We start from the raw sequence: 144,179 nt of genomic DNA on the forward strand, positions 1-144,179 counted from the left end.
CCCATCAAAGCGCAGGACCTGTTTCTTCCTAAATTGTGTTCTGTGGATCTAGAACCCCAGAATTCTGTGTTACAGTAGTTTCAAATTACTTTTCAGCCTGTACAGGACACATCCCCAGGCATATCTGCCACTGGCTGGACAAAAAACTCTGCTATAACTCTTATCGCACTCCCAGGCTTGAAGACTAACCAAAAGATGGCTCTTTGAAGAGACAGGCTAGGTTTTGAACAGTCATGCGAACAAGGTGTCTACACTCAGGTGCTCAGGAGCCCAGGAGGTCAGAAATGAAGGAGGGAGGGGAAGGACTAGGAGTCTCCAAGTGTAATCCTGCACTGGGCTCTAAAAATATTGAGGGCGGGTATGTATAAAGAGGTTTTCAAGAGAGTTCCTTAACAGTGGAATTTTGTTACAGAATTGTTAAGGCAATGTTTCACTCAAAAGGAAAAATGAAAGAGGAGTTATAAAATCTTCAAATATTCAAAAGAAAAGAAGGATAGAAAAATAAAAATTAAGTGAGACCAATGGAAAAAATAAAACAGGACTAAATAAAAAATAAAATTATTAGTAGTCAGCTTAAATCTAAATGGTGTAAATATGCCAGCAAAAGATAAAGAGTATCAGACTGGATTAAAACCTATACTCAACCTTTATACTGTTTAAAAGAAGCACATGTAAAATATAAAGAATGAAAAAGGTCAAAATCCAAGAACACACACACACACATACAACACACACCCATAGATGTGTGCATAAATTTATATTTATACATAAACTCTGCACAAAAGCAGTTGTAGCCATATTGACATCAGACAAAAGAAACTTTAAGGAAACAGGGAATACTGGCTATCTATATGAAAACTGCATGGTGAGTAAAGCTTCAACTTAGCAGGAAGATTAAAAAATGTGAAGTTAGCATGCATCTATGAACATAGCTCTACAAAGTGTCTTTGAGTCAGGGTTCTCTAATAGAAAGAATAACAGTAAGAATAACTAGCTTAGGTGGGGGAAAAAAAAACTTTTGATGCAAAATGAAGTGATTAGCTCATGATGTCTGGAGGGCAGAAAGACAGTGAGGAAATGGCTAAGGATTCTAGGCTTTAACACCTGCACTCAAGGACATGGTGCAAAGGGGAGTCAGGGTGTTGAGTCACCGTGGGCAGCTGGCACTGCATGGGACTGTCACTGCTGCCACCACCAGGTGCCAGCAGCGCTTCCACTGGGATGTCTTGGTGAGTCCATTGCATACTCCCTGTTTCATCTTTGAGTGACTTGTTAAAGGTCAGAGGTCCAGAGGAGAAGTGACCCTGTGTGTCTCAGCTTTTAGAAATTAGGGAAGAAGTCTATCCCTTTGGGCTCCCATGTTGGGAATAATGCAATATTGTATCCTCCTTTTTTAAATATATTTTGTTTGGATTAGGGGTGAGGTAAAGAGCTTCAACATTTAGGCAATTGCCTCCGTTTTCCGCAATACTAATTACCATATAATTTCCTGAGAATTACACGACCACTTAGAATGAGGTAGGTGTGTTTGTGTTTAAGAATGTAAAACATCCAACTTGGGGAACCTGGGTGGATCAGTCTTTTGAGTGTCTGACTTCAGCTCAGGTCATGATCTCTCAGTTCTTGGGTTCAAGCTCCACATGGGCTCTGTGCTGACAGCACGGAGCCTGCTTCAGATTCTCTGTCTCCTTCTCTCTCTGCCCCTTCCCAGAAGAATGCTCTCTTTATCTCTCTCAAAAATAAATAAGCATTAAAAAAGTTTTTAAAGAAGTTGAAACATCCTGACTACCAATTCTGTCTTGTGTTCTGCCCCCCCCCCGCCACACACACACCCACAACCACATCTACACCATAGATACTCACATTTATCTAGCAGTGGCATTTAGTAAAAAATGAAATGAACTGAAAGACTAAGAAATACTAAGATAGACTATTGCTGTAACAAATAACAGAATAAAAACTTCCCTTAAAACTATAGCCTAAGGTTCAAAGAATCAATTTTTCATGGAAATTACTACGGAGAAGGAATTCAACTTGCCTTTTCATGCCTAGCTCTGAATGGTATTTCTGAATTATTGATTCACCTGTAAGAAATGTTCCTAAAATAACCTTAATAATTAAGGGAATGAAATTCAATTTCCAGATAATAAATAGCTTGTCTCACACCACTCTGACCACACGCACACACACACACACCCACACACGCACACACGCACACCATACAGAATTGAGACCTTTATATATGGAGCCCTGCTTGCCACAATCACTTACTAAACAGTCTTGAGGATGTGGCTGGCAATTTGACAGGGAGAGGCAAGTTGACAGCTTCTCATCAAATATCAAGCACTCCTGTGTTTCCTATGTCAATCTGGATTTGACATTTAATTTAAAAAGTATCTTAACATAGGTTTATATACAATAAAACAGATGGCAGCTACAAAACAATTTTGTCTTATTTAATGCTGAAAAATGCCTGTTGCCCAGAAGGCAGAATTATTTTAAGAGAAGCATCGCTGCTTTAATTCTGGGAATATTGGCAGTACTAAGAAAAAAGCATTTTCAGTAGTTCAAGATATTGCATTTGGCTCAGAAACAGAAAGTAATGGTGTCTAATAAGAAAATAGTGTTACTGTGAATATAGAATTTTTATTGATATGTTTAGTAACCAACTTGAATAAAAGTATACTGTATGTGTGTGTGTGTGTGTGTGTGTGTGTGTGTGTGTGTGTGAGAGAGAGAGAGAGAGAGAGAGAGAGATGTACATAAACCATAAGTATATAAGAATTGGCACATTGTGTTTCATAGATTATTTCTTTCTTTTTATTTGAAAAATAAACACTTTATTTGCTCATGAAAAATAGAGAATAGAAATGGCAATATTCTGGTTTTACAGAAAAACAAGTACATTCCTAGTATAAAATAATTAGTGATAGAATCAATGTTTTTCATCATATCATCAACCTGATAATAATTGTTTTGAAATTATCTAAATGTGACAAGCTAAGGAAAAATAACATTTTGTAGATAATGATTTCAGTGTATTACTTTCAGTGTATTAGATTGTATTAGGAAATGAAAGCTTAATATTCATCATTATCTCTTAAATTTCAAAATTACATTATAAAACTATGCTAAATTTAGCATAATCAAAATCATAATCAAATTAATTAATACCATAAAAATACTGGGTAGCAATGTATTAGGATAGCAAAAAAAGTCATGTTTAAAATACTGGGTCTTTGTAAACTTCGTAAACTTTGCATTACTACCATTTCAGGCACTACTTTCTTAGTACTTTCTTCCCTCAATGGTTTCATATTAGTACTGGCCGGTGAATGGCTCCATCTTTGATATGAAAAACAGAAGTAGGGAGAAGTCATTATATTCTCATGAGATAACTCATCGCAATATGGCTGCTAGTTAGATTTCATAGCAATTTCCAGCTTTCTTGTTGCAAGTTGATACAGTTTGTAGTATACTATTCAAATGATTCCCAATTGTGGTGTTTTCCCTGCAAAATTTCAAAAACCATTTCCTTTGGTTATGCAGGCTGATGTCTTCTGTGACGGTTTCCATGACTTTCCAGTAGCAACCCCATGATCTGTCTGTGCAGCCTCTGATCTTTCTACATTTGTGAAATCCCTAAGTCCTTTATTAATCCCTTTTGTCTCATAATGCTTAATGTGGCTCTGTTTAATTGAAAAAATACAGAATGTTGACCTTAACCAAAAGATGTATGGCTTACACATTAATGACCTACACTGAAGACCTATAACTATACTGGCTATAAAGTAGTTTTACAGCTTCTGGGTATTTGCTACCTCTATGTGCCATCTGATGACAGGGCTGGCCCATTATCCAAATAAACAACAATCAAAAAAAAGCAACAACAAAAAAGCAAAAAGCTGTCCTTCCACATGGAAGTTAATAATCTAAATTTTAGGGGTCCCTAGGTGGCGCAGTACATTGAGTGTCTGACTCTTGATTTCAGCTCATGTCATGATCCTAGGGTCTTGGGATGAAGCCCGACATTGGGCTGTGCCGAGCATGGAACCTGCTTAAGATTCTCCTCGCCCTGCTCTCAAATAAAATTTCAAAAAAAAAAATTAAAGTAACTTAAATTTTATTCCTTAATAGCAGTTCTTGGCAAGGTTTTGTTTCCTCTTACATAGGAATGCTTGAAGTGGTATTGCCCTAAACAGAATCATTCATATATATCTTATTGTGAATAAAAAATCTAGGGCTGTATTCTCTACCCAACCATGCTGTTCCAATGTTCTTTATTAATTTCACTTCTATCTGGTTTTAACTTCTCTCTTCAAGCAGAGAATGATTATCATATTTTGCCTGAGACAATACTGGTCTTTAAAACAAATTATCAGTGTTGTCGTTTTGGGAAAAATAAATGAAGAGGTCTATCTCACTCAGATAATATTTTGTCCTTTTCTTTCTAGTGTAAACTGATTGCAGGTAAAAAACAAACCTTGTTTATCAATACACGCACCTGTTGCTTTCTCAACCACAGCTTACAGCACAGTGTCTAGCACATAAGTAGGTACTCTCTGAATGTCTGTAATTAAATAATATAGTTTCAGTTCAAGTGAGGTGAGAGACAGGGATGTCACAGAGTCCCTCACTGGACAGAGAGTCATACTGGGTAAAATAAAAAAAAAAAAAACAGAAACAAACAAACAAGAAAGAAAACACAAAACAAGAAAACACAAAATGGTCAGATTATACTTATTGCATAAATGCGGTAGGACCAGTCCATGGTATTGTAAGAATAATAACAGAATGACAAAGATAGACCATCTTTCATAAGAGGCTGTTAACTTTCTTCTGCAATTATATATGTACACATCTATATAGAAGAAAAGAGGCCATTGTGTTTTACTTTTTGAACTTGTCAAAATTATTCTGTATGTTTCATAAACTTTGACACTTGTAATAATCTTATGTAGGAGATATAGCCACTACTTACATAATCAAATGCAAATTTCTCATATATCAGTTCCTCTAAGAAGAGTTTGTTTTCCATCTCAAATCAAATTATTCACTCCCCTCTTTGTGATTCCATTTTATATCACACCAGATTTTACCATAACGATTTTAACATTTTATTGTACTTGTCTCTCTACAAAATTGCCTACCCTGGAGAAAGTAAGCATTAAAACTACATACTTCTAGAAGTGCTTGGCTGGCTCAGTCAGTTTAGCAACTCACTGGTTTCCACTCAGGTCATGATGTTACAGACATGAGATTGAGCCCCTTTGCAACAAGACCCTGTGTAGAGCCCTGTGCTGAGCATGGAGCCTGCTTGGGATTCTCTCTCTCTCGCTCTCTCTGCCCATGCCCACTCTCTCTCTCTTACTCTCAAAATGAATAAATAAATATTACAAAAAAATACACACTTCCAGAGGTGCCTGGATGGCTCATTTGATAGAGCATCTGACTCTTGAGCCCAGAGTCATGAGTCCCAAGTTGGGCGTGGAGCCTCCTTAAAAAAATATATCCTCATCAGCTAGTATAGTTCCAAGAACACTGTTTGTTGAATGAATAAATGAATGAATGAATGTTTCTTCAATGAATGTATAGAGAAACTGTTTTTTTCCATATAGGCTTATTCTTATTTGAAGGCTTGGATATGATGTTCTTCATTCCTAAATCAGCCAAGAAGAATGTAAAAAGAGAGGGCACGGAGAAAGGTAAGAGAATATTTGGCTCATTACTCACAAAGTAGATTACACAACATTAATCTACCCCTGCACACTTGATATAGTGAAGCTTGGAATTATAGTTTGTGTGCACAGAAAGAAGAGGAGAAATATAAACATTGGTAAGCACCAGCATTCCATGCCACAGCAGGCGATGGCTGTGTAGTATGATTTTACAACGTCTGTTTTGTAGAGAAGATTTTTTCGTGGGAGAAAAACCTCATGGGGAATAGAGAGAATAGAGGGTAGATGATGACATGCCTATTTCCTTTGTGGCACCAGGAAAGAAACGTGAGCCACTGCAATCAAGGGGTGAAGGCCATAGGTTCTCAGGATTGCAGAGGAAAACTGTGCAAGTCTCTGGTCAGAAGCCCATCCAGGTTGATGTCCAGGTGACCACACAGGATTATATATTGAGAGGAAACCCTTTTTGTCTACCACAGGGGAAACTGTGTACCATTCTGACTCTTTAAGGAGGAGAAATACTCAGAGCATTGGGTGTTAGCATCTCTGGTAACGATGCGGGCATTTCAGTGTGGTGACTGGCAGTGGTGAAGCTTCCACAAGCAAGTGTGTGTGGAGCAGGTTTGGACAAGTGGCAGATGAGATCGTGGTGGGAGAGCAAGGCAGCACAGTACAGGACTGCAGTTCAAATCCACAGACAGGTGTGTGTGTGTGAGTCTTCCCTGAGAGCCCAGAAACCAGCACAACACACTGCGGAAGGAAGAGCTGTGCTCACACCATTGCATAGGTCAGGGCTATCAGACACAGAGTCATTTGAGTACAAAGGATTTGAGTAAAAGGTTCCAAGGGCCCAACTGAAATTGGAAACTATAAATCTGCCCCACCTGGCAAAGCTATGTGATTTTCTCTAGGAAAACACCGCAGCTCAGAAGATGGAAAATGTGATTAGAGAGATCCAGGTTGAGAGTGTGTTCAGATGGAAGTGGAAGAAAGGCAGGATCACAGGGAGATTGAAGACAAGAATGATAGGAGGTTACTCAACATGATGATGAACCTCATTAGGAATATAAACCCAAGAAGCGTAATATGAAAGAGAGAGAGGAGAGAGAGAGAGAGAGAGAGAGAGAGAGAGAGAGAGAGAGATTTAAGGCCTAAGTGAATGAATGGTTATATTTATTGAGGAGAAACATTTGTTATTAGAGAGAGAGATTTAGGATGCAGTTCAGTTTATAGGATTATAAATCTTGTCTTTGGACTCAGGAAGAGTTTACCAAAGAAAAACGATGTGCTATCATTGTCGTAAAAAATATTTAAAAATTTGGAATGCAATAAAGTTACTCAGCCTAATGAAAACTGTGGAAATGGGGAGAAACAAAATGAATGGCCCATCACATTTTTCTTGGAATGAAAAGCTACAGCCTGGCATTTAGAAGATGTATTAATTAAGAAAAGTATAATAGCTCTTCTTAATATTCTCAAATTTTGTTCCTTGAAACCAGAAAGCTCTATTTTTCATACATGGCATAGTACAAATGACTATGTGGCAGGGTGATACGGGGACCCAGGATCCTTTCAGGTGCTAGGGCCCTTGGCAGGATTTGCTTCATGTGGTTGGAAACAAGAGATGGGATAGTGAGGAGGTAGGAGTGAGGTGTTTTAGGGACTAGCCCTGGAAATGATACACTCCAAAGAAGTGGTACATTCTTTTCCATTGGCTGCAACTCAGATGGCACCACATAACTGCAAGAGAGCTGGGAATTATAGTTTGTGTGCACAGAAAGAAGATGAGAAATATAAACATTGGTAAACACCAGCATTCTCTGCCACAGCAGGTGATGGCTGTGTAGTATGATTTACGATGAAGGATGACAACAACAACAAAAAAGGTTGTAGTCTGGAAGGCTGATGTAGATCTAGAAAAACTCTTAGCTTGTCCCCAGACAAGACTTTTGTGAGAAAACAAATAACTTTCTGAGAATCTTGTCAGGAGAAAATATTATTCAACTTGTGGGCCCTAAATATAATCTGCAACAACAATGGGAGCAGATTAACATTTTTGGGGTCATTGTATCAAAGTGAGGATTAGTGTCAAGTGTTTGAGGAGAAGAGGGATGACTGGGTGAAGAACTGAGTTCCGATGGATGAAGAAAGGATTCTCCACATTGGTATCACAGGATGGCATGGAAAGGAGAAAGAACCATCTGACAGGGAGAGAATAGGGAGGCCATATATGCCAAGGATTTCAAGTATAAATTCATAGAAATAAATTATTTAATTATCTATAAATATTACTGTCAACAGTAATATTATGGCACAGAAAGGTTATGAAGGCACAGAAATAAATAACTTGTAACAGTTATCAGCAACATTTCTGGTGGTATATTTCTGTGACAGGAGAAAAAAAACAATATCTTATTTATTTATATTCAGGAAATATTTATCTATGATGTATCATACATATTAAGTTATTAATATTTTTATTCTCTACAGTTTTACTCATTTTTTTCAAATAATACATGTTTAGGGTCACTTTTAATGTACTTTGTTAGACACTGATAGAGGAAAAAAATGGGACAGTCTGCCCTCAGACTACTTAAAATATAGTAGAAATAATTTTGGATATACAGGTGAGTGCCACAAATGAAAAAGGTATACACAAAGAGTTTATGTACATAAATATGACCGGAATAAGAGAAATATGACTGAAGTGGATAACACTTACACAATCATGTAGACCTCACACACACATTAGAGAGCTTGCTTGACTATCCAAGAAATGTGTGTGGTGTGTGGTGTGTGTGTGTGTGTGTGTGTGTGTGTGTGTGTGTGATGGGATAGTAGATAAAGAGAGGAAAGAACAGTGCAGAATGGCATGCTTCCCCAGTAGTAGTCACTTTCAGGGAAATATAGTGAGACTTCTGTAGATGAGGAAGAGGGAACACCTGAAGCATTGGAAGGAGACAAAACTGTAGAAACTGGTACCTACCAGAACATGAAACCACTTTGGCTCAACGTTAAGGCATTTGAGCCCCTAAGAATCCACTGAAGAACTGTAAATGGAGAAATGGCTTCACCAATGAATGTTATAGGAAGGTCACCCTGGTTGTTGGGTAGAAAAAAACATGAGAATAGGTATGCAATTTATTAGGAAGTTAATTCAGTTGTTCAAGTAAAACTAGTAAATCCTAAATGAGGTAACTACTGGTAAAATTGAGAGAAGAGAATGCATATAAATGATACTAAGAATATAGACTCTAACTCTATGGGTTATTGCAAATATAGGAAAGTGAGATCAGAAAGCCTGGAAGTGATCTTGGCTGAGTGATTTCATTCACTGAGACAAGGAGAACAGGATAAGAACATATCATAAATATCTTGTATTGAGATGCCTATGTGGAGATGCTTTGTATGTGACTTGGACCTTTGGTATGGCGCTCAACAGAGATGGCTTGGTTGGAGAACTTACTCTCAGATTTGTTAGCATTTACATGGTACATAAAGCCATATTGTATATGAGGTCACCTGGGAAGATACAGTTAATAAGAATAAATGCCCAGGGCAAAGACTTAGGAATATAAAATGTAAGAGATGATTGGAGGAAGAAAGTAATGAGAAGGAATGAAATAAATAAATTTAAGAAGGAAAATCAGACATTATAAACTTAGAGAAATAAGGAGAAAAGAGCTTCAAAAGGGAGAGAATGGTCAACAGTTGCAAATAATGTAGAAAGCTCCAGGAGGCAGGAATGTATTGATTCAACTTTATGAGCAGGAGGACAAAACCATTATCTTAATTATACAAATTGTAGAGACATTACAGACATCAGGGTGATGAATTTTTCTAAAAAGAATGCTTCTCTTGGCAATACTTTTCCAAGTATTTCCAGAAGTCTTCTAGGGTCATATTTCTATTGTAAAAGTAATTTGAACATGCGGCCATGTATGCATATTTAATACATAAAGATACTGCTCAAGATCTTTGTTTAAAAACACAAAAACAAAAACAAAAAAAGAAACAGCAATAAAATAGATACAAAAGAAACCGTGATTGGAGCAGCAGAATGTTGTCAAGGAGAGACTCAGTTAAAATTATATCTTGACCCCAAGATTAAAATATGGTACAGAATATGGAAGTTCCATATTTCCCGTAGTTGATTTAATGTTTAGAGAGGATTCAGCAAAGAGATGAAAGTAAGTGATTTTCTTGTGCATGTGGACTTTAAACACCTGAGCCTTAAAGAAGATATGACTAATACTTTCATAAAATAGATTACGAGACTGATTCCAAGGCAAGCCACCCTCATTATAATGAAACTCTACCCATCCATAAATTGTTTGACAGGTCTTACTTTACTAAAATTAAATAATCAAGCTCATTTCTTATATAGCTAACGGCTTTATTTTTCTGAGCAAGGAAAATATGACTAAAATAGTGTTCTAAATAGTGAATATTAATACAAAGGTCTTCCAAGTGGTTATGGAGGTCATTGATTTGTTTTAAATTTTAGCTTTCTTTTTTTTTAAATATTTCTAATGTTTATTTATTTTTGAGAGACAGAGAGTAGGCATGAGCAGAGAAGGGGCAGAGAGAGAAGGAGACACAGAATCTGAAGAAGCTTCCAGACTCTGAGCTGTCACCACACAGCCTGATGCAGGGCTGAAACCCACGAACCACAAGATCATAACCTGAGCCGAAGTCAGAGGCTTAACCAACTGAGCCACCCAGGTACCCTTAAATTTTAACTTTCTTATTTGCAATTATACATTTTCTGAGGATTAGGATAAAGTCATTATTATTACTTTACTTTGTAAAATAAAATATTGAAAAAATTAAAATGGGGAAACTAGAATGTGTCTTCTTGTGAAAAGGTTTCTCAGGCGATCTCAAGGACTAACCAAGAAGGAAGTCATTGGTAAAGAGGGTATGACAGCCACTTGGGAGAGAGTAATCATAATCAGGCCATCTTCACATTTATGATAGCCATGCAAATGAAGGTGTATCATAATTACCCATGGACCCTATAGTTTAGGAAAACGGGCTCTTAAAACTTCAGATGCAAGTTATTTATGCCATACCTCTAAAATGGACAATATCTCAGGCAGTATGGAAAGCACAAAAAGGTACATCTCTCTGTGCAATTATATATAATAGTGTAGAAAAAGAAATGGAGGTGTATTTTAAAAGTTAGTACAGCTGCACTTGAGTTACAAGAAAATTAAAGGATGAGAGAGTATTTACCTAAGATGGAAATAAGGAACATAAAACATATGAAGAATTTACCACAGAATTTTAAGAATAATATCGGTGGGTCCTAAGCTTTAGTAGAGCTGATTTGATTACATGAGCATTAACAATTGCTAATAATTTCAAATATTGCTTTATTAAATGTATTTAGAATTAAATGATGTGAGAATACTTGGATCACTGCTTGAAGCTAATGGCTTAGTGTTTATGGATAATATCGCAGTTGCAGAATCCAACAATCCTATTCACTTCAGTTTTCTCTAGACCAGATTTCTTGAATTGAAAAAGATCTAGGAATCTTTTCCACAAATAAATTGACATCTAAGATGAAATAGTGATTATGTGATCACCCTAGCTTCTCTCTGTAAATTCAAGTTTCATCATTAAGAATAATTGCATCCATTATACTGAAAGTAGCTGCAAATTAATTGTTTGACCAGGGCAAATAATGACTGAGTAATGATGAAAACAGTAGAAAATTACCAGACCACTGAGAGCAGTCAAGTGTGATTATTTTAATCTACTCATTTTTATGTTGGTTTAGAAGTAGATAATTAATCAATATTTTAATAAAAGGTGATGTAACCACCATCAGTATAGATACATTCATGTTTATAAACTATCCTATGCTTTATTCTCAATCTTGCTCTGTTAAACAGTGGCAGTGATACGATCAGAGAAATGGAAAGCAAGACTAACATTTAGCTGAGGTGAAGAATATCTCTACATAAAGGAAAAAATGAGAAGGTAATTTAAATATCAAGCTTTCATTGTGTTGGACTTAATATATTCATTCATCCAACCCTCAAATCAACCTTATAAGTTAGATATTATTGTATATATCGTGATTGTTAGTTATCTGTCAACTTGATTAATTCAGAGTGCCCAATATCCAGTCAGACATTATTCTGAGTGTGTCTATTAGGGTATTTTTGGAATATTTTTAACATTTTTTAAAAATTTTTTTGTTCTTTATTTTTGAGAGAGAGAGACAGAGTGCGAATGGGGGAGGGGCAGAGAAAGAAGGAGACACAGAATCCAAAGCAGGATCCAGTCTCTGAGCTGTCAGCACAGACCCTGATGTGGGGTTTGAACTCACTAACCATAAGATCATGACCTGAAGTCAGATGCTTAACTGACTGAGCCACCCAGTCACCCCTGGGATATTTTTAACATTTAAATGGATAGATTAAGTAAAAGAGATTGCTTTTCCTAATGTGGGTGGGTGTCATCCAATCATTTGAAGGCCTGAATAGAACCACAGGCTGAGCCTCTCCTAGTAAGAGAATTCCTCTTGCCCGACTGCCTTCAAGCTGAGACATTGTTTTTGTTTTTGTTTTTCCTGCCTTCAGACTCAGCTGAAACATTGGCTCCTTCTGGGTCTCCAGCCTGCCAGCTTTCAGACTGGGTATACACCATGAGCTCTCCTATGTCTATCTCTAGCTTGCTGACTATAGACCTTGGGATTTTGAGACAATTCTTTGTAATCTCTCTTTCACTGTCTCTTTGTCTCTTTCTGAGCCTCTGTGTATGTATATGTATATGTTTTGTTTCCCTGAAGTCAATTCATGTATATGTATATATATATATGTATACACATATATAGATATATGTATATACATACACATACACATACACATATATAGAATATATATATTCTATATATATATTTGGAGATCTATTGGTTTATTCTTGGGAGAACTCTGACTAATACACATATTTATGGTTGAGGTAACAAAACCCTAGAGGACATCACTAAATAATTGCAACTCACACAGCTGTATGTGTGAACTGAGATACAAATCTATACCTTATTGATTCTAAAACCTCAGCTCACTTGACTACCTCACCTTGACTCCAGCACAGAATGGAAGGTGAGCTTAAACTCTCAGAAGATATAGTTGAATGGTTTAAATAAAAATGATGTGCTCTAGGACACGTATTGAAATGATCCAACTGAATAAAGAGAGACTATAGCAACACACATGAAAATGACATATGAGGGTTCATTCATTTCCTTAGTATCTATTAAGCATTTCTGTGCCAGGCACTTTTTTAAGAATTGGGGTTACAAAAGTTAAAAAATCTCTCATCTCCTATAGTATACTTTCTAGTAGATGAAGATTGTCAATTAACAATACAATTAAGGGAAAACAGTACATTAGATAAGGATAAGTGCTAAGGAGAAAAATAGAACAGGGAAGGAGGATAAACACTATTAATAGGAAGGTTGCAATTTCTGATAGATTAATTAGGAAAACCTTCACTTGAATAATGAAAGAGGTAAAGAAAGTAGCAACGTAAATATCTGATGGAAGAGAATTTAACAAGCCATCATTTTTTTCTTTCTAGTATCTCTTATTGAGATAAAAGTCAACATAAAGTGAACCATTTTATGGTGTGCAATTCAGTTGCATTTAATATATTCAGTCTATCCAGTTCCAAAACATTTTTATCATGCCAGAAGGAAACTCTGTACCCACTGCCATTCCCCCAGCCTCTGACAACCACTGACCTGCTTTCTGTCTCTGTGGGTTGACCTATTCTTGATCCTTCATATAAATGGAATCATACAAAATGTGACCATTTGTGTCTGACTTCTTTCAGTTTGTTTAATGTTTTCAAGGTTCATCCATGTTGTTAGTGAGAACAGCCAGTGCAAATGTCTATAGCAAAAGGATTCATTGGATGTTGGAGAAATTAATGGAAGATGAGTTCTAACACGTAAAAGGGCTGATTATGCAGGAGATTAGCTATTATGTGTGCACAGTTTGCAGGGTAATTTAATACCAGCAATAGCATTATGGGAGGGAGGGTTGAGAGATGAGAAAGGGCCTCCTTGCAATATGAGGAAGCAGAGGTCTCTCACGTCATTGAAAATTAAAAAGTCAAGCAAAAAAGTGTGGAACACTGTCGTCTGAAAAACTAGGAAAGGCTAATTCAGGTTTCACAGCATGACAAAGCCCAGAGTGATGTTTTGAGGCTCCAGTATAAAGCCCATAGTACAGAAGCAGAGTCAGAAAAACATGCAAATGGAATACCAAGAATAATTGTAACAGGCTAAAGGAGGAATTTCAAATATAATTACCAGGAAAGCTCAGTTACTTCCATGGTTTGCTTTTTATGAGCCAATGTATTGTTTAGGGCAAGTAAAGACTGAGAGACAATTTATAATATCCCCTTTCCGTAACATCTCTCCTCTTGTGGTGTATGTTGGAGTGGCGGTTCAGACTTTACCATGGTGGAAAATCCTGAGAAGTTCTAGGCTGTTTTTGATATTTATTGAAGATGGCTTCCATGTCACTTTCCACTAGGGGAGCTTCTCTGACCTTGGATAGCCCCAAAGGGATTTTCTCTGTTTTGTGGCATTGTCGGAAGAACTGTATGCTTATGAGAGGAGGGATGTCAAATAGCATCCCACAGACCATCTGACACAGTGCCCAGAAATGCCTGCCATAGGCTCCAAATCCTATGTCCTATTTCAGAGAGTAGCATAAATTACCTATAGCTTCACTGAGTGAGATACAGAACATAATCTGTATACATGGAATTGGAGGATAGTGTGTACTATGAGTTCAGAATCTGGTGTCATCGTTTCACTTCAACCTAACTATTCAGCCATTTTTCAGCTTGACCTTGGAACACCACCCAAGAAGTGAAGGATAACTTTATTTATTCATTTTTTTTTTGAGAGAGAGATAGAGCAGAGAGAGGCTGAGAGAGAGGAAGATACAGAATCTGAAGCAGGCTCCAGACTCTAAGATGTCAGCACAGAGCCCAACTTGGGGCTTGAACTCTCGAACCGTGAGATCATGACCTGGGCTGAAGTCGCCGCTTAACCGACTAAGTTACCCAGGTGCCCCAAATAATTTCTATTATTAAACAAGTGAAGAGTTGACCTGGAAAAGGAAAAGATTTTAGAAAATCTTTCTGTGAACATATTTGAAGTAACAATTTTTTTCTTTCATAATTAGGGCTTGATTAAGTGTATACCTTAGAGGAATTAAGGATTCTTCTGGTTAGAAATCCTTTGGTAGAGAAGATTATATATATATATATATATATATATATATATATATATATATAATATTATATATAATGGTATAACTTTGGTTAACCTCATTTCTATTACAACAGCCCCGAATTGAATGACTCAAGTTCCGGCCATACCCATGAGCCAGCATAAGCGCATGTGATCACACACTGATTATCTCTCCCTCTCTAAAAGCAAATGTTTCCAACTGGCAGATTATTGTCCTCAGTGTGGTGATTCAGGCACAGGGTGTAACCGTGAAGTTGGTCTGCAATTCCCAGAGCCATACTAATCATCATGTTCCCCCAGAATTGGAGGAGTAAAGGGGACATATTCTCTTCTTAAAAGATTTGGCTCCCACACAGCAGACATCACGTCTGCTCACATTTCACAGTTAGAACCCAGTTATATGGCAATGTGTAACTGCAAGGGAGCTTGTAAAATAAGGTTAGTTATAGCTAAGAAAAAGGGGAAACATTTTTTCGTAAATAGCAGCATTTGCCACACCAGCTATTGGTTGTTCATTTCCCGAGTTACCTTAGAGATTCCCTTATATGAGTCTGTGTGTCATATTTAACCCAATGATCATGAACCCACTGGCAATATTTTCGTTATTAATAAGTTATAATTATAGATTTGCTATGAATAAAAATTTTCCCATGAAGTTAATCTAGTTATTGTTACAATAGGATTTTTTATTAGAATTTGGGTAGCGTAATGTATATATCTTATGTGTATTTTGTCAGATATTTGACAAAGTTTCTTTACTAATTATTTTGTCTAGGGAGTAGAAATATGAAGTGGATTTTGGCTGAGTTACATAAATTAACACCTGTAATAATAATTATATTCAAATGGCATCAATAAATATATTCAATGTTTGTCTCTTGAAGTGTCTTCAGTGATGTGGCTCACGGCTCAGAATTGACCCTTTAGTCATTAAATGTTTTCATTACCAAAATGTTTTTTTTTATCATTCTTTGCCACAAAGTAAAAAAGTATGCTTTTAGAAGCATAATTTTTGAAAGATCTGTTCAGTCTGTCATGTGGTCCATAATAAAATAATGGGACTGTGTATGGACAATGAGAAACTGTTATTTTAGTCTATTTCCAGAGCAACTGTAGTAACCATCAGTGAGGAAACTGGTCTAATTATAGATCATGTGAAAAAACAAAAACAAAAACCTCCAATGGGCTATCAGTATTCCATAACTGCAAAAAGGAAGGAAATAGTTCTCTCTAGATTCTGTACTCTCCTCAGGACATATCTGGAATTACTTTTTGTTCTGGGTATCACATTGTAAGAAACAGTGAATGATATGTTCCAAAGATAAGCACCTAGAAAACAATTCTTATAAAGAATAATTGAATAAAGAAACATTTTATTGCTTAGAAAAATAAAAGCCAGTGAAGTAAATATCAAAAAAACTTTTCCAGTGACAGAAGAATTGGGTTTAGGATATCTAACTAGGAACTAGTGAGCAAATTATTTTGGAATAACTATATGACAAAGAATAATCGCGCATAATGGACTACTCTGACACTGGGTCTTAGAATTTAGGTGACGTGCCAAATTTGAAAAGGGATGAATACAAGTCCTCAGCAGTCACTGGTTCCTCACAGTTCTGAAGTCTCACTGGGTAAATGTTGCCAGATCCCCCGGCTGCAGGTCCTATGTATTCCTTCATCAGGTCAGGTCTGCTCTCTGAAAGAGTTCTCCAAGGCGGTTTGTTCCTCAGTTCTGCTAATCTTTGTCAGATTCTGCTAGTCTCAGTTCAGCTTCCTCCTTCTAATGGGTTTGGATGGTTTATGATGGCCTGGTTAGAATGGCAGGGCTTAGCTTCCAATCAACTCCCATCCTCTCTGTCAGGCTTGTTTACACGGCAATGGCCATGCCTTCTGAGGCCTGGATTACACATTAAGGTACTGTCACTTCCACTGCTCTCTGTGGGCTAAAGCCAGTGACAAGGTCAGCCCAGATTCAGACAAAGTGACACTGTAAACCACATAATAACAGGGCCGAGTGGAGAATTGGTGTAATTTGTATAATCTATATGCAACAAGAAGTATAATAAAAGTATTATAACTAAGAGAAACATACTTTGTTTACCATAAATATAAACAATTATTCTGGGCTCTAATGTTCAAATGTTAGCTTCAGTATTTTTTATTAACTTAGATACAAGTAAGTTAAAAAAAAAAAACATCTTAATCTCTAATATTGGCATTTCTTATGTGAAGCTTTTTTTTCCAGAAATTTGTGGTTTCCAGGGACATAAACTTTAATAAAAGGGAAAAAAGATTTTAGAGATATGTAATAAAGGGGACTGAAAGAAGATTTTCATGGAAAAATATATTACTGGTAATGATTTGGACAAAATCTATGATATATTTAATGTGGGTAAAACTTATAAGACTTTCCTTCTTTGATCCATTTAAAATCCAATTTAAAGATAAATCTTAAATACTTAAAAGGAAAATCAGTTGTACCAGGCAGTAAATTGTAAATGTCAAATTAGTTGTACATAACATGAATTCTGTAAAAATTCAAAGGAGAGTGATTTAACTAGTCTGTCTGAGTGATCAAGAGACTTCTCTTGTCTGATGAACAGCATAAGCTAAGTCTCAGAGAATAATGCACACGTCATGGTTAGAAGCCTCTGAGAAATGTATTGCAATGTGGGGAAACTACAGAGAAGCCATGAAGATTAACTGAAATTGAGATTAATCACAATTGAGAGACTTAAATAAAAGTTAGAACTGTTAGGCATTTAAATTATTAAACCGTGAAACACTAAAAAAAAATATACAGGGTACTTAAGTAATTTTAAAACAGTTATATTTTAAGAACACAAGGTGAGGCTAATTTTGTATTTATTTAAAAAAATTTTTTAATGTTTATTTATTTTTGACGGAGAGAGAGACAGAGCATTAGCAAGGGAGGGGCAGAAAGAGAGGGAGACACAGAATCCAAAGCAGGCTCCAGGCTCTGAACTGTCAGCACAGAGCCCGATGCAGGGCTTGAACTCACAGACCGTGAGATCATGACCTGAGCTGAAGTCTGATGCTCAAGGGACTGAACTATCCAGGTGCCCCGACTAATTTTGTATTTAAATTAGAAACTGATGAGACTGAGAGATCCACTGGAAACTGTTGCCATAAATTTTATAGACATTGGTGTTGAATGTTGGGATTACAGTTTTGATGATGAAATAGAGGAATTTATAATGGGACTTTCATTAAAAGGGAAGCAAAAGGTAAATACCAGTAAGTGCTCTATCATCAGTGCAGTTGCATCTGTTTCTCTAAGTTGTCTGATGGGAATATACCTGCTGAGAATGCAGGACAAGGGAGGTGCAGGCCTGACCTAACGAAGTTGGAGAAACAAAGAGGAAGGCTCTAGCCTAGTTGCCCTCACAGAGAGCTGGAAACTGCCATTTTTTTTTTTTTCCAATTTGAAACCATACATTATCTTAGGAAAACCACAAATAATTAGAGCCACTTTCCCTGATACATCTGTTGGTCAGCTGAAGAGCAAATTGCTTCTCTTGACACCTTCCTGCCAAAAGTTCACCCAGACTCCCTTTTCCACAGACTCAATTTTGCCTTTATAAATGTTACACTTGCCTGTGTTTACAAACTATGTGATTGATGTCTTCAGTATGTGAGAATGTTCAGCTGTGTTCTAACATCTCTGAGTTACTCTTTGACACTGCTGACAAAAATATGGCCAATGATGGCTTCCACAAGCGATACTACCCAGTATTGCTATGATTTCCAAATCCCAGTGAATTTTTTTATACCAGTGTAATTCACAGTTTCATATAGAAATCAAGATTCTGAGTAGCCGGGTCATGGAAAAAGTTTTTCAAAACAAATTTCACCACATAAGGACAAGTACCAATCATAATCAAAGTATTGTTAAAATTTATCCCCAGTAATAAATATCCCAGGATAGCAAAATATTTACCTATCAATAATATTTTTCTCACATTATTGTTACTCAAGCTATATATAACAACATATTAAACTGTTATAGCAACTGCTTTTTCTTCTTGTTTGTTGTAACTAGAACAATAAAATACTGATTTTGAGGATGTTTATTTAAATGCTTAATAATTTCATAACATATTTATTTGGTCATAATTTTATTAAGGATTTAGAGAAAGTAAGGGAATATTCTAGTGCTGTGGACACAGAGATGACAAAGCTCCCGCTGTCAGTTTCCCACATTCCTGGTGGTAAAGCCTGTACCAGAAGGCTGCTGGGACTTACCAGAGTGGAAATTAGGAGGGGGGCACTGACTGTGCATAGAGAAGTGAAGTTTCCCAGGAAAGGTGACTTTTGAGGTGAGTATTAAAGAATAAGTAACTTCTGGAGGCACATGGGTGGCTCTGTCAGTTAAGTGTGGGATTCTTTTTTATTTTTTAAATGTTTATTTTTGAGAGAGAGAGAGAGAGAAAGAGAGAGAGTGCCAGTGTGTGGGGGGGGGGGGGCAGAGAGAGAGAGAAGGAAACACAGAATCCGAAGCAGGCTCCAGCCTCTGAGCTGTCAGCACAGACCCGGAGGGCTCTAACGCATGAACCAAATAGTGAGATCATGACCTAAGCTGAAGTTGGACGCTTAACCGACTGAGCCACCCAGGTGCTTCTAAGTGTGGGACTCTTGATTTTGGCACAGGTTGTGATCTCACAGTTCGTAGGATCAAGCCCTGTGTCAGACTCTTAGCTGACAGCATGGAGCCTGCTTGGGATTCTCTCTCTCTCTCCCTCTTTTTCTCTCCTCTCCTCATGCAAGTGATCGCACATCCGTGCCTCTCTTTTGTGCTCTTTCTCTCTCCTACTCTCTCTCAAAATAAGTAAATCAACATTAAAAAAGAAAGAATAAGTAATTTCTCTACACAACAATAGGGAAATAATTCTTGATGGAGGGGCTATTGTACTAAACATTCTTTACATCAACATTTTTCTTAGGGATAACAAATGTGTGAACTCTATATAAGCAATACGAATGGACCTGGTTTCCATTATTATAGATATTCTGTATTATCTAAAATATTTAGCCAAATCTGGCATTTGGAAGTTACTGAGTGGACTGGTAGGAGACTATGTGCTTTGGGAGAGGGAACATAGGTCTTAGGTACATGTAAGGAGAAAAAGGAAGCAACAGATCACTATGCTAAGATTATAGAAACAAATAGGATGCAAATGTTTTCCAGAGTAAGCCCTGAGAACATACTCTCTTAATGGCCTATAAGAGAACATAGAAAACTTCTTGTATGACTTAATGTATATTTTTTTGGCTTAAAATAAATACATATAAATTGAGTTTAAATGAATTGATTGGTCAATTGCACAATATTCATTTATAATTATATCTCTTTTTATTTTGACTCTTCTAATATAAAATGCCATGCATTTGAAAGCTTCTATGGAATTCCTTTTTTTCTTTTTGGAAATTTAGAAAATGTACAAAAGAGTCTAAGGGCACATGTTAAACCCCCACACCACTCTCTATTCTTAGTTTTAAATGTAGGAATTCCTGACTCAACAAATGGCAGCTATGAGGAACATCTACTATGAACCTAAAAGTAATTGGAAATAAGAAATTTAAAAGTTTAAATTTATTTTTTAGAAAATTTATAAAATTGCTTTACTTTATAAAATTAAGCCATGGACTTTATTATTTGATTTTTCTGTGTGATTTAAAAAATAAATTTGACTGAATGATTCCTGACTAAACAAATTTATTTGACAAAATGTTCTATATTGCTGTCAGATTTTAGGAAGAATACATATTTAATTGGTGGAGTTTTCTAGATTAAAATATATCCAATCTCTAAATACTAAGAGATCTGCTAAGTGCTACAAACATAATATGCTACCTCTAACTTTCTGATATTTAAGAAGAAAATTAAACACAAAAAGTTAAGTAGTATTTTACTCTTTTATAAAATTTACGAAGATTTCCCTATTTCCTTTACCTATTTTATTTTTCTTCCCCTATTGTTTTTGTATAATAATACCATATTAAGGTCATTGTGTTTACTTTACAACTAAGATAAATTAAAATCAGCTTAGAAAGCTCCATAGCAAATTTTTATTTTATAGAAAACTCTTTATTTCCCAATTTTATTATTCTCAATTTAACAACAAAATTCCAGTTCTTATTTTGTAAATCTGCACTGATAATTATAAACACCTCAACTGTCCAATGTAATACATGCCAAAGTAATAGGCATAATCAAATTGTGTCACATAAATAAAATGTATTTTGTATATCATTGCCCTACTAGTAATATTCCTTTTTATTTTTAGTGGTCCTTCTAAGATGAAAATGTTGCCTAATTATACCCTAATGTTTCTTCACCTTAATATTTCCATTTTATTAAAGCATGGCTAAAATGACAGGGGAGTCATTGTAGATGTCATTAGTTTTTATATCACTAAAATTCAATTCATAAGAGAACACCTGTGTTTTAGGATGCATCCTTAATTTTATTTCCTTAGCTTATTTTAAATATATAATCACTTATTTGGGGAAAATAAATGTTTACAGTTTGAATCTAGCATTTCTTTCCCTTTTGATATATTTTCTTAATTTTCAGAGATTAGAGTGGGGTGATGGTCATGTGGAGTTTTTAGATTAATTGGAATAGTTAATTAAAAAAACAATTTTACTTCAGAGCATCTGGGTGACTCAGTTGGTTGAGTATCCAACTTCAACTCAAGTCATGATTTCCCGGTTCCTGAGTTCAAGCCCCACGTCAGGCTCTGTACTGACAGCTCAGAGACTGGAGCCGGCTTCTGATTCTGTGTCTCCCTCTTTCTCTGCCCCTCTCCTACTCGTACACACTTTCTGTCTCTCTCTCTCTCTCTCTCAAAAATAAACATTAAAAAATTAAAAAAAACACAATTTACTTCAACATCAAAACAAAGATTGTGAAATCATATAGTTACATGAATTTTAAGATTTGTTTTCATTGGTGAATTATTTGGTGCCTGTTACATGCCAGGAACTATTGTTTGAATGTAGTAAAAAAAAAAAATTAATCATATTACCCAATTGCTAATTTTACTTTTGTAGTCACAATTATGGGAAGGGGAAGCATATTTTGTAAAATATAGCTCTCATAAATTTGGAAACATTTGTGGGTTGTCTATTATGGGCCAGGCAATGTAAAAGTGCTGGGGTGTCCTAAAAGATGAATTCACCAGAGTTTATTAACTCTGAGAAACTTACTGAATTATAAAATCTTGATGATTTTTTTCCCGTGGGCATTTTTCTATACAGTGAAAGTTTCTGGTTCATTTTTTTTACAACAGATTTGTTATCACTTTTGGAGTAAGTTTGGAGAATTTGTGTATGTGTCCATTCTTTAAAATAATGGCATGTTAAATTTATGAAAACTCATGAACTGTAGAATAAAACACTGTACTCACTAGAATATAAATCTATAATTAGCTACAAGGTAAGCAAAGAGTAAAGATATACTACTTTTGTGGCTCTGGAAAAAATTCCTTCCTTAAAGCTAAAACAAAAATACATTCAAATACAAAAGGCCAGGTTCATGAAATGCCTCAGGTCAAATACAAAGGTATTCCACTGAAGATCCATACATAGGAAAGACAGTGATCAAAACAGAACAGTGAAAATCATGAAGCTTGGTGTACTGAGACAAGTTTAAATCCTTACCTTTTATTTTTCACTTATTTGTTTTGATGCCAGTAAGATATTATATGGCAATATTTTGTCGAGGAGAACTCTAATCTTGAAACATTTTATTTTTAAGGGAATAAAAGGAACAAAACAAGCTATCAAAATCATGTATTGTTCTTTCAGAGAAAATATCCAGTAAGGCATTAATAACACAGTCCTAATCTTTAAAACCAAATTTTAATGTCTATTTATTTTTTGAAGGAGAAAGGGAGCACAGTGCATGCCAGCAGGGGAGGGGCAGAGAGAGACAGGGAGACCCAGAATCCCAAGCAGGCTCCAGGCACTGAGCTGTCAGCACAGAACCTGATGCAGGGCTTGAACTCCCAAGCTGTGAGAGCATGACCTGAGCTGAAATCAGATGCTTAACCAAGTGAGCCCCCTAGGTGTCCCCCTTGGTTACTCTTTATCCACCCACACCCCTGTCAGTCTGCTGTCACTCTGTAGCTTCACAATGATGATACTTAGTAATTATCTAATTTTGTCTGGTCATTAAAACTGGTCTCCAAGGCCCATCTATATTTGGTTTTTAGATTCATAATGTTTTTTCTATTTCAGCTCCCATTGACAACTTTGTCTTTTTGACTTTCTATTTTGTTTTTGGAAATTGTAAATTTCCTTATCTTATTTTAAAGCTGAAGCCACACACACACACACAGATAGATATAGATATAGATATAAATACAAATATAGATATATATATACAGAGATACAAAGTCAGACAAGAAGAGACAGAGATATAAACAGAGAGGTGTGCACGTGTGTGTGTGTGTGTGTGGGTGTGTGTACGCACACGCGCAGGGATCTTTTCATACTGATTTTATTTATCATGGAGAAAAGCCTTTTAAAACTGAAATTGGATAAAAATGAACTCATATTTTATAGAGGAACTGGACTGATTTCTAAAGATTCCTTTACTTAGCCAAATATAATTTTGGTTCTATGTAAGCATTAAAAATTATGTAAAATTAGAGAATAGTCTAGGAATATTTGAAGAGTCCTTTTTGTAACCCAATTTGCAGTAGTTGCAGAAGATGTTAAGAATTGTGGATATGTTGGCTATCTTCATGGATTGAAAAAAAAATATTGTTTAAATGCTCATACTACCCAAAGAAATTTACAGATTCAATACATCCCCATCAAAATCCTAATGGCATTTTTTTCATAAATAGGAAAAAAAATGTCCTAATAACAATAGGAATGGGAATAATAATAATAGGAAAAAATCCATATAGAATTTCAAGGGACTGCAAATAGCCAAAAGAATCTTGAAACAGAAGAATAAATTTGGAGGCTTCACACTTCCTGATTCCCATACATATTACAAAAAATTATAATGCATACATATAGTACTAGAATAAAGACAGACACATAAACCAGTGGAACAGAATAGAGAACCTAGAAATAAATTCTTGCATATACAGTCAAGTGGTCTTTGACAAAGATGCCAAGACAAAACAAAGGGGAAGGGACAGTCTCCTCAACAAATGGTGCTGGCATAGCCATGACAAATTATGCAATTGGATACTTACATTATACCACGCACAAAAATTAACTTAAAATAGATTATAAAACTAAACATAAGATCTAAAGCTATAATAATCCTAGAAGAAAACATACGGCGGAGGCTTCATGACTTTGGATTGGGCAATGATTTCTTGTATATATCAAAACATAGGCAGGAAAAGCAAAAAGAGACAAATCAGCCAGGAAACTCAAAATCCTCTGTGCATAAAAACAAACAGGCAATCAAGCGAAAAGTCACCTTATAGAATGGGAGAAAATATTTGCAAACCATGTTCTGGTTAGGAATTAATACCTGGAATATATAAATAACTCCTACAACTAAACAACAAGAAAAAGTTATCCAATTAAAAAATAGGCAAGACTTGAATATATTTCTCCAAAGCAGACATACAAATGGCCAACAAGCATATGTAAAGATGTTCAATAGCAGTAATCTTTAGAGGAGTACAAATAAAAACCACAATGTGTTATCATCTCACAACCATTATGAAGCCACCATGAAAACAAAACAAAACAAAACAAAAAAAAAAAGAAAACAGCCAACCAACCAAATAAAAAAACAAACAAAACCCCAGAAAATAGCAGGTATTGGTGAGGATGTGGAGAAATTGGAACACTTGTGTACTTCAGGTGGGAATATAACATGGTACATCTGCCAAGGAAAATAATAATATGGAGGTTCCTCAAAAATTAAAAATAGAATTACTCTATGATCTATCAATCCTACTGCTGTGTGTATATCAGAAGTAATTGAAAACAGTACCTTGAACAGATATTTTCACATTCATGCTCATTGCGACTTTACTCACAATAGCCAAAAGGTAGAAGTAACCCGATGGTCCGTGGAAGAATGAATAAAGAAAATGTTTTATGTACATACAATGGAACATGACACATCCTTATGAAAAAGGAAAGCCTGTCACATGTTACAATATGGATGAAACTTAAGAACGTCTCATTAAATGAAATAAGCCAGTATTAAAAAGAAAGATATCGTAGGGTTCCAGTATATCAATGAAACTCATAGAAGTAGAGAGTCGAATCGTGGCTGCCAGAGCTGAGCTGGGGGGAGGAGGAGAAATGAGGAATTGTTCAATAGATATTGAGTTTCAGTTTTGCAAGATGAAAATTTCTAGAGACCTGTTGCATAACAATATGAATAGAGTTAGCACTAACTACTAAATTGTACATTTAAAAATAGTTAAGAAGCAATTTTTTTAAATTAAAAAATTAAAAATAAATTGGTACATAACTCTAGGGCTTTATCAGCCCTCTAATACAAACAAAGTGAAGAAGAAGAAGAAGAAGAAGAAGAAGAAGAAGAAGAAGAAGAAAAATAATTCTGGATACGTAGACAATACATAAATTATGTAATTCAAACTAAATTATTTGTAATGTTCTAAAGAAAGCAGATAAGAGCACACATTGAAACAATGGGAACAGGTTCATCTGAAAATCTTACGTTTCTTGTATCAGTACCTGATACCTCACTAGTAGAAGCAGAAACCACTTACTCAACAGCCAGCCCATGAACTCAGCGTCTGATGGAATGTTTTATATTAAACACGGCTATCCACTGCTGCATCCAGCCTTCCTCCCGCAATGTGTGTCAACATCACTACCCCAAGCCAGCTCTTTGGAGCTGTGCTCATCTGACATGTCTCTAAGTCATAGCACTTTGCTGCACAACTAAACTTATCATTTATGCACAGTGAAGAATGTACCGGGCAGCCTGCCTAACATATGCCACGTTATTGCCTTTTTAAAAAACATGTAACACAGAAACATCGCACATCCTTTTCTTTATAAATATCACTCATAACATTTTATTTATCTCTTCTCTCCCAACATTGTAATACTTACCTGCTGTGATAACAGGAGCCTCTGATTATGATTATGATTATGATTGATTATGATTATGGCAACCTATGATAACAGGCTGTGGGAGCACTAACATACTGGTTAGAATTTGAATCCTTTAAAAATTTGGAACAGAATGGGCTCAAGAAGGCATTTCACCTGTCAGAATCTTCAGGCTCAGAGTCTGAACCTACGAACAGGACTGCTGTCACCCTCAGAATGAACAGACATCTGGAATGTACATTTCTTATATTTTGATGAGAATATTCTTATATTCTAGTAGCAAACTGTCCTGCTAATAAGCGATGCACACCATTTATGTGAGAAACTGCTTCTTAAGTTTCTCTAATTGCTAGTGCTTAGGCACTTTTTAAGGATTTTTATATTGGACGTATTTATTTCAGAAACATTTTAAAAGTGGAAGACTTTATTATTAACTACACATAAAAGGTAATCCCGTAGAATATCATTTAGGATATCTCAAATATCATTTTGATAAGCAGTATAAATAGCAACATTGTCTCTATCAAAGATGTCTAATTTGGGCATATATTTATGTTGCTACTGAGAATTATAAAGGCCAGATTTCCATAATTTTATTGTCACTGAGAAATTATTTTATATTTGCTTGGGTTCCTTTCATATCCCAGAACACAGAACACTTTTTCCCCATAACTCTCTATATTGCCTGCTTCAAGCTAGATTGAACATTCCAGAATGTATGAATCCTGGGAATAAGGACAACGGACATCACACTCTTAAATAAGTCTCAAGGGAGATATTATAAACAATGTTGGTTTCCAAAGTTAAGGGCATGTTTAATTATTAAACAATAGCTTTTGAGAATGGGTTCTACTTTCTGGTGGTGTCACCATTGGCTTTGTCTGAATCCTAACGTCGATGGCAAAATGTGTATCAGTGGGAGTAAACATTCCAGGAACCAAGAGATTTTCAACAAAGAGTACTGTCAGCAGCACCTACCTAATTTGTGGGGCTCTGTGAGAAATCAAAACATGGGGCCACTTGTCCAAAATGCAGGGGAAAAAAAGCCATTAAAGGTACTAACACAAAGAGGCTTTTCCATATTTTCAGCACTTTCTGACTTCTTATGGTATTTTTATTTGCTATTTAATGTCAATCTGAGTAAAAAAAATATACTTTAGCTTTCTCTTTAACATAGGGGTAAGCAACAGAGGAGGCAGCTTTGTGTCTGCTCTGACAGTGACCCCCCCTTTTTTCCCAGGATTCTCTTTACCAACAGAGAGGAGAAAGGAGAGAAGATGGCAGCGTAGGAGTACGCTGGGCTCACCGCGTCCTGCTGATCACTTAGATTCCGCCTACATCTGCCTAAATAACCCGGAAAACCGCCAGAAGACTAGCAGAACGCAGTCTCTGGAGCCAAGGGCAGACGAGAGGCCCACGGAAGAGGGTAGGAAGGGCAGAGAAGCAGTGTGCGCTCCACGGACTGGCGGGAGGGAGCCAAGCAGAGACCCCAAGTTTGGCTGGCAAAAGCGGAGGGACCAGACGGAGTGTGTTCTGAAAGCAAGCGGGACTTAACATCCGGAAGGTTATAAGTTAACAGCTCCTCTCAGAGAAAGGGAGGGCTGGAGGACAACAGGAGGGAGAGTTGTTGAGCCCCGGACGACAGAGCTCAGATTGGTGGGGAACAAAGACGCTCGCTGGCACCATCTCCCTCACCCATCCCCCAGCCAAAATCCCAAAGGGAACCAGTTCCTGCCAGGGAACTTGCTTGCACGCACAAACACCCAACGCTGTGCTTCTGTGGATCCATCCCTGCAGCGGGTCTGACTCCCTCCTGGTGCCGCAGGGCCCCTCCCAAAGTGGATCTCCAAGGAAAAGCGAGCTGAGCCTGCCCCTCCCGCCCCTGTGCACCTTGCCGATCCACCCCAATTAATACGCCAGATCCCCAGCACCACAAGCTGGCAGTGTGCAACTAGCCCAGATGGGCCATGCCACCCCACAGTGAATCCTGCCCCTAGGAGAGGGGAAGAGAAGGCACACACCAGTCTGACCGTGGCCCCAGCGGTGGGCTGGGGGCAGACATCAGGTCTAACTGAGGCCCCACCCACTGATGCGAGTTATTCAAGACAGCACAGGGGAAGTGCCCTGCAGTTCTGCACCACTCCAGAGACTATCCAAAATGATGAAACGGAAGAATTCCCCTCAAAAGAATCTCCAGGAAATAACAACAGTTAACAAACTGATCAAAAAGGATTTAAACAATATAACAGAAAGTGAATTTAGAATAATAGTCATAAAATTAATCGCTGGGCTTGAAAGCAGTATAGAGGACAGCAGAGAACCTCTTGCTACAGAGATCAACGGACTAAGGAACAGTCAGGAGGAGCTAAAAAATGCTATAACCGAGATGCAAAATAAAATGAAAACGACCACGGCTCAGATTGAAGAGGCAGAGGAAAGAATAGGTGAATTAGAAGATAAAATTATGGAAAAAGAGGAAGCTGAGAAAAAGAGAGATAAAAAAATTCAGGAGTATGAGGGGAAAATTAGAGAACTAAGTGACGCACTAAAGAGAAATAATCTATGCATAATTGGTATTCCAGAGGAGGAAGAGAGAGGAAAAGGTACTGAAGGTGTACTTGAAGAAATCATAGCCGAGAACTTCCCTGATTTGGGGAAGGAAAAAGGTATTGAAATCCAAGAGGCACAGAGAACTCCCTTCCATCTTCTGTACGACATATCATAGTGAAACTGGCAAAATACAAGGATAAAGAGAAAATTCTGAAAGCAGCAAGGGATAAATGTGCCCTAACATATAAAGGGAGACCTATAAGACTCGTGACCGATCTCTCTACTGAAACTTGGCAGGCCAGAAAGGAATGGCAGGAAATCTTCAATGTGATGAACAGAAAAAATATGCAGCCGGGAAGCCTTTATCCAGCAAGTCTGTCATTCAGAATAGAAGGAGAGATAAAGGCCTTCCCACACAAACAAAAACTGAAGGAATTCGTCACCACTAAAGCATCCCTACAAGAGATCCTAAGGGGGATCCTATGAGACAAAGTACCAGAGACATCGCTACAAGCATGAAACCTACAGACATCACAATGACTCTAAACCCATATCTTTCTATAATAACACTGAATGTAAACGGACTAAATGTGCCAACCAAACGACATAGGGTATCAGAATGGAAAAAAAACAAAACCCATCTATTTTCTATCTACAAGAGACTCATTTTAGACTTGAGGACACCTTCAGATTGAAAGTGAGGGGATGGAGAACTATTTATCATGCTACTGGATGTCAAAAGGAAGCTGGAGTAGCCATACTTATATCAGACAAACTAGACTTTAAATTAAAGGCTGTAACAAGAAATGAAGAAGGGCATTATATAATCATTACAGGGTCTATCCATCAAGAAGAGCTAACAGTTATAAATGTCTATGCACCGAATACGGAAGCCCCCAGATATATAAAACAATTACTCACAAACATAAGCAACCTTATTGATAAGAATGTGGTAATTGCAGGGGACTTTAACACACCACTTACAGAAATGGATGGATCATCTAGACACACGATCAATAAAGAAACAAGGGCCCTGAATGATACATTGGATCAGATGGACTTGACAGATATATTTAGAACTCTGCATCCCAAAGCAACAGAATATACTTTCTTCTTGAGTGCACATGGAACATTCTCCCAGATAGATCACATACTGGGTCACAAAACAGCCCTTCATAAGTATACAAGAATTGACATCATACCATGCACACTTTCAGACCACAATGCTATGAAGCTTGAAATCAACCACAGGAAAAAGTGGAAAACCTCCAAAGCATGGAGGTTAAAGAACACCCTACTAAAGAATGACTGGGTCAACCAGGCAATTAGAGAAGAAATTAAAAAAATATATGGAAACAAACGAAAATGAAAATACAACAATCCAAACGCTTTGGGATGCAGCGAAGGCAGTCCTGAGTGGAAAATACATTGCAATCCAAGCCTATGTCAAGAAACAAGAAAAAACCCAAATACAAAATCTAACAGCACACTTAAAGGAAATAGAAGCACAACAGCAAAGACAGCCTAAACCCAACAGAAGAAGAGAAATAATAAAGATCAGAGCAGAAATAAACAATATACAATCTAAAAAAAACTGGGTCAATGAAACCAAGAGTTGGTTTTTTGAAAAAATAAACAAAATTGATAAACCTCTAGCCAGGCTTCTCAAAAAGAAAAGGGAGATGACCCAAATACATAAAATCATGAATGAAAATGGAATTATTACAACCAATCCCTCAGAGATACAAGCAATTATCAGGGAATACTATGAAAAATTATATGCCAACAAACTGGACAACCTGGAAGAAATGGACAAATTCCTAAACACCCACACACTTCCAAAACTCAATCAGGAGGAAATAGAAAGCTTGAACAGACCCATAACCAGCGAAGAAATTGAATCAGTTATCAAAAATCTCCCAACAAATAAAAGCCCAGGACCAGATGGCTTCCCAGGGGAGTTCTACCAGATGTTTAAAGCAGAGATAATACCTATCCTTCTCAAGCTATTCCAAGAAATAGAAAGGGAAGGAAAACTTCCAGGCTCATTCTATGAAGCCAGTATTACTTTGATTCCCAAATTAGACAGAGACTCAGTAAAAAAAGAGAACTACAGGCCAATATCCCTGATGAATATGGATGCAAAAATTCTCAATAAGATACTAGCAAATCGAATTCAACAGCATATAAAAAGAATTATTCACCATGATCAAGTGGGATTCATTCCTGGGATGCAGGGCTGGTTTAACATTCACAAATCAATCAACGTGATACATCACATTAATAAAAGAAAAGATAACCATATGATCCTGTCAATCGATGCAGAAAAGGCATTTGACAAAATTCAGCAATGTTTCTGAATACAAACCCTCGAGAAAGTCGGGATAGAAGGAACATACTGAAACATCATAAAAGCCATTTATGAAAAGCCCACAACTAACATTATCCTCAATGGGGAAAAACAGAGCTTTCTCCCTGAGATCAGGAACACGACAGGGATGTCCACTCTCACCGCTGTTGTTTAACATAGTGTTGGAAGTTCTAGCATCAGCAACCAGACAACAAAAGGAAATCAAAAGCATCAAAATTGGCAAAGATGAAGTTAAGCTTTCACTTTTTGCAGATGACATGATACTATACATGGAAAATCCGATAGACTCCACCAAAAGTCTGCTAGAACTGATACATGAATTCAGCAAAGTTGCAGGATACACAATCAATATACAGAAATCAGTTGCATTCTTATACACTAATAATGAAGCAACAGAAAGACAAATAAAGAAACTGATCCCATTCACGATTGCACCAAGAAGCATAAAATACCTAGGGATAAATCTAACCAAAGATGTAAAAGATCTGTATGCTGAAAACTATAGAAAGCTTATGAAGGAAATTGAAGAAGATATAAAGAAATGGAAAAACATTCCGTGCTCATGGATTGGAAGAACAAATATTGTCAAAATGTCAATACTACCCAGAGCTATCTACACATTCAATGCAATCCCAATCAAAATTGCACCAGCATTCTTCTCGAAACTAGAATAAGCAATCCTAAAATTCATATGGAACCACAAAAGGCCCCGAATAGCCAAAGTAATTTTGAAGATGAAGACCAAAGCAGGAGGCATCACCATCCCAGACTTTAGCCTCTACTACAAAGCTGTCATCATCAAGACAACATGGTATTGGCACAAAAACAGACACATAGACCAATGGAATAGAATAGAAACCTCAGAACTAGACCCACAAAGGTATGGCCAACTAATCTTTGACAAAGCAGGAAAGAACATCGAATGGAAAAAAGACAGTCTCTTTAACAAATGGTGCTGGGAGAACTGGACAGCAACATGCAGAAGGCTGAAACTAGACCACTTTCTCACACCATTCACAAAAATAAACTCAAAATGGATAAAGGACCTGAATGTGAGACAGGAAACCATCCAAACCCTAGAGGAGAAAGCAGGAAAAGACCTCTCTGACCTCAGTCGTAGCAATTTCTTACTTGACACATCCCCAAAGGCAAGGGAATTAAAAGCAAAATGAACTATTGGGACATCAACAAGATAAAAAGCTTCTGCACAGCAAAGGAAGAAATCAACAAAACTAAAAGGCAACCAATGGATGGGAAAAGATATTTGCAAATGACATATCGGACAAAGGGCTAGTATCCAACATCTATAAAGAGCTCACCAAACTCCACACCCGAAAAACAAATAACCCAGTGAAGAAATGGGCAGAAAACATGCATAGACACTTCTCTAAGGAAGACATCCAGATGGCCAACAGGCACATGAAAAGATGCTCAATGTCGCTCCTCATCAGGGAAATACAACTCAAAACCACATTCAGATATCACCTCACGCCAGTCAGAGTGGCCAAAATGAACAAATCAGGAGACTATAGATGCTGGAGAGGATGTGGAGAAACGGGAACCCTCTTGCACTGTTGGTTGGAATGCAAATTGGTGCAGCCACTCTGGAAAACAGTGTGGAGGTTCCTCAGAAAATTAAAAATAGGTCTACTCTATGACCCAGCAATAGCACTGCTAGGAATTTACCCAAGGGATACAGGAGTACTGATGCATAGGGGGACTTGTACCCCAATGTTTATAGCAGCACTCTCAACAATAGCCAAATTATGGAAAGAGCCTAAATGTCCATCAACTGATGAATGGATAAAGAAATTGTGATTTATATACACAATGGAGTACTACGTGGCAATAAGAAAGAATGAAATATGGCCCTTTGTAGCAACATGGATGGAACTGGAGAGTGTGATGCTAAGTGAAATAAGCCATACAGAGAAAGACAGATACCATATGGTTTCACTCTTATGTGGATCCTGAGAAACTTAACAGAAACCCATGGGGGAGGGTACGAAAAAAAGAAAGAGGTTAGAGTGGAAGAGAACCAAAGCATTAAGAGACTCTTGAAAACTGAGAACAAACTGAGGGTTGATGGGGGGTGGAAGGGAGGGGTGATGGGTATTGAGGAAAGCACCTTTTGGGATGAGCACTGGGTGTTGTATGGAAACCAATTTGACAATAAATTACATATATTGAAAAAAAAGAAGGTATACTTTAAGTTATTAACATGAACTTTGCCATTAATTATCATCTTGCACACTGACAGTTCTAAATGCAATACAACAGCTTTTACTCATATACAGAATCACCAAGATCACACAATCTGTATTCCATAGCTTGTGTATGCATATGTATTCCATTCTTACCAGAACAGGGAAACAATACACAAACCAACTGAAATGTTTTCGTTTTAGTTCTTTATACACACACAGTCAACCAACACCTTCTCCTTTTGCCTTACACTGTATAAGAACTGAAAGGAGTTAAGGATTTCACTCCACTTCCCTTTCCTTCTGTGTCATCATTTAAGTGGTTGATTCGAACAGCCAAGTGTTGTTCCTTAGTTGCCACAGCGTTCCTTAGTTGTCCGTCTTTATTAGAACACCATTGCCTTCTTTATGCATTCAAAGCAAAACCTGTTTCAGGTGAAAAGCTTGGCCTCCCAGTGTTGCTGGTGCCCACACTTAATCACAGACCTCATGTGCTTACCCTGTATTTGAACTGAGTCTTGCTGGACTCCTTTCCTATGGATTACCGGCTCACCAAATCCTATGCTCATGTGGTCTCCTGAGCACATACACAAATGAACGTATCTCCTGTACTCACATATCTGTTCTACTCTCTTAATAAGTTTATAAAACATAAATTCTGAGATAAAAGGTTTAATAATTTTAAGAGAGTGACAGCAGAGCTTTAAACGAGGCCTGGGACCCTCCTCAGTGCAGGACCCTCCACACTTGCGTGTCTACTGGTCACCTGCCAGTGAATTCAACTCAGAATGTTCTAGTCATCCAAAAGGATTCAGGAGTAATTTTATTTTGAAATTGCTGCAGCCTATAATTTTGACAATAAAAATTATTGGGAATCATTGTTAACAGCTCATTGTTATATAAATCAGGGAAACCTGAGCAGAAAACTAACAAGTAGTTATGAAATAGTGTGAGTTCTGGCCCTGGCCCTGAGCCTGGTAAGCAGTAGGCTCTCATAAAGATGTATTTTAGAATTGTATTATTTAATTGAATCAAGTATCTTATCATGGCTCATTTTCATTCCTTACTATTTTTAAATTGTTGCATGTTTAAAAAATAACTCCTGCAGCCCTGTATCCCAGGTACAAATCTCACTTTGTTTGGTGAATAATTTTTTTAATCTATTGTTGGAGCAGTTGGCTAATATTAGTTGATATTGATATTAGTTGGCTAATACCTTGTTGAGGATTTTTGCATCCATGTTCATCAGGGAAATTGGTCTATAGTTCTCCTTTTTAGTGGGGTCTCTGTCTGGTTTTGCAATCATGGTAATGCTGGCTTTATAGAAAGAGTTTGGAAGTTTCATTCCATTTCCATTTTTTGGAACAGATTCAAGAGAATAAGTGTTAACTCTTCCTTAAATGTTTGGTAGAATTCCCCTGGAAACCTATCTGGCCCTGGACTCCTGTTTTTTAGCAGATTTTTGATTACTAATTTGATTTCCTTACTTGTTATGGGTCTATTCAAAATTTCTATTTCTTCCTGTTTCAGTTTCGGTAGTCTACATGTTTCTAGGAATTTGTCCATTTCTCCAGATTGCCCATTTTATTGGCATATAATTGCTCATAATATTCTCTTATTATTGTTTTTATTTCTGCTGTGTTGGTTGTGACCTCTCCTCCTTCATTCTTGATTTTATTTATTTGGGCCCTTTCCTTTTTCTTTTTGATCAAACTGGCTAGTGGTTTATCACCTTTGTTAATTCTTTCAAAGAACCAGCTTCTGGTTTCACTGATCTGTTCTACTGTTTTTTGTTTTTGTTTTTGGTTTTTTTGGTTTAAATACCATTAATTTCTTCTCTCATCTTTATTATTTCCTGTCTTATGTTGGTTTTGGGCTTTATTTGCTGTTCTTTTTCCAGCTCCTTAAGGTGTAAGGTTAGGCTGTGTATCTGAGATCTTTGTTCCTTCTTTAGGAAAGCCTGGTTTGCTATACTTTCCTTTTATGACTGCCTTTGCTGCGTCCCAGAGGTTTTGGGTTGTGGTGTTATCATTTTTATTGACCTTCATATACTTTTTAATTTCCTCTTTACCTGCTTGGTTAGTCCATTCATTCTTTAGTAGGATGTTCTTCAGTCTCCAGGTATTTGTTACCTTTCCAATTTTTTTCTGGTGGCTGATTTCGACGTTCATAACATTGTGGTCTGAAAATATGCATGGTATGATCTCGATCTTTTTGTACTTACTTAGGGCTGATTTGTGCCCCAGTATATTGTCTATTCTGGAGAACATTCCATGTTCAGTGGAGAAGAATGTCTATTCTGCTGCTTTAGGATGAAATATTCTGAATATATCTGTTAAGTCCATCTGGCCCAATGTGTCATTCAAAGCAATTGTTTCCTTGTTGATTTTTTGATTAGATGATCTGTCCATTGTTGTGAGTGGGCTGTTGAAGTCTCCTACTATTATGGTATTACTATCGATTAGTTTCTTTATGTTTGTGATTAACTGATTTGTATATTAGGGTGTTCCCACATCTGGCGCATAAATGTTTACAATTGTTAGGTCTTGTTGGTATATAGACCCTTGATTATGATATAATGCCCTTCTGCATCTCTTGATACAGTCTTTATTTTAAAGTCTAGATTGTCTGATATAATTATGGCTACTCTGGCTTTCTTTTGTTGACCATTATCATGATAGATGGTTCTCCATCCCCTTATTTTCAATTTGAAGGTGTCTTTAGGTCTAAAGTGGGTCTCTTGTAAACAGCATATAGATGGATCTTGTTTTCTTATCCATTCTGTTACCCTATGTCTTTTGATAGAAGCATTGAGTCCATTGACCTTTAGACTGAATACTGAAAGATATGACTTTATTGCCATTATGATGCTTGTAGAGTTGGAGTTTCTGGTGGTGTTCTCTGGTCCTTTCTAATCTTTGTTGCTTTTGGTATGTGTATATATATATATATATATTTTTTTTTTCATCTTTTCTCCCCTCAGAGAGTCCCCCTTGAAATTTCTTGCAGGGCTGGTTTAGTGGTCACAAACTCCTTTAATTATTGTTTGTCTGGGAAACTTTTTATCTCTCCTTCTATTTTGAAGACAGCCTTGCTGGATAAAGAATTCTTGGCTGCATATTTTTCTCTTTCAGTACATTGGATATATCCCACCACTCCTTTCTGGCCTGCCAAGTTTCTGTGGATAGGTCTGCTGCAAACCTGATCTGTCTTCCATTGTAGGTTAGGGATTTTTTTCCCCTTGCTACTTTCATGATTCTCTCCTTGCCTGAGTATTTTGTGAATTTGACTATAGTATGCCTTGTTGATGGTCGGTTTTTGTTGAATCTAATGGGGGTCCTCTGTGCTTCCTGGATTTTGATGTCTGTGCCTTTCCCCAGGTTAAGAAAGTTTTTCACTATGGTTTGCTCACATAACCCTTCTATCCCTATTTCTCTCTCTTCCTCTTCTGGGACCCCTATGATTCTGATGTTGTTCCTTTTTAATTAGTCACTGATGTCTCTAATTCTTTAATCCTGCTCTTTGGCCTTCATGTCCGTCTTTTTTTCTGCTTCATTATTCTCTGTAAGTTTGTCTTCTGTATTGCTGATTCTCTGTTCTGCCTCATCCATCCTTGCTGCCGCTGCATCCATCTGTGATTGCAGCTCAGTTATAGCATTTTTAATTTCATTCTGGCTATTTTTTCTTCTTTTATCTCTGCAGAAAAGAATTCTAATCTATTTTCGACTCCAGCTAGTATTCTTATGATCATGATTCTAAATTCTGGTTCAGACATCTTGCTTTTATCTGTGTTGGTTAAATCCCTGGCTCTCATTTCTTCGTGCTCTTTCTTTTGGGGTGAATTCATTCATTTTGTCATTTTGAAGGGAGAAAAGGAATTAATGAGGTAGAAAAATTGAAATTAAAAAGAATTAATATAAAAATATTAAAATTAAAAATTAACAACATGCCCACACAAAAAAATTGAATACATTATGCTAGATCCTACGTGTGTTTTGGTCCGAGTGTTGAAACTGGTTTGAAAAATTAGAGAGAAAAAGGGGGGGGGGGAGTAAAAGAAGGAAATTGTTTGAGTCTGAAAAAATGAATACACTGAAGTAGACTAAAATGAGATGATGGGGGTAAAATAGAATTTGAAAAAATATACACAAAAGTAAAGAATATAGTATAAAAATTAAAGAAAAATATTTTTAATAAAAATTAAAAATAAATATGATTTTTTTCTTTTTCTGTATTTAAGAAAAAAGAAAAGAAAAAAGATTAAAAAAAGGAAATCTTTTGAAAATCTGAAAAAGTGAATACACTGTAGTAGACTAAAATAAAATGATGGAAGTAAAATAGAATTTGAAAAAAATTTACACAAAAGTAAAAAATATAGGAATAAAAATTTAAAAATTATTTTTAATAAAAACTGAAAATAAAAACGAATTTTTTCTCTTTCTGTATTCAAGAAAAAGAAAAGAATTCTAAGAGAAAAAGAGAAAAAAAAAGAAATTGAAGAGATGGACCTGCTAACAGATTGAAGTAGGACTGAAATTGCTTCATTTTCCCCTAGAAGTCAGTCTACGTAGCTCTTTATAGTCCATAAACTAAGCCAGCGGTGAGACTTGTATTCTTGAAGAGGTAAGTTGGCTCAGTTGGGCGGGGCTCAGTGTAACAGCTCCGCTCTCCACTAGATGGTGCTGCTAGCCTACTGTTGTGGATTGTTGGCCTGCTCCTAGGTGCACATGCGCATGTGCAGGAGCACTGAAAATGGCGCCACCCAGATACCCAGTCTGTTCTCCTGGATCAGCAGTCGCGCACTGGTCCTCTGTCTTCAGCTCTTGTCCACTCCTTGCTTTTTCACACTCCATGACCAGGCTCCAGGCAGTACCTCTCTCCCAAGTTTTGTCTCAGATGTGGCTGTTTTCCCCAGCCCCTTACTTCTGAAGGACTGTGGCTTTGACCCGTTCTGCCCCTCTGTGGGAGGGTCTTACCAAGCAATGGCCAAATGAGCAATGGCCGAATGTGGGCTGCAGCCAGGAACGCCTGCTGGACCCTGTTGCTGCTGGTGCCCCAAGATTGCAGCCAGGTGCCAGCCCACCCCAGAAAAAGTTCGTGAGACAGTGTAGCAGCAGCATTTCAAGGATTATGGAAAATCACAACACACATCTGGTACCAGGCTTCACCCTTAATGACCTTGCCCCACAACCAGGGAATGTGGCCGCCTTCTGCGGTCCGCTGGGACGAGGTGGCTTCAACAGTCTCTATCAAATGTCCTCCCAGCAGTGGAACTGCTTTTCCCTGTGTGGCCCGAGAACCTCTCAGACCCCACTCTGTTCCTGGGGATTCGCCTTTCCCACCAGAGCACCATCAGGTATCAAGCTACGGAATTGCAGACTCTGCACTCCCCTTATTTACAGTGTTAATGGAATTTAAACCCTCTCCTTTCTCCTTTCTCCCTTTTTAGTTTAGTTCCTGTGGCTGTTTCAAATTTTCCACTTTCTCTCCAGCTGCTTTTAGGGAGGGGTGCTTTTCCTGTATTCTTTCCCCCTCCCTAGTCTGTGTCCTCTCTTCATCCCCAATAGGGGTTCCCTACCTTTTATGGCTTCTCGCTCCCCAAATTCACCTCTGAGCGCCATGTACCTGCTGAATCTGTGGTGCAGGTTGTGCAGATTATTGTATTAATCCTCCAATCAGTTTTCTAGGTGTGTAGGATGGTTTAGTGTTGGTCTGGCTGTATTTCATGGATGTGAGACACACAGAAAACTTCCATGCTGTTCTGCCATCTTGGGTCTTCCTTCCTGAGGTAATTATTTTTGATGCTGTTATGTCACTACACTTATTTATTTCTTTTTCTCAATCTTGGGGAATTACATTTTGCTTTTTATTTTATTTTTGTGCATTTAAATCATTCATAAATTTTCAATCCAAACCTTTAAGATATATTTAAATGTCAATGTATGTGTAGAGAGAAATTTTCATTCCTTTTCCTAGCTGAAAAGTATGTTAAGTGGTTATAACATAGCTTCTACAAAAAGTCCTCCCTTTTCATTTTCCTGAAAGATAAAGCACTATCTACAATAATGCTCTCTATCCTATAACATTTGAGGAAGGACTCAGTGGGGAAAACTTACACAGCTCATATAAAGCAAGTCTAATTTTGTTGTTAGTGCTAGTGACCATATTGCTGTATGAATTGTCAACTAAATATTTATAACAGAGTTATGAAAATGTATTCTCAATTTGAAAAAAGATATCACTTTATCATTTTGCCGTTATTCTTTCTGTTGCTTAAGCCCCATTATTACATTTAAAGTATTATCTGTAATTATTAGCTATTGTTAACATGATGGGTTTCATTCTGGATAGCACTCTTGTTGTTTTCTTTAGGAAGGGTAAAAGTGTAGAGCATGTTACCCCAAAAGATGCCACTTTTATATATTGAATATTTTGAATTAAAGGCACTTGAGAAACAACAGATGAAAGAGCGATATTCTGACCTTTTTTTTTCTTCTCTTTATAATTCCTGAAAACAGGAAATAAAATTCCCACATGAAAGTTACCCTCCTATACCAGAAGAAAGGAAGGGAGACACATTTTTTTCTTTTTAATCTTTACTCATTTTTCAGACAGAGACAGAGACAGAAAGAGAGAGACAGAGTGTGAGCAGGTGAGGGGCAGAGAGGGAGAGAGAGAGACAGAGAATCTGAAGCAGGTCCAGGCTCCAGGCTCTGAGTTAGCACAGAGCCCGATGCAGCACTCAAACCCAGGAACCATCAGATCATAACCTGAGTCAAAGTTGATGCTTAACTGAGCCACCCAGGCACCCAGAAGGGAGACATTCTACCTGGAGATGGAGAGTCAAGGCTGAGAGGAACCCAAGGAACATGTCAAACTAATCATTATCTTCTTAATTACTTATCTTCCATTAACTTCCCTAATCCAAATACCTTTGCTGTCATTCTTTCACAATTACTACTATTTGTCCAACTTAGTATGTAAGTGATCACCTCTAACTGCTTCTTTGGGGGTCTTCATTTTTCTTGTGAGTGCTCTCACCTATTATGAAAAATTTACTAAAAGTTGTATGCTTTTCTTCTATTGAACTGTTTTATATCAGTCCCTGCAGAAGAAACTGAGATGGTAGAGGAGAAATTATACCTTGTCTATGAAAGTAGTTATTAAATCAACTTTACTCTTTTTCCACACCGAAGTTTCTGTACTATCAGCTTTTTCCATTTTTTTTTTGCTTGATTCACCTTGATGGACCTCCAATTTGTGGCTATTAGAATATTTAGACCCGTTTTAAACAGGAAAGCCCGTATATCCATCTGTTGTCATTATTTCACAGGATTTTTTTTCTATGTTGACTAAACCATTACTCTCATTGTTCAACAGAATAACCAAACGTATTTCAAAGCCTACACGTAGAGACACCTGGGTGGTTCACTAGGTTATATGTCTGTGTCTTGATTTTGGCCCAGGTTGTGATCTCACATGAGTTTGAGCCCCATATTGGGCATTGCACTGACAGTGTGGAGCCTGCTTGGGATTCTCTCTCTCCCTGTCTTTCTGCCCCTCCCCTACTCACTCTCTCCCTGTCTCTCTCAAAAAATAAATAAATAAACAAACAAAACCTACACATATGTTTCAAAATGCAAATATGGAAATGGGCTATGGGTGCTAGCTTATATTGAATGAAAGTATTCTATTCAGTCTAATCATTTTCTGATAATATTGAGATAAATAAATTTGTAGCACAGATAAAGCTAAGGATCTATCACAGATTTCATGCACTTGGAAACAAAGAATATAGTATTATACATACAGTGTATCCAGCTTTTCACAGTTCATAGCATCCTAATAAAAAGACATTCCCTCTCAATTTATTTTGTAAAAGATTTCTACCTTCCTTTTGCTCTATCGCCTGTAGGAAAAGTGTTCACATCACCTTGTTTTAAAGTATACAAATTCAAATACATAAATTTGGTTATTTAGCTGAGAATTTCAGTCCTGTGAACAATAAACTGAGCATGAGTATTTCATTTTCATTATGTTGGTAGACCGCAAGTCTGGAAATGATATTAAAAATAAAACTTCTTTCCATAAGCACACATTATGCAGATAATTACTTAATAAGATTTTTAAGTGTCCTTCTCTACTAAGGCCTGTGCTAGCATTCCAAATCATACATACCAGCTCCCCTCACAACTTTCCCTCTCCTGCAATTTCTTCCACCTCAGACCTATCTTAGAAATCTTTGGGATTGAGTTGCATGGAAAAGGAAAAAATCAAGGGTACCTGTAGTTTGAGGGATGACTTTTATCTGACACCTACAGTACAATAATGTGCACAGCAGAATATCACAGTGAAAGGGAACATCAAGTGCTCACTATTTTCAAATTTACTTCCCTCTCTCTAAATTCCTGTATTTCTAGAATTCCTACTACAGTGTGTAAATTTGTCTTCCAAAGTAACATTTTGGATGCTATATAAGGAAACTGACAAATATCCAGTACCTTCCATCACACAAGATCATAATGATTATTTTAACTAATACAGAATTCTTATACATTGCTAAGCAATTTCCATACCTTAACTTGCCTAATTTTCACAACCAATCTTTTAAGGCATGCAAATTTATTAACATCATTTTACAAATAGGAACAATGCCAGTAATTGGTAGAGCTGAAATTTACACTGATACCATCAAGCTCCAGATTCTGTGTTCTCATTCAGTCCACTCTATTGCCTCTTGGGTTCAGTTATTGACTCTTACTAAATTATGCAATATTGCATGAGCCATGATACCCACTAAAGATCACTGTGTTATAGAGAATAGAAAACATGGATTAGAAGAATAAAATCAGTATTTGAGATTTGAGCCTGGAATGACTGTTCATTTGAATTGTTCATTTTTGAATGCTATCTTTAAGAGACTCAAATTGATGTACAATGTACATAAAGAAAAGTTCACAATGAAAAGTATACATCTCAATGCATGTTCAAAAAAGGAACACATTTGTTTAAGCAACACCCAGATCAAGAAACAGAACATTATTAGCATGCCCAAAGCCGGCCTTGTGCTCCTTTCCAGTCACTAATCGCCTTTATTTTCTGATGCCCAGTAGCACAAACTATTTTTTCCTGTTTTTGTTTATATAAAAAGAATCCTACAGTGTGTATTCTTATGTGTTATATCTTCTTTTGTTTAATTTATTTTTTCCCCTCCCCTCTGGCAACTCCCAGTTTCTCCTCTGCATTAATGAATCTGTTTCTGTTTTGTTTGTTCATTTGTTTTGTTTTCAAAATTCCACATTTAAGTAAAATCATATGTATTTGTCTGTCTGACTTATTTTATTTAGAGTGATATCTTTTATATCCACCCAGTTTGTCAAAAATGGCAAGAGTTTAGTCTTTTCTATGACCAAGTACTATTGCATTATGTATACATACCACACCTTTATCCATTCATCTAATGATGTACACTTATGTTGCTTTCATATCTTGGCTATTATAACAACGCTGCCATGAACATGAGTGCATAACTCTTTTGGAACAATGTTTTCATGTTCTTTGAATAAATACCAACACCTGGAATTGCTGGATCAGATGGTATTTCTATTTTCAGTTTTTTGAGGAAACCCCATCCTGTTTTCCATAGTGGTTGCACCGATTTACATTCTTACCAAAGGTGCACATTTCTCCACATCATCACCAACACTTGTTATTTCTTGTTCTTTGGTAATAGCCATTCTAACAGATGTGAGGTGATATCTCATTGTAGTTTTGATTTGCATTTTTTTAAATAATTATTGACATTGAGCATCTTTTCATGTGTTTGTTGGCCAACTGTGTATCTTCCTTAAAGAGATGTCTAGTCAGGTCCTCTGCCCATTTTTAAGTAGATTGCTGGTTTGATATTGAGTTGGTATGAGTTCTTTATATATTTTAGATATTAGTCCTTCAGCAAATATACCATTTGCAAGTCTGCAATGGCTTCTGTGAACTTTCTTGTCCCCAGTTTTCTCATCTGTGAAATAGAAAAAAAAATGCTCCAATAAAGTTTTAAGAGTACAATGAAATGGTTAATGTGAAAAGACACTGAAACTGTAAAGCATTACTATGTAAGGCACATTTTTTTCCTACAATATAGCTCATTTAAATATTAGAGTATTTAATTATTAGAGTATTCTTCTGAATACTGACATCTACCCACCTAATATGTGCCCACTAAAGTTTTTCCTTTTTGGTCTTTTTTTTTTATTTTTTTTAACGTTTATTTATTTTTGAGACAGAGAGAGACAGAGCATGAACGGGGGAGGGTCAGAGAGAGGGAGACACAGAATCTGAAACAGGCTCCAGGCTCTGAGCTGTCAGCACAGAGCCTGACACGGGGCTCAAACTCACGAACCGCGAGATCATGACCTGAGCCGAAGTCAGCCGCTTAACCGACTGAGCCACCCAGGCGCCCCTCCTTTTTGGTCTTAAGGGTTCAGGTTTTTCAGTACACTTTCTAAATCTTTCGTCTTCCTCTTGATAAATTCAGATTTGAATACTGCTCCAGATTAGTCAACATTGTTTTCAAATTTTACATAATCCTCTGGATAACTCCAGTTTGAAAGCAGTGCTATGTTAAAAATATACCAAGAAAAAACCTGGTGTAACCAGTGCATATATATTACTAGGTTTTCTGAAGACCTGTTTTCTCAGTTATTCTAGGTATGTACATATGTCTACTACTAAAGACTTTTTTTTTCTTTCATTTTTTTTCTTTTTACTTTTTTATTGGCCTCCACACATCATTAATGCTAAATTTGAATGTATTCAAAGATCTTTATATCTTTGCTGTAAATCTAGAAAAGTGTTTGACCACACATATAGGCAGATTTAAAAAGAAGTCTCACACCAGTCAAATGATTAAACTGTGGATTTGGAAACAAAAACAAAGAGAAAGTCAGTGTGTGTGTGTGTGTGTGTGTGTGTGTGTGTGTGTGCCTATATTATAATCTTAAATTTGTACTCACTAATATAACTTGTAGAAATATGAATAGCTGAAATGTTCTTTGCATCAACCACTGAGATCATTGCTTCTAATCCAGCCCCTTCCATATACTTATAAAAGTAATAATGTTTAAGAGTTTTCTACTGCCTTACAGACCATTTTTAAGAACATGGACAGTAGTAAAATCTCAGAAATGGTCATTTGAAAATATGGGCAGCAGTGAATGAATTAAGAAGAGAATGCAAAGAAAAAAATTATCCTATGAAAACTAACTCTATATGTATTTATTGTAAGCTAATTGGAAGATGCCACTTTAGTTGATATTAAAAGTTCAAGCTAATCTAATTAGGTACTTCTACAAATATACATGTTTCTTCTCAAAATAAACAGTTGAGGGGAGGATCTTTATGACCATTGGAATAAACAAAGCTCACCCTGGGTACCTGATTGTAGATTGCCCTAAATTACAAAATGACAAAATCCTAATAGAAATTCTCTTTAAAGACATAGTTATAAAGCAAGTTTAAAGAACCTAGATGTATTTAATCTATTTTTTTTTCTTTTGGACAGAGTTTCCGGAGTCTGAGACTTGGTCACTTATAGTATCTCCTTCAGTAATACCAGCCTGACATATTCAGAAACCTGTTAAATTTTATCTCTTATAATATGAATTATGCTCTTTTTAAATTGAAGTATAGTTACCACACCATGTTACATTACTTTCAAGTGTACAGTATCCATTATAAGATGAAGTAATTGCACTCTTTAAGGAGTAACTGTGTGCGTGTGTACGTGTGTGTGTGTGTGTTTGTACACAAAATTGTGGTAAATTATCTCTTTGACTCAAGGTGAGACTTGGCTTTCTGACTAAGAAAAACTTCTTAATGCTAACATGGTATAATTTTATTTTATCTTTTTTAGTACTGTCCATCAAACATAATCCTTGGAGGCAATCTTAGATCCTACAGAATTATTTTATTTCTTTCTTCTTTCTATTTTCTTTCTTATGCAGGAAAATGGCACAACTTTCTTCCCATCCCCTGTGTCATAGCAGTATCATTGGCAGCTGCTTAGTCATTTAGTTAATGGAGCAGAAAGATGGTACAACAAGCCTGTAGTGTGGTAAGACCAGGAATATGATGACAGTACCTTAGAAAACACACTTATTTTAAGTCAAGATTCTAGACTGAAGTTCAACAATTTCAGACACTTTTGACAATCAAAGAGAATCTTGATGTTTTCTTCTTGGACATATAAGTGCTCTCTGTCATCACAGAAAGCAGCTTTTGCAAAGCAGATCTGTCTGTGGAAAACATCTCAGTGAGAAAAGTAAAGATCAAGTAGGTTCAATTTAAAATGATATTCACATAAAATATTTAAAAAGATGAATGGATATACATTAAATAGAAGTATTATATGAATATGAACCTAACAGAAATAAAAAAAATTAAAAGGTAAAGCAATTATTGAGGGCATTCCAACATCTGAGGAGAGTAAAGTATATGCTTTATAAAATCTTTTTCGGTCTCAGATATTAATGATTTGATTCATTAATTCACATTAATATGAATATTTTTGAGATGGGATTTTTAATCCCAGGGGATGTTTTTCATGAGTATTTAACTCACTTTTCAGATTGGATTTCAATTCCACAATTTATTGGTTATGTGGATGTGGACTTAGGCAGATTATAAAACCCTAGTACTTCCATTTCATTCTATGTAAATTGAGAATAAGGGTACTATCCTCAAATTGTTTGATATCATTTTTTTATTTTAAGTTTATTTATTTTTTTTCAACGTTTATTTATTTTTGGGACAGAGAGAGACAGAGCATGAACGGGGGAGGGGCAGAGAGAGAGGGAGACACAGAATCGGAAACAGGCTCCAGGCTCTGAGCCATCAGCCCAGAGCCTGACGCGGGGCTCGAACTCACAGACCGCGAGATTGTGACCTGGCTGAAGTCGGACGCTTAACCGACTGCGCCACCCAGGCGCCCCAAGTTTATTTATTTTTGACAGAGACAGAGTGCGAGCATGAGCTGGGGAGGTGCAGAGAGAGAGAGAGGGAGACACAGAATCCGAAGTAGGCTCCAGGCTCCAAGCTGTCAGCACAGAGCCTGAGGTGAGGCTCGAACTCACGAACTGTGAGATCATGACCTGGGCTGAAGTCAGATGCTTAATTGACTGAGCCACCCAGGCACCCCAATTGTTTTGATATTAATAAAGAGTTAATCCATATAAGGAGTTCAGAAAATACTTTCCTCATGAGTGTTCAATAAGTAAGTTATTATTAAGGTAAATGTATTATCCATATTTATGACCATAAATATGGTGGCAACAGTTTGTATAAATTTATGATGTGCAATTTGTGATTTTCAGAAGCCCAAATGGTGTGACTCTTGGCGTTGTTTTTGAGCAGCGTTTGTGGTATGAGACTTTTGGGTTTAAGCTTCTAAATTATACAAGCTTTAGATGATCGTTTACATGAGGTTAAGTGTAAGTGGGTTAAAAATCATGTGAGATATATATCATGGCTTTGGGAAGTAGAAAAAGGAAACAAAGTTTCCCAGTGCTATCAATTCCCACCCTTGCAATAATCCAGTTAGGTGGTAAAGAGAGAGGAAGAGAAAGGCAACAGGAGCTCTCTATTATCAACTTCATCGTATCAAAACAAGCAAGCACAACACGAAATGAAAGTGCTTTCTTAGAGCAAACATTTTCCCCTGTGTGTTTACTATAAAGAAATATTATCACCCAATAAATAATAAAAACTAAAACTTAACAAATGGATGAGGTTATAGGCTAAAATACCATTAATAGAATGTCTCTGTTGAAAGGAAGAAAAAGTAACTTCATGCCAACAGATAGTGATCTGAATAAAAAATTCACTGAAGCAGAGATAGGGCAAGAGATAGAGAGTTTGCAGATCCTGTTGGGCGTCACTCGAGGGAACATTTGGGCTATATGCCAGTTCTCTTTGAAGATTTCCTTTCAGGCAAGTACCAGATGGATTGTGTATTAGAAAAGATTTTGTCTGGAGCATTTCCAGATGTCATTATACAGATACTGTCTTGTGAGTCTTTACTGCAGCAATCTAGGTTGACTCCTTTATGAAACCTAAGCAAGAATGTATTATTTCTTAGTGAAATAGAATATAATGTGAATATATTGTTGCTGGCAGGCCAGGAGGTTTTGTTGGTGGTGGTGGTGGTGACATTTGTTTGTTTGTTTGTTTTGGTTCTTTCAAACAGATATTTTGTAAGTTGTAAATAAGTATTTAATAGTTCAGTATCCACTTCTAACTGAAAGAATAAATATCCTTGATAAAACATCACTTGCAATAGAAATCTATATTTATTGCCTGGAAAGTGACAGAGCCAAATGGCATTGATTCTGGCATAATGTATGATAGCCCTCATCCATCTGTTAGAGACTTGATGCAGCGTTCAATTTGTTCTTTGCCTGGAGTAGTACAAGGCATTCCCTCATTTTAGACATAGAGTCTTTATATTGTTGATGTGATTAAACAACAATCAAGGTCTATTTTAGAAGCTTTATTTCCAACATAGTATACAAAGAAAGCTTTTACCTCAATTTTTTTTTCTGATCAAAATTTTGTCTTCATATTTTTTTGTTTCAGTTCTTGCAAATCTATCACAAGACAGTTTTATAAATTATATCTTTTGAGACTCCTAACTGAGTTTAAGTAAAGGACATATGTATAACAATCTAAAACCTAGCACTAAGTGCAATGTAACTCTTTTTTTTTAATTACCAATAAATATTTATGATAGAATATTACAATGCAGCTTGAACACTGTTTTAAGATCTCTGCCTTGCAAACCAGGCAGTATTATATGCTTTATATAATTGACACAATTTTGTAGGTTTGAGGATTGTTTCAAATGCGTCTAAATTTGTTGGTAGAGTTTTTTCAAGACTAAAAATAAAAACTATTAAACCTGTAGTGTAATGCCAGGACAATGTTAAACAATTAAAATTTTTATACTGCTTTAGGGGCACCTGGGTAGCTCAGTCAGTTATGTGTGCGACTTTGGCTCAAGTCATGATCTCACAGTTATCTCACAGTTCATGGTTTGAGCCCCGCATCAGGCTCTGTGCTGAAAGCTCAGAGCCTGGACCCTGCTTCAGCTTCTGTGTCTTCCTCACTCTCTGCCCCTCCCCTACTCATGCTCTGTCTCTTTCTGTCTCTCAAGCATAATAAATAAACTTTAGAAAATTTAAATTTATACTGCTTTAATAATTTTATGGCCATTAGTATAATACACTAGACATCTGAAGTGTAGATTGTTCTTCAGTTTAAATAGATTCACATAAAGCAGAAAGAATTTTGTTCTTCTGAATCAAAAAAAATTAAGAGCTTTCCATTAAAAGGATTATAATATAAAAATGCCTGCGATGTATGCTTTACTTCTGGATGAGGGGAAGGGTCTTTGAGATAAATAAGTGATTGAATACATTCTTATAGGTCCCTCTTTCTTTCCATACAATGTTAGGTCTTACCTAAAGGACATTTAAAAAATACATTTGTACCTAAAAAAGTAATTTGGCATAAAAATAAAAAGCAAAGATAAACATTCTCACACTATGTTGAATACTCAATGATTCCAACTGATTATATCTGAGGCAAACCAACTGTGAAGCAGTGACTTTTACTTAACAGATATCTATACAAGTATGTCACAGTTTTAGAAAATGTGGCAGAGGTTTTAATTTTGTATTAGTGGGTAGCCTATTGACATCAATAACATGCTTTGCAGAAAACGAAAACAGAACCATGGTTACCATCAAGGACAAATAATGGAATATAACTATTGTTTCCCAGGTACCACACTATCAATATCTGCAAGCTTGATAGTGACTAGCTCGTGCTATCCTTTGAAGCATTATTTAATAACTGATCAGAAATCTTTGGTATCAGTTGTGTTCCTGGTGATATGTGGTGTAAGGGGTTAAAGGACAGTTTGTGGAAAACACCTGAAGGAATTTTAAGACAGAAGATAAAGACAATTGACCTACTAAGCCTTAAATTGAATGGAAACAGAAGCCGTGTTCATAATTATCAAGAAATTATAAACCCACTTACGGATGGGAATTTGAATTATTTCATATTTTGTTACATATGGAGAGAACTTTAACCAAAATAGTTGATTATTCACTGGACTCTAATATTTTCTATATGGCATAATGATAGAAAATACTATCTTCTGGATTAAGGATTGGGTTTATGACATTGATAACACTGATTGCCAAAAAGCCCAAGATTATTGATAGAGCAGTTATCAACTTGTGATATGGTTAGAAAAGTAGAATTATATGTTTAACTAAAATAAAGACAATAAATTAGCCTCCAGACCTTACATGGATGACTTCATTTCAAAAATTTGAACACTAGGGCACCTGGGTGGCTCCATCAGACAAACATCCAACTCTTGATTTCTGATCAGGTCATGATCTTGAGGTTCATGAGTTTGAGTCCTACATTAGGCTCTGTGCTGACAGTGCAGATCCTGCTTGAGATTCCCTTTCTCTCTCTCTCTCTTTCTCTCTCTCTGCCCCACCCCCAATCTTACTTTCTCAAAATAAATAAACTTTAAACAATTTTGAACACCATAAATTATGTAATAAATTTGTAATGCATAAGTTAATGAAAACATAGGACAAAATATATCCAGAAATTACTTTGGGCCTTTATCTTTATGACCTTTCAAGTTGCAAAAAAAAAAAAAAAAAATACGAGATTATCATGGGTATATGTCAGTATTTTTAAGTAGTTTCTGATGTTCAGAAATTCATAGGAATTTGAACTTTCCAGAGAAAGTCAGTCTTTAAATGTAATTTGGATTTGAAACATATATAGTGCATATGAAGAAAATAACATTTTTAAACTGGATGAATTCATACGTTTAGATTAATATTGAGAAAAGATACTCCAATTTTTAAGTGCTTGGAAATAAAACTAAAGCAGAATACCATGTTTTATATAACAACAGACTATACAATCTTGGACACAAACTTTCGTGAGGAAAAAGGGGTGATTAGTAAAGACAATTTGGGGGACCCTGGGGGGCTCAGTCGGTTAAGCTTCTGACTTCCGCTCAGGTCATCTCAAGTCATGACCTTAGGGCTCTTAAGATCGAGCCCCATATCAGGCTCTATGCCAACAGCTCAGTGCCTGGAGCCTGCTTCAGATTCTGCATCTCCCTCTCTCTCTGCCCTTCCCCTGCTCATGCTCTGTCTGTCTCTCTCAAAAATAAACATTAAAAAAATTTTTTTAAAGACTTATTTTTTTTTCTTTTTGGAAGAGATGGGTTTGGCAACAATGACTACTGCTGCTGAGCTTTAACTTCACTCATCTGAGTGATTTAGTTCGAGAAGTATTTGTCTTAGGCTCTTCTCTGTCACCTGGAATCAGAGAAACTGTACTGTTTGGGGAAATGCAACCTAAAAACACAATAGTTATTTTGAAACCTCTCAGGATGCTGGGAGCATGGATAACACAAGCATCACTTGTTCAAATTTATGATGATCTCACTAAGATCTTGTACTTTGCAAAACCAAACATGAATAGGATTAGTACCCTTATAAGAGAGATCCCAGTTAGCTCCCCCAACTGCAGTCAAGTGAGGACAGCCAAAACAGAGCCATCTATGAACTAGGAAGTGAGTCCTCACCAGACACCGAGTCTGTTGGTTCCTTGATCTGGACTTCTAGCCCCCAGAACTACGAGAAATCAATTTCTGTTGTTTGTAAGACACCCAGGGTATAGTATTCTGTCAAGCAACCCAAAAGGACTGACATATTATTTATGTTAATCATAACCTACATGAAATATTAAGTTTTGGGTTTTTTTGTTGTTGTTGTTGTTATGTAGTTTCATGTGAAAAAAAAAAAAACAACAAGCTCCTTTATCTTCAAGAGTCCATATTTGAATTCTTTCACTTAAAGGCAATTCTTTATAAATGAAAAAAAAATTGACCTTCAGAATTGAGCATATATTCTCAAGAAGGCATATACATATTAAATGATAATTTTGTGTCCATTATTCCTAAATATATTTTGTACATCAGCTTTTTTGAGTAATTATCTAGGTTATTTTTCCAAATAAGTGGTGACTACTTAGTAGGTTTTATATTTTCTTCAACATGCCTTCATTGCTTGAATTTTTTTTTTTTTTTTTTTGCAATTCCACTCATAATCTATCTACAACCCATTCTCCGAATATCTTCATTGGTGCCCACAATTCTCTGGTGCTATATTTAAGTGGTGTGTGTGTGTGTGTGTATTTAATAGCCAAAATCATTTGGAAATCATGCTAGAGGATTAGGCAGTTGATCATGACTAACCACCATGACTAACAAAGGCATAATTTAATAAGATTGTTTGTCTTGGTATAGAAACTATTTTTCACAGTCTAAAAGTATCACAATTACATACCCATTGGATAAAGTGTGCAGGCCTGAAATTTGACTACCAGAAACTGTATAATAAGTAGTAGCTGTGTAACTTCAGATACATCTGTCTAATTGCCATTCTTATTATTGACTACCCTTCACATGCAATTGTGTTTCCAGTGATTTATATGATTAGTTTTAAGGGAAATAAATAATGTAACCTTATTTGTATATATAAAATTTATATATTCTTGTTTTGATTTTACTTTTATTATACTGTTTTGAAAGTTTACGACAAGATAAAGAGCCCATTTCTAGACCGGGATTCCCATGAGTAAAGGAAATAGAATGTAGAATGGACTAGTTTTTAGTTCCAAAAGTGGAATTAACATTTTCTCTCACCATTTAACCCACACCTAGCTCAAGCCCTCTTGTTTCTATGAAGTCAGAAAAAATGTAGTTGTAAGCTGAATGTTCACTTAGTTCAAAATTTTCCCAATTTTCAGGTGATTTGTGAAAAAAAAACCCTCATAATTACTTTGAACATAATTGCATCTGTATTTAAAAAAAAAAAAAAAAAACAACGCACTTTTGAACATTTTTTCCAGGCTTTGTCTCTAGTTTGTTAACTACATTTGTTAAGTTGCTGAAAAGTTTTATATCTCTTACATACACACCCCTCCCTAAAAGAAATATTCTCTTTTAGTGGTATTTGCTTAGTTGTCTATAAAGTCACCAAGTTTCAGAGGTCAGAGAAACTATAGGGATGATTTCATCCAACCTTTCACTACATCATTTCATGATGAGTAAATGGAAACCCAGAACCAAGAGGTGACTTATATGTATCCAAAATTCTTAGCCTACCAGTAGGCTAAGTTATGATATATGATAAGTTATAATATGTAATATATAATTAATATATAATTATCGTAATTGAATATGTCAAACTAAGTTTTAGAGTGTGAATTCTATGTATGGAATATATATATATATATATATATATATATATATATATATATATATATAGGCACAAAATACAGGACTTCTTGTTATCTCCTCACTGACTCCTCTCAACACCGATAAAGAAAAAAAAATTGTTCTGGCACTTGTTAAAGACACAAAGAAGGCTTTACTTAAGACAATTATAGTCAAGGTCATAACTATTGCAATGGGGGAAAGAGATTGTGTTCAACTCTAAATACAGCACAGATAGCTGGAGATTTCTATTTAATAAACAGAGTATAGTAGTCAGTGGATAGAAAATTAGTAAGGGGAAAAATTGAGGGTAGGTAATTCTTGCTAAATTGGTCTGACAGGATTCTTGGTAAAGGCAGACCAAGGATTTATCATTAAAGGTGGGAGATGAGAAACTTGTTGAGTTATCACAGGTGATCAGATATCAAGGGTGGGGATGACCCACTAAGATTCTTTTCTAAGCTGGGGATGCACAGCCCAAAGACAGGACAGGAAGCCAAAGTCGAAGCCTAGTCAGAAAGATTGTTCCAAGGGTGTGTGGGTGGCCCAGTCAGTTAAGCATCTGACTCTTGGATTTTGGATCAGGTCATGATCTCACTGTTCTTGGTTGGGATGGAGCCCCGTTTCTGGCTCTCCACTGTCAAGGCTTGGGATTCTCTCTCTTCCACTCTCTCTCTTTCTCTCAAAATAAATAAATAATCATTAAAAAAATAGTGTTCTGAGGAACATCATTAAAATTTAATAACAGAGTCTGTCACCACTCCATGACCTATGTTTAAGAGCTAGTATACTTTTCATTATATTTAGGTAATATCAGAAAAATGCAACCATATACCTGTGGGAAATCTCACATATATTCTTTTATTCAATGTCTTTATTTTATAGACTTACATATGCTGATAACCAAATGAACAACTTACAAATTGAATCCAGGGTAGAATCAAGTTCCTCTGACACTAAACTCACATTTTAGTTTGCTTTATTTCTTTCTCCTCACATAGATATTATCTTTTTTTTTTCAAATACGATAATTTTTCCTTTCTAAACAGAGAGTAAACCTTAATAGGGTTTATTCTACCAGGCAAAAATGAAACAACATCTTCTTTAACTTCAAAATGATATTAAGAAACTGTTAACTCACTGTGAAGTCTTTCTGAAGTTCATATTAAATGATTCCTTGGGAACTCTTAGAAATTATGATCCAAATCTTATAAATAAAGTTTTATTTTTGGCTATGTAGATAGGCTTTAGGACACATTGTGTATTTAAATGCAAGTTCAAAAATAAAAGAAAGATGAAGAAGAAAGAGAAGGAAAAGTAGGAGGAAAAAGAGAAAGGAAAATAAAGAGAATATGCAATAGAGGGGAAACTTTGATTTAGCTGGATTATCTAGGTGCCAAGCTTCATTAACTTTAAACTCTTCATGTCAAAGTAATATGTTAGCAAGAAAATTAAATAAAATATTATTTTGGAATCTGTCCATTTTAGTTTACTATCCAATATAACACTTTAAAAGTGTCACAATATATTATGCTTTACATGATGTAATATACAGATAATTACCAGCAAGTTCATACATATCTTTTGGGATTGACTAAACAATTCAATATTAAAGATCAAAGGAGAAAATGTTTTTAAATAAGAGAATATTTCAGTAAATGTTTGTTGAATTATTCCCCTTACTGGTACAGGGGACTGAACACTTGGGTCTTTCTATTTTCTTCAACCCAAAGAAAATTAAACTTTTGTTCATGATAAAATGTGTATTTAAAACATTTATTAAATACACTATATTCATGTAAAACGTTCCTTCCAACATTCTTTTTTGTAGATTTACCCTGTTGAATTATTTTTACTCACTTATTAAAACCACAAAGGATCGTTTGCAGAAGTAATACATTGCTGTTGTTACTATTGTTGGCAATGGGAATGAAAATTACAGGGTTAAATTTCATTAATTAGCAATAATTATTTATTTCAAAATTGTTACAGCTGAAGCAAGGATCTCCAGTTCTTTATTATTTAGAAGATACCTCCCCAATGCTGTTATTCACCATTTGGGAAAGATATATATAAAGATACATATATATATATATATATAGAGAGAGAGAGAGGTATAATAATATTTAATGGAGATTATATATTTACGTGTGTGTATATATACATATATATATAATTTTGATAATCTTTATAACAGTCACAAAACGTTTATCTCTAATTACAAAGATAATCCAATTACCAGCATGCTATTGAAAAAAATAGCCTTGTAGTTTCTTAAACTCTAGTAAAATCTTTGATACTAAAGGTAACATAAGTCCTTTATCTGAAATAACATTGAACTCAAAAGGAACCACTTGTATGGACAGAATCTATCGTGTATTTAATCTAAAATGCTTTCTGGCTGGGGCACCTAGGTGGCTCAGTCAGTTAAGCCTCAGACTTCAGCTCGGGTCCTAATCTTGCAAATTAAGAATTCAAGCTCCACGTCAGTCTCTGTGCTGACAGCTCAGAGCCTGGAGCCTGCTTCAGATTCTCTGTCTCCCTCTCTCCCTGGCCCTCCCCTGCTCATGCTCCGTCTCTGTCTCAAAAATAAATAAAAACATTTACAATAATAATTAAGAAAATTAAAAAAAAGTTAAAATGCTTTCCGACTAGAAAGAAAGAACCAATAACAAAACTTAAACTTAATATAGAAATAACACAAAATCTAGCAGTACTGTGATATTAAAATTTGGTTGGGTTTTTTTTGTTGTTGTTGTTGTTTATTTGTTTTGGTTGTTTTTTGTTCTGTTTTTTTTTTTTTTTTTTTTCTCATTGGGCCTCTCACTGGGCCAACTAAGGCTTTGTGCCTATTTTATTTCTAAGGGAAAAATTACTGCAATTACAGTAGCTTAAATACCTTAATTAAAATATTTTAATTCTGGGGCCCCTGGGTGGCTCAGTCGGGTAGGCTGCTGACTATTGATTTTGGCTCAGGTAGTGAGATCCAGTCCCATGTTGAGCTGAGTGTGGAGCCTTCTGAAGGTTGTGTTGAGTGAGTCCACACGACTACTCTCAGGTTTGATCATTCAGTAAAGGGATTCATAGAACTCAGAAGCTATCGTAATACAGAAGTAATGCAACGTATTGCAGTTAAAGGATACAAATTCAAAATCAGCAAAGAGAAAGGGTTCAGGGAGGCACAGTCCAGGAAAAGCAGTCTCAAGCTTCCAGCTATCCCTTCCCATTGGAATCCTTTGAGGATGCACTTAATTCTCCCAGCAACACTGTGTAAGAACACATGCAAAGTGTTGCCAACCTGGGAGGGTACTGAGGTGGGTCAGTTGGTTGAGTGCCTTAAGCTCAGGTCATGATCTCACAGATGATGAGTTCAAGCCCCACATTGGGCTCTGCACTGACAGTGCAGCTTCAGACACTCTGTCCCCCTCTCTCTCTGCCCTCCTCTGCTTATGCATGTGCTCTCTCTCTCTCTCTCTCTCTCAAAAATAAATAAACATTAAAAAACAATGTTGCCAACCTGGGGAGCTCACCCAAGCTTTGGTGTCACAGGAGCAGTGGGTGCCCAGGTGACTGACCTCAGCTACTCAGAATGTATCCTCCAATCTCCATGACAGGCAATCATGATCTATCACATTGTAGGGTATACTTATATCTTCATACAGCATGGCTACTTATCAGGCAGAGTATTCCAAGGCCTCAGAAGTTATTTCCTAGGAACTGACTGAAGGCCCTTCTTTGAAATATGAAGGGTATAAGCAACCAGTCCTGCTGAATTAACACTTTTCTGACCAGTGAGCCAAACACTGACAAGGGAGATGGTTGTCATAGCTAGGCTAAACTAATCAGGGCCCGCTCCTGGACTTGAGGTATTTTCTTAAAATTGTATTTGTTTAACCAAGGGCAGAAGGATGGAATGGGTATTAGGTCCCAGTTACGACAGGGAAATTTCCCCACTTGTTGGCACTGTATAGCCAAACATAAAAGTGAAAGGAGTAAAGAAACTGATTAGGAAAAAAAAATGTCAGTGAATAAATATGCCAATGAATGGAAATAATATTTTCTTTTTTTGTTTAATTTTTTTTAACGTTTATTTATTTTTGAGACAGAGAGAGACAGAGCATGAACAGGGGAGGGGCAGAGAGAGAGGGAGACACAGAATCTGAAGCAGGCTCCAGGCTCTGAGCAGTCAGCACAGAGCCTGACGCGGGGCTTGAACTCATGGACCGTGAGATCATGACCTGAGTCGAAGTCGGCCACTTAACCGACTGAGACACCCAGGCGCCCCTGGAAATAATATTTTCAAGTGTCTTAAATACAAATTAGCTACCTCCCTATTTGGAGAAGCTAAATGACTATTCATTAGAATATTATTTGCTCTTTTTCAAGATCGTGAAAATAGTAAATACATTATATGTAATTTTTAAAATTTAGAATTACAGTATCAAAGCAAATCTAACTTTGAGTATATCAATAAATCATTAACTTACAATGTAGTCAATTAATGACTTTTTATGAATTACAAATGTTATACTAGCTGCTTTAAGAGCAAAGTTTATATAAGCATGCCTTGGAGATACTGTGGATGTGGCTCCAGGTAACCTCAATTAAGTAAATATCACAATATAAACATTAGGTTTACACTATACTGTACAAAAGTGTGTAATACCATTATGTCTAAAAAACAATGTACATACCTCAATTAAAACAAATTTAATGCTGGGGCACCTGGATAGCACAGTCAGTTATGCTTCTGACTCATGATTTTGGCTCAGGTAGTGAGATCTAACCAGCTTAAGACCATCTCTCTCCATCTCCTTTTGCCCCTCTCTCGCGTGTGCACTCTCTTTTTTCTCTCTCTCAAAAAAACAAAAACAAAAACAAAACAAAAGACACCTTTAATGTTAAAAAATGCTAAACCTCATCTGAGCTTTTAGTGAGTTCCAATCTTTTTGCTGACAGAGGATCTTGCCTGCATGTTGATGGTTTCTGACTAATCAGAGTGGTGGTTGCTTAAGGTTGAAATGACTGTGGCAATTTCTTATAAGATAGCAATGACCAATTGACTTTTCCTTTCATGAATGATTTCTCTGTAGCATGTGATGCTGTTTAAACAGCATTTTGCCTATAGTCAAACTTCTTTCAAAATCGGTTAGTCTTAAATCTTGTCACTGCTCTATCAACTGAATTTATGTAATGGTCCAAATTCTTTGCCATTTCGACAGTCCTCACAGCATCTTCACCAGGATGCTCAAGAATCCACTTTTTTTTTTTTTTTTTGCTCATCCATAAGAAGCAACTCCTTATTCGTTAATATTTTATCAGAGATTGCTACAACTCAGTCACAGCCTCAGGCTCTAATTCTGATTCTCTTGCCATTTCCACCACATCTGCAGTGACCTCCCCACTGCAGTCAAACTTTAAACTGTAAAAAAACCCCAGTATCTACAAAGTGCAATAAACAAAGTGAAATACAATTTAACACAAGGTATGCCTGTATCCCAAAGCACCCTGGGGTTTAGGAAAATCACAGTTATTGAATCTCTTTTCCATTAAATAATAGATGCAGGAACTTGGGTAGCTTACTTAATCTCTCCAGTTCTCAAATTTATCATCTCTAAAATGAGATGATGAATCATGCCCCTCCCCTGCTCATGTTCTGTCTCTCTCTGTCTCTCAAAAATGCATAAACATTAAAACATTTTAAAATCAGATGACGTTTCATACACTGCCAAATTTGTATAAGCAATAAACAAAGAAATAAATAAATAGGGATTTGCCAAATAAGTAGTACTTTTTCAAAATTGTGTTTAGAATGACTGCAATCGGTCTTAAGACATAACTATTACAGACCAAATGCTTAATGTCAAGTGTAGGTAAGGCTCAGAGGCCTCAGCCATTAAACTTTTAGGGGCTGCTATCGACCTACTTTTGTTTTCTTGGGGAAATATATATTTCTTTCTTTATTTGATTATACGAAATGTATGAATTATTTATTATGGCACAAGAAAGCCTTAGATTTGAGCTAAAATCCAAAATATCAAATCATTTTTATTTTTTAAAAGTTTTTTAATGTTTATTTATTTTTGAGAGAGAGAGAGAGAGAGAGAGAGAGAGAGAGAGAGAACAAGCAGGGCAGGGACAGAGAAAGAGAGGGACAAATTCCAAAGCAGGCTCCATGTGCTGAGAGCAGAGACCCTGATGCGGGGCTCAAACTCACTAACGGCAATATCATGACTTGCGCTGAAGTCAGGTGCTTAACCTACTGAGCCACCCAGGCGCCCCTCAGATCATTTTTAATATTGTCTCTAGGTGTTTTCTAACTGTAAGTCAGGCACATAAATGCCCAGCATGCTACTTAATAGCATTTAGATGTATTTCCTCCCTCAGGTTAGAGAAAGATTGTGGGCATTTTCTCCTCCAGACCTTTCCTCTTACCTGGGATTTGAGACCCATATGCTTCCATCTCTTCCTTAATAATGTTTTTTTTTTTCCTTCCAATTTTGCCCCTTCTTACATGATTCTTCAATTATTTGCACACTACTACCTGCCTTCTTAAGCAAGCAAACATTCTTAAGACTCTATGTTAAAAAATCAGATGCCCTTCTCCAAGCTTTATCCTTGTCTAACAATACTAAACATCTATACTTCTCAATTCATAGAGACCTCAGGAAAAATATCCTGAAAGGATCAATCAGAAATAGAAAAACTTAAAAAGTAACAGAGAAAATAAAGGAGAGAGAGAGAGAGAGAGAGAGAGAGAGAGAGATAAAGGGAGAGAGAGAGAAACCAAGAAAAAAACTCAACTCTAGAGAACAAACTGGTGGTTATAAGAGCGGAGGTGGGGGGGGGATGGGTGAAATAGGTGATGGGGATTTAGGAGGGCACTTGTCCTGATGAGCACCAGGTGAAGTGTGGAATTGATGAATCACTATATTGTACACTTGAAATTAATAGAATACCATAGATTACTATATTATAATTAAAATAATATTAGAGAAGTAACAGAGAAAGAATAACATGAGGAATCTCTCCCTCCCCCACCTCCTGCAAAACACACAAAGAATGCACAGAATGGTCAGCAATATTAAAGACCAAAGAAGGAACAAAACTACAAAAATGTCCAATAAATTTGACGAAGGAGGTTTTCTCTGATTTTAAATCATTTTTCAAATTTCACTGAAAAGCCAATTTTTCTTTTCATTCAATATATAATATTTAGCTTTCTTTGTTGTTACATATTTCTCATTTTAAAGTGATGGCAAGGGGCCCCTGGGTGGCTCAGTGAGTTGAGCATCAGACTCTTGATTTCGGCTCAGCTCATGATCTCACAGCTTGTGGGTTTGAGCCCTGCGTTAGGTTCCATGCTGACAGTGTGGATCCTGCTTGGGAGTCTCACTCTCTCCATCCTTTCCCTGTCCCTTCCCTTCTCACACTCACTCTCTACCTCTGAATAAATAAATAAATAAAACTTATAAAACGAATGTCAAAGTAATGGCAAAATATAACATACTATTCATATCAAAACATAGAAAATGGCAATTGAGTATTTTATGTAGTTAAGTTTTAGGTGTTTAGTAAGATTAGAACTAAATAATCATTTATTGGACATATATAGAGGTCTTTATATCTCTCTGATGCCTAACAGCTTTTGTTCACATTTTCTTTTTTTTTTTAAACGTTTATTTATTTTTGAGACAGAGAGAGACAGAGCATGAACGGGGGAGGGTCAGAGAGAGGGAGACACAGAATCTGAAACAGGCTCCAGGCTCTGAGCTGTCAGCACAGAGCCCGACGCGGGGCTCGAACTCACGAACCGCGAGATCATGACCTGAGCCGAAGTCAGACGCTTAACCGACTGAGCCACCCAGGCGCCCCTGTTCACATTTTCCATACAAAGTGAAACCTGAAATAAAAGCAGTAACGATTCAGTGGTAGGTTTTAACGACATTAATATTTACACAGTAGAACCTGTATATGTAAAATATCTCTAAGGGAATTTATTTTATCTATAATACATATGTTGCTCACAAATTTTCAAATTCACTGAGAATATGTCACCATTTCCCCCTATTTTTTTTCAGTCTAAATGAGTTATTCTTTTGAGTTTCTTTATTCAGTCAATTTCAGTGTTCTAACTCTCTACGCAATTTGTCCCCTGGGTTTTTCCACATCCTCCTCATTTCCTGATGTGTAAGGACAGAGAAATACAACGACTTCCTCTTCAAGGAGAGGACCTAGCCTCTCTCTACAAGATGCCACTGGCCACCAGTTGTATTGGGCCTCGTTAAGCTGGTGTGTCGGTGGGGCACCTGGATGGCTCAATCAGTTAAGCATCTGACTTCGGGTCAGGTCATGATCTCTCAGTTTGTGAGTTTGAGCCCCACATTGGGCACTGCGCTGACAGCTCAGAGACTGGAGCCTGCTTCGGATTCTGTGTCTCCCCCTCTCTCTGCCCCTCCCATGCTCATGCTCTGTCTCTCTCTGACTCTCAATAATAAATAAACATTAAAAAATTTAAAAAAAATTAAAGTTGGTGTGTGGGTCACTGAAACACAGCTGGAGTGTTTGCAGTAAAAGAAGCTTTCAATCTATTCTCAGCGCTGGGTGATTGCTCCCAGGAGCTGAGATCTACGTCCTTCCTGCCTTGGCACGACTAGTTTCTCACTGGCCTGCGGAGCCCCTCATGTCTGGCTGCAGTTACTGAGACCGGTGACTTCAAGATCCTTCCTGAGGGACTAGGTTCAAAAATATTTTAGCTCTTAATGGTGGGCCTTCCCTGGTATGTCAACAGTCAAGTCAGCTATCTTTTATGAGCTCCCTCACAGCACATGGCACCTATTTGTAGTCTTTTGGCCACTAATGAGTAAGAGAAACAAAGGAGAACCGTTCTGAGCCGAGCAAACACTTCCCTCTGCTCTTTCTGCTTTCCTCTCCTTGCACCACATTGTAGTCAGCAGGGAAATAGGAAAATCGTGCATGTATTTCTGTAGTCATTTGCTATCTCCCTATCTCAATACCTAAACCATTCCTAGGTAGGGTGCACTAGGTCCCTCTAGGGTCACTTTCCTCTAGGTCAATTCCCTTTACACTGCAGTCTCCAGCCCTGCCATCTGGGAGCACTCCCCTCTTCCTTCCTAGACAAGAAGGCAGTGTTAGCATACACCAAGATCTTTCTACTTGGTGTATCTATACTCAGACACCAAAATATTGGTGCTGGTAAGTAAAAAAAAAAAAAATTCTCATTCAATAAAAGCAGATCTTCAATCTTCCTGCCACAAAATTATTTCAGGATTTGTTATACTTAATTATTTCAACCACTGCAAATCTATATTCTATGTAAGGTTTGAGATTAGGTTGACTTTTAAGTGATTACATATGGATTGTCAGTTTTTCCAGCAACATATATTAACTGACCCCTTCTTTGCTTTCTGATTAAACTAACAGCTATATTGAATATTATCTTTTCATGCATACTAAAATCTCTTTCTGGATGCCTTATTCTACTTCACCCATTTATATTTTTCCTAAATCAAGACCATATTGATTACATTACAAATTCTTCATCACTTATGGTGAAATTTGGTAAGTCAAGCCTGGCTCAGTGGTCTTTCATTAATAATGTTCTTGGATATGCTGATATATTTATTACTCCTATTAACTTCCTGATCACTTTATACAATTCCCCCCCCCAAAAAAAACAAATTATTTAAAGTCTAAAGGAAATATGTGAAAAAAATAAGTTAATTTTATTTTCTATGACTATAAATTTTATCTAAAAATATCATATACCATTCCACTTGCTTATTTGCTATTTTGAGACTTTTTAACTATTATACTACATTGTTCTTAAAGCTCAATCATTAGGCAGATCATTTTTCCTCAAAACTGCATCTAGTAGCCTGCCTTGCAGTGCTATTGATGGATACTTGCATGTGTCAAGTGGCTGGGCTTAAGGATGCCCAGAAAGCTGATAAAACACATCCACCACTCCTACTTACTATTGTGAACAATGAGGATCAGCTGCACAGATGTGTTGCTGTTGTTGTAGCGGTGGTTTTCTCTTACAAACCACAATTTTCTGGAAAAGTGCTATTTGTAGGGCACCTGGGTGGCTCAGTTGGTTAAGCATCGGACTTCTGCTCAGGTCATGATCTCAGCATTAATGGGCTCGAACCCCGCATCAGGCTCTGTGCTGACAGTTCAGGGCCTGGAGCCTGCTTCAGATTCTGTGTCTCCCTCTGTGTCTCTTTCTCTCTTTCAAAAATAAATTTTAAAAGGTGCTATTTTTACTCAAAAATATATGATAGACATCTTTCATCTGTAAAGAAGGTTAAATTAAGAATTCTGAGGTAATCCCAAACTATACTTCAATGAGTAAAGGGAAAAAAGGTAATTCCTTTGGGAGAATATTTTTTTGAGCAGTTGCCTCAAACAGAATTTTCTCTCCAAGAGGCTTTGAAATTCAAGAGCTGACACTGGCAAACAGACCTATTTTACTCCATTCAAGGCAAAATATTCAAAAAGAACTGATTGATTCAAAATTTGATCATACTGACTCATTGATCAAAAAGACGCATGATCCACAGTGATTATTTCTAGTCATTTATTTTTAATAATTTGCAATCTTGTGCACATGGGGGTGTTTTGTCATTTTATTGCAACTTGAAGCATTTTTATTCTTTTGTCTAAATCTTGGAGAAATTTTTGCAATTTCTGAGGTGGTTTTGAAAACTTACATGTGATTCTTAGCATCTTAGTTCAATTTTCTATGTCTAAACATGTCACTGAATAGGATTGAGATTGCACATGATTTCTTCTAAACCTTTAGTCTTAAAGGAGAAATTGTTTTACATCATAGCAATATAACTACATTGAGTGGTAGAAAATATATGTAAAATGCCACTGGAAATCCTGCTTTTATAGAATTAAAAATGCAAATAAAATGTGAAAACAATTAAAGAGGCAATACAGCCACTACTGATCGAATGCAACATATCTTTACAGTAAAAATACTTAACAAAATGTAAAAATTCTTTCAAATTGATTTTAAATTTTTTAATCATCTATTTTCATGAAAACAAATATATTTGGACAATTTCAAAGCAATCATTGGTGGCTTTCTGCTTTTAGACAATTCACTAAGAGGCAGAACAAAAATTTAAATGTATGAAAACAGGTAAAACAAAAATAATTGACTAAAAATTAAAATAGGAAAGTATCTGAAAAAGAGACCAAAAAACAAAACAAAACCTTGAAATGTTATAAACTCATCCCTAAGATGCAGACACTCACACATATGCAAACAATTAACAACTTAAAATACATTTGTAATTTCAACCAAATTATTTTGACCCTCCAGTGACTGCACATAAATATTTTAACTGACTTTGTTATTTTCTGGCAGTAATCAGGTCTTAACCATATCCATACAAATGACTCAGTTCAAATGCTCATAGGATAAGTTTTCCATCTTTTCATATGTGACTGTAAGACAAAAATGAAAAATATCTTTATTAATGGCATGTGACTTATACCTTTAATGACATCTTACTCATCAGTAGACTAAATTTAAGTCTTTGAAAATTTACCATGCCTAAAAATCCCAATAAGCAGGCTTATTGTACAAGCATTCTTTATTTCTATGCTCTGAGATCATGCTGCTATAGAAACTCCCATTATCTATTTGTGCCTTTTATTCTTTCTGGCTTCTGATTGCTGGCAATACATTATAGAACATAGACAAGACAAACAACGGAACTATGACCAGAATTGTCATTAAGAGACATACTACAATTCCCAGAACGTTCCCTTGCAAAAGTTATAAAGTGTTGAATTTTAGGGAAAATGAAATGTTTCCTTAAAATATTAGAGAGCTTTAGGAAATATAGTCTACATTAAGTATTAATATTATTTTGAAATCTTTCTACTTTAATGGAATGTAAGTACTCAGAGTTCATCAGTAATAAATAATAATGATAAAAAAGTAATAGGCAATAAATATCATCTCTTCAAAAATATATTATTTTGAATAACTCAAGTATAAAAAATAAACTTCACCTATTCTTTTGACAAAATCACCCAACTCATTCAAATTTTTTCACTCAAGGTGGAAAATATATAGAAAGGCAAACCTCCCCCGTAACGACCCGTTTATTCAGCAAGGTGACTGATATTTTGAAATAATCTACAGCCTGGAGACTATGGAAAGCTTAAGGGAAATTGGATGGACTAGGGCCAGTGAATCTTAGACTACTGTTCCCATGGTAGTGATAAAGTATGTCTGTTTCCCTCCTAAATTCCAGGGTGTTTCCCTATCCATCTATTACCATACTCAACTCTTAGGTGTTTACAAATCTTCAATCTATTGGGAAAAGAAATATCTTTTAAAAGGCACTATAGCACTGTGACTTTCCTCTGGTGTCAAAGAGGAGATTTCAACAGAGAAAAGTCTCTTTTATGAAATGAAAACTGAAATTATGAAAGTTGTAAAATATGACAGTATCACAGGGTAAATCTAAAGTTCCGTGTTGAAAATGTTTTCCTGGGAGATTTACACTGTAGACTTCTATTGCTGTCAAAAATAGTTCTCGCAACAAAAAAAGGAAGAAATCATTTTAGATTTAGTTTAATTTTTTTTTCTTTGTGATCCAGAGCCACACTGATGGTGAAATATTTTTGCTTAAAGAAAACAACATGTGAATATTTGTGTAAAATTTTTCCAGAGCTTAAGTTAGCCTTTTCATTTATCATGTATCAAGACCGTCGGACAGCTTTCAGAAACTCCGTAATTCTGAACTAGTTCTACATACAAACTCTAATCTACTTCTGGTTAGGATGGAACTTTCCCATTAATGTGTTAATTATATGAAGAAAGCCACTAATCTTATAATGGTTTCAGAGAGTTAATGTGCTTGGGAAAATAAATAATTTACTCACGTTTCACTAAGATGCATAAGTATTGGCAAAAGTCAAGCCATATGTACTTTCTAGTCCAGAGTTCCTCAACCTTGTCAGTATTGACATTTTACACCATGTAATTCTTTGCTGTGAGAGGGTATTCTATGCATGACAGAATAATGTATAGTATACTTAGCCTGCATCCATTAGGCAATCATCAATAGGCCTACCTCTTCCAGTCCTAACAATTAAAAATGTCTATAGACATTGCCAAATGTCTCCTAGGGTATGGGAACAAAAATAATCCCTGGTTAAGAATCAATCTTTTAGGTTCATCTAAACTTGTAATACAATCTGAGATGAAATTAGAATAACACTTTAAGGACAAATAATGTTTGAAGATAAACATGAAAATGTATCGCCTTTAAAAAATATGCTTCTAAAATATATATTGTCAAATTTTAGTTTTGTTTTATTTAATAAACATGCACTAACAGCAATGACAGCTCTACCAAACTTTTTCATTATTAGAAATGTCACCAGACAACTCAGTAGAGCTACAAGAAAATTATCCAGGCATTATTAAACATGAGCCTTTATTGTAAATACTGAGCAATTTCAAAATTTGCATTACCTTAGGGAAAGGAAGTTAGGGTTCTTAGGGAGTTTTATCATGAGGATGTATTAGCTATTTCAGGAATAGTCTTGATTGGTTCTCAGAAGGAGAAAGTGCTCTCCCAGTTTAGCAGCCACTGATAGGCAATTTGGTTTTATCAAAAAGGGTAGGGAAAACAACTAGGGGAAGTCAAGTTCTTTATATCCATAATGAGCATTTTCATCCTTCAAGGTCTTTTCCAAAATCATCTTTGAAGTCTGGCAATGGTTGTTTTTGAACAGAAGGATTTGGGACTTTTGCTCTTCACTTGTAAGATTTATATAGGTCTTCCTATGTTGCTGTCAAAGCAAAATTATGACAGATAAAGTTAAACAAGCAAGGAAAACTTTATTGAAACTACTGCAATAGAGAAGAGAGACTAAATTCAACAATGCTAAAACAAAAGATAGGTGAGTTTTTAAACCCAGGGTGAGCTAATATAAAGTACTTGAGAAACATTAAAGGGGAGGTTGACCAATGAAATGTGAACATATTGGGTTATTTCTGAGTTGGCAAATGTTTTTCTCTGTGATTAAGCCATAGGCTCCTATCCTGTGACAGAAACTGGAAGATAGGAATGCTATGACCTTTGACGTTTACATTTAAAAGAGATGATTTTTCAGGTCCTTGAGAAATTCAATCCTGGGTTATAAAACTGGGGAAAAGATTTATATCTATTTAAAAGGGGTAGAGAAATAATTAACAATTACAAGTTTTCTCAAAGTAAAAGCTCTAAGAAAAAGGAAGTCAATGACCTATAGTCAGGAACAAATCCGTCTTTGGTTAAGCTGATGAAATTATTAAGGCTGCTTGGCCAGTGCTCTAAAAGTGTAATGGATTCACACTTCCAAATGAAGTTCAATATTTTTACTTCCTTACAGGCCAAAGCCAGAAGCATTAAATTCTTTGTAGGGATGGTAGAACCCAGGAAAGGAAACCAAAACTGTGTTTATATTTGTGTTTCACAGTAGAGCCTTATAAAAAGACTTTAGGCACAATAGCATGGTATTGCTCCACTGCAAAAACTTGAGAGGGGAAAGTTTATTTTCTAAACTTCAAGTTTTTCTTAAATGCCATAAAAGGATAAATTATCAAAATGCCACGAGAGCATTTCATCTCATATTAGGATTTAAAAGTCCTTCCTTTCTGGGGGAGTGGAATTTCAGGCAGCAATTTAATTGGGATAAAGCTGGAAAGAAGATTCTTCCCTCTGAATGAATTATCCGTGACCATCCCCTGCTCTTTTCTGCAAAAATTGGGAAAGTATGATTGCCTTCAGGAGAATTCCAATGAGAAAAAACTTTCTTCCCATTAAGAACTCTGGAAGAAGAGAAACTTGAAAAATACTCATTGCCAACATACAGTGATTGCTAAAGATGTAAAATGGCTTGAATGGATGGAGAGAAGGCCCAGGATAATGCTTTCTGGTTCTCATAACCTGGTTATGGTCTGCATAAAATTAAAGTGTTTTTTATGCCTTACTGGAAAAAAAAAGGCTTAGGAAAACTGCATAGTGTACATAAAATCCTTGAGTTTTGACATGAAGGCCCAAAACATGGAGATCTCAAAACCAGGGGCATTTGAGGTAGTTACATACAGCAGGAATGGAGATCTACACACACCCAAAGGCTGGGTTGGATTCATTACATTCCTGATGGATATCAACAAGGATTTGCAGAAGAGTATAGGGCTACAGGAAACTTCCAATGACAATTTTTAAGCTTCTCCTAAAGCTAGGAGCCATCTAGGAAGTAGGAAAACATATATGAATAGAAAAAAATACGTAAATTGGTATTTTTTAAATTGTAACATAGAAAATGAGGATCCAAGATGGCGGAACAGCATGGAAGTTTTTTGTATGTCTCACATCCATGAAATATAGACAGACCAACACTAAACCATCCTACACACCTAGAAAACTGACTGGAGGATTAACGCAACAATCTGCACAAACTGAACCACAGAATTCAGCAGGTACACAGCACTGAGAGGTGAACTTGGGGAGCGAGAAGGTGCAGGAAGGGAGGTGCTTTTGTCAGCAGAGAGAGGACGGAGACTGGGGAGGGGGGCAGGGAGAATACAGGAAAAGCACCCCTCCCCAAAAGCAGCTGGAGAGAAAGTGGAAAATTGGAAACAGCCACAGGAACTAAACTAAAAAGGGAGAAAGGAGAAAGGAGAAAGGAGAGGGTTTAAATTCCATTAACACTGTAAACAAGAGCAGAGCAGTCTGCAACTCCGCACCTTGATACCTGGCTGTGCTCTAGTGGTAAGGGCGAATCCCCAGGAACAGAGTGGAGTCCAGGAGGTTCTCGGGCCACACGGGGAAAAGCGGTTCCACTGTTGGGAGGACATTTAGTAGAGATTGTTGAAGCCACCTGGTCCCAGCAGACCCCAGAAGGCGGCCACATTCGCTAGTGCTGGGGCAACGTCATAAAGGCTGAAGCCTAGTGCCAGAAGTGTGTTGTAATTTTCCACAATCCCTGAAATGCTGCTGCTACACTATCTTGCGAACATTTTCTGGGGCATTCTAGCACCTGGACATAGTCTCAGGGAACCAGCAGCAGCAGGGTCCAGCAAGTGTTCCTGGGTGCAAGCAATATTCAGCCATTGCTCATTTGGCCATTGCTCAGTGAGACCCTCCCACAGAGGAGCAGAACAGGTCAAAGCCACAGTCCTTCAGAAGTAAGGGACCAGGGAAAACAGCTGCACCTAGGACAAACTCAGGAGAGAGATACTGCCTGGGGCCTGGTCACGGAATGTGAAAAAGTGGGGAGTGGATGAGAGCTGAAGACAGAGGACAGGTGTATGATTGCTGATCCAGGAGAAGACTGGGGAGCTGGGTGGCGCCATTTTCACTGCTTCCACGCATGTGCATACCCACCCACTAGCACTGCAACGATTCACCCCAGTAGGCTAGCAGCGCCATCTAGTGGAGAACGGAGCCTTTACACTGAGCCCCGCCGAACTGGGCCAACTTCTCTTTCAAGAACTCAAGTTTCACTGCCAGCTTAGTTTATGGCTATAAAGTGCTACATAGACTGACTTCTAGGGGAAAACAAAGTAATTTCAGTCCTACTTCAATCTGTTAGCAGGTCCATCTATTCAATTTTCTTTCTTCTTTTTATCTTTTTTCTCTTTTGCATTTCCTTTCTTTTTCTTCAATACAGAAAGACAAAAAACTCATTTTTAGTAAAAATGATTTTCTTTAATTTTTATTACTGTATTTTTAAACTTTTATGTAAATTTTTTCAAATTCTATTTACTTCCATATTTTATTTTAGTCTACTACAGTGTATTCACTTTTTCAAATTTACAATTTCCTTTTTTACTTTATTTTTTAATATTTTTTCTCTGTTTCATTTCTTTCCTTTTTCTGTATTTCTGTATTTCTTGAATACAGAAAAAGAAAAGATTAATATTTATTTTTTATTTTATTAATTTTCTTTTATTTTTTTCTACTTTATTAGTTACTTTTGTGTATATATTTTGCAAATTCTATTTTACTCACATTGTCTCCTTTTAGTCTATTTCAGTGTATTCATTTCTCAAATTCTTAAGCGATTTCCTTTCTCCCCCCTTTTTTTCTCCAATCTGTCAAACCACTTTCAACACCCAGACCAAAACTTAGAATCTAGCATCATTTATTTGATTTGTGTCTGGGTGTGTGTTTCATTTTTTAATTTTAATATATTTTGATTTTAATTTTTTTAATTTTAATTTTTTTTCAACGTTTATTTATTTTTGGGACAGAGAGAGACAGAGCATGAATGGGGGAGGGGCAGAGAGAGAGGGAGACACAGAATCGGAAACAGGCTCCAGGCTCTGAGCCATCAGCCCAGAGCCTGATGCAGGGCTCGAACTCCCGGACCTCGAGATTGTGACCTGGCTGAAGTCGGACGCTTAACCGACTGCGCCACCCAAGCACCCAATTTTAATTTTTCTACCTCATCAATTCCTTTTCTCCCTCCAAAATGACAAAATGAAGGAATTGACCCCAAAAGAAAGAGCGCGAAAAATGACAGCCAGGGATTTAACCAAAACAGATACAAGCAAGATGTCTGAACCAGAATTTAGAAACATGATAATAAGAATACTAGCTGGAGTTGAAAATATATTAGAATCCCTTTTGGAGAGACAAAAGAAGTAAAAACTAGCCAGAATAAAATTAAAAATGCTATAACTGAGCTGCAATCACAGATGGAAGCAATGGTGGTAAGGATGGATGAGGCACAACAGAGAATCAGCAATATAGAGAACAAACTTACAGAGAATAATGAGGCAGAAAAAAAGAGGGAAGGCAAATGAGCAGGATTAAAGAATTAGACAAATCAGTGAAGCATTGAAAAGGGACAAGATCAGAATCATAGGGGTCCCAGAAGAGGAAGAGAGAGAAATAGGGGTAGAAGGGTTATGTGAGCAAATCATAGCAGAAAACTTTCCTAACCTGGGGAAAGACAGACATCAAAATCCAGGAAGCACAGAGGACCCTCATTAGATTCAACAAAAACTGACTATCAACAAGGCATATCATAGTCAAATTCACAAAATACTCAGACAAGGAGAAAATCATGAAAGGAGCAAGGGAAAAAAATTCCTAACCTACAAGGGAAGACAGATCAGGTTTGCAGCAGACCTATCCAGAAACTCGGCAGGCCAGAAAGGAGTGGTGGGATATATTCAGTGTACTGAATCAGAAAAAAAAATATGCAGCCAAGAATTCTTTATCCAGCAAGGCTGTCTTGAAAATAGGAGAGATAAAAAGTTTCCCAGACAAACAATAATTAAAGGAGTTTGTGACCACTAAACCAGCCCTTCAAGAAATTTGAAGGGGGACTCTCTGAGGGGAGAAAAGATGAAATATATATATATATATATATATAGAGAGAGAGAGAGAGAGAGAGAGAGAGAAATACCAAAAGCAACAAAGATTAGAAAGGATGAGAGAACACCACCAGAAACTCCAACTCTACAAGCATCAAATAAAGTCATATCTATCAATACTCAGTCTAAATGTCAATGGACTCAATGCTTCGATCAAAAGACATAGGGTAACAGAATGGATAAGAAAACAAGATCCATCTATATGCTGTTTACAAGAGACCCACTTTAGACCTAAAGACACCTTCAGATTGAAAATAAGGGGATGGAGAACTATCTATCATGCTAATGGTCAACAAAAGAAAGCCGGAGTAGCCATACTTATATCAGACAATCTAGACTTTAAAATAAAGACTGTATCAAGAGATGCAGAAGGGCATTATGTCATAATCAAGGGTCTATCCACCAACAAGACTTAAAAATTGTAAACATTTATGTGTCAAATGTGGCAACACCCAAATATATAAATCAATTAATCAAAAACATAAAGAAACTCATCGATAGTAATACCATAATAGTAGAAGACTTCAATATCCACTCACAGCAATGGACAGATCATCTAATCAAAAAATCAACAAGAAAACGATGGCTATGAATGACACACTGGGCCAGATGGACTTAACAGATATATTCAGAATATTTCATCCTAAAGCAGCAGAATAGACATTCTTCTCCACTGAACATGGAATGTTCTCCAGAATAGACCATATACTGGGACACAAATCACCCCTAAGTAAGTACAAAAAGATCGAGATCATACCATGCATATTTTCAGACCACAACACTATGAATGTTGAAATCAGCCACCAGAAAAAGTTTGGAAAGGTACCAAATACCTGGAGACTGAAGAACATCCTACTAAAGAATGAATGGACTAACCAAGCAGGTAAAGAGGAAATTAAAAAGTATATGAAGGTCAATAAAAATGATAACACCACAACCCAAAACCTCTGGGACGCAGCAAAGGCAGTCATAAAAGGAAAGTATAGCAACCAGGCTTTCCTAAAGAAGGAACAAAGATCTCAGATACACAGCCTAACCTTACACCTTAAGGAGCTGGAAAAAGAACAGCAAATAAAGCCCAAAACCAACATAAGACAGGAAATAATAAAGATGAGAGAAGAAATTAATGGTATTTAAACCAAAAAAACCAAAAACAAAAACAAAAAACAGTAGAACAGATCAGTGAAACCAGAAGCTGGTTCTTTGAAAGAATTAACAAAGGTGATAAACCACTAGCCAGTTTGATCAAAAAGAAAAAGGAAAGGGCCCAAATAAATAAAATCAAGAATGAAGGAGGAGAGGTCACAACCAACACAGCAGAAATAAAAACAATAATAAGAGAATATTATGAGCGATTATATGCCAATAAAATGGGCAATCTGGAAGAAATGGACAAATTCCTAGAAACATGTAGACTACCGAAACTGAAACAGGAAGAAATAGAAATTTTGAACAGACCCATACCAGTAAGGAAATCAAATTAGTAATCAAAAATCTGCTAAAAAACAGGAGTCCAGGGCCAGATAGGTTTCCAGGGGAATTCTACCAAACATTTAAGGAAAAGTTAACACCTATTCTCTTAAAACTGTTCCAAAAAGTGGAAAAGGAAGGAAACTTCCAAACTCTTTCTTGAAGCCAGCATTACCTGAATTCCAAAACCTGACAGAGACTCCATTAAAAAAGAGAACTATAGACCAATTTCCCTGATGAAAATGGATGCAAAAATCCTCAACAAGATATTAGCCCACTGCTCCAACAATACATTAAAAAAATTATTCACCGCAACCAAGTAGGATTTATACCTGGGATGCAGGGCTGGTTCCATATCTGCAAAACAATTAATGTGATTCATCACATCAGTAAAAGAAAGGACAAGAACCACATGATCCTCTCAGTAGATGCAGAGAAAGCATTTGACAAAATACAGCATCCTTTCTTGAAAAAATACCCTCAAGAAGGTAGGGATAGAAGGAGTATACCTTGAGATCATAAAAGCCATATATGGATGACTCAATGCTAATAACATCCTCAATGGGAAAAAAACTGAGAGCTTTCCCCCTAAAGTCAGGAACAAGACAGGGATGTCCACTCTCACCACTGTTATTCAACATAGTATTGGAAGTCTTACCCTCTGCAATCAGACACCACAAAGAAATAAAAGGCATCCAAATTGGCCAGGAGGAGGTCAAACTTTCATTCTTCGCAGATGACATGATACTATATATAGAAAACCCAAAGATCCCACCAAAAAACTGCTAGAATTGATTCATGAATTCAGCAAAGTTGCAGGATATAAAATCAATGCACAGAAATTGGTTGCATTCCTATACACCAACAATGAAGTGACAGAAAGAGAAATTAAGGAATCGATCCCATTTACAGTTGCACAAAAAGCCACAAAATACCTAGGAATAAATCTAACCAAAGAGGTTTTATACACTTTCTATACACTGAAAACTACAGAAAGCTTATGAAAGAAATTGGAGAAGACACAAAAAAATGGAAAAATATTACATGCTCCTGGATAGGAAGAACAAATATTGTTAAAACCCAAAGCAATCAACATATTCAATGCAATCTCTATCAAAGTAAACACCAGCATTCTTCACAGAGCTAGAACAAATAATCCTAAAATTTTTATGTAACCACAAAAGACCCCGAATAGCCAAAGTGATCTGGAAAAAGAAAACCAAAGCAGGAGGCATCAAAATCCAAGACTTCAAGCTATACTACAAAGCTGTAATAACCAAGACAGTATGGTACTGGCACAAGAACAGACACTCAGATCAATGGAACAGAATAGAGAACACAGAAATGGACCCAAAAACATGTGGCCAACTAATCTTTGACAAAGCAGGAAAGATTATCCAGTGGAATAAAGACAGTCTCTTCAGCAAGTGGTGCTGGGAAAAGTGGACAGCGACATGCAGAAGAATGAACCTGGACCACTTTCTTACACCATCCACAAAAATAAACTCAAAATGGATGAAAGACCTCAATGTAAGACAGGAAGCCATCAAAATCCTTGAGGAGAAAGCAGGCAAAAACCTCTTTGATCTTGGCCGCAGCAACTTCTTACTCAACACATCTCCGGAGGCAAAGGAAACAAAAGCAAAAATGAACTACTGGGACCTCATCAAAATCAAATCTTTGGCATAGCGAAGGAAACAATCAGCAAAACTGAACGGCAATAGACAGAATGGGGGAAGATATTTGCAAGTGACATATCAGATAAAGGGTTAGTATCCAAAATCTATAAAGAACTTATCAAACTCAACACCCAAAAAACAAATAATCCAGTGAAGAAATGGGGAAAAGATATGAATAGACACTTCTCCAAAGAAGACTTCCAGATGGCCAACTGACACATGAAAAAATGCTCAACATCACTCATCATCAGGGAAATACAAATCAAACCACAATGAGATAAAATCTTACACCTGTCAGAATGGCTAACATTAACAACTCAGGCAACAACAGATGTTGGTGAGGATGCAAAGAAAGAGGATCTCTTTTGCACTGTTGGTGGAAATGTAAGCTGCTGCAGCCACTCTGGAAAACAGCATGGAGGTTCCTCAAAAAACTAAAAATAGAACTACCCTACAACCCAGAAATTGCACTACTAGGCATTTATCCAAGGGATACAGGTGTGCTGTTTCGAAGGGACACATGCACCCCCATGTTTATAGCAGCACTATCAACAAGAGCCAAAGTACAGAAAGAGCCCAAATTCCATCGATAGATGAATGGATAAAGAAGATGTGGTATACACACACACACACACACACACACGCGCGCGCGCGCACAATGGGGAATAACTTGGCAATGAAAAAGAATGAAATCTTGCCATTTACAACTACATGGATGGAACTGGAGGGTATTATGCTAAGTGAAATTAGTCAGTCAGAGAAAGACAAAAATCATATGACTTCACTCATATGAGGACTTCAAGAGACAAAACAGATGAACATAAGGAAGGGAAACAAATAATATAAAAACGGATGGGGACAAAAAAGAAGAGACTCATAAACTGGAAAACAAACAGTTACTCGAGGGGTTGTGGGAGGGTGAATGGGCTAAATGGGTAAGGGGCACTAAAGAATCTACTCTTCAAATCATTGTTACAGTATGCTAACTAATTTGGATGTAAATTTAAAAAAATAAAAAAATTAAATTAAAAAACTTAAATTATAAAAAATTCATTATTGATAAAAAAATAATTACCTCAAGTGGTTTAAACACTGACTGCAGTTTGTACATTTTTAGAAGAATGTATTCTGAGAATAAATAGATCTGCATTAAAGCTTAAAACTGTGTTAAGTAGTTTAATTAGCTAAGTAATACTGGTATCATTTAGAACTATGAATATATTTCAGAGAATAATACAAACAATAAATCTTTAGCAACCAAAGTGTGCAGCGTGACAGAATTGATATAACTGTATAATCAAACATTTATAATTTTTTAATATTTAGTATGTATTGGGAATGCTGCTCCATATCCTTAAAAAAAAGTACCCATGTTTTTGCTTTGTTAGCTGAGTTTCTCTATATGTAATTCCAATCCCGTGACAGTAGAACACCAGTGTTTGAATTGTGGTATCTAAATTATATTCCAGGTATGGGGGTGCCTGGGTGGCTCAGTCGTTTAAGAGTCCAACTTCGGCTCAGGTCATGATCTCACTGTTCATGGGTTCGAGCCCCGCATCAGGCTCTGTGCTGACAGCTCAGAGCCTGGAGCCTGTTTCAGATTCTGTGTCTCCCTCTCTCTCTGCCCCTCCCCCACTCATGCTCTGTCTCCCTCTGTCTCAAAAATAAAAATAAAACATTAAAAAAATTTAAATTGTATTCCAGGTCTGAGGAAGAAAACTATGCAATAAGACCTTGGGACTCTTCTTTACCAGAATGCAATGAAGATATCAGAAACTAATGAACATTAATGGACTTGTGCCAAAGGAAGCAAGAACCTGCACTGAGGTCTCCGGTTCCAAAGGTGAGTCAATTAAGTATAAAAAACAATTGTGAATGTAATGAAAAAACATACACTGAATACATACAAATTTGTGAACTGTCAATAATAGTCATATATAAGAAGCCACAGCCACAGCTATAGTCCATTTAAGCCATTTAACTAAAGCATGAATATTTTATTCTGAAAATTAGCTATTTAAGTGGAAAAACTAGGCTATGTCTAATTCTATCCTACATTTCCTGTGTAAATTGCATTTTAGCTTTGATGATAAAAAATTCTTCTTCATAGAAGCTTTCCACTGAATAAAGGCAGAAAAAAATGATGAAGACAATAAAGAACTAGCCATCATGCAGGTTTTTTAAATAATTGGCTCTGACAAAGATTACCAGTGGATAAAATAATTAGATGGCAGGTTAATGGGGATTCCACAATGACCAGATCAAAGGTCACAAGATGAACCTGTTTAACTGATAAAAAGTTAAAACGTTAACTGTCAGATAAAGGTGCAGAATAACCTACTTAATTTGCTTGGCCTTGAATTTTTATTTTTATAACTTAATCATTTAATTCTAATATTTTTGAGCAATTAAATACAAATTATTATCTCTGAATTAATAGATGTCATAGATTCAAAGTTCAAGGTAAGATTAGACACTGAGTCCTTAATTACAGTGAGTTCCAGGAGAATACATAGGACATTTATTTAATTACTCAGAGGCAGTATATTTGGTCTTCCATACCAGTAATCTTTGGATATGTGACCCCATATTAAATTTTAATTTCTTTTTCTGTCTTAATAATTTTTTGCCACAATTATCAAATTGTATCAGTGTTCCTGGGTGGCTCAGTCAATTAAGTTTCTGACCCCTGATTTCAGCTCAGTCAGGTCATGATCTTGTGGTTCATGGGTTTGAGCCATATTTATTTCTATTGAACAATTAAAATAAGACCATCCTTAGATGATAAATGAAACGTGGATATTACAATGTAATATTTTCAGAAATTTCTCCCTCTCCCCATTTGCCAAACAGGTGTCACAGAGATTTGAGAATAGGAGAGTCACATGCCAGCACTGTCAACTATTTCCTACATATAGTCTGTAAAGCTAAGTCAAATTTACTCTGACTTTCTGAGACAGCTACAGAAAAGACGCTTTCCAAGAAGGATTTTTAGTTTAGGTGAATTCATAAATTTTTCATTAATGAAAGTTGCTATGTATTTGTATGCAAACAGTATCTTCCTTTGATGTTCATTTTCTGAAGGCAAAAAGGACATGTTTTGCTGTAGGCATTTCATTTTTATATGGAACCAGACAATAATACACCATATTACTCTTCAAGGATCTTTCTAGTTAGAGTAGAATTAAAGTTAACTACCTTACAAGCTTGCTTCCGTTTATGCTTCTGTGGTGTGCAAAAGCATATTAAAAAAAAATCTTACCAAGAAAGTTAACTTGAAATATGTACAGAGTTTTTGTTTTTATAAGCATAAAAGTTTAAAATTTTGAGAAATATCTATTAATATAGATGATATTTATATAGATTATATAGATTTATATAGATTAATATAGATGATATTTAATGTGGAATATTTATGTTTTTAGATATTTGTGCTAAGTGGTAAAGTTTATTTCACACATTAAAGGAAGGAATACACTTGGAAAAATTTGCATCATGGTGTATATATATATATATATATATACAGATGCATATACATTCAATACAGTGTATGGTAGACAAATTAAAATAAATTGAATTGAATTTCCTCATATAGATTTATTTGCATTGCCCACAATGTTATATTTACCTAAATACACACATATTTATGTGTACATATATATTTGTATACATGGATGCATAAATATATGCATACATATATGAGGGAAAAACATAACCTAGAGGAGATTAATGAAATTACCATAAAAAATGTATTCCTGTAGGCAGTGAAGATAATACATTATTTTAATTTAATGTCATCACAACTATTTATGGAGATTTCAAAGAAGAAAATGTATTTCAGGAAAATTGAGCAGAACAAAGACAGTAGGGTGATCTATTTTGAACAGAATAATTTTTCATAGATATTATTTAATATTTATACCAATATAGAGGAAAAAGAAATCAAGAGACAAAGTGGTGAAAGAGGCATATGGATATCTATATATCTATATCTATATGACAGCTAGTGGAATTATACAGCATCCATTTCTCTCCCATAACCTGCCTTTCTCATTTGAGTTTATCCTTAACAGGCTTTGATATAAGTATCACCTTTATCTACCCAATAATGACATGGATGCACAGCAAAAGCCCATGAATTGGGGGGAAGTGGGAAAACGAGGGAAATCATCAGACACCAGAGATTAGTAACACTATATTCAAAGAAGTAAATAACAGCTGAAGTCAGAAAGAAACTTGCAGTCATCGCTCCATTCTAAAGCGGGCAAGATTTGGTATTTATGAGACAATGCGTGTGTTTGTTCATGTTGATGCTAAGAGACAAAAATATCTGTGGTACATGTAAAACCTGTTTCTATGCAAGTGGGAAGTGAAATTACAAATACTAGAATAAAGCTAGGACCAAAGTAGGTATGCAGTATCAGTGAATAAACAAGAAACAAAGCCAACTAAAAAAACAGAGTGGCCTGATTTCTTGCCTTAATTTTTGTTCTGCCCTAAGCAGGAATAAAAAAATATATCACTTGAGACTCTCTACCACAAATTTGCCATGAGTTTGGAACAGATTCACATTATCTCAAAACGTGCTAAGCATAAATTTGTATCCTCAGAAATCTAGAAAAAACAAGCTCAAAACAACAGTTTTGTGCTCTAAACCTACACTTCCAGGAATTTCCATAGATACATTTCCAAAGATCATTTGGTCACAACACAACACAGGAGAACATAATAGACCATGAGAAAACAACAGCAGTTAAAGAAATCAGACATAAAGTATGGCAATATTAGAATTATAATGTACAGTAATATAATATTTATACTGTATTTGTTAAAAGTTATAAGAATATAAAGTTTATGACTACAGAGCTGGAGGTTACCAAAATTGACCAGGGAGGTAAACAGGCCTTATAAAATTAAATGTACATACATCCATATTAAAAATTGTTACATGATATTTATAGCAAATTATATTCAGCTAACGAAGGAGCTCAGTAACATAAAGTTAAATTTATGTAAATTATCTAGAACATATCTCAGAGAATTGAGGAAATAAAGATGATGAAAGATTGATTGAGATGTTAAAAATGGGAAAAAAAAAGATCTAACATGCTTTTAATCAGGGTTCCTAAAAGAATAGAATGGAATATACGCAAAAGCATAAAAAGTTTAAAATTATCCACAATACTAAAAGGCACCAATTCATAAAGTAAAAATCCTTTATAAATTTTTATCTTAGAATGGTAAACCCAATGAAATTGTATTTCTAAATAAGTATAAATATAATATTTTGGAACAGACATGAACTGGGTTTATCACCTACTTTGCATAGAGTAACTCCACAAAAAACCATTTGAGGAAAATAAAAATTAATAATAGAGATGATTCTTAAAAACTGAGTGAAAATTCATGCTAAATGAAAAAATACTTACAAAAAATCTTATGCCATAATTTTCTTTTTCATTTCTATAATGTTCTAGAAGAGTTAAAATTAACCTATGATGAAAAGAGTTAACTTTTAGCCTCTGGGAGTTAGGTACAGGGATTGACTGACAGGAGTTTGAAGAGATTTGGGGGATGATGTTCTGTCTCTTCATAGATGTTTGGGTTACACATGTGTATGCACTTATGAAAATACATTGAATGATACAGTTAACTTGTTCATTTCATTGTATATAAATTTAACCTCAACCAAAGTATAAACACATAGTGAAATCTTATTAATGGTGTGTATGCTATGGCATTTAGGGTTGAAATGTAATGATATCTGCAACCTACTTTTGGGGTGTATTAAAATAAGATGCATTGATGGATGCATAAAATAATGAATATATGGCTATTTATGTGTTAAATCAAACATAATATTTAATATATAGATGTTCACTGTGTATCCTTTGACTTTTTCAACAAATTCTGGGTGGGAAAATCAAATAATTTACCTTAAGAATCAGCATTGTCAATATTGGAAACTTCAGTGAAGAGTTTTTCCCAAATATCAAAAGGATATGGAATGTTGTAAATATTTACTAAGTTTTAAGGCTGTGCAACATCCATATTCACATAGAAACACACACACACACACACACACACACACACACACATTTAGTTTTTCAAATGGAGTAATAAGCTAATTTAAAGATATTAACTTTATGTACATTTTACTTGAGTGAAATTTCTGAAAACTTTTCATACTAGGAATTTAAGCCCAAACTAATAGCCTTCCCAATGATTATCATTTCCTGTATAAAAATATATTGACAACTAGGAAATTAAAGAGAACATTAAAAATATTTTTAAGTAAGATTATCAAAATGAAAAACTTAGTGTGAGTTGCATATATAAAATGACTATGCTAAATGATTAGCATAATACTATATACACTTTACCATTCAAATCTAAATAATATTTTGTTTATTGAATAATATTCCTAAGTATCTGTTTTATGCACTATGATTCTATTTTAATACCACTTCCTTAAGAATTATCTTAAATGATAGGAAAGTATAAGAAGATAAAATCAGAAATCTATCATACACAAGTGCACACACACATAAAGTGAGACTTTATTTCTAAAAGAATAAATATAAATGATAAAAGCAAAATATGTAAAGAGCAGTAGTGGCTTTCAGATATTAGAATTTTGACTGCCAAATAGGGCTTAAAATTATTTAAAGGATTTCAGTTTCATGTCATCATAACCCATTAAGTCTTCTTTTGCATTTGAGCAATAGGTAAAAATATACATATTTTTATAAAGTATAAAAAATATAAAGTAGAAAATATATAGTATTTATAAAAAAATAAAGTAAAAAATACATAAAGTATTAAACCTTTGAAGTTGACAACAGCATATCAGAGTATGAAAGGAGAGAAAGTAAGAGTGTTTCTGACTCTGGGTATAGTGCAGGCTCCCTTGTTAAAAAATTGGAAAAAAAGGGGCATCTGTGTGTCTCAGGCAGTTGAGTATCTTACTTTGGCTCAGGTCATGATCTCATGGTTCATGGGTTTGAGCCCCACATCAGGCTCTATGCAGACAGCACGGGGAGTGCTTTGGATCCCCTGTCCCCTCTCTCTCTGTCTCTCCACTACTTGTGTGCTCTCTCTCTTTCTCTCTCAAAAATAAATAAGCATTTTAAAAAATTGGGAAAAAGAAACATCAAAGTTACTAAAATATAAAGATTTTCCTTTAAAAATACTTTAATAACTTGAAATAAGACCAACAGTGATACATGAGTAATAACATAAACTAAAAAATCTAAAAATATTTAGCTTCATAATTTTACACAACACAATACATGACATAATTAATATATCTTAATTGATTATAAGATCCCATCAGCTCACTTTTCTGCAAATATGTTTATTAGTTGCCAAAATTTTTACTTTGAACAATTTCATTTTCAGTGAATATAATTGAAAGTGACACCATTTGCTCTTGGAAAATGCAAGATTGCAAGTAATTTTTGGTAATTTTTCATTCAGAGTAGGATCTTTCTGCTTAGCAACTCTGACCAGAGTTGTTAAGAGTACTTATAGGCTGTGATGACACTGGGGGTAGATTCTGATACTTTCAAAAATACATATATTTTAATACATGTAGAGTTGATTTTTCTAGTGAGATAATTTCTTCAAAAGGACAGAATTCTTTTTACAAATCTGGTTTCGTGTAAGTGTGAATTTAATTTTAAATATAAATTTATAAAATAGCATTTTTATATTTATTTTGACATTTCTTGTAACTTGCAGAAATCACACCAGAAACCAAAAGTGGTTTTATGATTGGCATTTAATTCAAAATGCATCTTTATGTGTTCTACTGCTGTATCATAAATTATAAAAAAAATTCTAAATTTTTTTCACCATTAATTTTTTATTTAAAGCTTCATGTGAGATCAGTATTACCTCCTGTTGAAGATGATAATTTTTAATTTCTAAACCTGTGGATATTTCTTTTGCAATATTATAGCCGTTTTTAAAACCAGAAGTTCTAAACTCTTTAAAGAATTCTAATACATCCATGACGTGCTGCTTTTTTTCTTTTTTTCTGGGGGCGTGTGTGAAAATGTCCATGTGTACATTGGTTATTTTGCAATAATTTACTGACAAAGTTTATTGCAAAGTGTAGCAACTGGTATGTCCTATATTGGTGCTTATGTCTAAGTATAAATGTTGCAGATGATTTAGGGATGGGTTCCAGAAAGGGACAAGCAAGCTAGTCTTAGCCACTGTTCCCATACAGAGAGACTCTTCTCTCTGGAGTCCATAACCAGTGCCACTAACACTGTTAACTTCTGCTGCTTCTATGCCCCCATCAGTCTGGGCACAGACTATGGCCCAGGCCACCTAGTTTGAGCCCCTACAGCATATTAGATCACCCCAGGCATGATTATATATGCCAGGTGGCCAGGTCAACTGCCAGTGTACCTGACCCCTTCTGTCCACTGTGTCTGCTGGCCTGACTCTGAGTGAACATGCTACTAGATGGATTTTCTGTGTTCAATGAATGCTCCTTTGTACCATAAAGTTTACTTACAGAATGATCATTTAAAGATAAAATGAATAGAATTTCAAGGCAGCCACTACAGAGCTTTAAACCAAGCGTGGGTGTCTTTCTGAGAGTGAGCCTTGGTGCATCTGCAGATGGATCTGTGTTTCTATGGCCACAGTCCCTTGTGTGCACCCTCTTACACAGTTCCAGTCCTTCCAGGCTCTGATAACACTTGCTCCTTGTTTAGTTGTCAAAACTTTCTGCTCTTCCAAGTTCCTAGATTTTCATAATCTGCCACTCCCATAAATAATCGTGTTAATTTGGAATGTGTTCTCTCTACTTTGCTAATGCAAATGCATGATAATAAAACCCCTTTTTGGTGGACCACATCAAAGCTAACACTTGTAGCATGTGCTTTGGGAGAATTTGATGGATGTAATGGGTTGTTTGTTGTATAACTTTTCTCCTAGTTTCAGGTTGCTGGAAGATTTAACTCTTGGTTAAACATCTTTAGAATCTTAATTCACAGCATTGTTCGAGAACAAGAGAGATGAGGGTCTTGGTGAGAACTGCTTTCTGGAGCAAATTGCTATACTGCATTGTTGAGTGTGTTATCAAATAATGGGTAACTGGCATCAAAAAAGATGCAGCTGTATCAGAAAATGGAAGCCATTCCTGTATCTCTTAGGAAGCTTTATGAATATCTGTATTACAAATGAGAACAGCTGTTTTAAGTGTCCAGGAAGATGGGATAAATGTGTTTATTTCAATTTTTCCCACTAAATAAAACCAAATAGAGTCATAATAACAGAGAACAAATTTGTGGTTGCCAGAGGGAAGTAGGCTGGAAGGATGGGTGAAATAGAGGAAGGGATTAAGAGGTAGAAATTTCCACTTGTAAAATAAATAAGTCACAGAATGAAGAGTACAACATAGAGAATATAGTTAATAACATACCTACATTTATTGTGATGAACATTTTGCAATGTATGTAATGATCAAATCACTATATTGTACATCTGAAACTATGTAATATTTACTGTATGATGCTTAAACTTCAATTAAAAAAAAAAACTAAAAGACTTGGATATTCTGTAAAAAGGTAAACATAAGGAGGTGTGCCTGCATGGCACAGTTATACATCTGAGCCTTGATTTCCTCTCAGGTAGTGAGATTGAGCCCCACGTCAATGGGAGCCTGCTTGGGATTCTCTCTCCCTCTCTCTCTGCTCCTCCCCTGCTCACATGTGTGTATGCTCTCTCCCTCTGTCAAAATAAATAAACTTAAAACAAACAAACAAAAAAAAACATAAGGCTATGACTCTGAAAGGTGAAGAGAAGTCAGACAAGCTAGGGTCTTGGGAGCCAATGAACAAAATAATGGTGAGTTCCCAGGGTTTTCTTTTGGCCTCACATAACCCAATCTTGGAAATGAAGATAGCAATGCTGACAGGTCAAGAGAGGCAGACAAAAAAAAAAAAGCCCTGAACAAAAACATGGTCTGTCTAGCTGAAGAACCAGAAAAGGGCTCTGGAAAGATATAAAACTTTTATACAATAATTGCTCTAATCTAACCAAACACACACACACACACACACACACACACACACGCACTCGGTTGCCTTCACTTCCCTAGATTTCCTCTACATTCTCCTGGCTGTAAAGAGGCATCCCAAGTCTCCAGAGGGGAGTGGCATCAGTGAGGCAAGATACGGATTCTCATTCCCATCAGGCAGAGGGAAGTGATCGTCTCCTTCACAGTGGAGACTCTATGGGGGAAAAAGAACAAGGCAGTTCTATTTCTCTCATCCAGGGGTGAGAAGAAGCCTAGTTGAGCACCAGAACTTCCTCTTCTGCCTGGTAGTAACAATAAGCCCTTCCCGCCTTTGGATGTTACAAAAGCTAAATGCAAAACCTGTCCCTGGATTCCTAACCCATCTTAAAGTGAAGAGGTAGCACTTTTATTTACCTGCTAGAGCAGTATCAGAAGCCAGTTAAAAAAGAAGGTTTGGATATGATACAGAGTCACATAATCTAATAACAAAATGTCCACAGTTTATAAAAAAAAAATTATACTAAGAACCAGGAAAATCTCAAGTTGAATGAAAAACTGAGATGACAGAGGTATTAAAATTATCTGACAAAAATTTTAAAGCAGCCATCATTAAAATGTATCAAGAGCAATTATAAACATGCTTGAGGCAAATGAAAAAAATAAAAAAATATGAAAGAAATAAAATATAGAAAAAGAAACCAAATAAAAGTTTGAAAACTAAAAATATACAACTGAAATAGAAAAAGGAAAACAAAAACACTAAATGAGTTCAACAGCAGAGTGGAAGAAACAGAAGAAAGAATCAGAAAACTGGAAAAAAGAACAATTGCATAAACTGAACAACAGAGAGAAAAACAAGCTGAGGGCGCAGGGATAAACATGGCTACAGAGACCCTGTGTGCTATTACAAAAGTCTAAAATTCATGTCACCAGAGTACTGGAAGAAGAGGAGTAAACGGATACAAATGAAAACTTACTTGAAGAAATAATTGAAAAATTTCACAAATTTCCAAAAACCCCATAAACCTACAGATTCAACAAACTAAGTGAACCCAAAAGCTTACAAACCCTAAGAAATTTATACCAAGACACATCATGGTTAAACTTCTGAAAAATAAGACAAAGACATTTTTTAATGTTTTATTTTTAAGTCTAGATAGTTAACATACAGTGTTATATTCCTTTCAGGTGAACAATATAGTGATTCAACAATTCCATACATCACCTGGTGCTCATCAACAATTGCCCTCCTTAATCCCATCACCTATTTCACCCATCCCACCTCCTATCTGGTAACTATCAGTTTGTTCTCTAGAGTTAAGATCCTGTTTGGGTTTCTCTCTCTCTCTATGTCTCTCTCTGTCTCTCTCTGTCTCTCTGTCTCTCTCTCTCTCTCTCTTTCGGTTGCTTTTAAAGTTTTTCTATTTCTGATTGATCTTTTCAGGTTATTTTTCCTGAGGCCTTAGTTGCTATGGCCAACGTCAAAGAAATTACTGCCTGTGTTCTCATCTAGAATTTTTATGGTTTCAGGTCTCACACTTAGATTTTAATCCAGTTTGAATCTATTTTTGGGTATGGTATAAGAAAGTGTTCCAGTTCTTTTGCAGGTAGCTGTTCAGTATCCTCAACACCATTTGTTAAAGAGATAGTCTTTTTCCCATTGGATATTCTTTCCTACTTTGTCAAAAATTAATTGACCATATAATTGTGAGTTCATTTTTGGGTTTTCGATTCTATTCTAACGATCTAGGTGTCTATTTTTGTGTCAGGACCATACTGTTTTGATGACTACAGCTCTGTATGACTTGAAATCTGGAATTGTGGTGCCATCAGGCTTGGTTTTCTTTTTCAAGATTGCTTTGGCCATTCAGAGTCTTTTATGCTTCCACACAAATTTTAGGATTGTTTGTTCTAGCTCTGGGACAAATGTGGTGGTGTTTTGATAGGGGTTGCATTAAATGTGTAGATAGTTTTGGGTAGTGTAGATATTTTAACAATATTTGTTCTGCCAATCCACGAGCATGGAATGTTTTCCATTTCTTTGTGTCATCTTCCATTTCTTTCATCCATGTTTTGTAGTTTTCAGAGTAAAGGTCTTTTACCACCTTGGTTAGGTTTATTCCTAGGTATCTTATTATTTTTGGTGCAATTGTAATTGCTTTTTTTTCTTAATTTCTCTGACAAAGAAAAGAAAAATCTTAAGAACAGTGAATGAGAAAAGATACTGTACCCATAGAGGAAAAATAATTCAAATGATGGTAGATTCTCATCAAAACCTTTGGAGACCAGCAGGAAATAGCACATTGGTCAAGTGTTGCAAGAAAAGAACTGTAGGCCTAAATTTCCAAATTAAGTGAAAATATTCTTTATAAATGAAAGGGAAATCAAGAGATTTTTCAGATACAAGAAGATTTATATAATTTATCGTTAGTAGACCTACCCTGAGTAAATGGCTAAGATATCTCTCTAAACAGAAAAGAATGATAACAGAAAGAATCTTGAAATATCTGGAGGGAAAAATATAAATAAATAAATTAAATAATTTATGTGGGAAAACATGGATAAATTCCATAAGCCTCCTTCCCTGCTTCCTAATTATGTTTGAGAGATGTAGCAAAATATTGTATCACTATGTGATATGGTTGTGCATTTATATAGAGGAAATGTTTAAGACAATTTTAAATGAGGAGAGTAAAGAGAAATACAGGGAGATAAAGTTTCTATACCTCACTCATATGGGTAAAATGTTGACACCAGTAGACTGTGATAATTTATGTAAATATAATGTAATGCCTATATCAAGGCATTACATAATGTAATGCCTATATCAAGGCATTACATTATATTAATGTAATGCCTTTTTTCATCAAGGAAAAAAGTATACAAAATGCTGTAAATAAATCAAATAAAATTCTAAAACATGGACATTTCTGTAACCCACAGGATGGTAGAAAAGAAGAAAAAAAGGAAAGGAAAGCAGGCAAACAAAAGTAAAATGTCAGACTTAATTCTTAAAATATCCATAATCGCATTAAATGTAAATGGTCTGAATATAGCAATAAAGACAGAGATTGACAGACAGGATTACAAAACATAACCTGTGCTGTGTAGAAAAATCTCAAATATAACACTATAGATAGGTTGAGAATAGAAGAGTAGAAAAAAGATGCATCTTGAAAACATAAAAATAGAGTAGGTGTATTTATAAAGTAGACTCCAAAGCAAAGAGAAACCATCACAGAGAGGAAGATTACACAAAGATATGGGTTGGTTCTCCAAGAAGAGATGGTAGTCTTGAATCTGTATGCACCAAACAATAGTGCGGTAAATATGTAATGCAAAAATTCTACAATTAAAAGGAAAAAAAGACAAATCTCAATTATAGTTGGAATCTTCAATACCCATTGGTAACTAGAGAGAGAAACAACTGAACTAGATATCAGCAATACACAAAACAACTAGACAGAAAAACAGCCAAGACACAGAAGAACACAAAAATCTCATCAACCAAGAAGTTATAATCAGCATTTTTTAGAACATTCCATTCATAATAGCCAATATTTATATAATAACCACACTAGAATGATCTAAATATCTGTAAACATTGTTTTGGATGTATTTGAAGTATCATATGGAATTTTGTGATTAACATATACTTTAATATGAGAGGTTCTCGACTGAGGTTGTTTCTTCACTTCTATCAATGCTAGGAACATCTTTGGCCATAATCTCTAAATATAATGAAAACATAATCTAAGAAAAATCAAGACAGTTGTGCAAAACTACACTTTATGCACAAATTTACTGAGGTCAAGAAGAAAAAGCATCAGATATGTAGGTATCCAAGCTATAGGTTTAAGATATCCATTCTTTTTGTTTGTTTTTATAGTACCTAAAATTTCTATTTACCTTTTATTAATAAATTAACTCTTCCCCTTTTATACAATGCAATAAAATTTCTACTGTGTTTTGTAGGACTATGTTACATTTTCTCCAATTTAAACTGTCTCCAAGGCATACTTTTAAAAATATCACTGCACAAGTGGACATCCACATACAAAAATATAAATCTAGACAAAAACCTTACACACTTAACAAAAAATAAATCAAAAATGACTAGACATACAGAGAAAGACAGATACCATATGTTTTCACTCTTATGTGGATCCTGAGAAACTTAACAGAAGACTATCAGGTAGGGGAAGGGAGAAAAAAAAATTTAGAGAGGGAGGGAGGCAAACCAAAAGAGACTCTTAAAAACTGAGAATAAACTGAGGGTTTATGGTGGGGGGGATGGGAGGGAGGGGAAAGTGGGTGATGGGCATTGAGGAGGGCACCTGTTGGGATGAGCACTGGGTGTTGTATGGAAACCAATTTGACAATAAATTTCATATTAAAAAAAAAAAAGACAAGACACTTCAGGCTTAAAAAAACACATCCAGACAAAATGTTTAAATACATTTGTTCACTCATGGGACTGACTGGAGGGAAATAAAACAGAAGCCCACCAAAAAAATAATAATAAAATAAAATAAAATAATAAAATAAAAAATTAAAAATAAAAATGACTGTAAACCTAAATGTAAAATGCAAACCCATAGAACTCCTGGAAGATAACAAAGGGGACAACCTAGATGACCTTGGATACAGTGATGACTTTTTAGATACAACATAAAAGTCACGATCCATGAAAAAATTGATAGAGTAGACCTGATTGCATTTTAAAACATACACTTTGAGAAAGATAATGTCAAAAGAATGAGAAGGTGGGCAGCAGACTGAGAGAAAACAATTGCAAAGACACAACTGATAAATGACTGTTATCCAATATATACAAAGAAACCTTAAAAGCCAATAATCAGAGAATGAACAATCCAATTACAAAATGGGCAAAAGACATGCACACACCCATTAGAATGACCAAAATTCAAAATACTGAGAATACTAAATGCTAGTGTCATGTGGATCAGCATGAATTCTCGTTCATTTCTGGTGGGATGCACAATGGTATAGCTATTTCCAAGACAGGTTTTTCAGTAAATGTATCATATTCTTGCCATAAAATCCCATGAACATACTCCTTGATATTTACTCAGAGGAGTTGAAAATGTATGTCCACAGAAAAGCCAGCAGAGAAACGTTTACATCAGTTTTATTCAATATTGGCAAAGCTTGAAAGCAAGTTAAGATGTCTTTCAGCAGATGAGCAGGTAAATAAACTGTATCACTATACAGAAAATGGACTATTACTCAGCGCTAAAAAGAAATGAATTCTGAAGTCATGAAAGGACATGGAGGAATCTTAAAAGCGTATTACTAAGTGACAGAAGGCAATCTAAAAAGGCTAGCCTGGGTGGCTCAGTTAGTTAAGCATCCAACCCTTGATTGGTTCAGGTCATGATCTCATAGTTCATGGTTTTGAGCTCCATGTCCAGTTCTGTACCAACAGCATGGAGCCTGCTTGGTATTCTCTCTTTCCCTCTCTCTGCCCCTTTCCCTCCCCCCTTTCAAAATAAATAAATAGACTTTAAAATACAATTTTAAGGAGAGAGAGAGAACTGTTCTGTATAGAATCTGAATCAGGCTCCAGGCTCTGAGCTGTCAGTGCAGAGCCTGACGTTGGGCTCGAACTCACAAGCTACTATATCATGACCTGAGCCGAAGGAAGTCTAACACTTAACCAGTGAGACACGCAGGTGCCTCCCCCAATTAAAAAAAAACAACAAAAAACGGCTACACTATATGATTCCAACTACATGGCATTCTGGAAAAGGCACAATTTTGGAGTTAGTAAGACGATTCATGGTAAACAGGGGAAGGAGAGATGAATAGGCAAAACTCAGATACTTTTGGGGACAGTGAAAATATTCTGTCTGATACTATAGTGGTAGATACTTTTCATTGCACATTTGTCAAAATCCATAGAATGTACAACATCAAGAATGAAACCTAATATGAAGTGTGACTTTAGGTGATACTGATGTATCGAGGTAACTTCATCAATTGTAACAAAGGTATGACTGTGGCATGAGAAGATCATAGTGGGGGAGGTTGTGTGAATGTGGGAGTAGGCTGTACACAGGACGTCTCTGTGCTTTCCACTCAGTTTTGCTGTGGAAAATAAAGGATATATTTTTAAGAAATTATCATAGCACTACCCTCTACCTTCACATTAGTCTTTCTTCCCCATCCATGCCTATCAGAAAAGAAAATATAGAACTTTATATTAACGTGTTCCTTTAACAATTAATACTTCCACCTTCCCTAATCTGAACAATGAAACCAAGAGGAAAAGACAAATGTCTGAAGTCATAGAACAAGTGAATATTAAAAAAAAATGATGGTTTTTATAATCTGTTCGTCCTTAACAAAACAATGTTTTGAATTATTAATATTTTATTTACATAAAAGATATTTTAATTTATTTCTAAACTTCCTGTTTTAAGACACTATCATATATAGACTATCATTAAGATATATATATATATATACACACACACATATTTGTATTATAATCTTTACAATTTAAAATTTTAACTAAATAAATTAATAAAATACACCTTGAAATCTTTATATTTTCTTTACCTAAAAACAAACGTGATTTATGTACTCCATTCCCCACCCTCTCTCACGGTTGCTCGTTTTTATCTCTAAAAAAATCTTTTCATTATACATATTTATATCCTAATTGATATTTTCTTCTTCATTTCTGTAGGTCCCATCAGCCAAAAACAAATTTTACTTTAAGTCCTTCCTTTGGGGAATGATTGACTCTGTTAGTTCCTTCATGGGATACTCAAAATACCTTCAACTCAAAATGCCTTCCAATGTTGGAGAGTTTTCTGTTTATTTTCTTACTATGTAGTCTATTTCCCACCTTGTTTTATAATTGTGATGTACTTCTCTGTATTGTAAGGATAGTAGCATTTGTATGTGTATTTGTGTATGCATGTGTATGTATATATGTATATATATTGTGTATATATATGTATAGATACAATATATATATATATATTCATATCTGTGTTTATATTTATCACTCCATTTGGATACTACATTTGTTCACTTTATTCTTCCTACATATTTACATTACCACATAACTTATGATTAAGGTATTTGTGTGTATAAGTCATTTGCTTTCACTTTGGAAGACACCACTCCATTTATTCCACCCCAAAATATGCAGTAGATGCTTACTTTCTATTGGGAACTGTTCTGTATTCCAGGGACGCAGAATATGGCTGGAGCCTAGTAAGTGAGGGGAAAAGAGCCCAATATGAGGTTGAAAGGCTAGGCTAGTGCAAGATCACAGAGGGTGATAAGGAACACAGTAAGGCCTTGGAATTTTATTACGACATGAAACAATTTCAAACAAGGTAATGAAATGACCTGACCTATATATCCAAAGATCATTCAGGCTTTTGTGTGGAGAATATCTTAGGGCTATAAACAGAAGCTTCTTTGGAGCCTGCTGTAGCAGTCCAGGTACTGATTATGGTGTCCTGGGCTAAGGCAGGAGAGAGGAGGGAGGGAGAGAGGTGGGGGAGAGGTTACTGATGTGAAATGAAGACTTGCAGATTGATTGAAGTGGGTGCTCTCTGATAATGAAAACTTCCAGCTGACATCTAGGTTTCTGGCTTGAGAACCTGTGTGGTTTTAATAAGACTCTATGAATAGCATTTCAGAGATTGCATAATACATTATTTCATTTATATACAACCTTTGATTTATATGTTAATTTTCCTATGCAGGTAAGAAAACTGAAGTTCTGAAAAATCATGTTTGTCAAACTTATATGGATAGTAAATACCAAAACCAAAACGTGTATCCAACTCAAAGCCTACTATATTATCCACAGTCCAACCAGTGAGGTGAGGGGCTATGTTTTCAACAATCCCAACCATTTTTCGTCAACAACAAAATAGCTCTCAAACTGATCGTATGGGGAACGTGAGTAGGAGTGGAAAATATACGGTTGCTCAAGAAGTTTAATGAATAACAAGGGCAGGAAAACAAGAAGCTAAGTCAGTTGAAATGCAAAACTTTTTCGAGTTATTTATTGATTATATTTTCTGTAAAAGCACAATGCCTAAGGCACAAATCGGTCTTATAAACAATTTCAGAAAACATCAAGGCTGCTAGAAAACAGTTTTGCTGTTAAGATCCATTTCTGTGTCCTCCTTGACTCTTATCTTCTATATAAGCATTTTAAGACTCCCCTGCTGGAACAATAATACAGTTAAATAATATATCAAAACATGTCGGTTATTGAAAGATTTTACCAGAGGTGGAATTATTTTACATGCTAAAACTTCTTTCAACACAAAACCTGAACATATTACTACATGAAAGAGAATTTAAAAAGCATATTTTCACTGAAATGGCCAAAAGATCAATGAAAAGTTGGAAAGAAAATGTCTTTGATTTCTAAAGTCTCCACAAAAAGAAAGGAAAAAGAAACCATTTGTTGAAGCAGCTAAAATTGAAATTGGCTTTACCTCGTCAAGATGGTGAAATGTCAGGAAAAGCATATATTGAGAACTTCTTTTTTGAAGAACTAGAGTGTCATCATTTTACCTCTTAATTCCACAGAAATATGTTTTTGCTTTTAAAGAACTTGCTGTGCTTAGAAGAAATAAACAATACATATAGAAACAGCAATTCTAATATTTCAAATACATTATTAGAAAGACATTTAAAAATAATGTAAATAGAGATTTATTTAAAATTATTGAAGTTTTAGAAATTACCTTGGATAAAACTATTTTGAATATGTTATGACTAAAACCAAATGTCATATTTTTGCTCATATTAACTAGAAACTAGACTTACATGTTTCAAAACTAGAATATAGGGGAATAAGAATTTAAAAGATTAATACAAAATTGATGAGCACTATTAGGCATTATCCTCTTTTCTGGGTTCTAGATTCTTTCCAGTTTTTAAAACTTAGGCATACACAAAATTTTATTTTCTTTTTATCTCATTATATCTGTTCCATGCCCAACTCTATGAATGATTATTTACTGTGTTTAAAGACAATAAGCAGTTCCCAGTCTTCAATGCACATGCAAGTCACTTGGAATCACTTACAAATTGAGATTCTTAAATTCCATTAGAGAATTGAGAAAATAAGCGTAAGGTTCAGCATTTTTTTAATTTAATTTTTTTTATTTTTTTACATTTACATCTAAATTAGTTAGCATATAGTGCTGGGTTTAGCAATTTTAAAAGTTATTGTGGAGGTGTGCCTGGATGGCTCAGTCAGTTAAGCATCTCCCTTTTGATCTTGGCTCAGGTCATGATCTCATGGTTCCTGAGATAAAGCCCCACCTCCTCTCAAGCTCTGTGCTGACAATGTAGAGGCTGATTGGGATTCTCTCTCTCCCTCTCTTTCTGCCTCTTCCCTGCTTGTGTGCCCACGCTCTTTCTCTCTCTCAAAATTAAATAAATATGGGGCACCTGTGTGGCTCAGCTGGTTGGGTGTCTGGCTTCAGCTCAGGTCGTGATCTCAGTTTGTGGGTTCAATCCCCATGTCGGGCTCTGTGCTGACAGCTCAGAATCTGGAGCCCGTTTCAGATTCTGTGTCTCCCTCTCTCTCTGCCCCTCTCCTGCTCATGCTCTCTCTCTCTCTCTCTCTCTCTCTCTCTCTCTCTCTCAAAAATAAATAAACATTAAATTTTTTAAATGTTTAAACAAACTTAACAAAAAGTTATCCAGGTGATTTGGCTCTCAACTTAATTCTTAGAAATCCTTTGTTACAAGGACAGTGTGTGAACATTTTTTTTCTTTCTTTTTTTTTATCATTACCAACATTTGGTGTTATCCAGCTTTTAAATTTTGCCAACCTATTCAGTACAAACAGCTATCCCACTGTTATTTTAGTTAATATGCCTAATTTATGCAATTAGTACATATGTAAATATTTTCTCTCTTATTTTTGTTAGCTATCTCAGCTTCTTCTTTGGCCAATTGGAAATTATTTATGTTTTGATAATTTTTCCCTTAAAATCTCTTTCTTCTCCTTGACTTTCAAGATTTATTTTGATAGTTTCATACTTATATAATATGATTTTGGGACTCTTTTTCCTTTATAACTTAAGACAAAAAAAAAAAAAATCATAGGAATCCCAGTAGTAAACATCACTAGAAACCTTTGTAGCTTCCCCAAGTGCTTCTATATTATTCTTTGGTTTTGTCTTATGTCTCTCATCTAACCTGTGTATCCTTTGTGGGCGTGGTTCATATGTGATTCATCTCTGGAATCAACAGTGTGTCTTAAAAATGTTAGCATACTTTTAACACGTTTAATATTTTGACATAAATAAATAATTATGTCACCAGTTAATAGATCATTGAAAGTTATCTTTAAAGAAAGATGATTTTGTGATTTTTAGCAAATAACTTAGAAGAGTTCAAAAGTTGAGTAACATTTTGAAAACAAAACTTTTTATTCAAATCCACTTGTTTATATAAGAAGATTGTCTCTGCACTGGTTTTTTAATGAAAAATCAGAATTATGCAGTTATATGTTTAAGTTAAAAAAGATAAATCCCAACATAGTGAAATATATGTAAAATATATGAGTTATCTGTGGCTAATGATCTTATTGGAAACACCCTTGGATTCTTAAAATTTTAAGATGTGCTAGAAGATTACATTTCTTAAAAAGCTGGGAGACATTTGTTAATGTCACCCTATTATTCAGCCATTTGAGCATGGCAGAGGTAAATTTCACCTAAAATGTTCACAATAGCTAGTCATGTCAATCTACCATCTGTTACAGATATTAACATCTTCTTCTCTTGATCTCCTGAGTCTCATACATATTTCATCATGATTCAAGATTCAATAGTGACTTGACAAGTATCAATATATTGCTTGGGTCTATTGGGTTGGAGGAGACTTGAAAAAATATTAAATTTGTAGATTACACATTTATTTTATTTGTAAGAAATTCTGCTAGCCAATGAAATCAACCATTTATACAGGTATTTTTAGATTGCTATGGCAATTAATTCAAATATTTATTTTATATTTAAATGCTAAGTATAATTTTTTATCCAACAAGATATTTTATAAATTATATTTATTATTTTTGATGATACAATCAGAAAAACAAATACTACACGATTTATTTATATGTTTAGGTACAAAAGATTATTTGTTTTCATTTTCCATGACAATTTGAGCATTTGCCATTCTTCTTAAATCATGTCATCAAGGTTCTGTTGCAGAAAAAATAATCTAGGTATTTTAAGTAAAATGATTTAATTATAGTATTTAAGCGCTTATGATATTAGTAAAAGGGCTAGAGGAGTTGGCTGTAGACTAGGTCTCCAAAAATAACTGCAAAATGCCTTGAGAATGTCCTCTGGGAGAGCCCTGGCACTATTAGGAAATAGGAGGGAAGAGAAACTTCTGGGGTTCTGCTGCAATTACTTCATGACTCCAAAAGTAAGAGATTGGACAGTGGAATGCTGCTCAGAAAAAAAAAAAAAAAAAGTCACACTTGTTTGTTGCCAGAGAAACAACCAACCCAGAGTCATTTCTACCTTCCAAATCTACCATGTAATTGACAGAGGTCAATCTGGGAACTGACAATTTTATCTTTACACTGTCTTCAGGACAAGAAGGCAAAATGAAAACAAGGGTGAAAACAGAACTAACTCCCTATATTCATCACAAACTTAAATTATTTTTATTTCAAATTTTTACTGATTCTATGGCCTTTTCTAATGTAAAACAACAAACTGAAAATAAAAATACACAAACATACCAGTGAATAACTGGCATGTGTCTAATGAATTTTACGCATGAGAACAGAGAGTATATTCAATTGAAAATACTTTTTTGAGGGCACCTGGGTGGCTCAGTCGGTTAAGCGTCCGACTTTGGCTCAGGTCATGATCTCAGGGTCCGTGAGTTCGAGCCCCATGTCGGGCTCTGTGCTGACAGCTCAGAGCCTGGAGCCCGTTTCAGATTCTGTGTCTCCCTCTCTCTCTGCCCCTCCCCTGTTCATGCCCTGACTCTCTCTGTCTCAAAAATAAATAAACGTTAAAATTTTTTTTTAATTAAAAAAAAGAAAATGCTTTTTACTGAAACATATGCAAACTCCATTTGCAATTTTTTAGAGCCCAACTTTTCTCACATGCTAACCTCAGCTTACTTTCAATGGCATGCTGAAATTTATACTAGTCATTGAAAAAGCATACTGATGATCTTCACACTCACTGTAGCCACATACAGAGTCAGGGACCCTCCAGAAGCCATCACATTTTGAGGACATTACAAAATGGAAGAAGGATGGGGTAAGAGAAAAGCAGAAGGAAAGAACCCAAATTAAGAAATGCTTTCAGTCTGCAGTGACAGTGCCACATGTGTGTCATATGGTTAATGCAGTATTACTTCTACCCTATCCAATTCAATTATTAGATTAATTGACTGTCAAGATTCTGAGTCTTTCCAGGTCATTTCTCCATGTCTTTTGTAGTCTTTGGACAGCATGAGGCAGTTGAATGCAACCCTTAATATCACAATTACCTAAGTCAAACCACGGGGGGATGCATCTTGGGTTGACTACTTACTAGCTATGTTTCCTTGGAAAGGTTGCTTATTCTCCCTGCCTCAGTTTCTTCATCTGCAAAACACACCTAAGATAAAATGGCACGTAAGATAAAACTGTTGTGTTAAATGTTATAATCCTGCCAAGTTCTTAATATAGTGAGCACTCAATTTATATTTATCATGGTAATGTTAACACAATCAGTCAGGTTATTGCAGTAATTCAGAAGGGATGTTTTCTCTATTTCTCCTGAAGAATTATGCAAATATTATATAATAGACCCAAGTACATAAGAATAGGTGCTCATGTATTTGTGCATTTAGCTATTAATATTTAGTAATCTTTTTCAGAAACACAGCCGAAATTGCATTAAATTCCAACATCACACACATTCACACTCATACATATACATGCATACCATAAAAATAACATAGGAATTATTTAACTACTAAAAGTATTTTAGTATTTACAATTAGAACCAATGGAAAGAGAGGTGAGTAAATGATGAGGCCAGGATGTCTAGAAAGTTATTGTGGTATTATTAATTTCAATGAGATTTAGTGACTATTATGATTTGCATATTTCCAATACCTATATGGTATTACAAGGTGAAAAGTCACCAAACTGCAACTTTCATAGAAAGTTTACATATTATATAGTACCTAATACTCCAAATACTCCAAATACTTTACATATTGTACGGTACATAATACTCCAAATTTGTTTTCTGATATATATCATCAAATTCCTTGAAGGTAACATTTTTAAAATAGAGAGCTGTTATCCAACCTAAGATTGATATGCATCTGTAGATAGTCAAACTGTGACATAAATTGTATAATCACAATTTTTTACAATGCTGATGAAAGTTCATATTAATAAAAATTCAATAAATACAAGTGGATTAAGTTTCATTGTAGAATGTGCAAATGTGTATAAATGATTCATAAACACTTAAAAAGAATTAATAACTAATGCCAAAAGTTAGTTTTGTGCATTATTTGAAAATAAAATAAAACTTAGAAATTAAAGTAAAATGCTTTTAAATAATACAGCTAATAGGAATTTTTATTCTCTTTTACTCACCTGGTTTCCATAATTGATTCACTTACCCTTTTAAAAATCATTGTGGCATGTTGTTATGATTTTAAATATACATGTATGCATGTTTTCCCATCATCTTCAAGCACTTTATTTTGTTCTGCTTCTGGTAGGGTTCTGATATATATTTTGGTTGAATCCATTGTTGACCTTCTGATTGGTGTGGGTGACATAAGTGTTGATAATCTGGAGGATGAAATATCTAATAAATCTTTGTATAAAAATAATGATTAATGGTTTATTTGGGATTCTACAGAAATAGCACAAACAAGTCTACTGAGGGGTGTTTGAACCTAATGCATTTTAGAGAGAAGTTTTATTGATTACATAGAAATGGGGCACCTTTTAATCATTTTTACATCACTGTACTGCCAGAGGCATCAAAATTCATTAAATGAGGATTATAAACTTTGTTTTCAACTAGATCCTAAATTGAATCTTGATGTATTGTCAACAGAAGTTCTGGAACATCAATCAGAAATACCAACCTATATTAAAATTAACTTATTTATATTTAATTGTTCATATTGTGCCTCTCTGAGATGCTGTTCATAAATTGAAATTACTTTCCTGTCAGCTAAAGGTTCTATTTTAGTGTACCTAGCAATAGTTTTTCTTCACATGGTCACTGCTATGCTATATCCCTTACATTTTTTTTTCTTATAATAGTTTCATGCCCCCAGCCGCAAGTTTACCAATCCTTAGAAATGTTTCTTCTGGGGCTCCTGGGTGGCTCAGTCAGTTAAGCATCCGACTTCAGCTCAGGTCATGATCTTGCAGTGCTTGAGTTCGAGCCCCATGTAGGACTCTGTGCTGACAGCCCAGAGCCTGGAGCCTGCTTTGGATTCTGTGCCTCTCTCTCCCTCTTCCTCTCCCCTGTTCGCTCTCTCTCTCTCTCTCTCAAAAATAAATAAACATTAACAAATTTATAAAAAAAGAAATGTTTATTCTGTTCTTATTACCTTGTTAGTAAGATTTTTTAAATAAATCATTATACTTGAGAGTTTAAAAATATTGTGTGTACAAATACACACAAATATTTTTATGTAGGTATATCCTTGCTGATTGGCTTACTTTATTTGACCGTACACACAAGAAAATTATATTTAGTGTGTTTTAATATGATATACACTTTAAAGCATAGCTTAGCATCTGATGTTGCATAAATAAATAAAAATATGTTACATATATTTAACCTTTTTATCACTTAAAAGATTCTAAATCTATTTTTTAATTCTATATCAGAGAATAATCTATGAGAGAGAGTGAGGGAGAACAAGTGAACATGAATAATATACAAATTTGTAAATAACATGGTTTTTGGAATCAGAAGACCTGGATCCAAAACCATTATTCCCCACTAACTAATTATATCTCTTAATTTATTAATTTCTCTAGGCCCTTTAGTTTCTACATTTCCAAAACATATAAACAAATGTAACCACTAACTATGTGTTACAGATTCTATGTGTATGTTCACACACATGTGCGCGCACACACACACACACACACATATATATATATATATATATATATATATATATACGTTTAATTTGGGTAGAAAAGACTTTCAAGCTGTCCAGAGATTTCAGTTATATGACAAAATGTAGTCAATGGCTGCTAGTTTTGCGTTTCTGGTATTGCTGTACAGCCTCTTCTAAAAGGAAAAAAAAAGCAGTGCTGCTTAACCCATTTTCAAGAAGTATTGTTTTAATGCTGTTGATCTCACTTCAATATTGTATTTTCTTCACCAAGATGATTGGATCAGGAATAAGCACGTGTACAAACGGGTGAGATGAGAATGTAGGCGAAGACGTTGCAAGACTTTCTTCTGCTGGGGTTTCTTGGGGCAGAAATGACCCCAGAGCTATTGAAATCCACCTTTGGAGCCCAAATGGAGGACCTAATGACAAAATGAAAACCTACAATGAGAAGCAAAGAGGGAGCAGAGTGGTCTCTGGGACTTGGCTGAGCTGCTGAATTGAACATCCCCAAAATCTACATCTCCCTTAAACTTTAAGCTGACTTTTTAAGGACTTAATTTTATTTGATTTAAATCAAGAAGGATATTGAACCTAAATGGAAAAAAAAATTATATGCAAAAATGAATGTTGTGTAGGGAAAAAGAAAAACAAAGGAAAGGACATAATATGAGTAAATTTAAGTAAGTAGACTATAAAACTAAACAAAAAGAACTGATCTGAGGATGGTTAAATGACAAATGATTCTGTGATTCTGATCTGTTTGTGAACAGGATAAAAATAATGATTAGTCAAGAATTTGGCAAAAGAAGGAAACATAAACTAAGAATGTATGTTGTAAATGTATCAGCTACCACTGAAAATAGACTTAGAATTTATCTGCTACAAATTAGTAGAGGAAAAATATTAATATAAAATGTGTTCGATGCAACAGAAGACTGTCATTCAAAGTGGTGTTGTAAATTCACACTTTGGAACCCTACCATCTACTCATTGCTCATAACATGTTTATGATAACTCGTCAAGGTTAATAATGACATACCCATACTCCTGAACAAAATAAATGTCTTTTTTGGACAAAAATACAAAAGGAGGACAAGAATTATGTCCAAGCACTGTTACCTAAAAACCAGGCTGGTGGTGACATGGACTAATTTTTTCCATATGAAATGGGAGACTAAGGCCACGAGCACTGTCTGAAATCTGGGCTGCAGTTTGTCTTTCTCTTTACTCTTGTTAAGAGATCTAATGATACTGTTGTCAATAGTTACCTGCAGATATATGAAGCCAGTTACCTATGAAAGCCATGGAAAATAAAAGTTTCTTGCATCAGGAAATAACCCACCTGCTCACCTACTCAGGTACTACATACGTGATATTTACAGTGTCTCCAATGAGCAGGAAGCCAGAACCACAATATAAAATTTGATCATGGTTGGTAATAACATGGAGCAAAAAGAGGAGCAATACCAAGATTGCAAGACATAAGGAAATAAAGATTAAAAAATGAAATGAGAACAAACAAGAATGTATTTATATGTATCAAATTGTATTTAAGTAATCAAGTTGTTTCATAACATATAATATGTCTTGTATATGCATACAGATATAAATAATTCCAAACATAATTAAAGAGTGACTAAGTACACATATGGAAGAATTGAATTTGCTTCTTTTAAACAAATCTGTCTAACATGCAGTACAATTGCAAAAGAATACCTTATTGCTCTGATGAATTTTTGGCATGTCAACTTAAATAAAGTCCTGGAATTCTCTCTCTAGAATGTTCCGGATTCGTGAGACCTACAAGAGCAAGTCTCTTATAAGAGAGGAGAAATAAAAGGGAAGTGTTGTCCATTTTGTAGCTTATGCATGTCTATACCAAAGAGTCAATCAAACTACTGTAGATGGCACTGTGGGTAAAGTTCCTAATAAATTAGAGTTTAGTTCATCAAAGGTGAGATTATTCTGGATAAACCTAACTTAATGAGATGGAAGTCCATTAAAAGAGGGTTTAGGTCTTTTCTGAGCTTAGAGTTCATACAGCAGATGGGTCTGCAATTACCTTCTATCCCCTGCGTCTTCCTTTCTTGACTGCATGTGGAAAATAACATTCAGCATGTGACTATAGGGTTCCATTTTGCTCATGGTCTTCTCTTCCTGACCATCTGCCCTTGGACTTTGAACCTAGTCAACACTCACATTTTATAAGCAAAGATGGAGAGGAATGGATCTGGGAGTTGGCTGAGCTGCTGAATTGAACATCACAAAAATCTGTATCTCCATTAAACTTTAAGCCAATTTTTTAAGGACTTAATTTTATTTTATTTAAATCAAGAAGGAAATTAAAACTAAATAGAAAAATTATATGCAAAAGTGAATGCTGTGTAGGAAAAAGAAAAAAAAACAAAGGGAAGAAAATAATATGGGTAAATCTAAATAAGTAGACTATAAAACTAAACAAAAAGAACTGATCTGAGGGTGGCTAAAGGTAATCTTGTGTCGGTTCTGCTTCTGCTTCTCTAGTTGAAATTAGGCTGATACAGTTGCCTAAAATACCTTGGAGGGGGGCGCCTGGGTGGCTCAGTCGGTTAAGCCTCCAACTCTTGACTTCAGCTCATGTCATGTCATGACCTCATGGCTTGTGAGATGCAGCCCTGCGTCAGGTCTGTGCTGACAGCACACAGTCTGCTTGGGATTTTCTCTCTCCCTCTCTCCCCCTACCCCTACACACTTTCTCCTCTCTCCCTCAAAATAAATAAATACTAAAATAAAAAAAAACATCTTGAAGGGTTTTGAAATAAAAATAGAATATACATTTTATCCTCGGTTAAAGAAAAATTACAATGGAAATTGTGAAATATTTGATCCAAATTCTAATGAAATCACTACACCCCAAAATTACTCATATGATGTAATTAAGTGTTATAAATTGTATAGTATAGGGTATGGTTTTGGGTGAGACACGATGAATTTTGTTTTGAACAGATTGAATTCTGTCATGGATATGCTATGCATTAAGAAATAATTAGTGCCACTTTTCAGATGAAAGATCAGTATTTAGGATGAAAATTGATTTATGTGACAATATTATAAGAGAACAGACAGTCAAATGGAATATTTGGGAATATAAATCTAAAAAGTGACAGAAAAAATGGGAAAATCATATGAAAGAAATTGCACAGGAACAACCAGAACATAACAATCAGAACTAGGAAAACATAAGCCAAGCCAAGCCAAAACAAAGCAAAACAAACCTAAAGCAAACAAAATCCCTTAAATTGGTGGCAAAAGAATATTTGGAATTCCAAATGACAGATTGGGGATAAAGAAGTCACTAAATTACATAATTAGAGATTATTAGTAACTAAAAACTTTATATTAATTGGATATCCAGGTATATTAGTCAGGGATCACCAGAGGAAAAGAAGCAATAGGAGATATATAAATATAGATATAGATGATATAAATATAAATAAAGACAGAAATAAAGGTAGAATTGAAGAGTCTTATCATAAAAGTTGGCTCTCAAGAGGACAGGAAGTGCTATGATCTACAGTTTACAAACTGGAGACTCAGAAATACCTGTGATGCTGTTCCAGCCTGAACCAAAAGGCCTGACAACCAGGAGAACCAATGGAATAAGTTCCAGACCAAGACAGGAAAATACTGACTTCCAGATCAGGCCTTCAGGCAAAGAGAGTAATTCTTCCTTCCTCTCATTTTTTGTTCAGTCAGGCTCTCAATGAACTGGATCATGCCACCAACACTAGGGAGGGTAATTTGCTTTAGTTGGTCTACTAATTCACATGCTAACCTTCTGGAAATGCCCTTACAGACAAAGCCAGATATAACGTATAACCAAATATGAGGTTACCCTGTGATCCACTTGACACATAAAGTTAACCTCCATCCCAGGCTAGAGAATTCATTAAAGAGACAATGATAGGGGATGTCTATGACCTTCAACCCAAGACCACTGGGAACACATCTATAGCTGATTGGGTGAACAGATGGGTGTACAGCTGAAAAAACCCTAGAGATCTCAGTAAGATGACTTTAGGAAGGATTTACTATAGATTTTGTTCTTGTGCTAGATGATGGGATACAGTATCCAGAAAGAGATTTTTTCTGGATCTTATGCTGTCAGGAAGCAGAAGTTATTACATGGTTGGGGATCTTTACAATTCTCATCTGGAAGGTAAAGAAAACAAGGCAAAAGTGAATATAGAAATAATTAAGAAGCAGTAGTCATTCATATTTGCCAGGCTAGGGGTTATTTAGTTACTTTGTATTGTGTTCTTGATTTTTGTCTGTGTTTAGATGGGATTACAGAAGGGTCTTGTTTTGGGGTCCATTATGATCATGGAGTAGTGCTGTCTGGTGTTCGTCTGTTTTGGAAGATTCTGTTTGTATTCAAAAGGAGAATATTGAGTACTAGGCGAGATCGTACAAATGCCACAGCTGAGTTGATTGTACGAGACCAGCACTTGGATGCTGTTCTCTCTCCCAGTGATAGAATTGAAGCAATGCAATGCAATTCATTCATTTATGCAGTATATATTCATTGTTTTTCTACTTTGTGATAGGTACCATTTCAGGGAGCTTTTTCATCATTTCTGTATTGATTGTAAATAAATAAGTTTTATTTAAAAAATTAAACATCAAGGTTTTGTTTTGTTTTGTACACTAATGGCACACTTATAAATTAGAGTCTGTTTATGCCAGTTTCATGTTTTTCAATTAAAAAGAACAAGTAACTTTATTACTATGGAAACTAATTTAATATTTCTAGGCTTTAGTTTCAAATATAGTATAAATAAAAAATACTAGATCTTTGTTCTGCCTATTTATTTAATCTCTCCAAACATGAATTGAAACAGTTATAGCAATATCCCATTCTGATCACCTAACAGAATCTTTAAAGTAAATGAAATTAACATCTGTAAAAACCCTTTGTAAACTAAAAAACAATCTCATATCTAACTTGAAATATTAAGATGTTTATGAGAAAAAATATTTAAAAGGATAAGCTTTAAGAGCCATTTCGTGTGTACTGTTCTATGAGTGGGATCGTAATCTTCCTATTTCAAATTATTTTGAGGAAAAACTGAGGATTGATGGGGGTGGAAGGGAGGGGAAGATGGGTGATAGGCATTGAGGAGGGCACCTGTTGGGATGAGCACTGGGTGTTTTATGGAAACCAATTTGACAATAAATTTCTTATTAAAAAAATGAAAAAAAAGTAGTGTTAAAAATGCAGATTTTTATCAAAACTAAAAAAAAAAGAATTTTAGCCATTCTACTCAGAGTTAATAACATGCTGCTAAACATATCCATTATCCTGTAATGTCCCTTTTCTGTAATAAATACTTAATTATGATATTATTCCAAAGGAAAAATAGGGTATGCTTCACTATGATTTGATTTATGACAATTTTAGGAAACCTATCTTGTAGAGAAGAAAGGATGACTTATTTTTTTCTAGATTAAGGAAAATAGGATTTTGTTTCTCAAATGGGGAATAGTGATGTGAATAAAGTTTTTTTAATCCATTATTGTCTATACCTATCTCTAATAATTACTACATTAAAATTCTTTATTTATGCCTACTGGTCTCACTTGAGACATTGACCTTCTAGGCAGGACATTTTGTTTGTTTTGTTTTTTTGTTTTTCTCACTCAGTTTGTTTGGCACTCAGCAGAGTTCCTGGAAAATGGTAAACATTAGATATATGAATTAAATGAATATCATGTGTATTTTGGAAAAGCTAATTGACATGTGGAATATAGTAAAAGGGACCATTAATTAGCCTTTGATTTAGGAGAGTGAAGCACACGTCCAGATGTGCAATGAAGAAGGCCAGCCAGCGGGCAGTGGAAGTATTGAAAGAATGCAAGGCAGGCAAGAAAGATAGACTGAGACAAATAGTAACTCTCTCATGTCCACAGCTGGACTTTCACTTAGACTGATTTCTAAATCCAAGCCCAATCTCTTCTCCAACTAGAACTATCTCTATCCAAAAAAAAAAAAAATAATAATAATAATAAAATAAAAAAATAAAAAAAATAAAAATAAAAAAAGAGGGAAAGAGAGAGAAAGGATGAAAACCACTTATTGCTTAAAGTTTTCTCTGAATATTACGGTCTATATTACTTGTTCCCGTCTCTGGATATCTAAAAAAGGTCAAATTGGTGCAGTAGAAAGATCATTAACATTGAATGCAAGAGGACTGGGTTAAAATATAGCTCTGTTGGTCACTGGGTATTAATGCAGATTTCACCAGGTAAATTACTTCATATTCCTGACACTCACTGCCATTGTATCCTTTAGGATTGTTGTCGGAATTAAATTAAATTAAATGACTTATAAAATATTTTTGTGTAGCATGTCAGTCATAATCTCCACTGTAGTTAAAATAAATGGCACTGTTGCAAATTTTTCTTAGTTTTGTCACTCAACTAAAATGTATTATATAATAATATCTACATAGGTCTTCATAACTTCCATATCACCTAGTGTATGGTTAATACATTCTTGTTCACAGTTTGAAATTATTGCAATTACCTCTACATCTTTATATCTGCTTTTGTTTGCCACCTATTGACTAATTAACTTTGAAAAATTTCTAAAATAGTGCCACAGATGTGTGAGTATTTAAAACTTAGAGATATGGGAAACAATGATGAATTATGTGGGTCTACTGAAACCTGAACTTGATTGTTGCATATATTCACAATACTAGATAGAAATGTTAGTATTCTATTCATTAGTGGCTAATTTGAGATGCAAAATAAATAATTACATCTTTGATGATTTTTTCCAGTTTTTTTTCATTTAAAGATAAATACAAATTGGAAACAATCATCAAATATTAATGTGTTTAATTCTTGCATATATCTTTTTTTGACTATTATTTTGCAGCTGATATAAGTAACTCGACCAACAAAATTTAAATTTTTAAATTAAATACTGTCTTTGGATTGAATCATTGATAAAATGTGGAATAGCAAAGAATAAGTATTTTTGTAATTTGCTATGAATTTAACATTCTAATAAAATGACATATTTAGACATGATGCCAAATACTTGTACTAAATATTTCTAGTAAATAATAAAATACAAAAATTATTATAAAGTGCATTAGTTTGTAGTCTGCCACAATCTTTACTTTGTCTTTAGAAAGTTTCTGCATTATCCCTGGTACCCTGCTTAAAAATATGTAATTTCTATTGATTTCCCAGAAATTTATATTAATTTAAAGTAATGGAAGAAAACTACATAACTGAAAGACTTGTGAGAAGTTGTCAGATTGCTTCAATTATTCACTTCCCTGTATGCTCACATTCAGCTCTTTCCTGTCTTATGGATGCATGTTGACAGGAAGTGATTAGAGCGCTACTGAGTTGGAAATTCATGTTTCCATTGGAATCAGCATACAGGAAATTAGAATTCACAAAGAATCTTTCAAAAGAAGCAAGTTAATAACTGAAAATGAGACATAGAATTGACGATAATAGCGAACACTATTTTAAGTCAAAAAATTAAAAATAACTTGTCGTTAATAAAGGTTGAATGGATGGTCTTTGATTACTTGTTTTAATGTATTTATGTTCTGCTTTCAATATTTGGAATCTAGTTTTTAACTTCGTACTCTGTCAGAACTTATTTTTTTAGTCTTTCTTTGATTAGATTATTATCTTCCTTATTTGTTTCCTGGACAAATGGTGATGATTAGTATCAATTTGTAGAAGGACTATTCTTTTAAAGATTGTTTTGATAATCTACATTGGCTGGAATTTTTCTTCTAAGCAAATTGGACATTTGAGTTTTTCTTCACATGTATTATATCTTGGGCTAAAACAAAAGCAGAGGAAAAACTAACATTTATTAATTAAGTCTTGATGATCTGTTTGATAATTATTGCATTGAAATGTCAATAGTAATCATATTAGCCCTACTTAAAGATAAAGAAATGAAGACTCATCAAAGAAATGGTGGCATAAAGATTTGAACCTTGCTTTATGTGACTTGAAAACCTATTTAGTTTCTTTCTCCAAGAGGACAATGGGTAGATTACTTTGAGAAAAATCAGTATCTTATCTGGAGACATAAGATCTAGAAAAAGAGAAGGGAGACAAAGCAAAATCATCACATTACATGATACTGCAAATAACTGAGGTTGCTGTAAATTTAAATCTAACTTTGTAGCCAATATGGAACACATTGATGGTAAGGATCACATTAGTCCTTGATGAGACCTTTACTTGTGTGGTCTTTAAATGTCTCTGGACTAAGAACATAAAAATATTCAGCAATAACCCAACATAAAACAGTCAAGTCAATGACAATTCAAAACTTAAATGTTTTCTGCTAAAATTACATTTGACTTATGCTTTGTTTAATAAATACTTTATATGAATTCCAGCCTTTTTAATCCACCAAGAGGATAGTGCAGCCAGGTTTACAAGGCTTTCCATTGCTCTCTTGTCCAGAAGCTCAAGGCCCCAAGCTTCTAAATATTTTTCAAACAACAGCTTCATCAATCACTTTGACAGCCATTGGGATAGATCAGAGACCCATAAAAGGTTGTATTATGGATGCAAAAAAACAATACAGTAGAAAAGTGTTACAAATGAAAACTCTTCATCATCCCTATATGCAACCTACTTGGATTTTCATGCATTCACAGAATAAAAGAGGATAAAATCAGCAAGTCCAATGACAGGTAAGGATTGAAAAGGCAAGAATATTTTTAACTTTTTAAAAGCTACCAATCTGTCTTGCTGAAACATGTCTTTCATAACACTTAATTATTCATCATGATTTGAATGTTTATATAATTTATTTTTCAAACTGCTCTAAAAGCATTATGGAATAATGATTTATTAAAAATATAATAATTTAATAATTATCCCAATATGGAAAGCAAGACAGTAAATGTATTTAATAATAATAATTAAAGAGTAGATTCCTTTTTTAACTACTGAACTCATGCATTCTTGACAGTTTTATAGAAAATAGATTTGGCACTGATTTATAAAAAAATCGCAATCTCCTGACTTTCTAGACTCCTAATCATTGCTTGGAGGCTTTATCTATTTATAAAGTGAATTCAGTTACTCTCAATTATGTTTTCCCAAGCTTTGATCTTGCCAACAAATATCGATCTCAAAATGCTAGCCAACTAATTGTTAAGTGATCTGCAAACAATTAGAGATCTTCTTCTCTTACACAAACGGATGGTCAGCGCTGTCAGCTGATCAGATAGGGTTATGGAATCCTGAGAAACGTCCTCCACATCTGCCCTTTTTCCACTTCTTACCGTAAGCTCTTATCATGCTTTATATTTCTATAGTTTTCTTTTTAAGAGATATTTTACAAGGGTTTTTTTTTTACATATATAAGAACAAAAGTAATGTTGCTTCACAACACCTCGCTTCTTTGGCCAGTACCAGTGACAATTCAGGCTCAGAATTAAAAAAGCAAAACCTGTGAGCATGAGAAAAGAGTCAAACACATATGTAAGTTAAAAATATACTGTGGTAAAAAATAAAACTATTATTCAAAATCTATGCTTGGATATGACTAATGTCTCTAATTCCTGAACTAAATAGAATTCACCTTTGAGAAACCTCCCAACACATCAGTTTTCATCTTGGTTCAAAACTGAGTCTTCCAAGTTTAAAAGCATAAACTTTATGTTAAGATTTGAATAATTGTAAAGGTTTTCATACACTCTACCTCCATAATTAAGAGACATTAGAATGACTTTTATTGACTTTTAGCACTAGCTATAATAGTAGTTTCTATTCTTATCTGTGAGATGAACTAAAATATTCAAGAATATAAATATCAAAATGATCTCTTTTATATACATGGTTTCAAATTTGAATCATAGTTCATATTTTGAGGCTACTATGAGTGCGGGGTCTTGTCCTTAAGCTTAAATAGATCAACTTTCAACAAACTATTAAAAATTGGAGTATTTTTACCTTTGTAAATAAAGTAAAATAATAGCATTTTATTATTTCTCTAACTTTTCAATGTATATTATTCTTATTTCACCAAGAGAACAAAAAAAACACAGAGTAATGGTACGTTTCTTGGTGTTTTTTTGTATTAACATACACAACAGTAAATTTCACACAACGTCTAGTCAAATTTAGATACCTGGTTCATTTATTTATTTGATCATCCAAGGAACATTTATCTTGCACCTACTTAAGGCTAAGTACTGTGCAAACTATGGAGATGCTGACAGGGAACAAAAAAATGAGATCTCACCCTCACTGATCCAGTTCCTTTGGGAAAATGTGTATATATAGACATTCATGGTAGTTTGAGCAGATTTTCCTTCTGTTCATTCAACTCTGATTTTTTAAACAAAATTGTCGCGATGGTTTAGCATAATAAGAGGGAGAAATGGCCCATGACTTGAAAAATTTGGATGCAGAAAGCCTTAACCTTTTGAAGTAAGACCTGAACTGTGTCTCGTTTTTGTTTTTGTTTTTTTCTGACCCTAGGCTTGGCTTAGTATCCATGGAATAGTAAGAGTTCAAAGACAGAATCTTTCGACTAAACTGAACTTACAGAAAAAAAAGTCTGAACCAAATATCCCCTGTGGTTCTAGCAAAACTATAAACATAACTATAGTTAATACTTATTTTAGCCATTATTCCAGGAAATAACATTAATAGTTAATGTATATGAAGTTCTTTAGTCATTGTTTTACCTGAAAGTATTCTTCTCACTTAATATTTTCATATAATCACCTCAAAGAGCATACTATTTTAAAGACGAGAAAACTGAAGTGCAGAGAGATACGGTAACTTACCCAAGGATGCTCACTGGAAGAATGAAGATGTCTTTATTCCTCACATTAATGTAAAGTTCTCCCCTTTCATAGGAATTCACTATTAATTATAATACTGTGTTTTTGTCTCTTCTTTCCTTCTTTAACTTATTATTTTGGAAATTTATAAGTATATGCCAGCATAATTAACAACATTCAAACATTCTTGTTTCATATGTACTCTCAATTCACCTCTACTAGATTATTTTAAACTAAGTCCCAAATATTGTATCATTTCATCTGTAATTATCATGAAAACATGATAATCACATTTACATAAAAATAAAATAATTCCTTAATAAAATCTATATGTACTTGCTCAATTTTAAAGTCCCTCCTTGCATAATGATTATTTTTTTTTAGGAATGACTTTTCAACTCAGGAGCTTAACCCGATATAATTCTTTCTTGATATCCTTTGTTTAATAGCCTTTAATACCCTACTGTCCCCAGTCATTCCCTCTACTACTTTCCTCTTCACATCATTTATGGCTTTCCTCATTTTACTCTTCCACTATTTTCAAATATAATTTTAATACTCTATCTTAGCAAAATATCAATGAATTCTCCTTTGATGATCTTACTAACTTACTGTATAAGAAGCATCCCAGGTACTCAGGCTAGATTTATTTGATGTCACTGCAGGAACGAATACAGTCCTGAGGGACAGGCAATGTGCAGTCTGCTCATTATTTTCAATTATCATTAAATCAAGTATAAAACCCAGTAATCTTTTTCATGGCAGGAAAACATCAGTTCCTTTAATCAATCTGACATTATATTAATAGAACTTAGTGTATATTACTGTAAAAATATTGCACAAAATATTTTATATGCATAAGGGTTAAATAGAAAAATAAAGATTGTCTTGAATCAGATCAGAGATAATGGCAATTAATATTCTGATATATTTTATTTTATTACTTATAATTGTGTATAAAATAAATTTAGCAGGATATACATAGATACATTTAAAAAAAACTGAAAGAATTATAGGATGGGAAATAGATTCTAGATGCAAACAGAATTAGATTCACTCTACTAATTCCAAGTTTTTAGATTATCAATAAATCTACTAAGATTTATTACTACATTCTCACTAGAAAGTGGGATCATTATTAGTATTTACTTTTTGGAAATTAAATGAGATAATATAGGAAAATACATAGAACAGAGTCTGGCAGGAAGCACTGAGAAAAGGCCCATTATTTTGCCATTATCCTCATTACCCTAATATGAATCCTGAAACACAGAGGGATAAAACTTCCCCAGTCCTTTCTTTGATACAAGTCTGCCTGACTGAGAGGGAATCAGCTCTCGGCTCTACAAACTCTTTTCACAGACATCTGAACAAATGGAGTGCAGGAAAACTTCAAAGCCTAGTCTGTTCAGTTACCAAGTTTCTCGCTTTCTATTATCCTATCCATATAATTATCTTAAATACAGTGCTCCATTTATGGTAATAGATTTCACAGGAAGCAACTCCCTTCTGGTATTGAAACAACAGAGGAGAAATAACAGAGAGGTGAATATGAGGACAACATCTGGCTGCCTTGAGCAACCCCAACTGAACAGGGGAATAGATTTCAAATCTTTTCCCAATAGAGACACTGAAACATATAATGGATGAGAAATAAAAAGTTCTCCAACCTTCTATTAGTCTCACACTTGCTCTTTTTGGATGGCATCACATCACTCTTGAGGGCCAAGGATTTTGCTTATAAATAAAATTTTATTATACTCGCATTATATAGTAGTCTATATAATGGAATGATAGTCTAAAATCCTAGCAATATACTGATCATTAGTTCTTTTAAAAATATTTTATCAATATCTACATATTTTTTGTTTCCCTATCCTCAGAAATATCTTGTTAGAAATTTAAGAAAGGCCAAGAGAATGACAAGCAGCAACCATTATTTAAAAGCCTTTATGTTTAAATTTCTAATCCTGCTCCTGGCACCAAATTGAGGACATGTTAATGACCATGACTAAGCTTACATGTAGATATAATCATATAAAAAGTACTCAACAAATATAGCAGCCAAGACTAATAATATCTCCTCCTGCCAATTCTATTCACACCATAATATGTGGTTATTTTTTTACACAGATTAGTGAAAAATTAACCTCCTTAAATATAAGCTGTCAAACTTCATCAACCATATAAGGATTATAGGTCACTAGTGTTATGAATGTATTCAATTAAGATCTCAGGTGGTAATGTTAGAAATAATTCTCCAGTCTTATAGCAATCTGAATGTAAACAAAATACATGCATTAATATTCACCTCCACTCACTTTCAGACCTAGTAGGCACAGACTATATCTGTAGCCAAGAGATCTGCAAAATAAGCAGATGTTGGTTTATTTTTCCAATTTCTATTAAATTTCAAATTTATGCAAACTAAAAGATAAATGTGGAAGCAAGTGTAATGTATTCCCACTTGCATAAAATTATATTTCTTTAAGAAATAATTCCTTTGATGTTTTTAAACAAATATATATTCAAATTTTGAGGAAAGCACAGATATTTATCTTTAGAATTCAGAATTTTCAACTTATATAATTATTTTTCCATTATACTCTCCTTTGTCAACCAGGCAGAGCACCATAAAGTAGAAGCAAAATGATTGATTTTAAAAAGAAAAAAAAAAGTAGGAATTTAAATATACGAGAAATTTTTTAAATGCATGCTGGGGGCATGGTTCAGAAGCCTAGGAAAGAAGAAATTTGTAGCTCTGAGAGAAGAGGCCCAGATATGACATTTGTTGTCTGTATTTTAGAAGTTTCATTAATGTACTAGAAAACGTGAGCTGCCACAGACTAGAGACACTGTTCTGTTTCTTTGATTTCACCTTTTCTGCTTGATAACTCTCCCTGGGAATTTAAAGACTGACTGTATCTAAACTACAACATACTAACCTTGGTAAAATCAAGAATGTGCTTTAAATTAATCCAAATGTGTACTATATCCAGGCAAATATAATAAATCCATGAAAGATAAAAAATAATTTAAAGCTGTAACGTTCAACCATCCCTAAATTAAAGTGAATTATGTCTTGGGAAATATGTAGGTATACATGATTAAATTGGGTGGTGGCTCACAGAAAGAGGGGAATATGGCTGTTGTGGTAGAGAAGGTAAAGACGAAAGACAGCCAGATCAGTGAGACACCTGTAGAGAGACAAGTGCGAGAAGATGGTACTCCCAAGGATGCAGATATAATGATGATCACAATCATCGCAATAAACCTGAAGAACATATAGTTTAATAACTTGTCCAAGGTCACACAGCTAGTGAGTGACCTGGTGCTGGAATGTGGCTGAATAGACACTCTGACTCCAGACCTCATACTATCAGCAGCCAGACTATGTTTGCATATGTTGAAGGACACTTATCTAGAATATTTCTCCACACTTTTCTCCTTATCAGCTGAAGAGAGGGGGAAAAAAGCACATTCTGCATTTTCTATTCTCTTAGCCTTTTTTTTTTTCTTTTTTAAACCCAATAGAGCAAAAATATGTAAGTTTCACCAATAAAGACTAGGTGTTACATATGACACCCTGGAGTTTTAAATGTTGATTTTTTTTCCATAGGTAAAATACAATTTACCTAGAAGCACTAATTTTAGGGACATCTTTTTTCTTATAAGGAATACCAAAGAAAAGCATCAGTAATTGAAATTATTTTCTCACTGGAGAATAATAATATTAAAAAAACGATAGTGGTGATTCATATTTCAGTTCCAACATATAAAAATCTTGAAAGTCACCAGTCTTTCCTTAAAATAAGTAAAAGCTGGGCAAACTAAAAATTAATGACTTTTTTTAGCATCAGCAGAGAACTGAGATCATAGGGCAAACCAGACTCCCCAATTTGGGGACATAGGCACAGGCAGAGACAGGCAGCGACTGAGATAACCTGGAACAGAGGCCCCTGGAGCCGGAATAGGAAGAAACCAGTGGTAACTTGAACACTCACTGGAGGCTCTGCATGGACTAACATGTGAGTGAGACGGTCCTGGGAAGCCAAAGTCTAGCAAGGCCACAAGAACGTTCTGGATCTTTCTCTCCAGGAAACCTGCAAGTTTCTCATAGTGAGCATAGAGTAAGGATTCTCTTAAGGCCCTGACAGTAGTACAGTTGCTTCATATATTTTGTGTTAATTTTTTTTTAATTTTTAAAATTTTTTAAAAATTTATTTTTATTTTTATTTAATTTTTACTGGGAGGGTAAATCTTATCCTAGTTATACTGTTTCACCTGCATTTGGATTTTCATGCATTTTAATGAACTACTATGTAAACTTAGTTATTATCTCTTCTCACCATAAATTAAGTGTTGCAGGCCAGATTGGTTGGAAAGCAGTCTCCGATACGTAGTTCAGTATAATGCATGTGTATTAGGTTTGGCGCTTGTGGGGAAGGAAAGAAGCAGGATTAGACAATGGGAGAATTTTGGTTGCTTTCAAACCTTGGCAAAGACCTCAGGCCACCTCACAGAGAGCCATGAGTCTGGGATGGCCTTACATAATTCTCCATAGGTGGTGGGAGAGGTCAGGATTTTGCACCCATGAATCAAGCAGTCCTTGAGACCAAGTTGCTCCTAGGGGGTGTGCTTGGCAAAATAGGCTCTTTGGCCAAGAACAATCAAGATGTGGGTTAACAGCTGAGTACTGTCAATTTGCATTACTCCCCAAATAAAGGGGATCAGATGGCACAATAGAGAGACTACTTCAGAATTGTAGATTATAAGTCATTTAGAATGAAAGAGTGATCTGAAAACAATAAAGTCAAATTATCACCATTGTATTGTAGACTCATACAACAAACAACATGAAAAGCATACAACTTACTATTTATCCGTTTTGGGAATGCAAAATTGTTCAAGTTGTAATTGGAAACATATCTTCCAAACCCTGACTATCTAAAATATTTTGTGGTTAAGAATAAATAATATTTATTTAAAAATTTACAAGCAATAGGGTGTCTAGGTGGCTCAGTTGGTTAAACCTCCGACTTCAGCTCAGGTCATGATCTTGCGGTTCTTTGCGATTTTGAGCCCTGCGTGGGGCTCTGTGCTGACAGCTCGGAGCCTGGAGCCTGCTTCAGATTCTGTGTCTTCCCCTCTCTCTGCCCCTCCCATGCTCATGCTCTGTCTCTCTCTGTCTCTCAATAATAAATAAACGTTACAAAAAATTTACAAGCAAGATTCAGCCTAAAACCACTTTTTTAAATGTTTATTTATTTTTGAGAGAGAGAGAGAGACAGAGAGACAGAGAGATAGCAAGGGAGAGTCAGAGAAAGAGAGAGAGACAGAGAATTCCAAGCAGACTCCACAGCTGTCACACAGAGCCCGATGTGGGGCTCTAACCAAACCATGAATGAGGTCCATGACCTGAGCTGAAACCACGAGCCAGACGCCTAATGAGATGGGCCACCCAGGTGCCCCTAAAACCACTTTTTAACAAAGTATCGGCAAGTTTCAAAACATGATATCAATAATGGTTTTCTTGGAGTAATGTGAAATCAATACATAGAAACAGACTCATCTTTAACCAAAAAATTATTTAAAATTGTTCTAGTACTCAAAATTCAGACTATGCCAGAGAAAGAGGAGATGATCTGATTCAAATATCGTGTAAATTATTCATAACCATCATCTGTTCTACACTTAGAAGTGTCTGATGGGAGAAGCAAAGAAAACATTCCTTCAACACTCAACAAAAAAATCATGTCTTTTTTCACTTGACACAGTAGCTGTATCATTGTTAAAGAGCACATCACGACTTTTGACATCATGTGCTCTGCCAGATTCAGGTGTTCTTTAATTGCTCAGAATGCAAGTGGGATGACAGCCATTAGCAACATCCCACCAATGAATACAAATAAAGTGTAGAAGCAAGGAAGTGTCATTCTATGTCCCCCAAACCTTGAAATGAGCGTTTTAATAATTTTTACTTTTGTGTTCTGAACCTTCTGATGATGTGTACAAAGTAAGTAGATGTGAAGAAATTGACATGCTACTGCATATCTTAAAGTGTTTATCATTTCTGTGACTCAACAAATTATTTTGACATTGCAAGTAGAAAATATGGATTAAAACTTACAGTAACTCTTACAGTCAGCACAGGGCCCGAAGCAGGTATTGAACCCAAGAATCATGACCATCACCTGAGCTGAAGTCAAATGCTCAGCCGACTGAGCCACCCAGGCACCACTATAGCATAAGGCTCTTTGAATACCAATATGTCTGTTACTTCATAGCCATCTTAGAAACTCAGTCTCTTAATAAAGTAGCTGTTCTTATCATTTATTTTCCTATTAAAACTCAGCTACGTTAATGCCATTTCCTCTTTCTCTGTAGAGAAAATATCTCTATAGATAACAAAGGGGGAAAAATCCAAAATTTTGAACAAGTTGTATCCAGAAACGTAACCAATTGAGTTAACTTCTATAGTGAGCTTCAGATGAAAGTGAGTACAAATAAATTTAAGGCTGACCTAATTTGTATGCAGATTTATGTTCCACAAATTTTAATGTCAGTGGGTGGCTCCATATTAGTATAAGTTTTTCAATAAATAGTAGCAATTTCTTACTTGGCACATCCCCAAAGGCAAGGGAACTAAAAGCAAAAATGAACTATTGGGACCTCATGAAGATAAAAAGCTTGTGCACAGCACAGGAAACAATCAACAAAACTATAAGGCAACCAACAGAATGGGAAAAGATATTTGCAAATGATATATCGGACAAAGGGCTAGTATCCAAAATCTGTAAAGAGCTCGCCAAACTCCACACCCGAAGAACAAATAATCCAGTGAAGAAATGGGCAGAAAACATGAATAGACACTTCTCTAAAGAAGACATCCGGATAGCCAACAGGCACATGAAAAGATGCTCAACGTCACTCCTCATCAGGGAAATACAAATCAAAACCACACTCAGATATCACCTCATGCCAGTCAGAGTGCCCAAAATAAATAGTATTTTTGAAATTTACTTGTGTGGATCTGATTAGGTATTCACCTACAGCATTGAGATGGTGGCATTGAGTGCAAGGATCTAAGACATCATATGGAATTGATTTTTGTATTACTCTACTCTTGTTCCTTTTGAGGGAAAGTGCTCAAATTATAAGTGACAACATACAGTTTAAACAATTAGGCAATATATCTCACTAGAGTTCTTCCCAGTGGGCCAGGGATGAAAAATTTCAGAAACTTCTCACAAACCACTGATTGTTCAGGAACACTTACAATGTTAGTCTAGGCATCAGGGCATCTGGGTGGCTCAGTCTGTAAAGGGTCCCACTCTTGATTTCAGCTCAGGTCATGGTCTCACAGTTCCTGGGATTGACCCCTGCATGGCGTTTTGCACTGACAGCACAGAGCTTGCTTGAGATTCTCTCTCCCTTTTCCTCTTGCCCCTCTCCTGCTCACAGTTTCTCTCTGTCTCTAAAAAATAAACATGAAAAACATTATTTAAAAAATTGTTAGTCTAGGCTTAGAATCCATAAGCTTTGTAAGACAGAATTTAAATGTAGTCCCAATCTGTTTCAAACATAGACCTGTTTGAATTCCAGGAGCTAAGAGGTTGGAAAGGGCTCCAAGGAATGTTGCACTGGAAGGAGCAATGATAAGTCTCTGAAAAAACTACCATGAGTGGAGAAAGAAGTTCAGCATGAGCCCTAACTAAGCAAGAGGCCATAATGGAAAAAGGAGCATTGCTTCCATGTGCTGTGTGAGAGACACTGAAATATATGGAGGGACAAAGCGCTGTGTTTGAAAGAAAGAAGCATGTCAGTGAGGCAGTAAAGGCAAGAGGAGCCCCTAATCTGGAGAGCTGTTCTTTAGAAGTTCTTCATATTGTACACATGCACATGCACATACACATGCACACATACACACACTCATATGCATATATTAAATGCATTCTATCTAGAATTTTCAGGTCTTTAGGTAACTCGGGATCTGGCCCTCAGGTCTGGCATAGCAAAGCCTATGGTCATCAATATCTACCCTAAAAATTATTGCATTTCAGTCAAACAGGGAGTTGATTTTTCTCAATTGTTGGTTTTGACATAAAAACAAGAGGCAACTATGTCAAATATGGAGAGTTTTGTGGCTTGTGCCATGGAGTGAACATCACAGACACTGTGTTGGAGTTCAGGGAGGACTTGAGCAGTGCAGGTGTTTAGAAATAGAAGTGACAAATGATACACATGTCAAATCTTCACCCTTAGGTCACATTAAAGCAAAAGATTTATGCATTCTAAATCATTCTTTCTAAGGAGTGGCAAGGGCCTCTTTTCTTGTCCTTTGTTCTCCAATACATGGTTCTGGTGAAATTCACAAATTAACAACATTTCCAACAGCTGCACATAGTAACTGAAGATCAAAGTTCATGTTTACATTTCATTCTGTTTATTTGTTCTGAAAGCATATTTGCCTGATTACTAGGGGTGAAAACATTTTCTTTAAGTTCATTTTCTGGTTTTTAGCTTTAAAATATTCAAGTATGGGTATGTGATCCTACATTTGTATTCACATGCCACAAATATGAGAGGCTGGTCTGGACTACTGGCCCAATAGCATAGCCATGAGAAACTATCCGATAATAAGAGTAAAGTATTTTTCTAGTAACTTGTGAGATAAAAGAAAATTATTAAAAGATAGAAGACTCAACATCAGATAGGATGGGCAACAGAAGTGTCATAATTGCAAATAAATCATTCAGGCACTCAGGCTGATTATATATGAGACAATCTTGTCTATTACAATCCTTTAAAAAAGAAGTGACTTCACCCAGGACCTAAAAGCTTTTAGACAGTAGAGTACTTTGGGATATTGCATATAAGCATTTCTGGGATTTCTTTAAAACAATTTAGGGGGCACCTGGGTTACTCAGTTGGTTAAGTACCCTACTTTGGTTCACATCATGATCTTACGGTTTGTGAGTTTGAGACCTACATTGGGATCTCTGCTGTCTGCACGGAGCCCACTTCAGATCCTCTGGCCCCCTCTCCCTCTGCTCCTCCTCCGCTCTCTTACTTTCTTTCTCAAAAATACATAAAACATTTAAAAAATAACTTAGGAGATTCTAGGGAAAGTCTATAAATTCTGAAAATGCAATAGGTGAAGAAAACTTAGAATAACATGATTTAGATCTTGTAATCTGAACATACTTTTCACCATCAGCGGATGAAAATGGAGGCATACCAGTCAAGGTAGTTGGTCAGGATAATAGTGAAAATATCTATCCTGCATATTTTGTACAAGGAAATATAAACACTTCACATAAAGTTTTAATTACGACTTAGTGTTTATGTGAAATAATATGAAGGAAAAAAACCACATATTTTTGATAGAAAGCAAAACAGTACATAATGAAATGGAAAAACCCATTCAAGAGAACCCAATTACTTAGTGATTCCTAAATTTCAAACCATTTTTCCATTATCATAAAGTATTCCCCATACCAAATAATGCATTAATAAGCTTTTTGTCTTTTATGATTCTTAAAACTAAAATATGGCAAACCATATATGTGAAATAGATTTAAAATCCTTAGGTGTTATAGACATGTAAAGAATTATCATATTATTATTTATACTTAAGTTGTAAATAGTGTGCCCATTTCAAGCCTACTGATGCTAAGATTGTTTTCTTATTGATGTTTAATCTTTATTTCTTAAGACTGAAAAACATATACAAAAAGATGGCACTGTTTCTCTGATTTACTTCCACTCCAAACCCAAGCAAACTAGAGACTATTTATTGAAATGAAAGGTGTAAGCTGGTTCTTCTCTTACTACTAACCGATGCTATTTCAGCAAGATAGCATACAAGGAACAATAAACTGTAAGGGTCTGTGTTTAGTACTAACTTGTGTTCCTAGGAAAGAAAATAACTCATATTTAACCCGAGTGTAATCTGACTACATTGAACAGAATATAATGGGAGTGACTTTTCACTCTGAGTCACTTGTTTTTGCAGGAAATACTCATCATCCCACTATAGTACAGTTATTGACTAGTTTCAGACAATCCATGGTTTCTAAGAACCCTTCTTGGTATTGGCTTGCAGATGCAAAATTTAAATCCAAAATATTTTATTTTATTTTATTTTATTTTATTTTATTTTATTTTACTATTTTATTTTATTTTACTGTTTTATTTTATTTTACTATTTTATTTTATTTTACTATTTTATTTTATTTTATTTTATTTTATTTTGAGAGAGACACAGAGAAAGCACCAGTGAGGGAGAAGGCAGAGGGAGAGAGAGGACTTAAGCAGGCTCCATGCTCATCATGGAACCGCCCCCACCTTTCCACACTCCACACCCACAGCCCCCCATTTCTGGTTGCAGGGCTTGAGCCATGACCATGGATCATGACAAGAGCTGAAATCAAGAGTCGTCAGACACAAGTGATTGAGCCACCCAGGTGCCCCTAAATCAACCTGAAATTTTATTACCATGTAACAAATTGCTAGATTCTGTAAAAAATGAGATTTAAATTTCATTCAAAGAGAGAGGCTCAGTTGAATTGGCTTGTTCTAGTCAAATGTCTATTTTTATTGAACATCTAAAAATCCACGTATACTCTCTGCCATGAAAATTGCATTTTCAGTAGAAATGATATCACCTTAGTCGTTCCAAATTGCTTCAATGAAAAGTCTATTAACTTCTAGAGTCTTGTTTTGTTTTGCTTTGTCACCCTTACTAGTAACAGACTGTGTCTATCAAAAGAGAAAATTACTAACTGCTATGCATAACCCTAAACTTTGCATTTGGGTAAGAAGAAATTTAAAAGATATGCAATAGAAAATAAAAGTTAAAATTCACCCCCAATGACCGTGGCTGACAGAAGTACAACTGACTGCCAGTTTAAATGATATTAGCACCTTTCTTATTGTGAGATTTAATTCTCTTTTATATGCTAGAAATGTCTTGTGCCATTTCTTATAAACTGGTCAGAACTTGGCACTGAACATGGTGAGAAACATGCTGAAGTTGACTACAGTGAAGAAAAAGTGAGCCAACTCTCTACGGTATATCAATACCAAGAGACCTTATTCTCTGCCATCAATAGGTCAAAAGTAAGTAGATATATAAGTCATGTCCATGTAGTCATGAGAATCACACTTTCATTTCCTGAAACAAAGGAGAAAGTATTTGTTGAAATTTATGCAGTTAAGAAATACCGGACTGCAAAATACAGCAGGAGCTGTTATATGATTATGCCCATCAATTTTATGTAAATGTGACTTTAGATTAATATGAGCATTTACAAAACCTAATATGTTCCATCTTCAATAGTCCATTCCTTACCAAGTCACTTCCTTATTCTCCACCAAAGATAAATTCCACGACAGAAGGAAATTGTGTTGATTTGTTTTCACTGATGAATTCAGTAACTAGAAGAGTGGCTGACTATATGTAGTAGGCAATAGGTAGATAATGATCAAATGAATGAGTGAATGAATGCATGAACAACATGGTGTCAGTCAAAATGCCAATTATGAAGAAAGCCCTAGTTAAACAACAGTGAAATACTCAGAAAACTAAGCATCTTTATGTAAAAACATCATAAATTGGGGCACCTGGGTGGCTCTGTTGGCTAAGAGTCTGATTCTTGATTTCAGCTCAGGCCATGAGATCATAGTTTGTGAGATCGAGCCCCATACTGGCCTCCATGCTGACAGCGCAGAGCCTGCTTGGGATTCTCTCTCTCTCTCTCTCTCATTCTCTCTCTCTTATTCGTCTATTTATCCACAGGAACCCATATACATAGTACACTATAGCTTCTTAAAAGCAATTGTTGAAATACATAATAAATTTATAGATTCATATAATATTTTAAAGTATTTATGCTATTACAGAGAGCTTGCTAAATGCTTTTGACATACAAATGAAAAGACACACTCTTATGCTCAAAGAATTTAGAATCTAGTTAGAAGATTCATATGCAAATAACTATTATAATACCGTACTATATTTGCAGAAATACAGAAAGATATTTAGTTTGTAGAATCATCTTGTGAATCTGTCTTGGGAGAAAAGAAAAGATTCATACTGATAATAGCATTAAAATTTAATCTCGAAGAGGGTGCCTGGCTGGTTCAGTTGGTAGAGCATGGAATCCTTGATCTTGAGGTTGTGAGTTCAAGCCCCACATTGCGCCTAGAACTTACTTTAAAAATACATACAGGGGCGCTGAGTGGCTCAGTCAGTTGAGCATCCAGCTTCAGCTCAGGTCATGATCTCATGGTCTGTGGGTTTGAACCCCGTGTCAGGCTCTGTGCTGACAGCTCAGAGCCTGGAGCCTGCTTTAGATTCTGTGTCTCCCTCTCTCTGCCCCTCCCCTGGTCATGCTCTATCTCTGTCTCTCAAAAAATGGATAAACATTAAAAAAAATCCATACATACATGCATACACAGATATATACATAAATTTAAAAAAATTGAGACTTGAAGAATAAAGGAGTTTACCTATCAATCAAGAAAAAAAATTCCATGTAGAAGATTTAATACCCAAAAGATGAAGGCAAACTAGAGTAGCTTTTAGTTAGTCAAACACTAAGTGAATTAGGTTGAACTTCCACAACTTTACTAAAGGGTGACTGGCAAAATCTAGGAAAACTACTATCTGCTATGCACAAGTTCTGGCATTAGGGCCAGGACAAATTGAAAAGAGGAATTTTCTTTGAAGGAAGATCAATGGGAGCCTCAAAAATGTCACTAACATTTTTCATAAACTATGTCCAAAATACAGTGAAAAAATTATATGAAAGACCAGGAAAAAAAAGAACAAATGGCTGAAATAAGAGAAAGAAATAGCAGAAAACAGACTATGAAAGTCCATGTAACTGAGGTATTTAATATAGACTGTACAATAAGCATAATTTATAGGCTCAAGAATTATAACAAATTTAAGCAGAGAATTATAAATTGTAAAATATTAAACTAAAATTCTAGAGATGAGATACAAAATAATTAAAATTAGCTGCTCAGGGAATGAGTGTAAGAGCTAATTAAATGGAAAAAAATATTAATTCATTAGAAGAAAAGTTAAAAAAAAATTACCAGGTAAAATCTTAAATAGAAATACAAAGGATATGGTGCACCTGTGTGGCCTCAGTTGGTTGAGCTTCTGATTCTTGATTTCAACTAAGGTCATGATCCCAAGGTTGTGGGATCTAACCCCGTATCAGGCTCCAGGCTGAGTGTGGAGCTTGCTTAAGATTCTCTCTCTCCCTCCCTCTGCCCCTCTCCCCCACTTGCGCTCTCTCTCTCTCTCTAAAATATATATACTCTAAATATATATATTTATACACACACACACACACACACACACACACAGGGTAACTTCAAAATCATAGAGAAACTGCTAAAATTAAAATATAGGAGAAATTCCTAAAACAAGTCATAGAAAAAAGCACATTAAATGCATAGGAACAACAGTAAAATTGACAGATAATCCATCAACATAAACAATTAAAGATAGAAAACAATGAAAACTATCTTGAAAGTGAAGATTTCTTTCTCTGAAAGAACTCAAAGGAGAAAATCTTCATACATGCAAATATTTTGTAGACAAAATACAAATGTAAGAAAACATAGCAGAAAAAGAAATAATAAAATAAGCATCATAAAAAGTACTCTTCAAAAGACCCATCAACAAAAAATAAACAAATGATATATAAAAATAAATACACAAAGACCAGCACAGACTAAGTGCATAAATTCACAATAGATTTACCTGACAAAAATTTGCTTTCAAATTATAGCAGAACTGTTATAACTTAATAATAATAATAATAAATAATCCAATAAAATACAGTCAAATAATTTGAACAGAAACTTCAAAAAAGACAAGGTTCACAACTACATAAAGAGACAATGTACAAATAAAAGGATTTTCATCAATATTAACCATCAGGAAAATGCTCATTATAACTACAATAGAAACCACTATACAAACTTAAAAAGATTAAAATTTAATAGCCTAAGCTCTTATTTTATGGATATGCTTGCTTCATACAGAAATGTAGCTACATGTTAATTAGTATGCTTCTGTAATTGTCATAGAAAATCTGAATTATGCTGTTTCTATTTACTGCAAATTTTAAAACAGTTTCACACACTAAAAGCATTACATTACTATTTAAATGACCATACCTTACAGTTTTTCATTAACTTAATGGTTAAAAAACAAAATGGATATCATATGTTTTAATACAGTTCTTTTTTTAATGTTTTTATATATTTTTAAGACAGAGAGAGACAGAGCATGAGTGGGGATGGGGCAGAGAGAGAGGGAGACACAGAATCTGAAGCAGGCTCCAGGCTCTGAGCTGTCAGCACATAGCCCGACGCGGGGCTCGAACTCACGGACCGCGAGATCATGAGCTGAGCTGAAGTTGGACGCTTAACCAACTGAGCCACCCAGGCGCCCCTGTTGTAATACAGTTTTATGTTTTTAATTATTAGTCGGTTGCTTAATAAAAATGCTATACACATACCCCCACCCAAAAAATGTAAATCCTCTATTTCTCCATAAAAGGAAAAGCCAAGAAAAATCTTGGCACAATTCCCAGAACAATTTTTTTTGTGTGTGCTTCAATGTAAGGGGTTAGATATTTGAGATATGTGGTTTTATACTGATATCCTTACACTCCAAATTATTTCATACTGAGCATATATCAGAGATCATCATTTACAACATAATGAGTTTCAACAATGCCACTTATGATATAAATTACTAAGCACCAGTCTCTTGAGCTTTTAGGCTCCATTAATTTGCTGTGAAATAATTAGTTTTCCTGTAAGTACTGATTAGCTTGGTTATAACTAAGAAATTTGACATATATACTTAGGAATGCTAAAGTGTAAGTGTAGTATTAATTATTTATCAGGTAGTCATACATTATGAACATATATCAACTAACAAATTTAGACTTGATATTTTAATTTTACACTAAAAAGTATCAACTCAGAAAAATTAATGGCACATTGCAGAGTAATCATGATTCAAGTGCTTGATACATTTGATATCTAAGATGAAATTCGGTTAGCTTTTTAAATGTTTATTTACTTTAAGAGGTGGGGGGAGGGATAAAGAGAGTGGAGGGGAGAGAGAGAATCCTAATCAGCCTCCATGCACTGTCAGTGCAGAACCTGACACTGGGATCAAACCCATCAAGCGTGAGATCATGACCTAAGACGAAATCAAGAGTTGGCTGCTTAACTGACTGAGCCACCCAGGTGCTCCTACGTTAGTTTTATGTCCCCTTCCTACCAGTTTTCTAAATTTTCTGAAAAATGAAAATATTCAAAAATACATTTTATTTTTTTTAATTTTTTTAATGTTTATTTTTGACAGAGAGAGACAGAGCATGAGCGGGGGAGAGGCAGAGAGAGAGGGAGACACAGAATCAGAAGCAGGCTCCAGGTTCCAAACTGTCAGCACAGAGCCCGACGCGGGGCTCGAACTCACGGACCGCGAGATCATGACCTGAGCTAAAGTCGGACGTTCAACCGACTAAGCCATCCAGGCCCCCTCAAAAATACATTTTAAAGCAATAACCTCAAATTTTTTTCTATGACACTTTAGAAAATTTTAAAAGTTGCCTAGAAATCCAAATTCTTCATTATTCTCCAAAGCCTATTTCCAGTTATATCTCTATTCCTGTGATATTTTAATAACCTGCATTTCCCCTTGCCAGCAGAGGCATTTTGGAATTATGGTCTCCTAAAATAAAATGAGAAAGCACTCATTCTGTCTTTTTTTCATTCCCAAGTTTAGACCTTACTGAAATAGTGAATTTTCTCTATGTCAACCATACCTTCTTGTAGAAGAGAATTTCTTGGAATCAAAAGAATAAGAGGAGCAGAAACAATTATAATTCAGGTTCTCTCTATATTTTATCTAGTGAAGTCCAGGCAATGATTCCTTCAGAGCAATAACTCTCTTCCCTTCCAGCCCTGGGCTCCTGTGGAAGAGGAGCAAGGCCAGATCCTCAGAGAATACTAGACAAAAAATATGCCCAAGTTGCCCCATTCTTGCTCTGTCAACAGAAAAGTTAAGAAGAAATGAGAGAAAAACATGCAGTAGTGAATTGAGACTTAAAAAAAAAAAGTGCTATCAGAAGTTTGAGTAAAACTTAGACAATAGCTTTACAGAACTCATGGGCCAAAGGATTTTTTAAAAATGTCTCTGTAGGGGTGCCTGGGTGGCTCAGTCAGTTAAGCGTCTGACTCTTGGTTTCAGCTCAGGTCACCATCTCATGGTTTTGTGAGTTCAAGCACCACATTGGGCTCTGCACTGGCAGCATGGAGCCTGCTTGGGATTCTTTCTCTCTCTCCCTCTCTCCGCGACTCCCTCACTCACACTGTCTCTGTCTCTCTCAAAAATAAATAAATAAACTTAAAAAAAGGACGTATGTTTAAAAAAAATGTCTCTGTAAAGAGAAGACTTAGCAAGTAGTATGCACGGAAGAAGAGGAAAAAATAGGATTGATATTTAGGGTTAGTCATTGATAACCCCTGTGTGGGAGAGTGAAAGAGAAAGGGAGGTTTCACTGAGGGGAAAGGTAAAGACTGGAGAATTGAACACATATTTTACTCTTCTTCCCAGGACCTGAAATCTTTCTCACCTAGGTAGCTGGTTATCATCTATTTTACCTACCTGCCTATCTATCTACGCATCTATGTATCGATGCATGTATGTATGTATATATGTATGTATCTATCATTTATTATATATCTGCTTATATGTATCTACCTTTCTCTCCATCTATCTAATCTATCTGCCTCCCTATAGAGAGACAGGCAGAGTGAGAATACTAGAGAAGAGATGACAGCAGGGGAGAGGTGAGGTTTCAACATATTTTGGGGATGTGTGAAGCAGGTGGATAAGTAGTAAATGACCTGTGACACAGAGAAAGCTGAAAACCCGGTGTCTGCAGGGGAGGATGACAAGATGAAACAAGTTGTCTGTGCAGCAGAAAGAACTCATGAAAAAATTCCTAAAAGCAGGGCGAGGGGTGGACCTAGTTAACAGTTTGCATGAATAAAGAGTTAAAATGCCCAGATTTCTCCTCATCATACCCTTCAGACAGGGAATATCTCTCCATAATTAGGCAAAGATGAATGATTTATTTATCTTCTGGGAAAACTGAGTGAGAGCAAACCAAGGTTCAGGAGTGACAAGGACACCCAAGGATGAGGGTGAAAAATGATCCTGACAACAAAGGAATTAAATGGGATTCTAAAAATTAACCCTGCAATTTCAGTCCCACTTCTCTAACCAGCTACAGTTGTGAGGACACTCAGATTATAGCCCTAAGCAAGGGATTAGAAAATTTACCTCTGAAGAAACCAACCAGCCTGAAGATCAAAACAAAACAAAACAAAACAAAAGCTACAGACATGGACAGTTTGCAGCCCAAATAAAATAAAATAAAATAAAATAAAATAAAATGACTAGAGAGTAAACCCATCTCCCAGTAAGACCCCTTCATACACAAGCACACACAGCATTTCAATAGGCTGTTTTATTGTGCTTTAACTGCCTTGTTGAGACATAATTTACATACCATAAAACTCACCCATTACAGTGTCCAATTCAATGAGTTTTATGTATGTGAACCCTTGATGTATTCACAGACTTGTGAAACAATCACCACAACCAGCTTTTAGAATATTTTCTTTGCCCCAGAGGAAGCACTATCCTCATTAGCCTTCCATCTCCACTTTCTTCAACTCCTGCAACCCTACGCAACTGTTAATCTACTTTTGTATCCACAGAGTTGCCTATTCTGGACATGTCATATAAATGGAAGCATATATTATGTGACCTTTCGTGGTTAGCGTCTTTGACTAGGTATAATGTTTCCAAGGTTCACAAATAACCTTTTAAAATATACATAATAATTTTATTAAAATACGATTCATGTGTCTTACAATTCACCCATTTAAAGTATACAACTCAATGTTTTTTAGTATATTCACAGAATTTTATATCCATCATCATCATCATCATCAATTTTAGAACATTTCATTACTCTAAAAAATTATTTCTATTAGCAGTCACAATGTATTTCTGTCTAACACCTTCAGGCCTAGGAAACCACTAAACTAATTTATGTCTTTATAAAGTTAACTATTCTCAACATTTCATATTGAATCATACAGTATATGGTCATTTGTGACTATCTTCTTTTACTTAGCATAATGTTTTCAAAGTTTGTTCCTGTTGTATGTATCAACACCTGAGTTCTTTTTTTGCTTGTTTTCATCACTAAGCTTTTTAGTACATTACTCTTAATTATCAATAACAGACAATGTTCAATAAATATTTGATGCAATCTCATAATATGATAATGTTGAAGAAAATACCAGAAAGTAGGGGAAAAAGGAAAAGAGAGAAAATAGAAAAGAAGAATAAAGTATTATATAAAATGTTCAAGGAACGGTAATGAAAGATTGAACCAACAAAAAAATAGGAGGCAGTTATTGAATAGATATTTAAAATAAATCACATCAAGATAATGTTAAAAGATTACAATTGCTCCTCATCACAATTGGAAAAATGATCTTTCAAAGGATGATCATCCAGTAATTTAGAATACTGGGATATGAGGGAAAGAAATCCTAAGGAGAAAAAAAGTTAAAACCAGTTGTATACAATACAATAGACAAAGTCATTAGACTGTTCAGTAGGAATCTGAAGACAGTGGTGCATGCCTTCAGAAGGCTGAGAAAAATGGATTTACTATCCAAACTATCCAAAACTTTATATCCAAATGCTAATTAGGGTTTAGGCTGCTATAAAGCTATTTTCAGACTTTTAAGTACTTAAACTTATTTCTCATGTATCCCTTCCCCGGAAACTTGTGCTGTGAGTAGCTTCCCCAAAAGAGTGGGTCAGGAAAGAGCATGGTACAGGTCCAGGAATTTGTGATTGGACACAAGAGAGAAGTCAAGGACAGAAGAGGGATTGTAGTGAAAGGACACCCTAGGACTATGGCTGCAGCTGGCAAGAGATCACACAGGACAGATGGATAAGGAAAGAGATTAGAAAGATTCCTTGATGGGTTTTACTGTAAGGAGAAGAGTTTCAGAGTTCCTTTGGATACACTGTTAGAATGAAGGAAATAGAACCATGCTGGTGGGCGAGGGATCGGGAATCTAAGACAATTTTCATCCTGCATAATGTAAAATAAATCAATGATTTTGAAAAGTGAGAAAATAAATGTTTATTAGTTTATCAGTATCAGTTTATTTAGCAATAAATGCTGTAATAAGGAGATAATTTACAAGAGATTGCCTTTGGGATTCAGAACTCAGTAGAGGATGGGATAAAGTGTATTCTGCAATTTTCTTTTCCTTCCTCCCTTCCTCTCTCCTTTCCTCTCTCCCTCCCTCTCTTCCTTCCTTCCATCCTTCCTTCCTTCCTTCATCCTTGTCCACATCTTTGTTTTACTCTTTCTCTTCCTCCTTCTCCTCATCTGTTTCTTCCCTTTTTTTTTGTTTTGATTATTATGTACTTTTAATTATTTAAATGAAAAACATATTATTTTGATAAAAAACACTTTGCAATTATTTCATTTTTTAAAATTTTATTCTTAAGTAATCTCTACACCTAACATGGGGTTCAAACTTACAACTCCAACCCCTAGAATAAAAGTTGCATGTTCTTCTAACTAACCAGCCAGGCACCCCTATAATTCTTTTAAAGTGGTGGGTAGAAAGAAAGTGATTTCTATACAAATTTCTATTATTATAAGTTAAGTTAATAACTTTAGCAGGAAGAAAGAGCACAATAGCTTGCAGTAGGTTGCAATGTTTTTTTTTGTTTTTATTTTTTGCTAATTGTTTATTTTAAAAACATAGACTTTTTATTTGCTTGCACCAGGATGAATGAAATCAGGTTGTGGATGCAGTTTGAAAGTTAAATTCCAGTGGGTAAGAATAAAATTGACCAAAGAAATGAAAAGAGATATAACTGATCGAGAATTTTCTGGGAAAGATGGGAGAGAATGGGCCCAAAATCTTGGGTAGGGCAGCTAGGTCTCATCACAGTAACTACTCTTTACTAAATGCTCATTTTTTGAGCAGGGAAAGGGGCAAAGATAGAGAGGGGATCCCAAGCAGACTCCATGACGCTCCACGAGGCTCCATGCTTCGTGCAGAGCCTGACGCAGCACTAGATTGCATGACCCCGGGATAATGACCTGAGCTGAATTCAAGACTCAGATGCTCAGCTGAATGAGCTACCCAGGATCCCTTGTATCAGTCCTGGATTACCTCCTTTCAATGTCACCATAATCATATGATGTAGGCATTATTATTCCTATTTTATAATCAATAATCCTGAATTTTATTTATTTATTTATTTATTTATTTATTATTTTTTTAATGTTTATTTATTTTTGAGACAGAGAGAGACAGAGCATGAATGGGGGAGGGTCAGAGAGAGGGAGACACAGAATCCGAAGCAGGCTCCAGGCTCTGAGCTGTCAGCACAGAGCCTGGTGCGGGGCTCAAACTCACAGACTGTGAGATCATGACCTGAGCCAAAGTCGGAAGCTCACCCGACTGAGCCACCCAGATGCCCCAATAATCCTGAATTTTAAATATGTTACTAGTTTGCTCAAGACAACACAGTTAGTAAATGGAAGAGCAAGGATTTGAACTGATGTCCTACTCTTAAGCTTATGAACCTGCACCCCAGAGCCCCAGTTTCTTTATGTGTAAAATATGGCAATAGTGCCTTCTTCATCTAATTAACAACTGAAATAAGGCAGATAAAGAGCATAACATCGTAACTGACGAAGAATACAGATGTCATTAAGTGCCATCATCATTACTATAACAGCTACTAAGAGGCGAATAAGAAAGATAAGATTAATGAATAAAAGGAAATAATATTTGAACCTTATTTGGTGAGGCTAAATTCTCTTCGCATGTTTGCTTTCTGATGGCTAAGCACAATTGCTAATGTAATGACTTACTCTAATATCGTGCCAGACATAAATGACCAGAAAACCTATTATTAAAAAAAAAAAAAAAAAAAAACAGGAAGAAAGAAGATAAGGCACCTTTTTCAGATAAAAAAAAGTTTTATAGATTGAAGTGATAAAAACATTTTCACACATTCACCAAAGAGCTCTAAGAGTTTTATGTAAATCCAATTACAGCCATAAAAATAGACTTCTAAAAACTAGCGTAACTTCCAACTTAAAATACTCTATTGGAATGAATACTTTAAATGATTATGTATATATATGCATACACCCACACATATATACAAGTATATATGTATATATAAGAATCACTAGTAAATAAGAACTCACAATATCACTGCTGCATATTAATATAGTTTTGCCTAACTGTAATTTAAAAAAGGCCACACAGCATATTACGCTGCCATGACCTCTACAAAAACAAGACTACACTTGTTGAAATTGTTCTTGATTATTGGGTTCTTTATTATTGTGCAGTATTTTCCACTTCTGTTTGTCAGTTATCAAAGACTCAAGAACACTTTTTTTTTTTGTAAGTTTATGTATCTATTTTGAGAGAGACAGAGACAGCGCGGGTAAGGGAGGGGCAGAGAGGGAGACAGAAAATCCCAAGCAGGTTCTTCATTGTCATTGCAGAGCCCAACATGGGGCTCAAACCCACGAAACCATGAGATCATGACCTGAGCTGAACCCAAGAATCAGACATTTAACTGACTGAGCCACCCAGGTGCCCCAAGACTCAAGAACACTTTAGTGTTCAGAGGATTCATTCCTATTTCCTCTGAATTTCAAATGGGAGAAATCAAGCATTACAGTTAAATACATCCTCCCAAACAGGAAGAAAAGTTGGAACAGAAACAAAGAAAAATTAAGCTCAACTGCTATATGACAGCATAGCTGTGCACCTGTGATTGCAACCAGATGATATGTAATAAGCATGTGTTTCACCCATGTGGCAGTCATGTGACTACGTTCCTCCTTTTGTATCTCTGAAGTCATACCTTGGTGCTCTTTCTAATTCTACTAGGTGTGCTTCACTGCCATTCACATCTTAATTTCTTTCTCAGCTGTCAATGTGTCAATGTAATGAAGAATGAGTCTACGCAGCCATTACAGAACAATGTGATAAGAAGAATTACTGATAAGTTACTTGATATTTACAACCAGCAGCTTCAACTTTAGCTTATTTAGTATGTAGATTGAATTCACCTTCTATTGATGAATTAGCAACATTTATAAATGCATGGGTAGACACAAGATGCTAAATTAAAATGACTAGGCTGCAAAAAATAAAGCTGGCAAAGCCAAAACTAAATGGATTTTTCTGTAATTGAAAAAAAACACAATAAACTGAATTAGTCACATTAATGTAATTCAATCTTAATTATTGCCCTAAGAGTCCATTTAAATATTTATGAACAATTCTTTCCAAATGCCTTGTCAGCTCTATTCAATTAAAGAACATGCTGTCAGTTGTACTTTTCCAAAATGACTTTGATTTCTTCATTACACTGTGACCCTTACACTTAAAAATTTGTACCTGGGAGCCATAAGCATCTAAAGCAGTGTTCATTTTGGAGCCCAGATCCTGGCAGTTTCTGAGACAGTGGCTCTTAGTTTGGAGTAAGTACCTTGCAAAGGAAACTAGGAACATATATATATAAACTACTTGGCTTGACAGTGTTTGTGCCTGGGTATTAAGAGTTGCTTTTCTATCTGCTCAGCTGAAGGTCATTTGTCTGTCTCACAACAGAAAGTCAATAAATTCATGGAGAAGTTAGAACCAGCACATCATTGTGTTTCCTATGGAAGGGATGCTGAGCTAAAACATTTGCCCTTTAAGATGTAATATTACTCCTATGCTGTCACACTTTTGGAAGAAAATGGGGGAGATGCTGGCTCTCAGGTTTTGAGATTTAACCCATTCACTTATCAGGATATATAATATATACTTAATTATTTTTCCCTTCCTGAAATGACCTATATCATATGCAACTCCTTGAAACATATCAGCCATCCTTGTCCTAAAGATCATATTTCATTTTTTAATATTATCTGCAATCAACATTTCCCAGTGTGTCTGTACATTTTCATTTACTATCTTTATCTTAAAAGTTCACTTCCAAAATTCACAATAAAAGAGTTCCATTCATTATACAAATCAGGAAAACAATCTTTGGCAGAGTAACAACTCATTGTGCATTTTGTTCACTAATCATTAACCAGTGCCTTGGATTTACAGATACAAAAAAAGGTAAATGCTCCATTAAAAAGAAATTTTGGAAATATCTGCCTGTCATAAGGAAATGATGAGCAGCTTTTAAAAAAACAGTTTTTAATGAGTTATAGATTATCAGGAAATTCTAATCCTGCTCTTATCCAATGTGTTTTAGCAAGTGAGGGAGCAAGTTTATATTTGTAGTCTAAATGAGTAATTACAAGTTTAGGTCTGAATCTGTTCTTAATATGTAAAATAATAGGATGCAAATGAAGGAACCGTGCTCACTGCTTTTCTCCTACCCTGACTTATTTTTTTTCAGAGTAATTCTCCTTTATTCGACATTAGAATTAGCTAAAAGTAAAAATTATTTGACTAGGAAATCAAAACATTTTTTAAATCCTACCCTGAAAAAAGGAATTCCTCCTTTGTCTATTGTTTGACTCTAAAGCAAGAGTGGAAAATCCATTGGGTCAAGTACATTTTCCTATTTTCATGCCAGGTGAGTAGTTAGAAAATCATTGTCAAACTCTTCAGTGGACTCATTCTGACATGATTCTGACACATGTCTACCAGTGATTCAGGCTTGGTCCATAAAAACCTCCATGTGTAAATAGATTTATGTCAGCTTGGTTATGCCAAGAACGCAAGAGTTCCAAGCAAAGCAACAGTGATACTTTTCCTCTTCTGTATATGTTGAATATTTGGAATGTAGGTAGGGGAAATATGTCTTGCTTAGCTTTCTTTAATTCATTAAAATTTTATTTCAGTTAGGTAAATTATAAGTAATCCAATTATTGCAATACAGTTAAATAAGTACTTAAAGAGATATAAATACAGAACATATAGAGAAGTATGTTTTATTTATCATACACACAACGCACCACAAGAAAGCATGCAGATTATAATTGTCTGATTTCAGTCCAGGGTTGTCAAACTGCCTTTTGGAATGAAGGAATCTTAACATCTCTTCGGATTCATAAAACTTCTCATTTTCTGAAAACCTTTATCCACCTTTTTGCCCAAAAGTTATTGCCTATACACAAATGTAGCCAAACTCTATTATACCATACAATGAGATGTTAAAAATGTCATGACAATGTTCCATATTTACTTTCATAGATTTCCTACATCAGCATTTTTAAAGCTCAACTTATTTTCTATACATTCAACATTTGTTACCAAAAATAAATATTATCTAACAAAGCTAAATTGGCTTAGAAATTTTGTTGGAATGACATGAGGCAGATTTGAATCAGCCTCAAATCTCAGATACATTAATTCGTATGGCTGTGATTTGTGGAGACCTAGAAAACAAAATTCATAAATATATATATTTATATATTATATTCTTTAATAGTCAATTTTCTGCCCATCAACAGTATATTTCAAACAGGTGTATAAAAGTACAGACAAAAGAAAAGGCAGTACTGATAGTGAAGTGGAATTTGAATTAAGACTTTTTAATAGTTGAACAAATTAAGTTATTACAATAGTCAATTATAAAAGAATTAAATATTTTTAAAGTGGCAAATAGTATTAACTATAAAATCTCTAGTATATACCCCTTACATGGATGTGATTGCTGTTTTAATTATATATTCTAATTTTTACCTGTATTATGTACTTCAGTTTACAAAGAAAGTTTATACACCTTAGTTAAACCAACTATTTCACACTAATTCAGGCTTTATCATGTAGACAGGGAAACTGGTTGAAATGTTAAATCCAAGAAAACAAACTCAAGAATCCTTAATGTCTACGTTCAGATTAATATTAGAATAAATGATAATAAAGTTTTTATTCTTACTCTTAGAAATTGATAAAAGTTTAAACATGCTAACCTGTAGAACTGATTTCCAGTGGGAACTAGAAATACAGGTTTGGAGCACAGAGCAGTGATCAGGACTGATCACATAGATTTTGTACTTATTTGAAACTTATGTTGATGTAATCATGACTCATATCAGTAAATTCTGGAAAAGATAGATATTAGTCATTTCTGCATATAATATACAGAAACAGGGTTTATGTTTAAGATTTACTTTTGGATACTCAGATTAAACAGTTTAGAAGAAAATTTCTAAAGGCATTAGTCATATCGCCTTCCCTTAATACATATGTGAAGGAGATTGAAACAAACTGAAAGAAAGGCTAAAGCAGGAATGCAAGAAAAAGTGAGGAAGCATGTGAATACTGTGCACCTTTAAAGCATTAACAGAAACATGTAGGTTTTTTATAATTTGAATCGATATGAATTGATAGAAGAAACACCCATTTTTAATGGTGTTTTCAACCTTCGATTTCTTTAATATTATTTTTAGTCTCTGTTCGTATGTCAAAAAAGACATTGTACTTTAAAATTTTAAAAATTCAGTTCATATTATTTACACGGCTGAACTTTTTCACATTACATATTCCTAGTACATTGAATGAGAATAAGATATTGAAAATCTACCATAGCCACTGCTCCAAAATTGAATTTCAGATATAAGTTAAGTATATAACTAGCTGTTATCCCAAATGACCACGGTACCTTGAAAACTCTCTGATAATTTTGCTCTCTAAATAACATAATTATATAATCAAATATATGTTAATTAAGTGGACTATATGCTGTTGCGTTACTGAGAGACAGAGCATTGTGCAAATGCTTCCTTGTTGGTGGACAGTTGCTATCTGTCTCCAACCTCTAGGTATCCCTTTGAACCAGGGATACAATCTTGCAACTGGGATGATCTTGCTCATGTCCTGATGGCCAGGATCTGAAACAGCATATGGCACATGATTGCAGTTATTAATACTTTTTTTATTAAATCAAGTGGAATTAAGGGATGCAGTGAGAGGCTGGAGAAAGGGTCTTCTGAGACAATTTCTATATTAAGAACTTAAGTGGCCTAGTTTTGTGACCATTTTTTTCCCCAGAAGAATAGAATTCCAAATAACTTGTGTAGACACAGCCTCTTCAAAGAGGTGATATAACCTTCCATTCTTTTTTTTTTAATTTTTTAATGTTTTATTTATTTTTAAAGACAGGGAGAGAGCATGAGTGGGGATGGGGCAAACAGACAGGGAGACACAGAATCTGAAGCAGGCTCCAGGCTCTGAGCTGTCAGCACAGAGCCTGACGCAGGGCTCAAACTCACGAACTGTGAGATCATGACCTGAGCCGAAGTCGGACGCTTAACCAACTGAGCCACCCAGGCACCCCTTAACCTTCCACTCTTTAATTGTGGGCTGCACATGCTGACTTCTTTTCCAAGGGTACAATAACAAAACAGTAAACACAGTGACTTTGCAGTAGAGAAGCTGAATACCTCAGCCAATTGATTGACCAAAAGTATCCGTAGTGATATATCATGAAGTATATTAATTGTTGCATGTATGTAAAGACAATTTAAAAATCATTTAAATAAAAACGTTTGATGGAGAAATATATCTATGACAGAAATTTTCAATTCCTCTGTTTCTAATATTGCCTCAAAGTCAAGTAATACTAGAAATTTGTAAATTTTTATATCTATGTTTTTTATAGCACAGGTTTTTTTCCTCCTTTATGAAAAGTAGGACAGGTTTGTCCATTTTAGATGTTTTTACATATTGCCATTCTCAATAACTTTTATGGAAGATAAAAAAAAGGTAGCTCTGCTATCCATCCAAAGATCAGCATTTTAATTATAGAATTGCATGAGTTTCTTTGCTCCTTAATCTCTCAGCAGCCTTTGATAATGATGATACCGCATTGTAGTGTAATGAGAACCAGCAAGAACTTTTCATTGCAGTCGTACTCACAGACATCTAAGACCTTTTTTTTTGCCAACAATGAAAATATAGCAGGCTTCAGTTGAAGAGAACACATTAAGCGAACTTCTGTACTATCTTTAAGAGCATCTATTTTAAGAAAATCTATAGTAAGAGTCTCTCTAGATATAAAGCTTGCGTATCTTCTGCTGTTTTCAAAAATTATTGGGCCATTTCTTAAAATATTTAAAGATGCTAAATGAGTGAAATCTATAAAAATCAGTTCAATAGTGTAACACATTCTTCCCAGCTTAACAATCTTAGAAATTAACTTGTGATAAATGGAGCTTTATTTACAAGTCATCTTTTTAAATATAAGCAACTGTTTCTAGCTCCATCTGGCCAAGAGGTTAACTGGTAAGACAAACCCTTTTCACATAAAACTACTCAATCAGTCGTATCTTTACTGTAAAAGACATAGTTTATCTGCCCTAGGGATAATAGACCCATCACCGATGTGACCAGTGAGCTGAGGTTATCAAAAGAAGAGAGGTATTCCTGTCCTACTTCTTGGCCCAGTTTCTCTTTAAAAGGAGCTACAAAAATTTTGGTTTTATCATCAACTTCACAAAGCACTTTCAGTATTTATTCTATAAAGTATTATAAATATACTATTGATAACACAATAGAGCAAAAGGCATTATCTCCATTCACATAGCACCACAATTTCTATGAATAAATAACAAATATGATAAGGTTGAAATTGGTAATAGTTGGGTCACTAAATATATGTAGCACCAGGTTTTTCTCTGCCCAGGAAAAAAAGCAAAATTAGACATGTCATTAAACCATAATAGTAAATTAAAGGATAACAATCACTCTCACCAAGTACAATTTATATCTTATAGCTTTTAAAGATTTGAATACCTTGACAGAAAATAGTAAACAAATTTATAAATCTGTTCTTGATATCAAATCTGCAAAGCTTTTCCAAGAACATTTATAAACGTTTTACATAAACCAATAATACAGCTGTGTAAACATAGATAAAGATGAATGAAATTTATTTTTCTATGGAGAATTATACATTGAAAAAAACATCCCTTGCAAATTGAAAAGAACATAACTAGAACCTTGAAATTAAAAAGAAAATTCTCCTTTTTTCCCCCCACAAAATAAGATTTCTAAAAGCAGCATGCCCTACTAAATGTCAAGATAGTGTCACGGTGCCAATATATGGAATTACTTAGATCTGCTTTTCTAAAAAGATGAAATTTTATTAGGCAAATCACAAAGGTCTATTTTTCACTCCCCTTCCAAGTCATAAAGAAAGCAAAATGAATGTATTAGAGACAGTATATTTTACTTACAGTCTGTTGTGTTATTTATATCAGTAGCATATGAAATTATTCTCTGATAACATCAGAAGTTTGCAAAAAGGATAGATTGACTTAACATGTTTTTTAATATCTGATATTAAATTTAATGTCCCAAATCAGATTCCTCTCTTAATTTTGGATGTGTAAGTTTCCCTTCCTAAGCTCTTTTTATCCACCATCATTAGTAAAAATAAAACACATCCAAGTCTCCAATAAATCTTCTGCTGTTCCAACTACAGATTTTAAAATTGCTCTTTCTGAGCCTGATATGTCATAGTAAAAGATAAATCCACTTCCATAAGAACTATTGCACTCTGAAGAATCTAGATATTTACTCAGAGTTGAGTACTATTGACATTCTTTAATTAAATTATGCCGTTTGAGAGAGTAGGTTGAGGACAGTAATAGAACTTAAAGAGAAATAAGGAAACCAAGGTATAGCATAGCTGTGCTTGTATAAATACTGCTTATTTTAGTATTGCCAGCCAGTGTTCTAGAGAATCACCAAACACAAAATCTGTATTAAATGCCAATAATGTTCCCACCTGTTTGGAAGACTTTGTGAGATAGTATCAAGATCTAAAATTGTAGAACCATAAAGGGAAAAGAAGTGAGTAAAAATGAGCACGTGATAAAGAACTTAAAAGAATAATTTTTAAAAAGCCTTTATTAGGTAATAACATTTCAAATTCAAAGGTCTAGGGGTTTTTCTTCACTTTTTGGTATTTAGTTCTAATCTCTGTTAAGTTCCAAATAATTTATTAATTTTATTACAAAATAACTTCAAACTAACAGGGAATTTACAAGAATCATACAGAGAAACTCCGTAACACTTCTCATAATCTTGGTTTATAATAATTTGTCTTCTTTGCTGTATCATTTTCTCTCTTATTGTGGATTTCAACACACAGCACACTCTTTCTTTTCTTCAGTTATTTTCACTGTATCCTTTTTGCTTGAAAAGACCTCTCTTCTATTCTTCACTTGGATAACTCCTACTTTTGCTTCAACACTCACCTCATTTATTCAGCAAAATCTACTTACTCATTAACATCTGCTTAAGTATTATTAGCTCTGACCATTAAATGGTAGAAAAGTAGACCTTAAAATAAGTTTTCAAGAGACTTACAATTTTCTGCAAAATATAGTCAGTCAAGTTATAATTATTACTTTATTACATTGAGAAGAGTAGTTTGAAAGGGGAAGCATCAGGTCCTCAGTACATCATACATGACCACCTCTAATTCAGATCTTGGTGTTAGGAAGCTTAATCCATAGGAATTCTATATGAACTAAGATTTGATAAGAGGAATTAACTAGACAAATTGAGGTAAGAAGAAGAACATTCAAGGAGAGTGGACAGTATATATAAGTAATGTGATGTGAGGAAAGAAGTATATTATATAAGAACACAAAATAGTTTCATCTCTCTGGAACATAGACTGTGGAAGGGAAAAATGAAAAAAAGATGATTGGGAAGCTAATTCCACAATTTCTATTTTTAGGAATTTGGATGTTATCCTTCATCAAATGGGGGGCTACTGATGGGTTTTATCAAAGTCCATTTTTAAAAAAACAACCTGCTGCCATTAGAAAAAGTCAGAAATAATATGCCTTACCTATGTTATCCTCAAATGGTAATATTTTTGAAAATTGTTTACTATCTCATTGAGATATAGTTATTTATAGTAATTGCTTAATAAGTATTGACTGCTTTCATTAAATTGATGAAGTGCATTATTTATTAAATATATGAATTTGTCCAACCAATAGACTATTCTTTGTTGCTAAGTAATCCTTTTCTAACAAAATTAGAGTATTGGAGAAGCAGAAACATTGATTAATATGGTAATGATTTTGATTTATTTGTCAATTATTAAATAAAAATTTTTAGATGAATTTGTATCAGCATTCATTTTTCTTTTGTTTTGTATCTTTGAAAATAGTTCCAGACATGGGCACCTGGGTGGTACATTCAGTTGGGAATCCGACTCATAATTTCAGTTTGGGTCATGATCACAGAGTCGTGGGGTGGAGCCCCACAACAGGCTCTGTGCTGAGCATGTAGTCTGCTTGGGATTCTCTCTCCCCCACCCCTCCCTACCTCTCTTTCTTTTAGAAAGGGATAATAGTTACAGACATACGTTGATACGCAGAGTTCAAAAGAAACCTGTACTGGTTTTCTTTGCTTCCATAATAAATTAACACAAAAAGAGCAGCTTAAAATAAGACACATTTATATCCTGGGTATAAAATCAATGAGCAGAAATTTGTTGCATTTCCAATACACCAAAAACGAAGCAGCAGAAAAAGAAATCAAGGAATCAATCCCATTTACAATTGCACCCAAAACCATAAGAGACCTAGGAATAAACCTAACTAAAGAGGGAAAAGATTTGTACCCCGAAAACTATAGAACACTTATGAAAGAAATTGAAGAAGACACAAAGAAATGGAAAAACATTCCATGCTCATGGATTGGAAGAAAAAATATTATTGAAATGTCTACACTACCCAAAGAAATCTACACATTTAATGAAATCGCTATCAAAATACCACCAGCATTTTTCACAGAAATAGATCAAGCAATCCTAAAATTTGTATGGAACCACAAAAGACCCTGAATAGCCAAAGCAATCCTGAAAGAGAAAAATGAAACACCAGGCATCACAATTCTGGAATTAAAACTATATTACAAAGCTGCAGCCATTAAGATAGTATGATACTGGCACAAAAATAGACACATAGATCAATGGAACAGAATAGAAAACTCAGAAATGTGCCCACAACCGTATGGTCAATTCACCTTTGACAAAGCAGGAAAGAATATCCAATCAAAAAAGGCAGTCTTTTCAATAAATGATGTTGGGGAAACTGGACAGTGACATGCAGAAGAATGAAAATGGACCACTTTCTTCCACCTTACACAACAATAAATTCAAAATAGATGAAAGACCAAATGTGTGTAGGAAACCATCAAAATCCTAGAGGAGAACATAGACAGCAACCTCTTCACCCTCAGCTGAAGCAACTTCTTACTAGACACATCACAGAAGGCAAAGAAAACAAAAGCAAAAATGAACTATTGGGACTTCATCAAAATAAAAAGCTTCTACACAAAAGAAACAATCAGAAAAACTAAAAGACAGCCTACAGAATGGGTGAAGATATTTGCAAATGACATATCTGATGAAGGGTTAGCATCCAAATCTATAAGGAAGGAATCAAACTCAACACCCAAAAGACAACCCAATTAAGAAATGGGTAGAAGACATGAGTAGACACTTTTCCAAAGACATCCAGATGGCTAACAAATACATGAAAAGATGTTCAACATCACTCATCCTCAGGGAAATACAAATCAAAACCACAGTGAGATACCACCTCACACATGTCAGAATGGCTAAAATTAACACAAGAAAAAACAGGTGTTGGTGAAGGATACAGAAGAAGGGGAACCCTCTTGAACTTTTGGTGAGAATGAACACTGGGGTAGCCACTCTAAAGAACAGTATGGAAGTTCCTCAAGACACTAAAAATAAGAACTAACCTACATTCCAGCAATTTTACTATTAAGTATTTACCCAAAGGATAAAAAATACAGATTTGAAGGGATACATGCACCCCAACATTTATAACAGTATTATCAACAGTAGCCAAACTATGGAGAGAGCCCAACACTGACTGATGAATGGATAAAGAAGATGTGCTATAGATATACAATTAAATATTGCTCAGACATCAAGAAGAATGGAATCTTGCCATTTGCAATGACATGGATGGTGCTAGAATGTATTATGCTAAGCAAAATAAGTCAGTCAGAGAAAGACAGATACTATATGATTTTACTCACATGTGGAACTTGAGATGAACAATGGGGAAAGAGGGGAAAAAAGAGAACAGATAGAAACAAACCACAAGAGACTCTTAATGATAGAAAACAAATTGATGGGTTGAAAGAGAGTGGTGAGTGGGAGATAGGCTAGATAGATGATGGGGATTAAGGAGAGCACTTGTTGTGATCAGCACTGGGTGTTGTATGTACGTGATGAATCACTGAATTCTACTCCTGAAACCTATATTGCACTGTATGGTAACTTAACTAAAATTTTAAATTGAAAATAAAAAAAAAATTTATTAGTTCACCATTCTATTAAATCAGAAGTCCAGGCAAACTAGATTCTTTACTTTGAGTACCACAACGCCAAAATCAAGTATTAGCGAGGTGGGGTTCTTATTTGGGGGAACAGGGGCAGAATCCTCATCTGAGCTTATTGAGATTGTTGGAATAATGCAGTTCCTTATAGTTGTAGAATGAAGGTCTCTTTTCCTTTCTGGCTGTCAGTCAAGAGTTACCCTGAGTTTTCTGAAGCTGTTTCCAGGTCCTTTCTATGTGGCTCCCTCCATGTTCAAAGGTAAGGCAGTGCACCAATCCTGATCACGTTTGGAAAACCTCTGTTTTCCTTCTTGTTAATCAGAGAAAATGTTGTTTTAAAATGGCTTATAATTAGATTGCACCTAGTAAGTCACTGTCCCTTTAACTTAAAGTCTACCCCCAAAAAGTATCTTTCCATGAAACAAAACATAATCACCTAATGATATTTTATAATCATAGTCCGGGGTTTAGGGCAGGATATCTCGAAGGTCCATTTTATAAATCTGACTAGCACAGAAAGCAAAAATTAAAATTAAACCAGCTGACTTCACATATTCAGTGATATCAGACAGCTTATGAGAAAGCATAAATGATGACACAAATTTATCCCTGAATTTTCATATGAGTCAAAGACCTCAGATGGGAACTGAAGTAAAAATAGTTCAGATTCTACTTTAAATAAAATCATTAATATTCTTTAATACAAGCCTCTTAGTTGATTGAGCTTTCTCTTAAAATTAACATTTCCATTTACTGACTCAAGTAGGTGGATTGATGAAGGAAAGAATGCTGTAATTAATATGATAGCTTCATCAGAATATTTCCTGAAAATATAACTGCATTTGTGCAATAACCACCAGGAACTCAGAGAAATGCTCCTGTAGAAGCTTTAATCATATCCAAACCAGTGGTCTATTGACAAAGCTTTTGTTATTTTTTGCATATTGTAAGGACTTACAAAAGTTAAAATGCATTTATTTCAATACCTGGCATGTAAATGTGCTCAATGCAAAAGGGATATACAGGGGAAGGGACCAAGGACAGGGGGCCTGGGTGGCTCATTAGGGTAAGCATCAGGCTTGATTTCAGCCCAGGTCATGATCTCACAGTTCATGAGATGAAGCCACGCGTGGGGCTCTGTGCTGACAGTATGGAGCCTGCTTGGGATTCTCTCTCTCCTTCCCTCTATATCCCTTACCCACTTGTGTTCTCTCTCTCTCTCTCTCTCTCTCTCTCTCTCTCTCTCAAAATAAATAAACTTAAATAAATAGAAAGGGAAAGGGAAGAATGAGAAGAGACAAAAATGGCAGGAAAGAAAAAGAAAAGGAAACAAGAGGGAAATAAAGAGGAAAGAACTATGGAAGGAAAGATGGAAGAAACAAAGGATGAAGAAATAGAGTAAGAAAGAAACATTTTTTAAGTCTTTAGAGGTTAAATAAATGCTGTTAAATGCCTTTTTCAC

The sequence above is a fragment of the Acinonyx jubatus genome, chromosome B1, assembly GCF_027475565.1.
Source record: "Acinonyx jubatus isolate Ajub_Pintada_27869175 chromosome B1, VMU_Ajub_asm_v1.0, whole genome shotgun sequence".
Lineage (NCBI taxonomy): Eukaryota > Metazoa > Chordata > Mammalia > Carnivora > Felidae > Acinonyx > Acinonyx jubatus.